At 49.5% G+C, this 140,257-nt stretch overlaps 9 protein-coding genes, 1 long non-coding RNA gene and 1 pseudogene across 13 annotated transcripts; 5 read left to right on the plus strand and 6 right to left on the minus strand.

The window, feature by feature from the left end:
- The first annotated feature begins 3,458 nt into the window (after positions 1-3,458).
- LOC120710939 (protein FAR1-RELATED SEQUENCE 5-like) lies at positions 3,459-5,036 on the plus strand. Its single transcript, XM_039996421.1, has 2 exons — positions 3,459-3,912; positions 4,039-5,036. Exons 1-2 carry the CDS (start codon positions 3,469-3,471, stop codon positions 4,159-4,161), a joined length of 567 nt encoding a protein of 188 aa, XP_039852355.1. The 5' UTR covers positions 3,459-3,468; the 3' UTR covers positions 4,162-5,036.
- Positions 5,037-18,693: 13,657 nt separating this feature from the next.
- Positions 18,694-19,891, minus strand: LOC120657318. Its single transcript, XR_005668127.1, has 3 exons — positions 19,699-19,891; positions 19,405-19,487; positions 18,694-19,308 (listed from the first exon to the last, which is right to left on the minus strand). It is a non-coding gene; the product is annotated as an uncharacterized LOC120657318 (long non-coding RNA).
- A 6,013-nt stretch (positions 19,892-25,904) lies between these two features.
- Positions 25,905-28,083, plus strand: LOC120710955 (B-box zinc finger protein 20-like). The gene is made up of 3 exons (XM_039996422.1): positions 25,905-26,582; positions 26,715-27,080; positions 27,541-28,083. The coding sequence occupies exons 1-3, from the start codon at positions 26,376-26,378 to the stop codon at positions 27,760-27,762; spliced, it is 795 nt and encodes a 264-aa protein (XP_039852356.1). The 5' UTR covers positions 25,905-26,375; the 3' UTR covers positions 27,763-28,083.
- Positions 28,084-30,155: 2,072 nt separating this feature from the next.
- Positions 30,156-33,076, plus strand: LOC120710997 (monothiol glutaredoxin-S6-like). The gene is made up of 4 exons (XM_039996426.1): positions 30,156-30,485; positions 32,346-32,419; positions 32,517-32,615; positions 32,732-33,076. Exons 1-4 carry the CDS (start codon positions 30,349-30,351, stop codon positions 32,794-32,796), a joined length of 375 nt encoding a protein of 124 aa, XP_039852360.1. The 5' UTR covers positions 30,156-30,348; the 3' UTR covers positions 32,797-33,076.
- A 164-nt stretch (positions 33,077-33,240) lies between these two features.
- On the minus strand, positions 33,241-38,587 carry LOC120710971 (aldehyde dehydrogenase family 3 member F1-like). 2 transcript variants are annotated; one of them, XM_039996424.1, is made up of 10 exons: positions 38,262-38,587; positions 38,072-38,140; positions 37,816-37,912; positions 35,020-35,226; positions 34,772-34,896; positions 34,585-34,689; positions 34,313-34,473; positions 34,133-34,223; positions 33,883-34,032; positions 33,241-33,728 (listed from the first exon to the last, which is right to left on the minus strand). In XM_039996424.1, the coding sequence occupies exons 1-10, from the start codon at positions 38,472-38,474 to the stop codon at positions 33,492-33,494; spliced, it is 1,455 nt and encodes a 484-aa protein (XP_039852358.1). In that variant the 5' UTR covers positions 38,475-38,587; the 3' UTR covers positions 33,241-33,491. The 2 variants fall into 2 exon arrangements, with proteins under 2 accessions (XP_039852358.1, XP_039852359.1); XM_039996425.1 differs by lacking the exon at positions 38,072-38,140.
- Positions 38,588-55,572: 16,985 nt separating this feature from the next.
- Positions 55,573-57,515, plus strand: LOC120711013 (probable inactive leucine-rich repeat receptor kinase XIAO). Its single transcript, XM_039996427.1, has one exon. The coding sequence runs from the start codon at positions 55,631-55,633 to the stop codon at positions 57,206-57,208; it is 1,578 nt and encodes a 525-aa protein (XP_039852361.1). The 5' UTR covers positions 55,573-55,630; the 3' UTR covers positions 57,209-57,515.
- Positions 57,516-59,569: 2,054 nt separating this feature from the next.
- On the minus strand, positions 59,570-64,804 carry LOC120711029 (annotated as a pseudogene).
- Positions 64,805-66,206: 1,402 nt separating this feature from the next.
- On the minus strand, positions 66,207-68,083 carry LOC120655632 (U-box domain-containing protein 45-like). The gene is made up of 4 exons (XM_039933554.1): positions 67,927-68,083; positions 67,418-67,844; positions 66,691-67,303; positions 66,207-66,407 (listed from the first exon to the last, which is right to left on the minus strand). Exons 1-4 carry the CDS (start codon positions 68,081-68,083, stop codon positions 66,207-66,209), a joined length of 1,398 nt encoding a protein of 465 aa, XP_039789488.1.
- Positions 68,084-73,509: 5,426 nt separating this feature from the next.
- On the minus strand, positions 73,510-75,281 carry LOC120711043 (salt tolerance receptor-like cytoplasmic kinase 1). Its single transcript, XM_039996433.1, has 2 exons — positions 74,579-75,281; positions 73,510-74,454 (listed from the first exon to the last, which is right to left on the minus strand). The coding sequence occupies exons 1-2, from the start codon at positions 74,928-74,930 to the stop codon at positions 73,757-73,759; spliced, it is 1,050 nt and encodes a 349-aa protein (XP_039852367.1). The 5' UTR covers positions 74,931-75,281; the 3' UTR covers positions 73,510-73,756.
- A 3,652-nt stretch (positions 75,282-78,933) lies between these two features.
- On the minus strand, positions 78,934-82,835 carry LOC120711053 (trihelix transcription factor GTL1-like). 3 transcript variants are annotated; one of them, XM_039996443.1, is made up of 3 exons: positions 81,847-82,835; positions 79,680-81,030; positions 78,934-79,576 (listed from the first exon to the last, which is right to left on the minus strand). In XM_039996443.1, exons 1-3 carry the CDS (start codon positions 82,224-82,226, stop codon positions 79,304-79,306), a joined length of 2,004 nt encoding a protein of 667 aa, XP_039852377.1. In that variant the 5' UTR covers positions 82,227-82,835; the 3' UTR covers positions 78,934-79,303. The 3 variants fall into 3 exon arrangements, with proteins under 3 accessions (XP_039852377.1, XP_039852396.1, XP_039852387.1); XM_039996462.1 differs by lacking the exon at positions 81,847-82,835 and adding an exon at positions 81,118-81,751; XM_039996453.1 differs by having other exon boundaries at positions 79,446-79,592.
- Positions 82,836-91,120: 8,285 nt separating this feature from the next.
- On the plus strand, positions 91,121-91,936 carry LOC120655637 (testis-specific gene A8 protein-like). Its single transcript, XM_039933558.1, has 2 exons — positions 91,121-91,576; positions 91,781-91,936. The coding sequence occupies exons 1-2, from the start codon at positions 91,121-91,123 to the stop codon at positions 91,934-91,936; spliced, it is 612 nt and encodes a 203-aa protein (XP_039789492.1).
- The last annotated feature ends 48,321 nt before the right edge of the window (positions 91,937-140,257 follow it).

Here is a 140,257-nt window from a genome sequence, read left to right on the forward strand (position 1 = left end):
AACCGCGGACGGTCCGCAACTTGGGTGCGGACAGTCCACAGTACATTTCACTTCGAAGTATAGTAGTTATATAGTTGGGTTGCACTCAGTTATTTCATCTGCATTCGTGTAGCATCCGCAGTTGAGGACGTTGTGTATGAGGTGATTGCGGCGCCACAGGAGCAGCCGGAGCAAGCCCAGGAGGAGAAGCGTGAGAACCCGGCCCAAGGCCCGTCTGACCCCAGCTCTGAGCAGCAGCTCGAAGGCAAGCCCCGGTGCATAACCCCTATTTCAAATTATGCAACATTATATATGTATATATATCTATTCTTGTGCATTAAAGTCATAGGAGTTGAATGGAACCTTAGATGCATAACCCTTAGGTACCATGAGTTCTATACTAGTATATGTCAGACGATAAATGTGCTATGCTAAATAGGGTTCGGTAGAAGTCGAGTAATTTCCAGTTACTCGCGAGATATATGATATTTTATTTTCTCATACATGAGTTCTAATCTTGGAATTGAAAGGAAAAATAGAAGTTGAGACCGGGCGGAGAAAGGATAACTCCGTCTGTGTCAGTTAAGGACCGTACCGTTGTCGGCCCTGCTGGTCATGTTTGAATTGTACTAACCGCATGCTGGGAGTAGGAGGTAGTCGAAACCGGTAAGCCGAGTACTGCCTTGCTTCGAAAGTACAGAACTTCTACCCACCCCTTAGGGCGAGTCGAGTGGCCGCGGAGAATTGGGATGCATGAGTTTACTTTTGGTGGTCTCTCGTAGGGCTCGACCGACTATATGCAGGTGGGGCGGTTTTATAGTTCGAGGCGGGGAGGGGAAAAGTTGGTGCGTGTGGTCCGACGGGGCTTTTGCGTGCCGTGTTGGTTAGGTCCACATTGAAAGGTTAAATCGAATCGATTCGCCGTCGGTCGCTCTCGGACATGGGCACCTTGATCACCGAGTCACAGTGTAGTAATATGAGATGGAACATGGATTATATTATATATGTTGATTCTACTTTGATTTGTGCTTAATGTTCTACCATGTTCGAACTAGATGGTTTATGCAAATAGTAGATCATGGTTAATCTATATAGAACCTGGAGCAATAATCCTGAAAAATAAGGATCCACTTTTAGATGTTTTTCTGCAAAATGAATCACTAGCCAAAAGCTTTGCATGTCTAGATATGTGGGCTAAGTATACCCAATAGTCGGGTAAGTCTTGCTGAGTATTAGTTGCCCAGGGCTTTTGTCGAAACATTATTTCAGGACACGCAGATGTAGACTTCTGTCTCTGCTGCGTTAAGTTCATCCGTCGGGACGCAGAGGGATGAGAGGTTGTGGAGCCAGACACTTAGTTAGGGGTCGCCTCGGCGTACAAGTGTGGTAGTCATAGACTTTTACCTCTGTTCGAACCTTAGTTTCAGTAATGTAAAGTTTGTAAATTATGTATGTTTCAAATTTGGTTTGTAAAACTTTTGGTTGAGTCTTGTGTATATCGTTGTATTTTCATACGCATGTCGTGTTTGTACCATTTGCGCTCACCTTCGCATGGGACTATCGGTGTTGTTTCGATCGGGACGTGGGCTGAGAAAGGACTGTCAAATTAAACCATTAAGCTAATGCGCCCGATGTGTTCAAATGACGGCCATTACGCTTAATTGAGAGTTTTAATTTGGTGGTTCCATCACAATCCCGGCCTACGGTGAACCTACCATCCCCTGGCAACAAGGAGATGCACAAGTTGCCGTTGTTGCCGCCATTGCCCAGAAAGACCCTCTCCAACTTCAGCAAGGCCACCGCCAAGCTCTGGACTGCAGTACAAGGACAGGAACACCTAACAATTCCACAAGCTCCCCAACGAGAGGACCAAAAAGGTAAGATTCGTCACCACACTCTAGGAAGCAAAAAAAAAGGAACTCATCTGCATTTGATTCCCCATTCAAACAAAGCTTAATTATATTCTTGGTAAATTTGAGTACAGCAGGATGCCTGCTGAGTCGAACCGATAATACTCTAATGTGTTGAATTATTGTATACTATTTTTGCAAGAATACCGTTGTAATCTAGTAAATGACCCCATCACAATAACACCTATATCTCCCCACTCATGTCCATACACCAATTATCAACTCCAAAGTTAGTCCAATTGAATTGAGTATCATGGCCCTTAGTTTCATTTTTTTATTCTCACATTCAGACATGCGCGAAGGGAGGGGCCAGACTACAGAATTGCTCCAGTAGAAGAGACAGCAATGATAAAGGCCCTGCGTCGTGCACGCACGTCGCCGGGTGAAGCGATCTTCTTTCCACACGAGGGTACAATATTCAACAGTCGTGAAGAAGAGAGGGATTTCTACAACCTCTACTCATGGGAAAAAGGGTTTGGGGTTCGATTTGGCAGAGGAAAGAAAAATGACAGCAAGTACCAGACAAAATTAGATATTGTCTGCTCATGTGAGGTAAACATGAAAGATGAAACTAGTATTCAATGTAGCACTCATACTTGCAGAGAAAAATGTCATATGTGGGAAATACATACATTGAATTATGTCTATGAAATACCACTTGCAGGGACTCAACAAGAACAAGAGGTCAGCATCGATTAGAACAGATTGCAAGGCAATGATTAGACTGCACAGGCGAAGCGATCATTCCTGGTATATTAGCAGAGTGAACGACACCCACAACCATTGCCTCACAGAAGCTTACGGTGAGAACAAGCAATGGAAATCTCACAGCTATATAGACCCCAGCACAAAGGATCTCATAAAGAAGTTAAGGGAGAACAACATCAGCCTTGGAAGAATATGCAATATATTGGGAGCAACTGATGGGGGCTCAAGATCACGAATGAGAAAGGAATCTGTGAGATCAATATGTGCAAAGAAGGCTCAGGAGAATATGCGAGATGACATAGGCAAAACACTAAAGCTCCTAGAAACCATGAAGGAGACTGACCCAGGATTGGAGGTCAGGTTTCAACTCGACGCAGATGGAAGGCTAAAATCAATGTTGTGGTGCACAGGGAAGAATAGGATGGACTACTCTAGTTTTGGTGATGCCAGAACCTTTGACACCACATACCGCACAAACCTGTACATCCTACCATTTGGTCTATTCATGGGTATTAACAATCACTTCCAATCTATCGTTCTTGGTGGGCTGCTCCTAACATCAGAGACAACAGCAGACTTCGAGTGGGCATTTGCCAATTTCATCTCCATAATGGGCGGCAAGGCACCAATTACCATGTTAATAGGTAAACCAGTCTGAAACACCCATTGCACATTCGCACCACTGCACACAGCACCTGAATAATAAAAATGGGAAATTATTCGCTTTCAGCTTAATTGTTCTTCCATTTGCATGGAACCCATAATCCATTTATATCCTAACACGATTAATTTATACATTCGTTTAAACTAAATAAAGATATATATCTAACCAAGTTTTCCTCCACTGCTCCATCCAGACCAATGCGCAGCAATGGCTAAGGTGATGAAATCAACAATGAAAGAGACAAGACATAGATGGTGCCGGTGGCATGTTCTGAAAAATGCTAAGGACAGGCTAGGAAAGGTGTACTCAAAGCACAAAAGGTTCAAGCATGAATTCAACAAATTGGTAACTGATGAGACAGATATAACCAAGTTTGAAAGGACATGGGATACTCTGGTGAAAAAATACAGGCTGTCAAAGAACAAGTTCTTAAAGCGGCTATTCAAGTACCGAGAAAAATGGGCAAAACCATACTTCATGGGTATCTTTTGTGCAGGAATGACAAGCACACAGAGGAGTGAGAGCGCCAACCATATGTTGAAAAGATTCATCCAGCGAGCCACGCCAATGCACCTATTCGTTGCCAAGTTCAATGAATTTCAAAGTGATCGAAATGACCAGGAATCAAAGGAGTCATTTGTCACAAACCAGGTAATGCCTAAAAATGATGAAACCACCGGTCCTACTGGTAGAGATCTCCACACCAAAAAAGAATCAATCTAATGTTTTGTAGCCTTAAAAATAATGCTTGTTTATTTTTCTTATGATCATGTTCAGGTACCACGCAAACTGAGAGTCGGCGTCCCAATAGAAAACCATGCTGACACAATTTATACAAGGGCAATGTATGAGAAATTCTACGATGAGCTCTTCGAATCAGGGAGATTTGCCATAACCTAAAAGATTAGTGAATCTGAATATATCGTGACTTATACAAAACAAGACACTGAGGAAGCTACAACCGAATTCACCGTCACATTGCAAGGCACATCCAAGGTAACATGCCAATGTGGCTTGTTCGAGCATATGGGGATGCTTTGCCATCATGCACTTAAGGTAATTAATCCATTTAAAAATTCAATCATCTGGCATCAAATGAGAAGTGATTTGTCCATTAAAGATAAGCAAATACATTATCATTGCTCCCCCAAAAATTGGTAGGTACTTGTACACCTTGACAGGCAGGAGATACCCGCTGGAAACATAATGAGAAGATGGACAAAAGAAGGCTTAGAACACTCGCTCTCAGCGGACTCGAAGGAGACCATGGCTGCTCATAACGACAATATGCGCAAAAAACTCCTACTCGCTAGAGTTTTTGAAATTGCCAACAAGGAAGCCATTCCATCAGGCTATGGAAGCAATGAAAGACTCTACGGATCCACCCTTGGAACCAGCCCTTGCAGATATCACAAATACATCAGCAGCAGCCATTGCCGAAGTGCGCCCAACAGCATGCCGACCTCGGACCATGCTAGGTGGCAGGCCGCCAAACACTGGCCTACAATCTTGGCTCGCAAGCAGAAAAAGATCCGGCAATAAAACAGCAAACTCCGCATCAGCTTTAGTTGCGGACTGGCCAGATGAAGAGAACCCTCCCACTAAGAAGAGGAGGTCAATTTCAGACATTCTGTACAAGTGACCCGTCCCACTCGTATTAGTAAACGGGGATCAGACATAACAAGGCTATCAGAACCATAATTATGCTATTGACTAGCCCTTTAACATTATGCAAGTACATGTGTTGATTAACCTCTAGGATTGCTATGCATGTACTTGACTTGTACTGTCCACCATTCTACTCAATTTGACATTGCTCCATCGTGAATGAAACTTCTTCTCTTAGGAGTTGCTATTATGTTGCAGTTTATTTAATACATTCCTGACTAATGTAGAATCAATTGTCTGCCTGGCATAACACAGGGAATGATCCAATCATTCACTTGACAATTGGATAGTAAAACTTCTCAAAAACCACGCTACAAAATAATTAAAAAGCATATATATGTGTTGTCAAACATTGACAAATCTATGTACATCCGCCAATACCAATTATTATGCACCACCAAAACATGATCATGTAAGTTACTGCTTTTTGATGGACATATAGAGATATCAGTAGAACCCGCCTTGACTGGAAAGAGTCAAAACTAGACCCAATACTATTCATTTCTCCATGTCAAGCCAACCATCAAATTAATATGATAAAACACATGGTTTTCACTACGCAACTCCCCAACTCAAAAATTCACATTCAAATACCAGTTGCATTGGTCACAACCACATGGTGGGCTAACTTTAGAATATATTAAACTGAAAACATATATATAAGTTTACACAGGTTGACCATGTTTTTGTGATAAAATATGAACTTACATTTCCTTCATAGGACTAGAGTTAATACAACGCTGCAACACAGCCTCTCCATAAGAAGCTCGCCGGCATCACAAGCTTTCTCGTGGTGGAAAACCAAATCCCATAACCTGCTAACAAATGTCCCATCTTCATGACCACGCAACCCCCCTCCACAACCAGCAACAATCACAGCAAATGTAGACTCCAATGCAACAAAACTTCAGTCTTTTCGATTCCTGCTTCACAAATAGTGACACCATTTGTACAGTCCAGCATTTGAGTCATTCCCGCATTGGCTACCGTAGGCACACCATCAGGCACTAATCCTCCCTCAATGATACCCTAAGGCTGCCACTTCATACTGCTAGCAAATAAATATTCTCCCAGGATGGAAACATTTCCCTTTCCTACTTCCACCAAGTCCAAAGATCACTCTGACTCCATGAAAGCACCTAGACAGCCAAAAAAAAACAAAAACAAAATACAGAGACCCTCATATGTGAAACAAAATTAAAAAGCAACCGCTTAAAATGTGAGATGCATATTAACACAGTTACCTGGTTCAGTTAGATCAGAGCTAACAAAACTGCTCCTTTGCTACTTCCAACACACATACAACAGTGGAGTTCACATCAAATATAATCCAAATAATGCCATTGTCAAAGGTAACACCAACAAATCTCATTATACAGTGACCCAGCCGCCTACATCATTCCAAAAAAACTCATAATAAAGAACGCCATATATATGCAATAACAAAAAGAAATGAGCCATGAAACACAGAACAAATACTAATGGTGTTGCTGGATGCATGAGTATGATGATTACATGAGAGTAACTGGGACTGGGTAGCGATGAAACACAGGATAAAGGATGGAAATATAAAGTGCAACGTATCTGAAAACAGAAGAAAAATGCAAATGTATAAGACAGCAGAGAGAGGCAGGGTATATTTTTACAGAAACATCATATAAAACCAAAGTATCTTAAAATAACAGTTACCAATAACCCACTGCACTTTGGAGTAGATGACAAGGTGAAAATACGCACTGTCAGTACAAAGGATTTAGACTTTTGGATTTTTGTGCCCAATTCATTTTCTAGCACCTTCACGACATCTTTTGATTGCCTGTTATAAAGAATGACACGAAGCATCAATAACTTACTGATAGTAGAACACCAAAAGAAAATAAATGAAATCTATTCTTTTGCCGAGAAAAAAGGTACATGTATGTATGCTAGACTCCTAAATGTCAGATTATTTGTTTGAGTCAGGTGTACTATTTGACACGGAGTCACAATTGTTGACTACAAACCAAATAAAACAAATTATGCCCTTATGTTTACTTGGCAGCAGATTCCTAGCCTCAAAACAGACAAATATAAATTCCGTATGTTGGACTTGACCCATTTGACTTGTGCTGGATCACGAACGGTTTCCTGACTAGCAACAATCACTAGCTAATTACTAACTTTGGTCATTGTAAAATTGACATTTTGGTTCATTTTGCTGATTGTACATCAACAATTGACATGGGATAATATACCAGGCAAATCAAAGCTACATAGGATGCAAAGGGCCCCCTCTACTTGAGAACAGTATAAGTGTATAATGTGGTCTTGTTCCCTCACCCAATCAAGCAATGAATAACAAGGCATGAAGGAGCAGTGACCTGTAATTCTGAATCCTCCAATTATCAGTCAACGCTGACACAGGAGAAACTAATCTAACCGTCCTTGGTGGGATCAGACTGGTAATTGATCGTAGACATAAACCAGAATAGGCGACCGCGACCTATGATCCTAGCAGGCAGCCGCCCCGATTACATCCTAAGAACTGAAGCATTCAGCAGTTTCGTATCATCACGTTCAAATTAGCCTGCCATAATTTCTGGAATGGCAGAATCATGCCTTTTCGCGACATAAAAACACATTTTCACCACGAAAACAGGTCCACAAGAAGACGGTCATCACAACCCCCTCGCCGGGAAGGTCAGGCACCGAATGTCCGAATGCATCGAATCTCACAGGACAACATCGAATCCTCGACCGTAACGAGCGGAATCTGGGTGGGGATAGGGGTGAGGGGGGTACTCGGGGTCGTGGTTGCAGATGTCGCACATCTCCATATTCTTGGTCCAATCTGGAGCTCCGGGCAGGCAGATCAGCATGTCGCTGGTGGCCATCCACCATGGAGCGGTGGTGGTGGCGGGGGGTGGGGTATCTCCGACAAGCACGGCGGTGGCCGTTGGCTGGTCAGGACGGGTCCCGCTGCGGCTGCCGGGAACCACCTCCGTCACCACTATCACCGCAGCAGCAGGAGGACCATATGTGTGGGTGATGGGCGCTGGGCGATGGGCGGGGTGGCCTGCCTCCAGCCTCCTTTTACCTTTTTTTTTCTCTGGTGTGCCGTAGAAGGAAGACAGCCGAAGAGAGAGGAGGATGAAAATGGGAACGGACTCAGTGTGAACACGCATCCTACTATGTGTTTGACTGGCAACTTTAATCACCCAACGCCCGTCCATGTCAGCGTTGTTTACCGCTCCCTCTCTGGCCACGCAAGCAAATATCACCTATCTCGGGGCGTGTATCTACGGTCGCTGAAGGGAGACCCGGGAGGTGCAGGACAAGGTGAAGGAGGGTGCGCAGCTGCTCGCCACGCCGACGATCGCGGACATCTTCCCATGCTTGGCGGCCGCCGACCTCCAAGGCGCGCTGAGGAGGTTTGGTGAGTTGATCAGGTACGGCAATGGGATTGTTGACGAGGAGATTATGCGTAGACGGCGTGGTCGGGACGCCGGTGAACCAAGAAAAGATGACATGGTGGACTTGATGATAGACAATGAGAAGGAATGGGAAGAAGAGGGCAGCGAGGTGAATTATGATGTCGTCAGAGACTTTATCGGGCAGCTTTGGTGTATTTTTACGAAAGATTTAGCGAGCAACGGATAATCCAGACATCATGTTTCCAAGCAGACGAGAAATGTGATGGATTAATGCCGTGTGAATACATTGCAAGGTTGAAGCGGGAACGAAGAAGATTGAAGCTTAGTCCTCTAGTTTTCTATCTTGATTTATAGCTTTCATTCTTGTATTTGTGAATTTTGTCATTTGAGATTTAGAGTCTAAGAACTCTTGTAACTTTTTTGGATGTAGTCATTCATGTGTGAATGATCAAGGCCGGAATTTTTTCCATAATCTAAAAAATGTTACTACTGGTGTAATAAATTCAGGGGATAGCTAGTCCCCTCTTTTCATGTTCTACTATTGATTTTGCTCAATTGGTCGCGTCCTAAGCATTGCTAAAGGTCACTGGATCTATAACTGAAGCATATCACTTCAATACCACCTCTAGCCATCTAGCGGCGTGGTAGGGAAGAAGAACTCTTAATTAGGTTGCATCCGTTACTATAGCCATGGCTGGAGGAGCTGCTGCAACTCTTTCCAAATTCATAAAGTCACATATCGAATCGATCTTGGATTTTGCTCAAGCATCAAACATCAAATAAGTATTTATGTACAGATCAAGCATGCACTCAATTGCCAAATTGGTCACATGAATATTCATCTAAAAAAATAAACTATGACTAGTAAGTAGTGCCATCCCCTTTACTAACAACCGTTACTAAGAAATATCATCAGTCCTTGTCTCAAAAAAAAAATCTTTAGTCCCCATTTGCCCAATTTTCATTATCTGCTATTGATTTTGTTGAACTTGTCCCTACCCACGGCACCTGATCTTGCTTGCGCTCGTCGCTGCCATATTTCACGTGGTCTCGAGCTCGCTCTCGTTATCTCCGCCATTTCACGCTCCACGACCACCACACAGGAGATCATCTTCCTCCGCCGTGTTCCAAAGTCGCCACCAGATCTCACCTGTGTCCACGTGCACACGCGAGAAGAGCGTCATTGGAACTAGGACAAGTCCATCCGCTCGATTTCCAGAGACGAGCTTGTTCTGCATATCATAGAAATATTCCTTATATGGGATGGCCATGTCCCTCATTTAAATAGTTTTTAGCTTTGCAAAAAAATAAATATTATTTTAGTTGGGATCGTCCTATTTCATCCCGTTTCATTCACAGTTTAGCTCCCTGTCGAAGAAAGTGTTAGCCACTGTGTTCTCCATCGTTCGAGATTACTGCAAAACTGCCTTCCTCCACACATAACTAGGGTGGTAAAGGATCTTAAAATTTTATCTAGATAATCTAAAGACGAAACTCTAATCTTATTCAATTTTAAGCTAAAAATTTATAAAGATCAAGTTAGATTGTGAAGATACCATTAGAGTCACGATACGTTACCACTGTACACGTAAACTAAGGTCAGCGGTGAGGAAACTGCCCCTTCTGGGTTAGCAACATCGTCGCACCTTGGGCTGAAGCTGTACATTGTACTGTACAATGTCAAATGGGCCTAACCGACCTAACATTGGGCTTAATTTCTTGCGGATAGTTTGTGTTAAGAATAAAAGTGAAAGAGAGAAAGAGATCGAGAGAATGAATGATCTGTTGCATTGATTGATAGAGATTACAGTTTATATACATGACCAAGGGAGTCCGAAGGGACGTGCCCCTTTGGTATGGCCCCTTCGGGATGGCCCTTTCAGGATTGCCCCTTCGGAGTGGTTCCTTCATGAATTACTAATTAACTAATTACAATAATTGATCACTAATTTAATTTTCTTCACAACACTCCCCCTTGATCAATTTATTCTTTTTGTGGTCTTGTAATCAATTTGATCTTCTTGTGGTCTTGTAATCAATCGAAAAATCTCCTTGAAAACCCTATGGGAAAAATCAGGAGATGTATGTATGTATATGTTATGGGAAAAACTCCTTAAACCCTTTTGAGAAAATAGGAGAAAATTTTGATATGACATATATGTGTTGGTATTCCATTAAAAACTCTTTTAAAATTCAGTGAGAAAAATATAAGGAGAAAGAAAATGATATGGAATATCATTGATTACAAACTTATATGAGAAAAACCTCGGAAGGAAAACTCATAGTAAGTTTGAATGATTATGATCTGCTGATCATGTTTGAACTTATTCTCCCCCAAAACCCGATGGAAAAAATATGAAGAGAAATTATATCTTGAATATCATCTTAAAAACTCTGATGAGAAAACAGAAGATATGATATATATAATATGTCTCGAATATCCCTTTAAAAACCCCAGTGGGGAAAATAGAGATATGACATAAAATATTGTCTCATTAAAAACCTATATATGAGAAAAACCTTGATAGGAAAACTCATTTAGGAAAAGAGTACAATTATATAATCCGATGATTATGGTTGGTTGCATAAGTTATGATTCAGAGAGAGCCTCCCCCTGAGCCTTGCAAATGTCATGATTTGGTTTGCAAGGTTTCTATTTCCCCATAAAATAGTTTAGGAGCAATGTATTTAGTGATGTTGCCCTTTATATAGCTTGCTTTCTATTGCATAAATGCAAGCAAATTATCTTCATAGATAATTGTTGGTTTCAGGATTGAACCAATGCCACATGATAGTTGTACGTGGTTGATCATTCTGTGAAGCCAAATGATTTCACGTGAAAAACTTCATATAATATAATTATTTCAGAATAATTAGTGGATATAGCTACAAAGTCAACTATGATGACTTCCAAGATGTAGTTGTTCCACCATATAAAATTACAAAACCTGTTTAGGTCTAGGATTGTGGGGAATAGACATGTAGTGTAACCAACTATGGTCTTGTCTTGGTTAGATCCAAGATCAATTGTGCCTTTGGAAATATCTGAAGATATTCTTAATTTATGTTCAATGGCATTTTGTTGGAGCTGTGCTATGTATTAGTAAATAAATTTACAAGCTCCATTATCATTATATATAATGTTTAATGATTCGATGGAATCATAGTTTAATCATTCATAGAAGTCATATGTTGATGTGATGCTCCAGAATGATAGACCAAAGTTTTCCGTTAGAATCTGTTTTGATGATTCATATAAAACTTTAGTACTTTGATATCAGTTTATATTCTAGCATAATAGGGATTAGTCAGCCAGTATTGATATCCCACATTTGTTGTGTTTTGATTTGATAATACAAATCAAGATCTTTTGTGCCATCTAGATATCTGTGGATACCTGATTTGCTCCGACCTGTATGGTATTGTTGGAGTTGCGCTAATTTGAGCTAGTGAGGTATCTACAAAAGCAATATCAGGCCTGTTGCAATTTGTACGATACTATAGCGCATTGGCACTTAGTTTCTATCCCAGGGTCTAAATGGTTATTGATATATTTTTAGGGATTGAATGAACGCAAGTGCTAATGGATATGATTGTCCAATGGATATTGGCAAACTGATATATGTGCTTAAGTCAAAGACTTAAACATCAATTGGTTTTACCCAAGTTTCATCTCGGATTCCGTCATAAATGAACGTTTGTGTGTTGAGATGATGAAAATTCCGCTTGGAATTTATTTATGGACACACATATGCATTCATAGCAGTTGGAATAATCCTTTTATAGGAAATACTCATTTAGTCAGTTGTACCACAATTAACTTGACTATCTCAAGTCATAGAGTAACTTGTATGCAATTATATGTTGCGATTTTTCTTTTTTTTGGATTAGAATACAAAATCCTCTAGGGATATATAAATCCAAATATATCAAATTCAATTGATCTGCCAATAATTGAATATGGGAACGTAACTCTCATGCATACCTTGATGGTATGTTTCTCGGTCTCTGCGTGAAACCATATGCTACAAGCTCTCATTGTCTCAGGACCTTGCTTTCTTGAAAAAAACATTATGAGAAGTAAATAATACTTCCTTATGTGAAAATGAGAGCACTTCTCCTTATTTGCCACCTTTTGATTTGACCCAATTTGAGTGTTTGTTAACACCCTGCCTAGGACTTTTTGATCTGGATCCAGTTAAAGGTGTATATTAATTTTCAATAGGAGTATATGTCGACAAATTTGTAGTCTTAATATGATTGATTGATCAGAATCAATATATATGTTGTGAGAAATTAACCCTTTTAAATTCTATGTCATTTCCCACGACCATAGAATTAGGGCGTTCCACGACCCAGTGCCTAAATTATGTGCACATATACTGGACTTTTGAATGCAAAACATTCATAGGCTTTGGATTCGAATAAATCCATAAATAAAGTGTCTAACAACATTTATGATGTTGATTTGCATTTACTGTCTTGGAGGATGTCTCCCCCTATTTCCGCAGACGCTTGTAATAAGTTGTATTATTTATTTGTGACCATACTTCTCCTCCTCTTATGGGAGTTGAGTGACATTTCACTTCTTTCTGGCACTTTATTTGTAGGAATATTATTTGATGACACATTTGATGAGTAAATGTATTTGGCAGGTTATTTGCAATATATTGCAAATATAATATGTTCCGAACTATTGGTTCAGATATTATTTGTGTATACGTGGATATGAGGATCGAATGTGATAACACTCTTCTATAATTTATAATTCCTGGAATTCTATATATGTGGTATTATTTTTTCCCTAATGTCTGGAATAGTCCTCAAAATCTAGTCAACATACGGGCTTCTAAATGAATAAATTAATCCCTTATGAGTGATCCAAGATATTTTATAAATGACGGATAAATATCTTGTATGGATCCTCAACGCCCACTGATGTATGTTGTGGTGGTGGTGATATCGATATGTTAGAAACATAATCGATACGCAGATGGGAAATATTTGGTGCAGGCCAGATTCCACGTAATTACTGCAATGGATGGGGGGGAGGGTACCGTTATGACTGCAATAAATTTGAATTAAATTTACGGTTTGTAATACCATATGATGCCAACATGATGTTGGTGATGTGCAATTCTTTGATAATGGTCTGTCAATTAATCTCTTGACAAGAGATTTGGCTAATCCATTTGTGTATGTACATATAAAAATGTTCCACATTAATGCCTAGAGCCATACAATAAGAATTGAAGGCTTTTGAGGAGATTTAGTGGCATTGTCAATCCTGATGGATTTAATTAGGTGTTCCGGATAATGTGCTCTTATTTTGATAATTTGAGCAATAAATCATGTAGAGGCATGATTTTATGTGGATAACAAACACATATGGGACCTTCTAGTTGATGCATCAATAAGTACCATGAAGTACCTATATGGTCCGGCAAATGGATGAATTGACCACTGCTTGAATGCGTCTAATAAATTGTAGTGGTTCAACCTTGATCTTAAGATAAGATGTTCTTAAGATTAATGTCCCTGTAGCACATGTGGTGCATACAAAAATTTGAAGATTTGGAAATTTTGGAATTATTTATGTGGTGACCAATTGAATTGCTGATAATTTTTACGTCATCCATATCCTAGGATGACTAAGGCGATGAAGCCTTATCTTGACAATATCAAGATTCTGAAAATTATCTTGTACACAACATTTTTATGAATTTGATGTACTGAAGGAATTCTTTCAAGCATTTGCTTGATATATCTGTCAATTTTATGATGAATTTATATTCATCATTGTTGTCATTATGAGTTTCCACATGGAAAGTATTGTGACAGATATTTTATAACTTAATAAAGTATGAGTCGAATCGGGATACAAGAATGCATCCTCGATTAGTAGTTGAATAACTATAGGGAGAATTAATATGGCTAGACCAAAAACCAATTATCACAATATCGCTTCATGCGATTTGTGTGAAATTTCCTTTACTCTATTGTAAGAGTTTGGAAGTATTTAATTTCCCTAAGTATAGTATTAGTGGGACTAGGTCCACTAAATAGATTCTTTCTTCATTTGGATTGTTCATGTGGGATAATCCTTGACAATAAATATTTACGACACAATATGAATATGGCTAGGTATCAAGTTCCTGGGAATAATGGAGATTAGGTTTTATCTCCAAATATGTTGTTGAATTAAAATTCCACGACCATATCATCAGTGTTCAATATGTTGTTCCACGTGGTGGGATCACCTCATTATTTTGTTCTCTAGAACATCTTCATTGTGTTCCATAGGAACATCTTGGAGCAACTGATTTTAGTAGGTCGAGTGCTGAAGTGTGCTTCAAACTTGTTCCCTTGAACTTGTTTACCAGCGGATTTCAAGAATAAGTAAACCAAATGTCTAGCAGTGTTGCATTTTTAGTGATGTGATTGTCACAATCACAATGTTTGACAAACTTGAAAGTTGTCATGTTTGAGTATTTTTTTTCTGAAAAAAATACTTTTGTCTTTGTTAGGACCCTTATATTTGTGATATTTATTGGTGTTTCCTTGAAATTCATTTTGAATTTCATGCCATCAAATTTTATTTTGATATTCTGATCATTGTATTTATTTTCTGATAGTAGTGCTGAGCCCTGCGGGGCGTAGTTGATGGTTCTTTGTTAAGAGTGCATCATATTTTGTACTTGGAGTAGACCATGTATGAAATCAGAATATTTGGCATATTTTTGCCGATGGTATTGCTGATGCAATAACCTATTTGAAAGAAAAAATAAAGATAATGTATTTTTGATTATTTCTGCATCATCTATAATTTGATCACAAAAATAAAGTTTGCAACAAATTTTGTGTACTGCAGAATTGAATTCTGCGATAGATTTGAAGTTCATAAGGCGAAGTAGGGACCACTTGCGCCATGCTTCTAAAAAATGATTGCCCTATGTTAATTATAATATTCTTTGAGTGCGACCCAAAGTTTGTATGGATCCTTTTCCAATATCTTGAGATATGGGTAATATGTGTCTCAAGAAACAATGTGATTATTTGGTTGTTTCTGAAACATAGGCTTGTGTATTAGATTTATTGATGTCATCAATAAATCCAGGACAGATAGTTGTGACTGTCTGTTGTAGTTTCAGTGAAATATTTATTTGACTAGATTAGCCATTTTGCTACATGAAAGATCATGTATATGATTTATTTACTACGGTAAATTAAAATTTATATGTGTGTAAATCTATGCAAAATAATGAAATCAAGATGATTCTTGAATCACAATTTAAGGTATGGTTATGCAATAGTGCAACTATTTTTTATGGTTTTTCTGCAGGAACAAATGACTTGATAGTCTCAATTTATACAAATTGAATTTGTATTGAATAATTTGGATATACACATTATAGGTAATCATCATAAGATGTAGACCTTTAGTAATGGACAAGTAACTTGCTTTCTAAAAGCATGATCTCAGGTCAAATAAATTCTTAAAGAATTTATCGCAGCCGATGCCAAGGTCTCCATTATCTTGTGTTTTTTCCAAAAATTTCATATTTATATACCTTAGTTTTAATTTTGCACATCTCTACATGATGTAGAGTGTAAATTAAGTGCCAAATTTGTAATGATACAAATAAATTAAATAGCACATGAAAAGATTGTTTAAATAATATTTGCATAACCAATGTGAGATCTACGGATCAAATATATGTACAATTACTGCGGTAATCATAACATCTATGTTACATTGGTGACAAATTCTTAACTTGATAGTCTAGATAACTATTTACAATAATTATGCAAATTCAGAATAGTCTAAAGACTAAAACAGAACAATCTAAGGCCTCAAATAAAAATATACAGAACTGAAATATCTAAAAACATGAATAGATAACGTTCTAGGGGCCTTATTACAATTTTGCAGAGAGAAAGAGGAGGGCTCGGCCTGTTGGCCGATTAGGCGCGCCGGCCTGCTATCGGTCAGGCTGCCCGAGTGAAAGGGCAGAGGGGCACCGCCGCCGCTCCCTGGAACCGCCGCCGCCGCCTGATGGCCTGTGCGGCTGTGCCGCCTCCTCCTTGCCTGTCGAACGCCGCGCGCACGCCCTGCGGGACGCCGGTGTTGCCAGTCGCCCACCCTGGTGTGGCCGGGGGCCGCTTCCTCCATCTCCCCTCTGCTTGTTCTGCGCCGCACCCGCCGCCTTGTGCGCCGGCTTATGCCGGTCGGAGATTCGGACGGTGTTCCGTGGCCTCCGTTTGCGAGGATGGGGAGGCCTGCGTCGTCGCGAGAACCGCCGCCGATGGCGGTGGAGGCGCTGGCGCCGCTGATGCCATGGCCGGTGTAGGGGGATCGGGTGCCGAGGGCGCCGTCGCTGCTGCGGCCAACGCCGGTCATGGATGCGCGGACAGCATACCCCAGTGTGTTCGACGAAGTCGATGGCTATGTTGGCAGCAATTCGAGTGCGCTCAGTGGAGGCATTGGTGGTGAGTGAGGCCACTTTGGCCATGGCGTCCTGCAGAACAATAGCCATGGCGTCTGTAGAAACAGCCGTTCCGGCATGGTGTCCAGTGCCGGCGGCCTCCAAGCGGAAGAACAAGGAAGCCAGTTTCCAGTGCAAAGAAATGTAAGATTGCAGTGTTCTTACTTGTCGAAGTTTAGGCCTCATGGCCTCTGTCCTCTTGTCTTTTTCAATGTTCAAGTTCGCGTAGAGGCATATCTCGGCGAGTGTCTGTCGGCTGCTGTTGCCTTTGTCTTTGTGTTTTGCCCAATGGAGACTGTGAATCTACCACGTCGTTCTCTCAGCGATGCGCCTTCAACTCTCTGGCGAGAGGTCTCGTCAAGATGCCTGATCGCTCAGCAATGCCCAGGGTGCGAGAGGCCGTGCGGCCCTTGTTCTTGGTGAGAGTTGTCGCCGAGTCCCAGTAGAAGCAAAAGCAATTCGACGAGTTTTGTTGTCTCGGCGAGATGGCAATTGCTCGACGGAGAACAAACGTGACTGATAACGTGTTAAGAATAAAAGTGAAAGAGAGAAAGAGATCGAGAGAATGAATGATCTGTTGCATTGATTGATAGAGATTACAGTTTATATACATGACCAAGGGAGTCTGAAGGGGCATGCCCCTTCGGTATGGTCCCTTCGGGATTGTCCTTTCGGAGTGGTTCCTTCATGAATTACTAATTAACTAATTACAATAATTGATCACTAATTTAATTTTCTTCACGACAGTTTGCTTGCTTATCAGTGCATGATGCAAGACTGCAACGCGTCACGCACCCATCCATGACTAATAATAATGCGTCTTCCCGTGCCAGATGAAACGTTTTTAATTCACAAGTAAACCCCTCGTTTGGCCGTCAGCGTCAACACAACTCGTAATCTGAGAAGGCAGCAGGCACATCCGCACATGGCACGGAACAATATCTTCCCAGTGGGCAATGCGATCGCAAGATATCTTTACTAAAATCACGCTTATCAGAGGAACAGGACAAAAGTTAGCTTTTGGAGTCCGGTGCCGGGAAATGGAGCACATGCCACGATTTTTCCCATTTAGTAATATATTAGGGTTCAAGGATCCTGCACAACTAAACAACTACATTAGCCACGGATTCCTTTGGAAATCGATCCCTTTTTTCTAAAAAAAATAGAGGTCACCAGCCCGATTGGGAAGCGAAACCTGACGAGATAGCCACAACAATCGTTGTACTGTGCCTGTAACCTGTGCTGACAGGATACCTAGAGTATTACTAGAAATGGTCGCGGCGTTGCTGCGCATAGCCATCTTTAGCTTTTTTCTTTTTCTTTGTTCTTTTTCTTTGTATACTTAGATGAGTACAAATAATGGTAACTGAATTATTCTTTGTACAAGTATTGTTCTTTTTATTTTTTGAGGATGAGTAGCAGAAATGTACAAGAGTTTTTAATATTTTGAGCTCATTTCAGTGTGTACCAATATATGATTTTATATTCTAAAGAGGGGATGGAAATTAATTCCAGACTCATAACAAAAAGAAAAGATGTAGTCAAAATATCATAATCCCATGGTATGTGACAGTTAAAGAATTATTGAAGCAAGCATTCAATGTGTGAAAGCAACATGTCTCCTCTCAAAGACCAAGGTTAATGTTCAAGGAGTTACAAAGCTAATGTTTAAAATTCGAATTTAGTCTGTATATTTTCTTTTTTTGGTGGAAGGCTCTGTTATATTTTTATTGCTATTGTTTTACTGTTTAACTATCCTTGAACATGTGGTACCTAATTTTTGCTTCTCAAAGGTACAATCCTCCAATCTTTAGAGTTGCAGCGAAGGTTGTGCAAGTTAAACTGAACGTGAAAAAAGCTCGGGCTGGTGCTCTGACAAAATTTCATTATAGTAGGAAGTAGTTACAAGCTAGTGTACACATCAATATTGAATGAATGATACTATAGTGGATGGACACATGTTGCAAGTAGTGAAGATGCAGGGGAAAAAAATTAGATGCTGTTATTAGATCAAGTAGGATATGCATCTGCTCAATCATAGTTGCAACTTGTTCAAGGATCCTTAGCATTTACTGGATGTTTAACCATGTCCATGCCGTGCAGCTAGCTAACAAAAGCACCTTTCTTTTTTGTCGCAGCAACCATCAGGGATATGCTGATTGAAGTTTAGCATGTTATCTCTTGGGACTGCTCTACCAGAAATAGAAGGTTGCAGAGACAAATTAATGTTTTCTCCTAAATACTAATATAATTTATAGTAGATGTGTATTCAAGCATTCGAATTGAGGGTTTCAAGAAAGGGCAGATTACTACAGACATGGATTCTTGCAGTTGAAACCCTTGTTGCTTCACTTCCTATTCTTGCAGTTGTATTTAGTAATCTGGTACCGAAGACTCAGCAACACAAGATAAAGTCTGAAAACTCACATCTCACAGCCTGTGAGGCGCTATTGCAGCTAGCTTGCAAGAAATCAGTACACCTGGTTGCAAGAGCAGCAGGGTCAAAGCTTATAGATCACACATTTGAGAAACAGGCTTCCAAAATTGAAAGGCGTTGCAGACCAAGGAGGACTAACCCATAGAGTGGCCAAAGACATGTGCTTTCTTCCACCCCAAATGATCCATCAAGACCAAGGTGTCCTTCGCCATGATCGTCGTCCTGCCAGAGATGAGAAACACGTTTCAGAGATCAAATGTTCAGAAGCACCGCCCATTTTGACTTCTCCAACATATGAGCGTGTGCGGTAGATATTCCCTGCCTTTCGTCTCATCTCTCATTTTCTCATGAAAGCTTTTATGCTAGGAAACAACTGAAATGTCGAATTTTTTCTCACCGAAAGCTGCATTCAGTCGTTATTCTGTTTACTCACCGGGCCTGGTAGCTGAAGTCTGAAGCGACGTTGGACAAAGTCAACCAAACGTAACAAAAGTGACGACGACCAAAGAGTCCCAGCCAAAATCCCCCAATTGATCGTCATGCCAAATCGATTCCCGACGATGCCCGCGCCAGCGCCAGCACCGTGGCTAATGTAGCAGGACCTCGCCACGCTCGTTGGCCGCGCCCGCTCCGTCCCGCAGCGATGCCGGTTTGGCGGACCTCGCCGTGGCGCTCCTCCGGATCTAGGCTGTCGCCCGGGAGCTGGAGCTGGAGCGCCGAACGTGGCCCCTGCCCGGTGGCGCGGAGGCCCCCGTGCTGCACGCCTGGTCGAGTCATCACCAAGATCCTGCTTCTGATTGCATTTGAAGGGGAATTGGATCTCTGGGAGGAGGAGATCGGGAGCTGAAACTCAAGCAGTAGGATTTGTTCGGGGGCACGGAGCTACTGCCGGCGCCGCAGTTGTCAAAGCAACAGATCTCAATGCCATCGCTGCTGGCATCATCCCCTTCCGCGGGCGTTGCCTCCGCCGCGCCGGCGCAAGCGGGCCGCTGGTTCTCCTGCTCTTGGCGTCCGATGCCCGGCGCCTCTCGTCTGTCATGGGTCACCGATGGAGCCGGCAGCCGCGGGGAAGGGGAGAAGGAGACGCCGCTAGCCGGCGCTACGCGCGCCTGCAGAGGAAGGGGAGCAAAGTCGAGCTGGCGTGGGGCGGGAGGCGCGGCGTCGTGGCGGCTCGATGCGTGTGCCCGTTGGGCAGGTCGACGCTGCAGCTCCTCATCCGTTCTCCTCCGCGGCGGCCCGATGGGTAGGTCGGCGCAGCGTGGTGGCGCGGGCAGCCCAACGTGGCGTCACCTATCGCGACGAGGAGGAGCGGGGTGGCGCGCGGAGGATCAGCGGTGTGTGGTTCCCTGGCGGCGCGCAGTGGCCCGGCGGGAGGTGTGGCGGCGCAGTGGCTCGGTGCGGCTGACCGCCGGGCAGCTCGACACTGCAGCTCTTCTTCTTTCGTTGTCCTCCTCCACGGCGGTGCGGTGGGTAGCCTGGCGCGCCGCGCCGCCGCGGGCAGCGAGCCGTGGCGTCGCCGCTCGCGCCGAGGAGGGAGGTGTGCGAGGATTGTGTGCTTCGCTGGACCGCGGGTTGATTTCAGCTAAATAGAAGGGTCTTTTGTAAAAAGCTCAGGAAGTGCATGACCCTGGCCGTTCGTCCGGCTTATCTGACGCACGGGAATTGGCGGCGACGTGGCCATGTTCACAGGCCAGCTTTTGGTCCAAGAATCGTAGGTAGAGATTCTAGGCTAGGCTACCATGGATCCTGAGTTTAGAGGGTAACTCTTCGTCAAATCCAATGTTCTATACCTTGATAATCTACAACTCCTGACACTGCACCAAGAAAATGAGGACCTGAGCTTCAGGTTCCAACAATGACGAGCTGGTGGCCTGGTGCAGTTAATCCAAGTTCGTCAGCTCTGAGATTGACCAGTGCCGCCGCCGGTTAGCAGGAGTCCGGAACTTAACTTGAGCGCCGCTGACACCTCAGGAGAGCTTGTAGCGGCAGGCTTATGGAGCCAGCATGGCCGCCGGCCCGGGCCTGCTGCCTCGACCACCCAATTGATAATGATAAAGTGCAGCGCCAGCCCATGCCCTGGGGCAGAAAAGCGCACAGGAAAAAGCAACGAACGATATTATATATAAGGCTATCTCTAATCATTCCCTCATCCAACTCCCCCCTACTATTTACTATATTTTACTACTTCCCTTCAAAAGATTCCTCCCCCTATAACTCCTCTCCAACCATTCCCCCCATATCTATTCCCCTATATACTATCACTCATTAACTAGCTATTTATTTAACGTTTTTAAATTTAAAAAAATCATACAGTATTTGTACTGTCATAATACGTATTATCATCATGTTATGGGGCTCAAACATGATTAATATCGCAAAGAAACGGTGTGATTAGAGATATAGGGAGAGTTGGAACTCACTCCATATGTGGGGCGAGTTTCAACTCACCCCATATACAGGGGGAGCTTTTGGGGGAATGGATCGGATTTCCCCCCAAAGCTCCCCCTACGTGGGGTGGGGGGCGCTTTACGGGGCTCCATTGGAGCAAGCCTAATGCACTAATTTAGAGGCCTAATAATAAGCTTGGGCTTTGACCTGATCGATCGGTGGCTTTCGCCTTTCAATGCTGTTCATACCCGGCGCGCCGTGTGTGGCCGGCTGTGTTCTTCGGGTACCTATCGTCCGGAGAGCGATTCCATGAACAGTTACGGACGGGCTTGGGCGTCACATCCGGAAGGGGACGGCACTGTTCGTCGCTGCCCAGGCAAGTTGCTCGTGGATGAACGCAAAGCATCCATGATACACATGTGTGATAATCCTAAACTAAGTGCCACGTCGTCCCGTCGAAATTAAATATCTTTTGCCTTCTTATGCGAAGCGAGCATGGTTGATAAATCAACAAAAATCAACAGTCTGGCTGTGCTTGTAAATACTAAAACGAAGTTGTGATCATATTATTCGGACTTGACCATTTCGATCCGAAAGAAGAATAAAGGTGGGTAAAACTACTTTTCCCGATCGAGCTAGGAGAATTGTTGCGTTCTCAGGCCTCATCCATCGGTTGCAGCCAGCACAGTCGACTTCGCTGGGTGGGACAGTAGCAGCAGCACCTCGGGCCGCGTGAGTGTGAGGAGGAGAGGGCTCTCACCTGGCGAGAACCGTGGCGCTAGCAAGAGGCATTATGCACTTTTCATCAATTCAAAAACTGAATTAGCTGGCAGCGTCGCCGGCCGTTGGAGGAGGCCTCAAGCGAGAGCAGCATTTAGTCTCCCCAAGTTTCTCGGAATCATTTGCGGTCGTTTTCCTCCCACCCGAAGAAAAAGGAGACACATAGTAGTACTACGCATCATTTCCCAGCTGTACGCTTGAAGAAACTAGTGCTAGTGTGTAAGCCTTGAAAGGCTTGTTCGTGGATGGCAATTGGCAGCAGCATTCCAACGCTAGCTCAAACATGAAACCACGGCCGCAGAAAAATAGAAATAGAATGGAGTTCTACAATGAGGATCGAAATGGACAGGGAGGTACCGGAGGAAATGCGTCACGGCCAGTACTTGCATGATTTTTTTTTTTTTTTGCCACGAGGCGGTGGGCGGTGGCCATGACATTTCCAAAGACGAGGACACCAGTACTTGCATGACCCGCAGTTTCTTTTTTCTCTTTTGAAAAACGTGGGAATTCGTGCAAGTACTCTCATACTATGCAACAAGTGCGGCCTCTCTAGCAATCGTAGAGTGCTTCTGTTCTGTCTCCAACGTACTAGTCGTACTAGAGAGGAGGAGAACAACACAGCACAGCGGAGTCAGGCGATGCACGCTGCTGTGCAGATACGCTGAGCCCTTGTTTGGGCTGCTACAGTAAGTACGAGGTAGAAGAAGGCTCCGGCCCCAACGCGGGCGTCGTCGATCGGGGTCAAGTCCGTCCTCTGATCCACTAATGGCATCGCACCTACAGTGCTAATCTTGTTCCTAACGTCGCGCATCGACCTAAATGTGAGCAGGTAGTACTGGTCCTAGTCCTCGTAGTAATACGGTATTACTAATACCACACGCGCAAGCAGAGAGGGGCCGCGGCCGTCGGAGCCGAGCCGAGCTGGGGCGCACGTCACGCGCAAGTGGGCGCGACACGCGATTGCCGAGAGCGCCCCCCCTGCTGGTGCCGTGGTGCCTCCGAGCCCTGATGCGACGCGAGATGTGCCCACGCGCTGCCAGCGCCACCGCGTGCGCGCGAGGCCGCGGCCCTGCTTCCTCGTGCTCGATGCCAGCTGCGGCGGCGCCCATGCCGGCAAACGCGGTGCGCGGATGCCGCCAAAACCGGCCTTTTTGGGTCCACCTTTTCCTCCTATCCCGTCGTCCCGTGCCTCGATCCCGCGCGCACGCAAATCCCCGGCCGCGATTCGGGTGGGTGTGGAATGGAATCCCCTTTGCACTGCGACCCTGCTGCCTTGCGTGGTTGGCGAAAGCTCTCATAGTTTAGGCAGGCCAGTGGCCATTTGGGGGGCCAAATAACCGGCGTCCGGATCCCAAATCGGCTGCACGTCCTGAATGGGGATGCGCAGGCGATCAGCTCAAGCATAGCGGCGGCGACCTTTCCTTCCTTCGATCGATGACAAAAAATCAACTTTCCAACAAGAGTTCCAAGCACGTCGCTGTTGTTTTGCTTACGACGGCTTGCTTGCGCACACCATGCCTTTTTTTTTCGTTCGAAAGCATTCGCGCGTTTACTCGTGAACCTGACCACCACGGCAGGAAGCGAGCGTTGCGTGGAACCGGACGGACGCCCTCGCCCTCGGTCTGCAAAGCTGCTCCGGACCGGACGAACACGAACCGAGGCGGTCAAAACTGAAAAGGGCGCAGGGAACCGAGGGCGGACTGGTGGGCATTGGCGCATTGCAAACATGACTCCCCCGCTTGCTACTTGTTCCTCCACACAGGATCTGGCCGCTGCTAGCGGATAAAAAAACGGCCATGTGTCGCCTAGCATCTCCGGTGCAACCTATATCCATTTGCACCCAAAGAATCCAAGAATTTCCTTGTCCATACCGCTACCTTTTGCGGCAGCACGTAACTTACCACCAGCTGCCTCTCCTGGCATTGGTGGGCGCTTGCTCCTGGAGGCTGGAGGAGCTGTGTGAGCTTCCGGCGATAGCTCATCGAGACAGCAGCATTTGCGAGAGCGCAAGTGGGAGGGAGAGCGACAGGGATAAGAGGGGGGGGGGGGGGGGGGGGGTCGCCTCGCCAACAAGTTGTAGGAAGGCTGCCTTTACGATCCGGGCTCGTAGCGCCGCCCATGCCGCCATGCCCTGGCCAAAGAACCCCATGACCTACCCATTTCGTGCCCATCACGCCCCCGATCCAGCATGAGTTCCTTCTCAGAGGAATAATGAGGAAAAAAAAAGAGGATAAGCATAAATCTGCAAAGTGCGAGCGAATTTGTCGATGGATCCAGAACGTTAGCCACTTTTATAGATGATGATAGAAAATTCTAGTGCCGCCCTTTACAAAACCGATGAAGCCATGAAGGATTGCGAAAAGGATAATATCTTAATGTAAAGGTCGCTGGGCCATGTTAGTAGCTGCGCTTTTCGGGGAAAAGAAAATGATTTATCAATAGCGCTTTTTCTTTGGCGTATATATGTGGATTGTTGTGGTGGTGTATCTCCCGGCCGTCTATACTCAGAAGTGTAGTACTATGTCATGGATTATTTGGAGCTCTGATGCATGGGACGCGATAAAATAGTTCATGAAGGCACACATTTTTCGTGTTTTGATATCTATATTCTTATTCGATAAAATAACTATTTGTATTCTTATCGGTAGGTATTTGACCGTGTTCGATTCGTTTACATCACACCTGATGATGTGATGTTTTAAAATTGAAGATGTGAGAATAAACAAAAAAAAAACTAGGTACTCGTACTATTTTGCGCGGGCTACCTGCTAGTTTTAGTTTTAAAGAGAGAGCGGTGCAATGGCAGTGTAGTGATGGTGGCGTGGTAGTACTAGCAGGCAATGCGCACTCCTACGTTGCAGTGACGTCGAATGCTGAATGCAACACGACGTTTGTGGGTTTAAGTTGTTTCCTAGGGCTGGTACAGCGACGAGTGAAGAAAGAGTGGTAGAGTTAGTTCTTTATCGAAGCGCTCAAAAAGAAGTCACTGCAAAACAATCCCCAAATGAAAAAAAAACTGTTACCCAATAAGCAAACAATCACGTTAACCGATTTAGTACTGTTAATCAGAAAAGTCAATTCGCAGTACTTGCTTTGACCAGCCATAATGCCAAAGCCCTATTGCGGATCACCTAGATTCTGACTTCCATGATGATGCTATACTAGTAGTCTAGTGCTACTTTTTTTTTTGATAATTAGTTTAGTGCTACTTACTACTGTGGCACCCGTACACACGAGCATATCGTTGTGATACAGCCACCAGCCCACCACATCGGCGGCTACCTTAGCTCCGGTGGTGGTCAGCAGCCGAGCCGTCACAGAAGCAGGCAGGCGTGACGCTACCGGCACAGAGACGACGACGACGACGTTCCTTTCGTTTCCGGCTACCACACGACGGTTTTACAACAAAAAAAAGTCCGCGCCCGTACCGCCAGAAAACCGTCGCGAGAGCCAAGCCCGGCACACGCAAACGGCCTGGGCGGATGGCACAGGGAGGGGGAGGACATGAACGGTGTGCGCCGAGCTGCGAGGGGGACGCGGCGCCTACCGCGTCAGGTCGGCACGGTCGCCGACGGCCTCTGATCTCCTCTCATCTCCGGATCTCCCGGCCGGGGCGGCCCTTGACCTCGCGAGTCGCGACCTTTATTCCAATGCCGGGCGGCCACCCCCCAACCTCGCTTAGCAAGCAGCAGCACCCACCAAATCGCTGGGGGTTAGCGCGCAAATCGCCCCGTGCGATCTCGCCGCGGGGGGTATAAGAGCTCACCGCCCCCACATACCTTTCCACGCCAAGCCCGGGCTTTTTCCTCCGCAACACCATTGACCACCGGAGCGGGAGCGAGAGCTCGGAGGGGAGCTGACCACCCGCGCGCCGCGGCTCCCGTGGAGATAGAGAGCGATCGCCGTCGGCAGCTGCGGCGGGGGAGGACGAGCGAGCTGAGGATGAAGGTGCAGTGCGACGTGTGCGCGGCGGAGGCGGCGTCGGTGTTCTGCTGCGCCGACGAGGCCGCGCTGTGCGCCGCGTGCGACCGCCGCGTGCACCGCGCCAACAAGCTCGCCGGCAAGCACCGCCGCTTCTCGCTGCTCAGCCCGGCGCCGCCGTCCTCGTCGTCGGGGCAGCCGCCGCCGCCGCTCTGCGACATCTGCCAGGTTCGGCCCCGTGCCCATGCGCGCGCGCATCATAATCATCCGATCGCTGCTCCAATCGCGACGACTGCCCAGGCTCGATGCGTGTTGTTCTGATCGGATTGCGCTCCATGTTTGTGATCTCGTTGCTTGCAGGAGAAGAGGGGCCTCCTGTTCTGCAAGGAGGACCGGGCGATCCTGTGCCGGGACTGCGACGTGTCGGTGCACACAGCCAGCGAGCTGACCATGCGCCACACCCGGTTCCTGCTCACCGGCGTGCGCCTCTCCGCCGAGCCGGCCGCCTGCCCGTCCCCGCCGCCGCCGTCGGAGGACGAGAACAGCAGCGCCAGCTTCTGCTGCGGCGCGGCCCCGCCGCCCGCGCCCGCCACCAGCCACGGCAGCGACAGCAGCAGCATCTCCGAGTACCTCACCAAGACGCTCCCCGGCTGGCACGTCGAGGACTTCCTGGTGGACGAGGCCGCCGCCGCCAACATCGCCGTCTCCGCGGACGCCTCCTATCAGGTTGGCGCCGCTGCTCCGAATCCTCCGATCCCCCGCTGCCCGTTGCCGTGACGACGAGTAGCAACCTATAGCAGCGGCTAGTCGTACCGCCATTCCTGACGAAGCTCGACACGTTCCTGAGCTAGCAGTAGCAGCGAGCACCGCCGCCGAAAGCCCCCCGATCACGTCGCCATCGGCATTAGTGCCATCGCTCCCAATCCAACCAGTGCCCCCCCCCCCCCCACCCATTATGGGCACGCTGTACGGTTTGGAGTTACGCTCGCAAACCCTCGCTGGTCCAGGGTGTGCGTGAGCACAATGTCTCCAGGAGCGAACTCTATTTTATCTCGCGGGCCCGGTTTAGCCACGGCGCCCTCATGGCTCATGCTACAATAAGAGTATATTATTAGTAGATTGACTGGCAGTTTTGACGGCTACTGGACTCTGATTAATTAACCCGGTTTCTGTTCTGATCGAGCAGGGAGGAGCAGCTACGCGGATCGAAGGCGTGCCGGACGGCGGCTACGCGGCCTGGATGGCGCAGGAGCAGCTCTTCGGCGACAGCGCGGCCGGCGGCGGCGGCGCGCGGGCAAGCCGGGAGCGGTGGGTGCCGCAGATGATGTACGGCGGCCCGGAGCTGGCCGTGGCCGGCAGCAAGCGCGCCAGAACCGCCGCGTCCCCGGCGGCGTACTCTTACTGGTGATCCCATCGAACCGGCGGAGGACCCGCGGCGGCCGACTCGCCGTCGCCGTCGCCGTCGCCGTGCCGCCCGTATTAAGCACCGGCTGGTGCACTAGCGTACTCTACTCCCAGTTTTAACTGTAACTGAAGTTGTTTCCGGGCTCATTTACCGCCACAACTTTTTTTTACGCTCTTCCGGGCGTCCTCGATCGGATGAGGATGCCTGTGAGCGTTCGTGCCTTTTTGACGGGGTGCTGGAGGGAGGGAAGCCTCCTCCTGCACCTCTGTATCTCTCCTGTTTTTTGCTCGGTGCGACTTCAATCGGAGCCTGTCGCTGTCCACATTCTCCTCGATCTGCAGCAACAGTGCTTGAGTCGTTCTCTTTCTCCGATCCCTCCGCGCAGGGCTCGAAGGAGCACGTGTGGAAGCCGCGATCTCTGGGGTTCCTCAACGTGCCGTTGAATTCCGGGGGGGGGGGGGGGGGGGGGGGGGGGGCGTTCGGTGCCGCGACCTAGTCAGAACAAGAGTACGGTCACTGGCACGTCCTAGAAATTAGGGACGATATGTTCACACCGCGGACATCATGTACAAGGTCTGAAAATGTCAAGTACCGTGCACACCTTTGGTATTTCACAGAAAAAATGAAATCAGGTTGAATAAAAGAAGTGAATCCAATTATCTAATAAGTAAATATAAAAGTGCATATCATAGGGTATATTTAGGTTTCCCCTAAATTAGAAACACATAAAACCGTCCAGTAAATTACTTCCTGAGGAACATTCCGTCCAAGCAGAGCATTAGGTTTCTTCACAACACTGGCAAAGCAGTACTCATATTAGATAATTTGCCCTCCTTTTTGAAAATTCTAAGTTGGATTTCATTGTCAAATCAAAATTTCAAAAAAAGTTGAGAGTTTATGGTACATCTTATGGGCCACGAGCTGATTTAGCCGAAACGCAAAAGCCCAACAGGCCAAAACTGATTTAGGTTGGGAAACCGAATATTGCACAATTTCGCTAAAATAAATAAAAAAGAAAAGAAAAAGCGGGGTGGCCTCTTCCGGTCTTCCCCTGATAAAATTAAATATTAGAGAGGAAAGGCCGACCGGAGCCGTGCACGTTCGATGGATCTGTCCAAGAGCCAGTTGGATCCGAATGGCGTGTTTGGCAGAGCGGCACTTCATGAACTCCTCCAACTCTACTAATGTTGTTCTAAACGCGTTTAGCTACAACAACTCTAACTCCGAAGAGTTGGGACCTAACTCCACATTTTTCTTGGAGCTCCTCAAAAGATGCTCCAAAAATATCAGTTTCACACCTCCTCGTAGAGTTAGGGGTTATTTATCCATCATTGCCACTGGTTACACAACTTACCTTTTGTTTCTATTTTTCCTGGCTCTCATCCCCAATCTCATCTTCTTCCTTACGTCACCCACGCCACCGCGCCGCCCTGCCCTACAGGTCTGCGTGCCGCTCGGCCCCCCGCGGCACTGCGCACGCCACGACTCCTGCGGCGGCGCTGGTCCGCGCCGGCACAGCCCCTTGCAGGGCCGCGCCGTGGCCTCCGGCGGTGGTGCGCCGCCACAACCCCTGCGCCGGTGGTTTGCTCCGCCGGCCCCCCGCAGCACTGCACCCCCACGGCGGCGCTGGTCCGTGCTGCCCCTGCCCCTTGCAGGGCCGCGCCGTGGCCTCCGGCGGCGGCACGCCACCACATCCCCTGCGCCGCTGGTCCGCCCCCCTCCCGCGGCTCTGCGCGCGCCACGCCCCCTGCGGCGGCGCTGGTCCGCGCTGCCCTGCCCCTTGCAGGGCCGCGCTGTGGCCTCCGACGGCGGTATGCCTCCGTGCGAGCTACCGCGCCAGGGCGTGGGAGTGGGACGCCGTGGTGGCGAGAGGGAACGCCAGGAGGGAGAGAGGCGGAGGATCGCCGGACGGAGCGCCGCCGCTACCATTTCTCGCCGTACATAGGACGATGTCGGCATGGAACCACTAGCAGCGACACTATAGTAGAGAGAGGAAGAGGAGGGGAGCAAAGACAGTGACATGTGGGCCCATTCACAAGGGTTAAAATAGATTATTCACATCAAGTTAGCTGATTTCTGGAGTTGGAGCACTGTAATAAGTCAAACATGCACAATAGCTCCATATTTTTGTAGAGCTAGTGGAGTGGAGCTGTAAGAACGTGGAGTTGCTACTCCGAAGCTATTTTTTTGAGCTGAAGTGCTCCCAAACAGGCCTCTTTTATGGCTTTGGTTTATCTGATTGGAAAATATTTAGCAAATAATTTCTTCTAATTATATAAAACACAGAAAATATTAAATATTCATGATATCTCTCTTTTTTTTCTTATTTAGTTGAGAATATATCAAACTATGGAAACTTTAATTTGGAATATGAGATACCAGGTGAGGGGCGCAGACAGGTGGGACGGAGATTTCCTTCCTCGTCTTTCCTCCGCCGCCCTCCGCGTTCGGCGCAAACCCCCTCCGTGCCCACCTCCGCGCGCGCCGGCCGCCCGTCCCGTCGACTGCCTACACGCAGGCAGCGAGCTCCTGCCCGGCCGCCTCCCGCCCACGTCTGCGCGCGCCGCGAGCTCCCAAGTCGAAGCGGGGATGGCTCTGGCCAGATTGGCGTCCTTCATCCTCCTCGCCGCGGCGGGGTTCGCGGCGGCGACGCGGTCGCCGTCGGCCTTCGTGCAGAACGCCATCTACTCCAACCGCATCACCATCTTCTCGAAAACCTACTGCCCGTAAGTCCTCCCTCGCAGACACCAACGACTTCATGCCGCTCTCTTTAGCTTCGGGTGAGGGTTTGGTGCGCACGGGCAGCAGAGCGTCACCATGCGCAGAGTTCAGATCCCAGGAAGTTTCGGGTCTAGCCGCTGTTGCTGCTCTGCTTGGCCAAGGCTTTGGTGTATCGTGAATTGGGTCGATTTGACGGGTGATTGGGGGTGGGGAATTGGACGTTCCCCCCTTTCAATTGAGCCGCAGGAAGCCGATATTGGTTAGGGTTTGTTCATTGGTGTCATGGTGTGGCGGAATGGGTGCAAATGCTGCAGTTAAGCTCCTATACGTGAAAAATGGAAGCCAGAACCTGTTTCATGTTTGGTGGAACTTGGGGTTACGTTCAGTGAATCTGTACTGTCACCAAGGGACTTGCTTCATTCTGCAGATTATACGGCTCTAGTTTATGGCCCAAGATGCTGGTCTGCACTCTATTACAAGTAAAATACAGTCTATAGCCTATAGGTTCAGATCATACTGTTTATGAATCGGCTGCTATGTGAATTATGCAGTGTACTATTGTACCATGTGGGCGAACTGTTGTGTTCACAGGCTCAACAATCTCAACCGTCTTTAGCCGACCAGGACCAGCAGCCAGTTGGTCTGTTACTAGCAGGCAGATTGAACTGACTTGCTGTATGTTTGTACCCAGACATGTAGTATGTTGTAACGTGGTGAAGTGATTTTACCATTGGTTGTTTCCATCTTAGTTTTCATGACAAAGAATATGGATGAGCCTGAATTCCAATTGTAATCAGAATTTCAGGCGGCACTATACACCCTAATCTACATGGTAATTTTCATATGCTATTTTCATGTTTAGGTGTTCAGTTTATTTCTTTGTAATTTACTTGTCAGAACACGAAAGGTAAATACAGAGAGTGCAACTTTTGATTTTAGGTAAATATGCTTGCTACATGCTGATTGTGTATATTGAGCTAGGGTACCTTGTAGTTATAATTCCAAACACTTGCTCCCTCCGTCCCATAAAATAAGTCATCCTAGAAATTCTAAGACAAATTAACAAGAAGGTAAAATGACCATGTTTGTATCTATATAATATCCATATTTGGCACTAATTGATTCTTGCATGCACATGCACTTTCTAAATAGAGTAGGGTGACTTGTTTTTTGGGACAAATTTTGAATCTCAGGATGAATAGTATTTTGGGACGGAGGGAGTACTTTTTTTTTTGTGAGAATCCTAACCCAACTGAAGTACCTCTCGAAACTAACTCCTGTCCCTGCTGAATCAGAGATCAGTCAGAATCCTCACTTTTTCTACCCTTCCTTCCCTGTCTACACAATTCTCACCTGCGATTCATGGAGAAGGGGGTATTGTTCTTTGTTGTACCTTTATGGTCTTTGTCTGTTTAATTGCCTTTTTAGCTTATCCATCCTTCTCTCCAATGGTGGCATGATTTCTACTGTGCCCTTTCTGCTTATGGACAAGATACTGATTATTCTTTCATCCCATTCCTCAAATGTAGTGTGTCAGCATGAAAAACCATCGTGGCTGTTGTTGCTTTATCAGTTTCCCCTATCTTGTTCCTTGCTTGGGTATGGATATTCGTCTTTGGCACTTTGGTTACTTCTCTCTAGAAGCATAGACTAGGCTATTACTCTAATGCTTCAAGGTCAAGTAAGGCTATCAGTTGATGTGATGATATTGTTGCTGGATAAAGTGAAGTCCTGTCCTTGTACATGAATAAAATGTTCGAAAAGAAAACACACCACTTCTTTTTATGGCCTGGTTACTTTTGCAATATTAAGTACTAATAGCTCACTTTTTTTTACTAAATCTCTCTTTACTTTCGTTCTCGTAGGTACTCTATCCGTGCTAAGCGCATATTTCAAGATCTCAAGGAAGATCCATATATTGTTGAACTAGATCTCCGAGGTAATTATCTTTGATTCATATGCAATTTTGATCAAATCACATACTTACAGGAATTTGTCTGCAAGAATTACAAACCTAATATACACATACCGTTCAGAGGATGGGCGTGACATTCAAAGTGTTCTCCTGGACCTAGTTGGGCGCCATACTGTGCCACAGGTGTTTGTGAATGGCCAGCATGTTGGTGGCTCAGATGGTTAGTGTTTGAACCTTGGGCACCCTTAAACCTTCTAGCTGCACTGTCTTTTACATGTGAGCATACAACTACCTTGGTCGATATCAACAATCAACATTTTTCATATATAATTGCAGATACAGTAAATGCTCTTTCAAATGGACAGCTTGAGAAACTCCTTGGTAAGAGTCAGTCACAGTGATTGGTCTCCCGACAGGCTCGCACTGTCAAGAACACGTTAGTGACTCACATTTATGTACGGGAGGTATATGTACTTGAGGGGTTTTCTTCTCTGTATAGGACCGCACAGAATGTTGTAGCTCATATAATATGTCAAATGTTTTTTTGGCGGTATGGTAGTGTTGTGACAACAATCTGTATGTACTTGATATGTGTGATCTGCTCAATTACATATACATTGTACAATCTTTTCTACTTCCCCTTCTTTTTTCTATGAATGGAATTTGGTTGGTTTACCTTCATTATGGAAATTTGAAGTAGCACTAGAAAATTCCTAAACTTCCGGTGGCTATGGCTATCTGCTCTTTAACTTGTTTGGAACATCATGAGTTCCCCAATTTTTTTTCCTACAAAAAAAGGGGGGGGGGGGGGTAAATGTGGCAGAACGTGGTGGCTGTCAATGAGAAAAGCACAAACTGAAAGCGCATTCCATTATGAAATTTGCTGGTGCAATAACTGACGGGAACGTATATAAACTGATAATAAGAGGCTTTGGCGTATGCAGGGCACATTTACACAATAATCAACTAGTATAAACGGATCCATAAGTAACAGTTGCTGGGCACGCACTACAACATCAGCAACGGTAGGGGCAGCTTTGTGTTTGCTCGGTTATTCATCAGTCACCACCGGCCTCTTCCCCCGGGTGTGTGTTCTTCACCTCCTGAGGCCGATCAGCGCGAGGAAGAGCGAGACGTAGTCGAAGCGGTAGACGTGCCTGAGCATGCCGACCTTGCTCTCGTCCCACGGCGGGTACCGGAACAGGAACTCGATGAGGAAGCTCCTCTTGAGCACCGCCTTCTTGTGGCTGAACATCTCGAACGAGTACTTGCCGTGGTACTGCCCGAACCCGCTGTGCCCGACGCCACCGAACGGGATGCTGTCCATGCCGTACTGCAACCAAATGTTTTTTTTTTGGCATATAAGGTTCAGAAAACAGCGTGCATCGATCTATTCAGTGGGGAACAGAAAGAAGAAGAAGAAGAAGAAGAAGAAGAAGAAGAAGAAGCTCAGAGCCTCAGACACTGCAGGAGTGATGCATACATACCTGCACGATGGCGTCGTTGAATGTGACGCTCCCAGACGACGTCTCCTCGATGATCCGGCGCTTCAGCTTCTCGTTCCGGGTGAAGGCGTAGATCGCCAGCGGCTTCGGCTTCGATTTCAGGAACGTGATGCTGTCTTCGATCTTCTTGACCTGGAAAAAAAAAACGGATGCAGGTGCCCGTTCAGCGGCTAGCTAGCGGCATCCATCCGGATTCAGCGAGTGCAACGCGGCAGCAGACGTTCACGCGCACCGTGATGATCGGGAGCAGCGGGCCGAAGATCTCCTCCGTCATGATGTCGGAGTCGAGCGGAGGGTTCAGCAGCAGCGTGGGCTCGATGCTCCTGCACAGTTGGGGGAATTAACATGGCGTCAGGCAGCGGCGCCGGGTTTTCTGCGGTGACACTGCAATCGCCATGGCGATTTCTCTTACAGCGTCTTGGGGTTGCAGTGGCCGCCGTGCACCACGGAGGCCGACACCCTGCTGTCCGCCAGGAGGCTGCTCAGCCTGTTGAAGTGCTTCTCGTTCAGGATGCGCGCCATGTACTCCGGCTTGGTGAAGAACCTCTTCAGGGTCGACTTGAGCAGCTCGATCTTCAGGAAAAACAGGCGTCACAAAAAGTCAGAAAACGTGTATGCCCCCATCATCGGATGGTGCACAGACTGAAATACTATGCCCATCGGAGAAAACTGAAGCGTACAGACCAGAATGGGCGCAAATTCCTCCTCGACCAGCACGTAGTCGATGGCGATGCAAGCTTGGCCGGAACAGGTGGACCATTTGGCCCCAATTATGCGGTTCACAGCTACCTGCGTGTAATATAATCAGCGTCATGGTCATTCTGCCATGGAACACAGCTGAAGAGCATGAACAGCACAAGGGGGGGCGTACCTGGCTGTCCCTGCTGCTATCGAGCCGGTCGACGATGCACGGGCACTTGGAGCCGAGCTCGAGCGCCACCGGGGTCAGGTGCTTGGCGGCCTTGGTCATGATGAGGCGCCCGACACGGCTGCTGCCTGCGAGAGACACCCGGAAACGGCCATCGTCAGACGATACGTTCAGGCAACGGATGCAGGGACTGTCAGTGGCTAGCTCATCATCTCTGTTCAGAGAGCTCGTGCGTGGTCGGATTGTATTACCGGTGAAGAGGACCTTGTCCCATCTGTGCTCCATGAGCCTGTCCCCGACGTCCGCGCCGCCCTCGACGACCTTCACGGCCTTGGGGTCCAGGTACTTTGGGATGTTCGCCGCCAGGAACGCGGAGGTGCACGGCGCGAGCTCGGACGGCTTCACCACCACGGCGTTGCCGGCCGCCAAGGCTCCGGAGAGCGGCTCCAGGGCCAGGCCTGCGTGCAGCGTGCGTGCAAGCATGCCGAAACACACGGTGAGTTCTGATCACGAAAACTGTGTTCAGTAACACGCGCAGAGACGATGTGGTTGCCAATCACGCCTCTGTTCCGATCACAAAAACTCTGACAGTAGCTTCTGAATTTGAATTCACAGCTAGTTTATTTCACCTCCTGCTCCTGATGCCGTCGAGCAATCGTTCACAGAGCACGGTACCGGTCGTTGACAGAAAACAGTTGGTTACTGCAGGTTTAGTTTCACTGGTCTATTAACCCGTGCTCCCGCACGTGCTAGTTAGAGATATTTAATAATTATAGTTAGAGATATTTAATAATTATCTAGCTCTCTTTAAGCAATTAAATGTTATAATCCAGTACATTATGTGATTATAATAAATGTGATAAATTTAGTTACTAACAATTTTTTCACTTTGCATCACACCTCCATATATGTTTGATATGTATTTAATTGAACACTTTGTTTAAGCTATGTGAACAACATGAAAATTGGTATTCTTATCTCTTCTCTTATACATGAATATATAGTGAGTTGGTGACACACACATTATGATTAGTATTTTTATATAAGTAATAACATAAATAATATATTAATAATTATAGAAATAGTAATTTAGAATTTTATATTGATGTGCTTTAAGATTTTATTGTAATAATATAATTTTGATTCATATTTGGGTTTATTTTAACTTTTTATTATGATATCATTGGATAATATATTTGAAAATTTAAGGAATTATTTGATATTATTTTATAATGGCATAAGTGGGTAATTTACATGAAGATTAGAGGTTATTTTAGATTTTTTTATAATGTCATAGGTGAGTAATTTAGATACATATTTAGGGGGTTACTTTAATCTATTTTCATAACGGCAAAGGTGGGTAATTTATTAAAAAAAGATAATATATCCAATGATTATTATAATTAGAGTTGCTGAATTGATGGCGGATGTTTCTGATTTTTGTGAGAATTTGTAGAATTTCTCTATTTTGTTAGATCGTCCACCTAAAATCCAGGTGGCTTCACCTAGAAGCTTGAAAATGAATCTCCAATTATTAATAGTAAGATTTTTCACTGCACCGTGCGTCCACCCAAATCCTCGACAAGAAAACGTACGAGATCTACCTGTCACAAAGGTGACTCCTAACCGACCCCACACCGGGGATCTCAAACACCGTCGCCGTCAGACAGGTTGGTCCAGTCACGAGCCACAGCCATTACGCTGGCTTTTCGCTATCATAGCACTAGCTTGTGCTTGTGTAGTAGCGAGCCTTTCATCAGGCCGCTGTTGGTGAGGCTAGAGAGTAGGAGCAGAGAGTGCCTACGCAGCTTTGTTGCGAGCCGCAAGGATAACGGGGGAGCAATTGCAGTTTGTTGGGGTGGGCAGTGGACTTGGTGTAAACATCTCTGCATTTGCACTTTGGAAGGACGTTTACAAGACGTCTAGACTCCACCATATTAATGAAGTGGGCCGTGACAACTAGTACTCCAACATTTGGCTAGTTATGCCATATGGCCTATGAACGTGCCTCCATTTCCTACTCCTACATCTCTGATTGTAGTTCAGCAAAAAAAACAATAAATATCTACCAGTTCAAAACCTATTTTTCTTACATTTTTTAATATGGTAAATAGACTGGATATGAAAAGTTCTATCGACTACCAGGATCCAATCCAACTGGATCTAACCTAACAGGGGATCTTAGCTGTGTTTAGATCCGTAAAATAGTGGTAAAAAAGTCACATTAGACACTGTAGCACACTGTAATATTTTTCATTTGTTTGTGATAATTGTTGTCCTACCATGACCTAACTAGGCTCAAAAGATTCGTCTCGTCGTGTACATCAAAACTATACAATTAGTTTTTTTATTTACCTATATTTAATACTCCATACATGAGGCAAGAGATTTGATGTAATAGGTGAATAATAAAGTTTGGAGAAATTTTGGAACTAAACACAGCATGCAAAGGTAATGGAGCTGTACCTGTCAAATCTGCCCTCACACACCCTCCTGTCTGTTTCTGAAGTGTCTCGGACACGTTTGGTGCTGGTCACCGATGGGCCTGAGGCTCCAATCGACAGCTCCGAATTATGCAGCTGATGCCACGATCGATGTGATGTCTAACCAACAAGCAATTACTCTCCAATTATGTTTTTGGCGTGTTGGCTATTTCTTAGGCTGGTGTGTGTGTGTGTTAATTTTAATATTCTTACTTCTGAGAGAAGAACGTTCGGTCCTACAGTGGCCTTTGTTTTGTTATCTTCTATAGTTCATAGAACACGCAATCCGAGAAAAAAAATTATACTAAACGAAGTCTATTTGTAAAACCTCTTTACGGATGAGCGTAACTTTTTCGCGACAAATCTAATGATGATAATTAATTGATGATTGACTACATCAATACTACAATAACCATCTTCAAATTATGTGGTCAAAAATCTCATTATATTCGTCTGAGTTCCTAGCGCAATCAATTCTAGGAGAAACCGAACAAAGCCAGTATGTTCATCGCAAACACCGCTGACAAATAGAGTGGGGCAAATTGAGATCGGTCTCGTTCTCACCTATTGGGAGGTTCCAGCAGGAGAAGATGAGCACGACCCCGAGCGGCTCCGGCACCACCAGCGCGGTCGCCGGGAAGGCAACCAGCGGCGCGTGAGCCTGCATCCCCGAAACCACAGGTGTTAAAGTTAAATCCATGACAAGCTCATGCAGAGAGCCACGATGAACGGACTGAAACTGAATGGCTTCATGCTGGTGGTACAAGGCACTGGAGAGTGGAGAGAGAGAGAGAGTATCATTAGCAAGAGAGAGCTTTGCCTTCTCGGGCGCCGCCCACTTCTTGAGGTTCTGCAGCTTGTCGACGACGGACTTCTTCAGAACCCCAACCTGTGATGCGATTGAACACACACGATTTCGTTCCGTGAACCCAAATGGATGGACGGACGGAACGCGAAGCTTTGCGCATGAAAATTGAAACGCCGAGCTAGGAGCGAAAGGAAAAGGCAACCTCGTCTCGGAAGGACTCGGCGCGGTGCTTGCCGAGGTCCGCGCGGAGCACGTCGAAGATGCCCTCCTCCTTGTCCTCGAGCAGCCTGACGAGGCCCCGGAGCTGCGAGCGGCGCCACTCCAGGTCCCGGGTCCTGCCGCTCTCGTACACCTCCCTCAGGTCCCCCGCCAGGCCGCCGAAGCCCAGGGCGACCTCCTCCAGCACGCTCCCCATGGCCGATAGCTCTCGCTGCTCGAGTGCTGGTGGCAGTGGCAGCTTCTCGGGGACTGGGTGCCCTCTCGACGTCTGCAAAGCGTAGTAGTAGCCTGCGCGCTGCGTTGCTGCCGGTGCACGCGAGTTTGTGTTAAATAGTGTGCTGGCCCGTGGCCGGCCGTGTGGTTGGGCTGGACCTGGACTGGTGCACCCGTCGCTCATCAATGGAGCTGTTGGGTACAGGGCCCCAGGGCTCGCTCCAGTGGTGGTGGTGGCCCGACGGATGCGGTTGGGACCGTTGGGTCTGCAGAGTGGTTGACAGGAGACCTTGAGCACGGCTGCCGCGTGCATATCCTTGACCATTTCCCGTACATTCACTTGTGTTTCTGGGAGACTGAAGGCTGAACCGTGCAAAGGATGCAAGAACCGCCGGAAGGGCAGAGCCGTGTGCGGCCGGAGGGCCGACGGCGGCCGAGGCGAGCAGACCCCGTCCGCCTCGAGGCGGACACGTACGGCGACGCAGGCCTGTACGTCGAGCCTCGTGTCCCGGATTGATCGGTGGCGCCGGCAGGCACACCGGTATGTTCAGTTGGGTTGGGGGCATCGATCCGCGACGTCCCTCTCCGGCGGATGGAATGGAAGCCGACTCGGTGGCATCGCGTCATCATCCGGCGCAATAAGTTCTTCATCTTTTCGGGGAGGATCCGGGGGTTACCAGTCCTGTCTCCGGGCCTCATCATCATCCATCGGCGGATAGATACAACGGTTGGCTTCCACACGATTCGCCTTCCTTCTCCTGATGATGTTCTCCATGTGTTCCTCGCCGGCCGCATGGACGGACCGGCTGAATGCTTGCTAGGAAGGACGCATGCGGCACTGTGTTCGCGTCATGAGTTCCTTCTGTTTTGTCTTTAAACTTGGATGATCAAACGGAGCGGTGGTTTTATCTCGGGGTGGTTAATCGCCCGCAGTAATAGAAGTGCGGATGGAGCTTATTGGGACGGCGACGGCGAGGTAAAATTTGTGGGGTTTGGGGCGAGGGTGATGTTACTGTGCAGCCTGCGCTGAGGAACAGTCGACGTGATCAGGCACGTTTTTGGAGAAAAAAAAACAAATAGGCGACGTGACGGCGAGAGCTCGCTGATCTGACGACGATCGTCTATTTGTCTGGCTGGGAATGTGACACGTTAAAAGTCACCGTGGGTCATGAGCCATGGCAGCTGCAGCGGTGCCGGGGACCGGGCCACTCAGCAATTATTTCTCCAAAACATGAAAATTAAAAATTAAAAAAATTGGGCACCCGGCGCACACATGAATCAATAGTCATAACAAACAGTCTTGTCAGAGCTAACCAGCCTAGGGATCCTTCGGTTTGCAAATTGTGTGCTCTCGTGTTTTTTCCGGCCGGTAGATCATTTCCCCTTTCAATTTTTTTAATGTTTATATATCAAAAGATATTGCAGTTTTAACAAAAGATTGACCTTGTAGTGTTATGTCTATTTTTCCTTAAATGTGCAACGTCACATGATTTATTTTCTAGGTAGTTAAGCATCTAATGAAAAGCAACCGTTGCATCCAGATCCAGAGCACCCAAAAACAAGTGGAGTGATTAAACACTAATTCAAGTTGTGGTCAGAATGGTTAGTATAAAGACTAAGGAACCGAGGATATCATGAGCAGATGAATAGACAAAATGGAGCTCAGAAAATAGAAGATTGCATTGCTCTCGGTTGGAATCAAGATATGATCTCAAATTCTTAATGCACATAGAATGAATGAAAAACTAAGGAAAATAACAACTGGACCCTATATATACTAAATGTTACAAATATAAATATTTCTATTCTGATTTCTAATATATATATGGGTATTTATGATCTGTTCTATAAAAAAATCAAGTTATTTTCTGTTCATGAATTGTAAGGGACTGAGTTTTAAATGTGTTTCTACAAAAAGAGTGAGAAGTTAAATGAAACGACCAAGCACTGTCAAACTGCCAATTTAGTTGTTTGTTGGCTCCAAATCTTGGCAGCCTTATATATAGACATAAATGAGAAACAAGAACAAAAGTAATGTTGCAGGTGCTAAATTTCTGTGAAGTGTAGGTATGCTGAGGTATTTGTGTTGGGTACTGAAATTATCATGATTGTTCAGTTTTTTTTCATCTGCTTGATTGCTTTACATTACTACTACATGGAGAAGTTGTAAATTAGATTCTACATTTCGGTGGCACAGGAACAGATTGAAATTAGGACAAAACAAAGACAACAGAATTATCAGTTGTTATTTTGCTGGGTCTTTTGATAAAAAATATTGAGCTTGCTGATACGTAGCTGCAGTTACTAATTGTTTTGGTTCTAGATCTTCTGGTTTGGGTTGCCTCCCAAGTATCGGCTTCCTGAGTTCACCAAGTTCAACGGGTCAGAAGGAGCCAGCTCCATAGAGCATGTGAGCTGTTACTTAACGCAGCTTGGGATGATCTCAGTATCAGATCCTTTGAGGGTTCGGTTCTTCGGCCAGTCCCTTACAGGCCCAGCTTTCGGATGGTACGCGTCATTGGCTCCGGATTCGATTCGAACATGGAGGCAGCTCGAAGATCAATTCCATACCCAGTACCACTCAGAGGCTGCTGAAGCTGGAATTGCCGACATCGCCCAAGTTAGGCAAAAGCGAGGAGAGACTGTGTCGGAGTACGTACAGCGCTTCAGAGAAGTCAAGAACCGATGCTACTCATCGCACATCACAGAGAAGGAGGCAGTCGATTTGGCTGTTCTGGGACTCGCTAAGCCGATCAAGGATCTGGCTTTTCAGTTGGAGTTCACGTCTCTGGCGCACCTGGTGCAGAAGCTTACGGCATATGAGCATTATCATCCTGAGCTGTACCAAGATAAATTCAAGCGCCATGTAAACATGGCCCAGGCGGATGAATCTGACGACTCTGGCGAGGAGCAAGAAGTGGCCGTAGCAGAGTGGACTCGGGGGGCAAACCCTGTCCCGTGCAAGTGGATCAAACAGCAGGGGCTTATGAAGGGCTTCGACTTCGATGTGACCAAAGCAGAGCAAATATTTGACCTGCTCCTCAAAGAAAAACAGATGAAGCTCCCAGAAAATCACAAGCTACCGACGGCACAAGAGCTGCAGGGGAGGCTGTACTGCAAATGGCACCACTCGTTCACTCATGCCACGGGTGAATGCAAGGAGCTGCGTCGTCAGATCCAATCGGCTATCGAGTAAGGCCGATTAATCCAGGCTCAACACACAATGAAGGTTGACACAAAGCCCTTCACGCAAGTTAATATCGTGGAGCTGTCAGACTTCGGATCCGAGGGCCAGGATCTAGCATTCCAGATCAACATGGTGGGACCCATGCGCCGCCATGACAAGCAGAGGAGAGAGGCCGCTTCTGGCAAACGGCCGCAGGACGAACACGAGCTGGAGCAGCAACATGTGACTGAAGAGCAAGTGTGTCACATCCGCAACCAGCTTCCAGCTTCTAATCGGCTTATGGGAAAGTACCAGTACCAGTACAAGTTGCGCCGCCGATACGAATCGGAAGAGGATGAGTACGAGCACCGCACAGGAAGGACACTGGGGAGACGCCAGGCTATACGCGACCACTGGCATTGCCCGTTCTTCAGGTATTGCTGGAATTCCGGCATGAGCCGATTGCCTACTATAGATGATTGCTTGGAGTGCAGGCCTCGAGGGCGCCAGCGGGACGAGACATCGGTGTTCCGGCGCTTAGGGCCCAGAACACGTCAAGATGACCATGTGAGGCGCCCATCCAGCAGTGATTCCGAGTCAGAAGAAGAAGACAGGTACCATCGCCCCACGGTGGTGTCCTGACGGGCTTAATCGCTCGCAGAAGCGTAGAGTGCAGCGCTTGCGCAAGCTGGAAGAGGCAGAAGCAAAGTACCTCGACGTGCTGAGGAAGGCGCGTCCGGATCTCGCGGAGCAAGTCAGGCGACCGCGAAGGGAGGAGAGGCGCCCTCCAAGGAAAGAGTGGCGCCCCAAGCAGACAAAAGCCGATGAGAAGCCATCGGCTGATGTGAACATGGTGTTCGTGCTCCCATCGGAGTTTCGGGCACCTCAATCGGAAGAATTGGCCATCGCACAGCTAGATCTCGGCCCGCGGCCAATCATCTTCGAGAAGCCCAAGGAGAAAAGCTACAAGCACCTGAAGGGATTGTATCTCAAGGGCTTCATCGACGGCAAGCCTGTAAACAGTATGTTGGTCGACACTAGCGCCGCAGTCAACCTGATGCCGTACTCTGTGCTGCGCCGATTGGGTCATTCTTCTGCTGATCTGATCAAGACCAATGTGATGCTCAATGACTTCAACGGACAACCATCAGAAGCAATGGGGGTTCTTAATGTGGAGCTGACAGTTGGCCGCAAGACGATCCCGACTTCGTTCTTCATCGTCAACAGCAAGAGTACATATACGGTATTGCTTGGGAGGGATTGGATCCACGCCAACTGTTGTATCCCTTCCACAATGCATCAGTATCTCGTCCAATGGGATGGCGATGAAGTGGAGGTAGTCCGTGCAGATGATTCCAGCGAGGTTTCGCTCGCAGACATGAACGCTTGGGATGCGGATGGGCAAGAGCCGATCTCAGGGATCGCCCTGGAAGATTGTGATCGGATCGAAGCGACAAAAAATGGACTGAGGCTGGTCTTATCCACTGGCCTCACAGAGTAGACGCATCCTGGCATGCTAAGGGATGTGATAGAGATAGAGAGGCCGGTCCCAGCGACCGGCCCCAAAAAATAGAAAAATCCTGTTTGTGTTCAGAATTCTTACATCATGTACATACGATGGCCTGCTCTGGCAGTTGGCCACTCATCGACTATTTGGTTCCGAATGATAATGGAAGTATAGAAGCGGCCAGCCCGTGCGGTTGGCCAAATAATTTTTCTTGTCATCTCCATGTGTTTGCCGCTGATCTTGTGGATAACGAAGACTCGCCTGCGTTCGCAGTAGGTTTTTCAGACGACGGCAAGCTAGGATATGGGTTCACGTCAGCTGATGATTTGGAAGAGGTTGACATCAGTCCTGGGGATAAGCCACGGCCGACATTTATCAGCAAAAAGTTGGATCCGGTCTTGCGAGAGGAGATGGTTGCACTGCTGAAAGAGTACCGGGATTGTTTCACTTGGGACTACACTGAGATGCCCGGTCTGGATAGAAGCATCATCGAGCATCGGCTCCTACTCAAAAAAGGGTTTCGGCCGTTTCAGCAGCGAGCACGTCAGATGAAGGCCGAAGTTCTAGAAGAAGTCAAGAAAGAAGTGGAGAAGATATTGGATGCTGGGTTCATCAGGCCATGCCGGTATGCAGAATGGATCTCCAGTGTGGTGCCGGTGCAAAAGAAGGATGGCCGATGGCGTGTCTGGGTCGATTTTAGAGATCTCAACAGAGCAACGCCGAAGGACGAATACCCGATGCCTGTTGCAGAGACATTGATCAACGCAGCCACTGGCCACAAAAATGATGAGTTTTATGGACGGCGATACCGGCTACAACTAGATCTTCATGGCCCCGGAAGACGTGAACAAGACCGCGTTCAGAGTGCCAGGCGCAGTCGGCTTGTTCGAGTACTTGGTTATGACCTTTGGACTGAAAAATGCCGGTGCAACGTACCAACGTGCCATGAATTACATTTTTCATGATCTCATCGGCAAATTGGTAGAAATCTACATTGATGATGTTGTGGTCAAGTCCAAATCAGCTGGGGGGCATCTAGAAGATCTACGCCAAGTTCTGGAACGGACTCGAAGGTTTGGGCTCAGAATGAACCCAAAGAAGTGTGCTTTCGGCGTATCGGCAGGACAATTTCTGGGATTCCTGGTGCATGAACGGGGAATGGAGATCGGCCTAAAGAGTCAAGAAGCTGTAAAAACGATGAAACCACCTACTACAAAGAAAGAGTTGCAGAAGCTCATCGGTAAAATTAACTTTGTCAGACAATTTATTTCTAATCTGTCTGGACGCATTGAGCCGTTCATGGGTTTGGTGAAGATCAAATCCGATGATGAGTTTCGCTGGGGGGCAGAACAGCAGCAAGCTTTCGATGAAATCAAAGAATATTTGTCAAAGCCTCCAGTGTTGGTTCCTCCTCAGCATGATAGGCCGTTTTACGTGTACCTATCCGTGGGTGACACTTCCATTGCTTCAGTGTTGGTCCAGAAGCATGACGGCCAGGAGAGGGTGGTTTTCTACCTCAGCAGACGCATGTTAGACGCTGAGACCAGGTACCCTGAAATCGAGAAGCTTTGCCTTTGCTTATACTTTACATGTACGAAGCTTCGTCATATTTTGCTCTCGGCAGAAACAATTGTCATATGCAAATCGGATGTCATAAAGCACATGCTGTCGGCTCCTGTCCTGAAAGGCCGACTTGGAAAATAGATGTTTGCATTGTCAGAGTTCGATATCTAGTACCAGCCTGCAAAAGCAGTCAAAGGATTAGCACTGGCGGATCTTGTTGCAGACAGGATCAGCACTGATATTGCTGCGGTATTTATTCGTGCTTGGGCTATGTTCTTTGACGGATCGGCTTGTGATGATGGGTGTGGTGTGGGAATTCTGTTGGTGTCGCCTCGTGGGGTGACTTACTCCTTTTCTATCAGAATGACTGCCCCATGCACCAATAATCTGGTGGAATATGAAGCCGTTCGCAGAGGGATGGAACTACTCCTCGAAGCTGGAGCAGAAGCGGTGGAAATTTTTGGAGATTCAAATTTGGTGATTTCTCAGCTCACGGAGGAATATAGATGTGAGAGCGAGGCTCTTTTCCCGATATGGATGCAGTGCCGTGAGTTGATGTCACGATTCAGGTACATTAATTTCCACTGGATACACAGGACTCTGAACAATGAAGCCAATGATTTGGCACAGATGGCTTCTGGCTACAAGGAGACAGCCGATGGAGTCGATATGGAGGTTCAGTTTCTAGAACCTGGAGACTGGAGAGCCGATATCTTCAATTACTTGAAGGATTCGGCTCGGGGGGGGCAGAAGGATAAGACTCAAGGCCATGAAGTATGTTCTGATAGGGGATGACATGTTCTACAGGACCTTGGAAGGACTACTGCTTAAATGTCTGGGACCTTCAGAGTCAAATCGGCTCTTGCATGAGGTTCATGAAGGAGCCTGCGGTACTCACCAATCGGCTCATAAGATGAAGTGGCTGATTAGGAGATCGGGTTATTACTGGCCCACTATGCTTGAAGATTGTTTCAAATATTATAAAGGATGTCAGGCATGTCAGAGGTTCGGCAAGATTTAGATAGTGCCAGCATCAGTAATGAATCCGATCATCAAACCGTGGCCATTCAGAGGGTGGGCCATGGACATGATTGGTCAGATCAACCCGTCATCTAGCAAGGGTCACCAATGGGTCTTAGCTGCTACAGATTATTTTACAAAGTGGGTAGAGACAGTGCCCATGAGATCAGTAGCATCAAGAGATGTGATCAGCTTTGTCAAAGAGCACATCATTCACAGATTTGGGATCCCTCAGACTATTACGACCGATGGAGGATCGGTCTTTATATCAGAGGAGTTTAGAAAGTTTGCCGATAACATGGGGATTAAGCTAATCAGATCATCTCCGTATTATGCCCAAGCTAATGGACAGGCTGAAGCATCCAACCAGAGCCTCATCAAGCTCATAAAGAGAAAGATCGATGAATATCCTAGGCGCTGGCATGAGGAGTTGTCAGAAGCTTTGTGGGCATATCGTATTTCATGTCATGGGTCCACCAAGACATCACCGTACCATCTAGTCTACGGCCAGGATGCTGTGTTACCATGGGAGATCACGGCCGGATCAAGGCGTGTTGAGTTTCAAAATGATCTATCTGCTGAACAGTATGCGGCCTTGATGAACGATAATGTGGAGGACCTGACAGAGCTAAGACTTTGGTCGTTGGACAAGATCAAGGAAAATAAGGCTAAAGTTGCCCGAGCATACAACAAGAAGGTCAAGCCTAAGGATTTCCAAGTTGGAGACTTGGTTTGGGATGCAGTGTTGCCATTGGGAACTAAAGACAAAAAGTTTGGTAAATGGTCTCCAACTTGGCACGGGCCGTACAAGGTTGATCAGGTTTTGCCTGGGAATGCGTATATGCTCGAGGAATTGGACGGCGTCAAGTTTCCTGTTGCTGTCAATGGTCAGCACCTCAAGAAGTACATTCCGAGCATGTGGGGGAGTGAGTAATAAGAGCCGATGTAATCCATCTGGCTGTAGTCATGACAGGCCAACACGTTGAGTTGGCCGCAAAAAAAAGGGGGGGGCAACACATTGAGTTGGCCAACAACAATAAAAAAAGAGAAGGGGCCAACACGTTGAGTTGGCTAGTAAAAATATATATGAGAAGCAAACAGCCGATGTGTAACCATCGACTTAAGATGTTTTTAAAACAATTACGAGTTTCAGGTTAACAGGCAGTGCTAATTATCTTTCGAGCCTATCTACTGGTTCAGGAATTCTTCTATGGCATGGATGGCTTCGGTACGGACGGCGTCTGCTCGTGCTACAATCGCTTCGTCATCCTTGTCATCGCCTGTAACTATCTGCTGACTCAAGGTGCTGATCTCTGCAAACTCTGCTTGTATCTGCTCGGCTATTTCCTGGATTTCTTGTTTGGAGTTTGCAATGGAAGTTTCCTCGGCCTGGATGAGTTCCTTGGTGGTGCGGACCTTTTCTTCGAGTTCCGCCAGTTCTTTCTTCAGGAGGTCGAGTCGATTCATGTTGGCAGACACGTCAGCTTTGATATCTAGAGTTGTCTTCTTCTGGTTGAGGGCCTTGCACTTTTGGGTAATGTCAGCTTTCAGAGAAGCTTGAGAGCGACGTGCTTCCATCCTTTGTTGTGCTTTACTCACTTCTATCCGAAAGAATGGAAGGTTGCTGACTGACCAGAGCTTGATTTGTAATGGCTCCGGGAGTTGGAATTCTATTTTCTCGAAGATGTTCTTTATCTTGTTGGAATCATCAACTAGAGCAGTGATCGGAGCAGATAGTAGATCCTTGATGAGTTGAAGCTGATGTGCCAAGTTAGCCGATTGCTATAAGGAAGACGTCTCTGTTCCAGGGACAGTCAGACCCATTGATGCCGGGTCGAAGGAAAGCAAACCTGAAATATCAAAGCCCTATGGGCGTATCTGGAGTTAGAGCAAGATGCATTTATGGGGTTATCGGCTGGTTCAGAATTGGTTTTGTAATGTTACCTGTTCTGAAGAAGAAGTGTTCGGCGGTTCAGGAGCAATCGTCCTGTTAGAGTTGGTGTTGACGTCAAGAACATCGATTGTATTAGCTTGTTCCTCGTTTGCATCCATTAGTGCATCAGGTGTTGCAACCATCTCATGTTGATCCAGGCTTTCTACATTGGGGATTTCTTCAGCTGCATTCTGGAAATAGAATTACAGTCAACCAGAGTACATGTGTGTGCAATAAAGAAGGAGTTTTTGAATGATGAGTTACCTGGTTGGTGTTGGACTCTGATGGATTTGGGGAAGTTGGTGCTGGTTTCTTGACCACTCGCCTCGTGATCATCTTCCTTTTCTTGGTCAAGACTCGGGGGGCAACGCTTGCAGAAGTTTGTCTTCGTTTGGAAGCCGACTGAAGTAAGTCTGGCTGAACAGTCATTATCACTTTCTTCATTGGTGGTGATCCTTTGCAGAAGAGTACGTCAGGAGCAGTTGGAAGAAAGTGGAATGGCTCCCCAGTGCTGGTCGTAGGTTCTGGACCATCTTGTTGCTGCTAACAGGATGAGCAGGATTAGCCAAAAGAAGGGATGGAAGACTTGGAAGGAATAAAATGCATAAATTCAATACCTCTTCCTCGGAGATTATGTATTCAGGATCGATTTGCTGCAGTCGAGGACCTAGAGCTTTCCTGAATACATGTGTTTTCCACATTCCCCACCATGTGCTGAAGCCGATTGATGAGAATGTGAATGGATAGATCGGCTGGTATTGGAATGTGGAGGTCATCGAACATGTTATAGCATCTTGAGCTAGTGAGACCATCAGGCAGATCGGCTCTGCTCTCCACCAAGTGGTGAATATGGAAGTGGGGAGGGACCTGTCCTAGGCCAAATTGCCGAGCTGCTAGACTGGCTGGTAAGATTCATAACCTGGCTTGATAATTCTATTAGAGATGCTGATGCCAACAGGAAGGAAACCAGGTCGAATCATCAAAGAATACAGATGCCGAGTGCTGTCGTCATCGGCAAAACTATCTAGTCTGAAGGCAGTTGGGTTTTCGAAGGATTCAGATTCAGTAAATGGGAAATATAGGGGATTATCTAGTCCTTTGTAGAAGACTCTGAACCAGTTTGCTGCATCTGCTGAATTCAGTTTACTGCCAGGGAGACTGAATAAAGCTTGGCCATAACTAGTACATCTAATTGGTTTGTCATTCTCATCAGGGAAGGAGTTCTTGGTCAGGCCTTGGAAGTTGGAAATATGATGCTGGAAGTACAGTTGTGCCCACAACTGAATAAACCACCAAGGGCCTCCAATTCTCAGTTTCTTGTGGTTAAGCAGGTTAGATGTCATTAAATGGAGATATCTATAGGTTTCTCCAAGGAAAAGTTTGCCTAGGCCGGTGTGATTACCATGGGCCAGGTGATAGGCCAAGGTAAGATAGTTCTTAGTTGGAGCTAAAGAAGGACCACAGAAGATGAAGTGCTCTATCCAAAGATTTAAGAAGGCTGTGTGTTCCTTCTCAGTCACTGGACCTTTTGTTTTCATATGCTGACTCATGTAAGTACCCCAGTTTGTGCAGTTAACCTTAGAAGAAAGTTTGAAGGGGACTTCTGCCATTTTATGAGCAGCAGGATTAGGAGAGCTAATGTCTAGTCCAATAATCATGGTAACATCCAGTAGAGTAGGGGTCATGGGTCCATTACCAAAGAGAAAACAATTCAGAGCATCAGACCAGAAATAGCCGATGGTTTTCAGATGATTTTCATCTTTTTCAAGTGGAGACAACAATAAACTAAGTGCATCGGCTATATGCAAGTCCTGCCACAAGGGCATGTGAGTTTTTGCTACTCTGCTGTACCATGTAATCCAGCTCTCAGGTGGATTAGGCCAGGCTCTTAAGCAGTCGGCCCAGAGGTTCAGATCAATGTTTTGACTCACAAAAGGGATCCTATTTGCTTCACAAGAGATCAAATCTGTGGGGTTTTCATGGGTTTGTGGGCCGAGACTGAAAGATTTCGGATTGGAGGGATGCGACAGAAGGATGTCTGACACCTGAAGTTCAGAAATTCAGAAGTATGTGTGTGGTGTCATGTTTCAGAGTTTTAGTTTCAGAAGCTTGGTAAGCTGAAGAAAACTAAAGGATTAGGCTGAATATTACCTTCAGGCCGCAGATTGCCGTATCATCGGTTGCAGAGCTTGTCGTCTGAGCTGCAGAATCTGCCATGGTTCAGATCTGTTGACTTAGGGTTTGATTGCTGTAGGCTCTGATTCGAATTCCGGCTGCTTGGAGAGTTCTTGCTCGGATTTGTAGAGCTTGGTTTTCGAATTACGCTCGAATTTGAGAGTGCGTCGAGTTCGGTTCAAGCTGGGAGCGATATTCTACTCTTGTGCGGTTTGCTTCTAGTTTGAATTTCGTCGGCTCTTGGATATTTATAGAAGCCTGATGCGTTGCCATCGGCTTTTTGAGAAGTAAACGAAGACACACAAAATTAAAGGAAATTGATTTCATTGATACGAGATCATTACAAGGAAAGCCGATTTTACAAAGGAATCAATCATTTGGCTTTGTGATCCTACCCCTACGATGATACCTACATCTACCAGTCATAGGTATCTGAATACCTACGGCGCTTCGGGCTTCGCGACGGTGCGTCTCCGCCGTCGTCATCGTCGTCGTCGTCGTCGTCGCTGCTGCCATTGCCACTGTCATCGGCACTGCTGCTGCTTCGTCCGCCGCCGCTGCTGCTTTCTTCTTCGCTCCCTTCTGTTGGGGTTTTGAGGAATTGGTGGGGGTCTCCTCCTGCCGCCGTGTCGTCGCTGGAAGAGGAGCCGATCTCTTCGGAGGAGTCGGCTCCTTCCCAGGAGAAGGCGTCGTCTTTGCTGCTCTCCAATTCCTCTTGGAACAGGAACTGGAGGTCTTCCTCTCCTTCAGTCGTGGGTTCGTCCTCTTCGGAGGCGACCCCGAAGTCGAACTCCTCTGCATCCCAGTGCAGAGGAGCCAGCGCCTCGTAGGCCGCTGTTGGGTCCCATTCAGGGGTCGGCTCTCGGCTCTCTGAGATAGGATCAATGGAGGAGGCGGAAAGGGAAGAAGAGGAAGAGAGAGAAGAGGAAGAAGGGGAATCTCCAAAGGAGTTGGAGCCGGAGGAAGAGGATATCGCCATTGCTGGTGCTGGAGGATTGGGGTTTTCTATGCTACTGGCTTTGGGAAGAAGGAGTTCGCTGTGAAGAAGAGCCGATTCGGAGCGAGGTTAAATAGTAGAAAGATGGGAAACGAATCGGCAGTTTTACATTATACGAGGAGCCAGTTGCAGAGACGTTGCGTCTTCCTTGGTGGTTACAACATGTTTAATGAGCATTAACGGGAAGGTGAAGCGACAAATTGGTTTTGGAATTATCATTGCCAAAACCAGGGGGCATGTGTTATCGCCATAAATTAACAGGATTAATTTATGGGCCGAAAGCAAGATGAGCTTAAAGCAGAAGATTGAAGAAGGCTTATAAATCGGCTCCTGCGTGAGCATTTGGGCCACATCGGCCATGTATTCTAGATTTAGTTCAAGATTAGAGATAGAGTCCGATCGGGACAAGATTAGTTTAGATTGTTTCTCAAGTCTCCGGACTATAAATATGTACCCTTTGTTATTCGTAAAGGAGAGCGTCATCACGTCTCGCAAACGACAACTCTCGGCGCATCGTCACCCCTAATCTTAGGGTTTCATCCAAGTAAGCGCCATGCTGCCCTGATCGCGAGAAGCGATCAGGGCAGCGTTGATCTTGCTTTTACCTTGGTATTACTCGTACTGAAGCGTTTTTGATGGCGAGTAATGCTAGTTATCCTGATGTTCATAGCATGACTTTTAGTAGATCCGTTGTGCTTCGTTGCTTATCATCTACGAATATCACGTTGTCTCTGTGCAGTCACGTTTCAATCTTATGCTAGTTCTTGTCGCATAGAATTAGTCGCACAGAGACAACACCCTGCTTCTTTTATGTCTAGTAGATCTAATCTGTTATGGTTTGCTCTTATCTTAGGAGTTGGCGTAATATCTGCTAGGTTAGGCCTTGCAAACGGATTGGATGATCCGGTGGCGTAGTAGATGCTTTATCTTGGCCTTGATAGGGATTGTTCCAGGAATCGGCTCTTGCTAGTTCTTAGGCCTCTGTTTTGGGTTCTGGTTCAGTTGTCTGTTACGTTCATTAGGCCTAGTCACGTGTAGGATGTTCCGATCTAGCAGTGAAGCTTTTACCATCGTGGGTTAGATTAGCTAGATTTAATTGAAGCAGCTTTACAGTTATTTGCTTTATTCATCAGTATCTGGATAGATGCAGATCCAATCCGACACCGGGACTCGATCGACTCTTTAAAGCTGATGCAAGAGTCGTCCCGGGGAGCCGACCACGGCTCGGACTTATGTTTACACGTGTCTTTGTACGCAGGAAACTGTTCGGAGCACGTTCGCACCCTCCTGATCGGGTATAGGTCAGGTGGCACGCCCGGTTTTCCACAGAACCTCCGGGCGCGTGACGGAATTGCGGGCCGTCGACGAGGGAGCAGTGCCTGCCAGCGCCCCGGCAACCTCCCGGCTCTTCGTGTTGCCCGTCGCTACTCGCCGGTGGGTTTCGACCGACAACAGATGCTTCTCGCATAACAGAAGCAAAAATATTATGTTCACTGATATTATCATAGTGAAAATTCAAGGTGAAGATCAGCGCACAATCTAAAATGTCGCGTGTTCGCCGGCAACCAACCCACCAGTGTGGCCACGCACATACTCCACAGTCCACACCTCCGCCAGCCAGCCAGCCTGCCTGCTTCCTCCAGCAATCGTCGCCCATCTTCGTCGGCTCCGTCGTCCGACGAGGCTTAGCGGCGGCACGGGCCAGTGCTAGGAGAAGGCCAGATGGGGGCGCCGCGGAGTGAGGAACTGGGAGGGAATCAGAGCAACTCCAGTAGAGTGATTAAATTTGAGTGACTAAAATTTATTTTAGTCATTTATTTTTCAAGTTTAGTCACTCAAAATGTAGTCTCTACTCCAGTAGCACCGACTAAATAGACTAAAAAATTGTGGGCCTTACTTTTGTTAGCCTAAGTAGAGGGTGACCAAATTGAGGGGGTGGGAGAGGAGATTTAGTCACCCCCTTATTTTAGTCATCCAAATAGAGGTCCTGCTGGAGATGAAAATTTGAGCAAAATGATTAAAATGTGAATTTAGTCACCTAAATAGAAACCCTGCTGGAGTTGCTCTTAGCCCCTGACTCTTTGCTGTGGCAAGAGCAAGACTCCGCTCCAGGGGCACGAGCGCTAGCCGCGAAGCCATCCGCGCAAATCAGCCATGCGCCATGCCCCCACTGCAGCTAGAGCTAGCCATCTGGGCCTGCTCCTGACCCCGCAGCGCGGTGCAATTCGCATTGCCCGACCTGTTGGGCCTCAGCCAGCACCCTGTAGTCGGCACGCGAGTTTGGTGGCGCCGTTTGCTGTTGTAGTCGGCTCGTGGAAAGTGTTCACTAGCTTGAGGGCCAACTCGAGCCGCACAAGCATTCCTCCTCCACAGCTCCACTGGTACAATGGCGGTGGTTCAAGCGGGAGAATGCTGCAATGCAGAAGGAGAGGGGGCGTCCGAGACGCGAGGCCTCCAGTCTCCAAATGATGCCGGAGACGTAGCCCGCGACTGTGCACTATTATGCACCGTACAAACATGATCCAATGATCGAGAATCGAGAGCGACGTGGCCAATGATGCGCCGGAGCTTGATCCAAATTTCGTATTATGGAGATAGAGATGGGCTCGAGGGGCCAGCCCATATACAGCAACAAGCTCAAATTGCGCCAAATAAGTGGAAATTCAGGCCCAACAACTTTAACGAGGCTCTTGGATTTTTTTTCATTTTTATATTTAAAAAAAAATAAAATTTCAAAAATATATGGCCATTTCGAAAAATTTCAAAACTATACCCCTGTCGCCCCCTGCCTGGGCGACAGGGGGCCTGTCGCCCCCTAGCTGGGCGACAGGACCTAAACGTAAAAAAAATTACATTTAGGTCCTGGCGCCCAGGACGCATTAAACAACGAACTTGTAAAATCGATATAAAATCGTAGAAAAATCGGAAAAATACAAACTCAACTTTTCTGGATTCTATGAAACAAGATCTACAACTTTTGTTATATAAAGTTTTCATTTGATCAATGTATCTTGCTCTATTTTAAATACCAATTTAATGCACTTTTATTTAAATCTCAAGATCCATCCTTTGGATGCATGTCATCTTTGGCCATAGTGTTGCATATGGTGAGCATAGGCTTGTAAAAAATTGGTAGTCCCAGAAAACATTTCTAGAATAAGCTTTTAAATTAAATCTTGCAATATGTCTAGTTTAAATGAGTTATTTATCCATACTGCTATACTGAGTTTTAGAAGCCATAACTTTTATAGTACTATTATTTTATTTCCTAAGAGCTATAAAAAAAGTTTGGTAAATTTTAGATAAGCACAACTAGACCAAATGAATTATTTCAAATTTTTCTAGGTACAAGAACTATTTTTCTTGATTTAGTGCATTTACCTTAGTCATAATTCATTTGGTCTAGTTGTGCTTATCTAAAATTTACCAAACTTTTTTTATAGATCTTAGGAAATAAAATAATAGTACTGTAAAAGTTATGGCTTCTAAAACTCAGTATAACAGCATGGATAAATAACTCATTTAAACTAGACATATTGCAAGATTTAATTTAAAAGCTTATTCTAGAAATGTTTTCTGGGCCTACAAATTTTTTACAAGCCTATGCTCACCATATGCAACGTTATGGCCAAAGATGACATGCATCCAAAGGATGGATCTTGAGATTTAAATAAAAGTGCATTAAATTGATATTTAAAATAGAGCAAAATACATTAATCAAATGAAAAACTTTATATAACAAAAGTTGTATATCTTGTTTCATAGAATCCAGAACAGTTGAGTTTGTATTTTTCTGATTTTTCTACGATTTTATATCGATTTTATAAGTTCGCTGTTTAATGCGTCCTAGGCGCCAGGACCTAAATATAATTTTTTTTACGTTTAGGTCCTGTCGCCCAGCCAGGGGGCGACAGGCCCCCTGTCGCCCAGGCAGGGGGCGACAGGGGTATCGTTTTGAAATTTTTCGAAACGGCCATATATTTTTGAAATTTTAATTTTTTTAAATATAAAAATGAAAAAGATCCGAGGCTCTTCTTCCACGCCCCGGGAGGCCCAACAAACAGCTTGTCCTTGCCGGCACTTTTTGTCGCTTTGGGCCAGGATCCTGTAAAATTGGTTCCCGAAAAGAAGTGGCCTGCTTTGCATCCATAAAAAAAAAACGAAATGGTTGTTTCAGAATGTTCCCGCGATCAGAGTACTCCCGGCTTGCATGCAATTCGTAGCCCCCTGTATGACAAGTACACCGTAACAGCTCACCAACCGCGTCTTCTAAGCTGTAAACGGAACTCCATAATCCTCTCTTTCGCTCCTGTCCTACTAGCTGGCGCCTGGCGCACACACAGTTTCATCCTCAAGTAACCAAACCAGCCACGAAACAGCTACTTTCAGAGCAAGCACTACCCAAATTTGCACAAACAACTGGCCAACTAACCACACCGGCTTTAATTCCTACTTGTGGCTGCTCAAAAAACTTCTTAGCCTCTTAGGAATCTCTAGAATCTTAGCCTGTACAAGAAAGAAGATGAAGCCAGCCTTAGAGTGATGAACGCACCGTCACAAGTCACCAAACCGCGTCGTCTTTGTCCAAGCTGTAAACAGTAGTCAATCCGCCGCCCGACTGAAACTCTGAAGTGAACGGCACTCCAGGTCTCCACCGCACCGCACCGCACCGCCTCCTCCCTAATCATCGTAATCATCTTCTTCGTACGACCAACTCATGGAACGCACCCAACAAAGCTGCCATCACCATGCGCACCGAATGCCACACCGCCTAAACAATGGCCGAAAAGAAAACAGGCTCGTTTCGTTTGTCTCCTTGTCCCCCGGGTTTCCCGGCGAACGGTGACGCGCCACGCCACCGGTGTGTGTCCGTGTGTGCGCGCAGCTGCCCAAAGCCCAAAACCTCATCGGCTCTGGCCGGTGCCGGTCCACAGCTCCCTCTCACTGTGAGAGACCGAGGGGAAGGATCACGAAGCCGGAGCCGACACCGCGCTAGCTCTCCTGTCTCCTCGATCGATGCGACAATGGCCTCGGCTGGCCGTCGCGTCCTCCTGCTAGCGCTGCCACTGCCCCTCCTCCTCCTGCTGCTCGCGCTCCGGCGCGCCGCGGCGCTGCCCGCGGCCACGTTCCCGGGCGACAAGGCGGCGCTGGCGGCGCTCAAGTCCGCGGTGGCCGCGTCCTCCGTCCCGCCCTACTCCTGCCTCGCGTCGTGGGACTTCGCGCACGACCCCTGCGCCGCGTTCCCCTGCGGCCTCCGCTGCTACGCGCCCGCCGCCGCCGCCGCCAACTCCTACCTCCGCGTCATGGCCGTCGCGCTCGACCCCGCGGGCTACGCGGGCGCGCTCCCCGCGGCCGTCCTCTCCTCGCTCCCGTTCCTCGCGTCGCTGTCCCTCGCCGGGAACCGGTTCCACGGCGTGCTCCCGGAGGGGGTCCCGCTGCCGCCGGGCCTCCGCGTCCTCGACCTCTCCGGGAACGCCTTCTCCGGCGCGATACCGGCGTCCCTCTTCGCCGCCTCCTCCGGGCTGCAGGAGCTCTACCTCTCCCGCAACGCCTTCTCCGGCGGGATCCCGCCGCAGCTGGCGCTCCTGGGCGCCCTCGCGCGGCTGGAGCTGCAGCACAACGGCCTCACGGGGCCCCTGCCGCCGCAGCTGGGCGCGATGCGCTCGCTCCGCCACCTCGACGTCAGCGGCAACGCGCTGTCGGGCCCGCCGCTCGGGCTGCTGCTGCCGCCGTCGCTCCTGTCGCTCGCGGCGCGCAACAACTCCTTGTCCGGGCCGCTGCGCGCCACGGCGCTGGCCGCGCTCCCCGCCCTGCAGGTGCTGGACCTCACGGGCAACGCCGTGTCCGGCGCGGTCCCCGGCGCCGCGCTCGCGCACCCGGCGCTGCAGCAGCTGCGCCTGGGGTCCAACCGGCTCGACGCGGTCGAGGAGGCGCCCGGCGGCGGGTCCGCGAGCCAGCTCGTGGAGCTCGACCTCAGCGGCAACCGGATCGCCGGGCGGCTGCCGGGCTGCCTCGGCGCGATGCCGCGGCTGGCGGCCGTCGCGCTGGACCGGAACCGGTTCACCGGCGGCATCCCCGACCGGTACGCCGCCCGCGTCGCGGCCGAGGAGGCCACCGACCAGTGGGTGCCGTTCGCCAGGCTGATGCTGCAGGGGAACTACCTCTGCGGAGCGCTGCCGAGGCAGCTGAGGCTGCTCAAGGAGGGCGGCGCGGCGGTGAGCCTGGCGGACAACTGCCTCCCGAGGTGTCCGCGCATGTTCTTCTTCTGCCAAGGGGCGCCACAGAAGGACCACGCCGCGTGTCCCAAGTGCGAGACTTCGATCCATCGTCAGGACACTCTGCTGCGGATGCCCTGACTGTAAATACTCCACTACTAGTGTCGTTGACTTGCATTTATGATCTCATCCTGAAAGTCTGCAACTCCAGTCGCTTGTACGGATTGCCCGAAGAGCTAGAGAATGCGTTGTAAACCAATTGCCTGTCCTGTTTGAGCTGAATAAGGCCCTATCAGTCTATCACCAACACATGTCGCAGCCTTGCAGGCACAAGGTCAACATTTCATTCATTCACTGAAATGGCAGATACATTTCACAAAATTGAAGCACGGGATCAGGTTTTGGTCCTTTTACCTAGGAGCTTATGCAAGGTTTGAGGCTTTGAGCATGATGAAACTTTCACAGAATGCAAGTAGCGTTTTGGTAAGATCGGTGTCAGTAGTTGAGCACTCGTATAGATTTTAGAGGGTGCATCTATTATGCACATTATGCGGTGAACATAATTCTTAATGCAAACTTCAGGGTCAAACTTTCACAGAGTTTATTCACTAGAAGCTTTCTAAATGTAATATGCGATGGAGTTTGGTGTGAGCATCAAAGTTTCACATAAATAGTGAGAATAATTATCTCTTACTGTTACACATTGATTTGTATGTACTTAGAAAAAGACATTCAAGGTATTTACATTTTTGCAAGACAGTCAGAATGATATATAAATTAATTTTCAAGATGAGGTAGCAAATATTTGTGCATTTACTACTGCTTAAGCTATGTTAAGCAGACCTAACGAGCTAATGTTCTTCCATTGCTAAAATCAAATAGTGCACATTAACCAGGTAATGTTCCTTTTAGGATTGCTTTTTTACATTTCAGTATTTTTTTAAGAAAACTGTACTTATCCAATACTCCAACCTTTTCTGCAATAAGCATATGTTCAGATTAGTTTTATTATTGAGATATATATAGATCAGGGCTAGGGTGGTTGTGCCAGAATCCAGCTGCGGTGAAATGAGCACTCCTTGTTTATTGAGCTACATATAGATCACGTCTTCCTGTGTTTTTCATGGATAGTATTTCTGTTCCAACTGTTTATTGAAGCAAAATATCTGGCATGTTCAAGGTGACTGTACCTTTCTACCTTCGAAAAATTTGAAGCAAGGTTCAATCTTCAAGCACATAGGATATTTCAAAAATGAATAGCAATCTTTACTGTAATGATGTCCTTTTTTGTCTGTGAGCAACTGAACATGGATTTGAATGTTGTGCATGTTTTGGATCATTGCTCTCACGCCTTGTGAAAAAGGAAGCTATTTAATCACAGAAAACAAACTATACCTCCTAGCGAATCCTCTAGTTCATCTCATCTCACCATCTTCTTGGCATTCACTGCCTATGAAACATTCCATGATTGATTCACATTCTACTCGACCTGAAGGCAGTGGAAACTGGAAAAGAACAAGTTGAGAGCTATCCTATTCCTATTTCCTACAGAAGGGAAAGGTGAAATGATGTCTGAATAGTGCCTGGTGGCTGGGTTTTTAAGGCGTCGCCTAGGTGGCAAGGCGGTTTCCCATCGCCTTGCTTAAGGCTCGCCTTAGCCCGCCTAGGCGTCGCCTAGGCGACTGAGCGGCTCCCCATCGCCTCGCCTCGCCTTACCGCTTTAAAAACCTGGTCATACAACTCAAATGGAGGATGGCAGTGGATTCCTGAATCAGCTTGTGCTGGATTGCATATTTCCCTAATCTTACTCTTGCTGTCTTGCTTAGTTCTCTGCCAAGCTTCCAAAATGCGGTTCATCAGATTCTTTTTCACTATTTTGTCACAATACTATCAGCTGCTATAGTCTTGTTTCTGAATAAGCTATAATGCTTTACGCAACTTATAATAGTTCAGAAAGAAGTCTGCTGTTTTAAGTTCAGGTTTTCGAAATCGTCTATGGACAGCTTCGTTTGCATGGTGTCCCAGTTACAGTGGATTCTAGAACTGTCTTCTTGTTTCGCTCACAAAGGGTCGATCGAGAGGAAAGTTCCCCAGTACATTAAGCGTCGATCTACCTAGTGCTAGTTAAGGCAGAAGAGTGCCGCAAGCACGGAACCGTTGCCGTGCAACCCCATGCTCGCCTTTTAGTAATGGTCTATTGGATCCTCCTCTGCTCGCAGCTCTACGTGATGCTGTGGTGTTTGGATCCAAGGACTAAACTTTAGTCCATGTCACATTAAAAAAACTTAAAACCACTTAACCGTTCTTGCTGGAGCAAACATTTCTAGTTTGCAAAAATGTGCAATATCAATGTTAGCACAAAAAACCAAAATAAAAAAGCTGGGTAACATCTGGGCGTGAGTACTAAAGCTCAAAGATGGCATAAGCCATCTTCAGTCTCCACTCGATAACGACATATGCAACTTTACGCCGCCATCCATTCACATAATGCTTAAAGCCATCAAAACAGAATAAGCATAAACTGTCGCAAGTAGATATCAAATATAGGAGCGAATACATAGTCCTCACTCGGTCACTCTCATCTCATGACACAAACCAGAGTACCAAGTCTCAGATTCTGACAGACAATTAGTAATCAAAAGGCTACAGCAAAATATAGCAAAAAACCTGAATTTAGAACTGCAAGTTTCTAAATTATGGAAAAAGCAGCGGTTCAAAACTGGAGATCTTGATGGAAGACCTTCATGCTGAAATTTATCACTCCTAAACTCTAACAGCCCTGTTAAGGCTCACCATCCGTGCACCACCATCACCAGCTCTCGCTGAGGAACCAGACTGGTAGCGACCCCTTCCATCCTGGAACCGTGAGCCGCCGCTATAGCCCCCACAGGAACCATGGTTTCCTCTGTCCCTCTGGTATCCACCACCCTGGCCACCTCCACGTCTGCCAGCATGTCCAGACCGGTTGCCCCCTCTCTGCCTCCCTTGTGATGACACAAAGTTGTCCTGCCACTTCCCCTCCTGACCGTCTCCCCTGCGCCTGGGCGGTACCCCCTCAAGAGTACCACCAGTTCTTGCCTCATATGCCCTCTCATTGCTCTCCACCAGGACTGAGAGTTTATCTGCCATCTGGAAGAGTAGCCCCTGAAGCCTAGTTTGATCCACACTGTGGAAAACAATAGACTTTGTTGGTTGGTCCCAGCTAGCATGAAGCTCTTCATGCATCATCATCTTGCTAACAATGCTGTGAGCATGCTGCTCACTGAGATCAAACATGGTTGTGAGCTGGTTCAGGCTCAAGGACTCGTAGCAAGAAGAGTACGAGAAAAGATAGGTTCTAAGGGCTTCCTCCTTGATCTTAAGCTTCAGCATCTCAAGAGCATGTTCCCTGTTCCTCAAAAGCTTCCAGATCTCCAGCGAACTTATGACACTGAAAGCCTTTTGGTGGTCACCCTTGTTGAGGGCTCTTGTGGCAGCCATTACATGATCCCTCACATTTTCCGGAGGCCCAACAAAAGTCTGCCTTTCACTCACTTCAAGAAGCCTGCGGAAAGTTCTGCTCATAGGCTTCCGATTGTCATAAGTACTGGCAGCCATATTGGGGACTTCAATTAGCATCGCACAGATCAAGTGTGTGGCTTCCAAAAGCTCCAGGTTTATATGCATATGGTAAGGCATCTGCCTTCTCCTCTCAAGTCTTTCCTGCAGGAGTTAAGAGTGGCTAAATCATTAGCACTGATAATCAAAAGCACAAATCATGTATTATCCTTGTATAAAATATCCCAATTGAAATCTATACTTAAATTAAATGAATATAAAAAATAGACTAAAGTGCAGTTTAATATTGGCAAAATAGGCGTTTTGGTCCCTTAACTTTATCTCGAGGGTCAAGTTCATCCCTCAACTTTTAAAATGGCCAATTTAGTCCCTCAACTTTCATTTTTGGGTCAATTTTGTCCTTTTATACTTATGTAACACTCCATGAAGTACACCTAGATGTCCTACCAAATCCAAGAACTAGCTAGCTCTCCACTCCTCCTTGCTCGAGTAGAGCAGCAACCAGTGATTCCTCTCTTATCAGTTTCTAGCACAATAGTACTGTCAAGCTAGGAATGCAGTAGCTGCATGCTCTTTTCTCTACAATACGAGCTTCACGTCAGCTCCCATTTCCCATTCCCCGCAAAAGTAAGCATGCAATAAATACTAAACAGATTTGTAAGCCTCTCTCTCTCCTCAGCTGCAATCGGCAAGCTGTGTCTGGCTGCTACTGTGCTTCAATTTATCTCAGTATAAGCAGACCACTAGCTAGCAATACCAAGTCAATTCCACCACAATGAAAATTGAGGGGAGGAGCTAAGGGTAAAATAGTCTTTTTGCATTACTCTCATGCTAACATGAACCACCATACCAGCGCAAGGATAATTTTGAGCTAAGCATAGAAGTTGGAGGACTAAATTGACCCTCAGAGCATAGTTGGAGGACTAAAATGCCTATTTTGCCTTTAATATCACTGCAAATACCTTAAAGCAACTACATCCATGTTATCAAAATTTACACAACCAAATATGGAGAAAAAATGCCAAAGTTTGGAATCAACATAAGAATTGCTGTGTAAAATAGGATCAAGCATCATATTAACATATTATAGAGAGCAACGGAAAAAAATAATTAGCAGGCAAGGTATTGACATAGTTTGACATTTTTTACAACTATCAGTGTTTTGTGTGTGTGAATTGTGATTTGGGCCCATATGCTCAGCATTTACATGACAAGCAGAGTGAGTAGCATGAGAGGTTTATATTTACCTGTTCGGGAGTTTTTTCATGGTATCGGCTTTGTTACACACCTTGTGCAAGCAGTTCTTTAACTCTTCCAGTTGAGTAGAGCTCAGTCAAGCAGCCATGAGCTTCACTTATCAAACCAGCCCTGAAAGCACACAACCCCAGCTGTGCCATGACTCTATTGAACAAAATTTTGGAAGATATGTCCATAAGCTGAACACCATCTTGCAAATGACTCATTAAAAGTAAGTCACGAGCCACTGAAAACTCATCAGAGATTGCATGGTGATATATATCACAAAGCATGGCACGGGCTTTGGTCCTTTCATCTCCATACTTGTAGATTAAGGACATCAATCCATCCATCAAAGCTCTGCCACTCTCTGGAAAGGTAGGCTTCCTGGGCACGACCTCCGGAATCACAACAAATGGCGGTGTTCCCCTATTGGCATCCATTGTTTGATGCTCATCACCAGTCTCTGCATCCTCCTCCACACTGTCTTCAGGCTGCTCTGCCAATTTCCTCATTGAATCATATACTTCTTGGGGTTTGTAGTACACTAGCTCAACACGACGCAGTGCGACCTTAGCAGCAGCTTTGAGGTTCCCAACCCTTCCAAGTAATCTTGGACATTCTGTGCAACAACCAAGAATAGGGGTTCCTCTCTAAGCCTCTGAACATAATCTTTTGTGTATGGATCCGAGCACTGTAAGGTCTTGAAAAATTCAGTGTCCAGTCTCTCCAGGAATGCAACCAGGTCACCGGTAACATGTATTGTTCCATTGAAGTCTGCACCCTTCTGAGTTTCTTTCTCATCAGGCTCCAGTGAAGTGTCTACTACAAATTAGGATACTGCTGGAGCATATCAAGCACAAGAAGCATGTTGTTAACACACTTCTTCCACACATTGACCGGCGTATGCCCAAGTAAGCTAGGGTTGACATCAAACTGTGCAGATATCACATGGAAAAGGATTTCAAGCTTCTGAGCAGGTGTTTTGGCCACACGGGTCAAAAAGGTTAGCTGTTCAACACGCTCAATCCTTCCAGTACCTTTCTTTCCCCTTGATGCAACGATCTCCTTGAGTTTCTTATCAACAATATCCCACGTGATTTCACTTGGATCTTTCAAGAACTGCTTGTCCATCATCTTATCTTTCTTGTTCAACTTCTTTATCCAACCATCATTGTCATTTTCATCTTCTGCATCCACTTCTGATTCCGATGTAACTATCTTCTCAGGATCTTCAATCTCTGCGTCACTGTCCTCATCTTCATCATCCTCATCTTCATCCTTGACATCTGCAGCTTCATCTTCAAAGCTCTCTGGATGCTCCCTGCACTTCTGAATCTGCTCTTCGTACTGCTTGTTGTTCTTCTTAAGCTTTTGTTTCATCGCATTGAATGCTCTATAATTGCTGCTGCTCATCTTCTTCTTAGCCTCTTTGTTTGCAAGGGCTTCAGCAAGGAAGTCCTCCAGTAATACAAGTGCCTTGATATACATCTTTGGAATCTCAGTTGATTCGTTGACACGTACAACCTTCTCAAGATGTTTGTTGAGCTTCTCAAAGCTCTCCTGCAGGCTAACCCAGTCATTGATCTTCATAGCATTACGCATCTGATCAACAATAGATCTCATCTCCTCATTGTGCTTGTCCTTCAAAGAGCGAATCACGCGGTGGCCTGAATCAGACTCATCACTATCGTCTTCTTGGGTCTTCAAATAGCGGTTTTTGATTCCACGCCCCCCATTACCATGATCTTCAACATCTTCACTATCACTGCCCTGTTCTGATTCGACTTCTTCCTCCTCCTCGGATTCACTATCCCCCTGAAGTTGCGAAGAACCAAGCAGTAAGTATTGCAACCAATGACAACGATGACACTAAGTACCAATTACTGCAGTATGGACACAACGCGAATGCTGCCATGCTGGGGTTATTGCAATAGAGAAAGTAAGTACCTGTCCCCAGAAACGGGATGTCTGCATGGTTGCTGCTGCTGCTTTTGCTTCGACTTGGCTCAAGCTCTGCAAAGTGTAAAAGGATGATGAATTATGAAAAAAAAGAATGAAAAATGCATTTGAACTCTGAGGTGAAGGAAAGCAAAACAATTCTTGAGTCCAAACTTGAAATAAAATCTCATAAGGACTCCTTCAAAAAATTACAGAAGAAACAATAACTATGAAACAGAAGATAACCCCGGCAATAGACATTTGACAATTAATGGCAAATCTCATAAGGAATCCTTCAAAAAATTACAGAGGAAACAATAACTACGAAACAGAAGATAACCTCGGCAATAGACAATTAACGGCAGCTTGCCCAACCAGAAAAACACATCGATCTGACAAGAATGCTGGGGTTTACGCTACCTGATCTCCATACAATTACAAGCAATAAAAACATGCTCTGAGCCTAGCAGCACAGCGTGATACACCGAGTTAAATGGAACGACAGATTCGTAGCCCCAAAACAAATTTTCAGCACAAGTTAACAACGAGGACAGCAAACCGAGCTCCCACTCTGAAATCGGGCTAGAACCAACACGAATCAGTTCGCCTCAGAACCTCTACCACGTCACATGAATCCGAAACTTGGGGGATCCAAGTATAACCTAAGAATCTACCGGCGAAATTCACACAGATAAAACGGGGGCATATACAACCACATGGCGCGGGATTGAACGAATTGCTCGCCCCCGTCGAAAGAAACCCGAGATGCGGGAACGGGAACGGCTTGCTGGACGCCAGGCGCCAGGAACCACCGATCCGGCGGGGACGATTAGCGACGAGGGCGATGGATTCCGGAAGGAGGGGTTGGACAAGAGGGGGGGCGACTGCTCACCTGGAGCCGGCGACGAGGGCGATGGAACCTAGAGTTCGGGTGCGGCGGGGGTGGGGCGGCGGCGATGTCGCGTGGGTTGAGGATACCATTACAAAAGAGATTAATTGGAATGTTACTATTACAATTTGTCAAAGTTGGAAATATAAGGGCATCTCCAAGAGTTTGCCATATTTTATTTGGCATATCTTGTGTTTTGCCAATTTCTAAAAAGATATGCCAAATAAAAAAGAGCTTATCTCCAATAATTTGGCATAATTCACTTGCCAAATCCAGATCTAACTTACATCAGGAACTCTGAGAGAGAAACAAAATTATATTTATGTCATTTCACCTCTTGAAACTTAAATCATGAACCCTTCTTTGTTATTTATTTCTTTTTTACCCTCCCACCCGACTAGAAACCACGATGCCAACCGCGCGCCGCGCGCGTATATTTACGCGCTGGAGGCTGGTTTTTCCCAAGTTGCCAAAAATTGTCAAGTCTTTTGCCAAACTGTTGGAGGAGTATTTTTAACGTTTTTGCCAAAAATCAAAGATAGCAACTCGATTTACCAAACTCTTAGAGATGCTCTAACATTGCAATTCTTCATATTGGAGATATGCTACTAGAATACATTTTTTCCACTTTGGGGCCACACGCAGTGTATACGACCTTTGTACTTTCACGTATAGACCTATTTACTTCTGTAGATCAATCTCCCTCCATCTCTCGTACATCGCTCCAGTGAACCTAGCAGGCCGGCTCTGGGCCTAGATGGGAGGGGCGACCGCCTAGGGCTCACGGCCGGGGGAGGGGGCAGGATCAAATATGTACTATACAACATCGATACACATGAGTATAGGCCCAACAGCAACTAGCTGCAGATCGCTTGGCTCGGCATACGGAAAAGAACTGAAGCGTCGAGTCATCCATCCGTCGTCACGTCGCTTCGCATCGCAGACTTCGTGCTCCTGCCTTTTTTTGGCTGTCGCCGCCCGCTCGCCCGCCCGGCGTCCGTCCGCCCGTCCGGCGACGCTGGTGTCTGGCTGTCCGGTGATCGCCTGCTGCCGGCCTGCCTTGAATCGTGACGCATTGACTCATCCCCTCCACGCCGCAGCAACCTTTTGCAATCAGCAACAGCAAATCGTCAGTGAGTAACTATAACTAATCTAATAATCTGTTACTTTGTGACTATCAGACTCTAGTTAGATACTTAGATTTCTAGATTTAAACTTCTAACTTTACTGTTTATTTTCCTTTACAATTTAGGTGTTAGAATGTTACCTAAGAAGCATTTGTCGGGATAATGTTATATTACAATTTAGGTTTAAACTTCTAATGTTCTAATTTTCTTATTATTTATTTATAAAGTATTTGAGGTAATTATATTAGTTTTTTTCTGTTCTTTTAGTTTGTATATACTATCAATAATGTTCTTCACAAATTAAATATATATTATTAGTATTAATATTTTTTTATTATGTTACAAATAAAAAATATTTAGTCTAAAGGCCCATAGCGTCTGGTTCGCTCTAGGCCCTTGAATTCACAGAGCCGGCCCTGTAACCTAGCCGCTGCACGGTGCACACGCACCCCACTGCCGCCGCCGCTGCCGGGCGCACTGCCGAGCAGCCTGACGCGCAGGCAGCTGACCGCGCCCTGCAGAGCCTGCCTGCCGCGCCCTGCTGCCTGCCGGCGCGGTCGCTTGAGTGGAGCGGCGCAGGCTTGCAGCGCTGCATCGGAGGGCTGGGAGTCACGGTTTGCAGTTCTTTTGATCTTTTTGCTTGCACATGTCACGGTTGCAGGCAGCTTGATGGTCAAGCACATATAACAAAAAGAGAAATTTGTCTGTAGGACACTCTAAAAATATGGTTTTGTGCGCTGCACACTATACTCCTTGAATTAGTCTGTACCACACTCTGAATGACTCATTTTGTGTGTGGCACACCACTCCCATTAAACAACTCTTTTGCTTGCTGAGAGGTGAGAGAACATTATGTGAAAAGACCAAAATACCCTTAACAGTTTAAGGGGCCACCGCGCTAAGCCGTCCGTGTTCCCCACCCACGCGCACTGGTACGCCTCCACGGCCTTCGCCTCGTCCCCTGCGGCCATGGCCATGGCCGCGCGGTCGCCGTAGCTCCGGTGCGCCAGGACCATCAGCACGTAGGCCGCCTTCTCCTGGCACCCGGGCTCGTCGGCCCAGTTGAGCACGTCAACGAGGAACGGCATTGCGTCGGGCGCGCGGCGGCCCTCCGGGCAGGCCGCCACGAGGTTGTAGAGCGCGATGAGCGCGCGGTCTGTGACGGGCGCGTCCCCGACGGACGCCACTAGTGTCGGCGCGAGCCCGGCCGCCAGCAGGTGCGGCGCGTTGGCGGGCGCGATGGAGAGGTTCAGGAGCGCGCGCAGCGCGTCGTGGCGCGCCTGCTCGGTGTCGCACGCGCCCTGGAACGCGCGCACGAGGAACGGGGCGGCGCCGGACGCGCCGATGACGGGCTTGTTGGCGTCGAGCACGCTGAGGCAGAGGAAGTTGGCGACGACGGCCTCCGTGAGCGCGGCGGACGCACCGCCCTCCGCAATGCGGAGCATCTTGTGCACAGCGCCGGCCTGCACGATCGCCGCCTTGTTCCTGGGAATCGCAGCAACCAACTCCGACGACTTAGAAACCAACCAAATACACCCAGATCTGATCACGAAGCGGAGGAAACAGAGGAGCGCGAGAAGGAAAACGCGCGAGACTCACGTGTCGTTGCCGATCCCCAGGTTGAGCAGCGCGTACAGCACGGCGTCCGTGACCTCCTCCCCGCCGCCGCCGCCCTCGTCCAGCATCGCGACGAGCGGCGGGACGGCGCCGAGCATCGCGAGCATCTCCCTCGCGGCGGCGGCGTCCTTGGCCTTCCTCCGGACGGCCGCCGCCGCTTCGACGCGGGACATGCAAGCGCCGCCCCCGGCGCCCTGGAGCGCCCCCACGACGCCCTTGAGCTCCTCGAGCGCCTCCACCTTCCTGTCCGCCGCGTCGGCCTCGTCTTCGTCGTCGTCGCCGCCGCCGCCGCACTCGGAGGGCGTAGTCGGTGATGGCCCGAAGCAGCACGACCGCGCGTCCTCGGCCTCGCCCTCGCCGCCGCGCGCTCCACCGCCGCCACCATGGCGCTCACGTGCCGGCGACGCGCCTCCTCCAGCCCCGACCGCAGCCTCTCGTTCTCGATGCGGACGAGCACGTCGATCTCGACGCTGTGGCGGTAGAGATGCGACAGACGCCGTGCGAGGCCGGCGGCGGTGCGGAATCGGGCAGGCGCCCGCTGGAGGACGCGCCGACGGAGCAGAGGGCCCTGCCCTGCTCGTCGTCTACCGGCGCGAACGCCCGCGGCTGCGGCACCGGCACGGGCAACAGCGCGCGGTGCCCTTCCATGGTCAGGCCGTCACCCGCCGAGGAACAACGCCGCCGCGTCGTCGTCCAGCGCTGGCCTGCTGCGAGACACGACACGCGCAAGCGATGAATCGATCGCGGCGAGACACGCTCCTCCACCGTGAATGGATAAGGAATCAAGGGATAAGGTCCCGGTGGAGGAAATACTGGGGGCATTTTAGTCTTTTTCAGGTCATATTCTTTCACCACTCAAATTGAAAATGAATTGTTTAATGGAGTCAATGTGCCACACACAAAAATTTTCACTCGAGGTGTGCTGCAGACTATTTCAGGGAGTGGAGTGTGCAGCGCACAAAATCACGCTTTGAGAGTGTTCTGTAGACAAATTTCCCTAACAAAAATCTCTAAAAAGTTTAATCCTTCTAGTAGATAAACCATGAATTATAGGTCTATATTTAATGCGTACAATGAACGAGTGCGCTCGGCATGGAGCTTGCGCCCCAGGGACCGGGGGGGACGCCGGCACCGGCGCCTCCGCGGCCCTGCTACGCGCGCCGTCTTCGAAGCGGTCCATGATGGCGACGGGCTCGCTGACCTCCGCGCGCTCCGCCCAGAGCTGCTGGTTCCCAGTGACGTTGACCAGGCGCGCGCATGCCTCGCCCATGGCGGCTTCGGTCGGCGCGGCCGCGGCGGTGGCGACTGGCGAGGACGCAGAGGAGTACGGGAGATGGAGGGAGATTGATCTATAGGGGCAAATAGGTCCATACGTGAAAATACAAAGGTCATATATGCTGCGTGTGGCTTCAAAGTGGAGAAAGATGTATTATACTTCCTCCGTTTCAAATTGTAGGTCGTTTTAGCAAATCAAGATATATAATTTTCGTCATACATCTAGACATAGTGTTTGTCTAGATGCATAGCAAAAATTATACATCTAGATTTGCCAAAACGACATACAATTTGGAACGGATAGAGTAGTAGCATATCTACAATATGAAGAATTGCAATGGTATATTTTCAACTTTGACAAATTGTAATGGTACCATTTTAATTAACCCTTACAAAAGATGCCCCCGACGTCCATACCACTAAAAAGTTTGGTGGCACCTCTATAACATCGCGTTTTTTCATTTTGACGTCTGTACCATTCCATCCACTATCCTTTAGAAGTTAACAGATTTAAGATTCTGACATGTCGGTCTGACCTAGTGAAATGACCATTTTGCCCTTCCATTCTCACGAGCTCTTCCTTTGCTCCTTTGCCGCCGGCTCCTCTGCGGCTCCTCCTCTGCCCGCCGCCGCGCGAGGCTCCCAGTCGGGGCTGTGCAACGCCGCCGCGCCATGCCCCCCTCCCCTCCCCGTCGGGGCCGCAGCCCACCGCCGCCGCGCGAGGCTCGCCGCCGCGCCCTGCCCCCTCCCCTCCCCTCCCCCGTCGGGGCCGCAGCCCGCCGTGGCCCTCCTCGAGCTCCGCCGCCGCGGCTGCGCGCTGGAGGCCTCGAGCGGGCCTCTGCCGACGGGAGCTTCTGTCGCCGGCGTGGGCCGCCGCCGCGGCTGCGCGCTGGAGGCCTCGGACGGGCCTCCGCCGGTGCGAACGCCGGCTCGGCCGGGCTGCTGCCGGCGCGGGCCTCGCCATGGGCAGGCCTCCCCTCGCGGGGCGAGCCGCCGCCGCCGCCCGTGCGAGCCAGGGAGAGGGAGAGAGGAGAGAGAGGAAAAGAAAGGTGGGGGAGGAAGAAGAAAATGATAAGTGGAGCCCGCTCGTCATTGAGAGGAAAGAGTTGAGCAAGTTTTCGACCCCTAAGGGCATTATGGACTTTTTGCAGCTCCGTTGCCCTCCGTTAGCATCCCTTCCATCCCTAATGGTACAGACGTCAAAACAAAAAAACGTGATGTTATAAAGGTGTCACCAAACTTTTTAATAATATGGACATCGGGACCATCTTTTGTAATAGTATACATGTAAAACCCTCTGAGTTGAGACGAGACGAGAGGGAACAGGGAAGAAACCGTAGATGATGTTGGTTCGCGTGGGTTGAGGACCAAGAGGCGGTCGGTCCAATAACAGCCCAATATAACAGGCCCAAATCAGCCCACAAACTATATAAATCTGGAGCGTCTCGTTTTCTGTTCACGTGCACTTGTTTGCTTGAACAAAGACAGAATTGCAGCCTTACAGGACTATACATAATCATAGTGTAATAAAACAACCTTATGAGCATATGAATGCTACAGAAACATATGAACTGCTGTACCTAATAAAAGCAAACTAGTATGAGCTTATCGTCATGTGGGTATGGTATCAACTTTTTTTCCCCTGGTGCTCATTTAAATCTAAACCATGCTAAAATTGCTAACAGCCGTGATAGTTAACATTCCTTTTCAAAAAAAAATCATATTCAGTATTCTGAAATAATTGATTCAATATTTTTTAAAAGCGTATTCAACATTTTGAATAAATTATTTCAACAATTATTGGCAATATCGAAATAGTATATCTAGAATGTTGAAATGATATATATTTTGTTAATTTAATACAAAAATAAAAGCATAGGCATATTGGATGCCATTTTGTTAATAAAATTCAACCTTATTCGTTTCTTGTGTTTTCCATTTTCGTTTTTCTTTACATTTCTACTATCCTTTCATTTTTCAAGTGTTTCATAACAACTAAAAGTATTTGTTTACTACAGTTCTATGAAAACTTATAACACTTATTTGTAGTTCTATCTACTTATCTATGGCAATATTTGAAGTGGAACGTTGCATCGAGTTAAATGTTTGAAGTGGTAATATGCGCGACGTTCTCGATTTGGATTACCAATTCTTGACCGCTATCGACATGTTCCCGATTGAAATATTTCGTTTCCGTAATCATGTATATCTAATTTCGCTTTCCCGATTGACTTCTCCCGATTCCGTTTCTTTTTCCGAATAAAAATATGAAAACGAAAGTGGTTAGAGTTTTTTCCTGACTGTTTCCCCGGCTGCTTTCATCCCTACTCGCGCGTACGTGCAGCTTCCTTCCAATTTTAGCCCATCATGTTTCAGGCTTTATTTTTAACCCAGCAACATTTTACTATTGTCTATTTCAGCCCATGGAAAAGGAAACCAAGGACCAGGGGACAAGAGGCGCCAGGAAAATGTACGTGCCTGTAAATTCAGTTTTTTTTCTTTCTTTCTCTGTTTTCATTCGTGGTCAATAATGGTGATGGTTCCTAATCATTGTTTGGAGGTTATTAATCACTAATGCATGGCTACTGGAGGAATAAACATATCAACGTCCAGCTTTCCTGGACTTGTAAATATTTTTTTTTGAAAAAAAAGCAACATGAGAGCCAGGCAGAATGTCCATTTCAAAAACAAAACCCGAATAATGCGAGTACGAGGCTGCCCGCCAGCACAGCGAGATCTAACAAATTCCCCATGTGGCACGAACAGCGTCGGAGCTTAAACTAATGGCGCTTCCACGCTGAACCAGCCTGGTGCGAGCGCCGCCGATCGATCGAGCAAACTAAGCACCCTGGACACACCGCCAGCGCCTGTTCTTCCCAATCGCGTTTGGAGCTTGTTAGTTTGGGGACTGATCGCGAGGCTTCCTCGCGCCGACGAGATCTGGCTCGCGGCGTAGTCGCATGTGATTATTGGTGATCGAGCGAGGAGGGTTGATGATGCCTGAAAAACCCTCCACCAGCTTCGCCGCTCTGAATTGAAACGAGAAACCCCACCTGTCGCTCGCTGTGGTGTTCAATGGCAGAGGTCTTCGTCCCGCCAGCCTCGCGGTGCCGTTCCAGGAAGGGCGGGCGCAGCGGGGGCGACGGCGACAGGCAAGTACCCTTCAGTAGTACGCATCTTTCCGTGTTTCACTCTAGACTCTACCCAACCGCCGCGCTGTGCTGCAGCTGCAGTGTTTTCAGAGACATCGATGTACAGAAACCCCTGTCGCGCACGGCACACCACACACCACACCAGCAGCTCAGCTGCCCAGGCACAGGCAGGGAAAGACGGCGAGTGGTGACTTCTGTTTGGTCCGAGATTGGACTTGGAGGCAAGACAGTTAACCTCAGTGAACCCCAGGCACCAACTCTCACATCTACTAGTCATCTACTAAACCAAGATTAGTGAGCATGAGCTAGCAGCAATACAAATGCCTGCCTGCAACATTAGTTGCGGGGACCGCTGCATCGCTCAGCAATGCACAATTTTGCAACTTGCAGTCGGCGACCAGCAGCAACTTAATTACTTAAAGCACCCGATCCCCTTTTTAATCTTCTGCAAGTTGCTTCGATCGACCAGCCGCTGCCGAACCAACTTCTCCAGCGCCCAAGCAGGTTTGTAAACGGTTACGACTGCACGGCGCATCCGTTCCGCGTTGGCCGTATATGACGCCTCGTTCTCGAAGGCCGAAGCCGCGGAGGATTAGAGCGGTTGTTAATCTGCTGGCTGCGTGCCGCGCCATTTCCGCTCGTTCTTTTTCCTACCCCTGACCCGGTCAGTTCCCGTGAAGTCTATTCATCGCATGTGCGACTAGAAGTCATACTATCGCACATAATTATATTTAGATAATATTTTTTTATAAAATATTTTTATTTGTTCCGGAATAATTTCTATCTCTAGATATTTCTTGAAATATTTTTATTTGTTCCGGAACTTATCTTTCTTGAAACATTTTATTTTGTTCCGAAACAATTTCTATTTTTTAAATCTCTAACCGATGTGTGCGATAGTATAGCTTTTAGTCGCACGTGCGATGAATAAACGCCCCGTCATATCCCGTGCCTCGCCCATCGCACGGCTCCGTTTTTTAAGGCTCAAATGATCCAGTCGACATGTGTGCAGACTGGATTAGTATACAACAAGAACACGGCCTGCAGGCTGCAGCACTGCACAAATTCTTTTTCAAGAAATGTGCGAGTCGTATGGTGCGTCGGCGACCAAGAGAGAACACGATTTGTACTATTGTTCAATTTCATGCTAAGCTATTTTAGTTAAGAGTAGGAGATGATGCACATTTAGTTTTTTTTTAACAGCTTTGAACGGCGACGATTCTGCTATCAGTCTGATGACGAAATGGAAAGATAAAGGACATCAAGCATAAGACCAAATAAAAAGCCTCCAGTACAACACACACTTGTTGCACACATGAGCTTGATAAAATTTTGGCGTTTTACGGGTGTCGGTCGTCCATTGCAGGAAGAAGGCAACATTGTAGAAGACGTTCAACTCTCCGGACGCTGGAATGTAATTTCTATCTACCAGCTGAAAAAACTTCTGAAACTTATGGCATGTTACATGTTGCATGCGGTTGCTTCATGGAGACCTATACTACTTGCATGTTACATGCAGACCGATCGAGATCTACTCAATTCATTATTGTTACTGAAGATCAACTTGGCTTGCAATCAACAAACCCCGTCTCAAAGTACGCGCAAGATCACGTCACATGTCCTAGAATAAACTAAATCCCATCAATCTTCAGCAAAACGGACAAGATCAACTTGGCGATTTGATTAACGGGCCACTGCAAAACCTCTACAGCTACAACCAACCTGCTGCTGACATCACGAAAACTTTTCTACGTGATCAAAATGCTTCAACAACTACTAATCCACCACTACATTATTGACAAGTTACTAACAAACTGAGTAAAAAACATTATCTTTACCATCTACCATCATCTCTAAACAAAGCTACTGGTATTTACAGCCTGCAGTGTACAGCTCATGAAGCCGCCTTGCCGGCCGGTTTGCTCCCGGCGGCGGAGATCAGCGCCGTCGTCTTCTCCTGGAGCTCGCGCACGACCTCCGCCATGGACGGCCGGAGCCCGGGGCCGTCGCTGACGCAGCGCAGCGCGAGCGCCGCCACGGTCGCGGCCTCGTGGGCGTCGTACTCGTCTCCTAGCCTCCGGTCCACCACGTCGGCCACTTTCCCTTCGCCGAGCGTGGGCCCCACGGCGGCGGCGAGCCGGCACCCCGTGTCGGCGCAGGTGGCCTCCCGCCCGGTCAGGAGCTCCAGCAGCAGGACGCCGTAGCTGTAGACGTCGCTCTTCTTGGTGGCGACGCCGGAGCGGAGGAAGTGCGGGTCGACATAGCCCGGGGAGCCCATGACGGGGCGCGCGGGCGCCCTGGGCGGCGCCGCGGCCTCCGGCGGCGGCTGGAGCGCGGCGGAGAAGCCGACGTGCGCGAAGCCGAAGTCGCAGAGCTTGGCGTCGAGGCTGGCGTCGAGCAGCACGTTGGCAGCCTTGATGTCCCCGTGGATCACGGCCGGGTCGCGGGCCTCGTGGAGGTGCTCCAGCGCCATGGCCACCTGGAACGCGATCGCCATGCGGCGCGGCCACGGGAGCGCCGGCTTGCCGCGGCCGTGGAGCCTCCCGTGGAGGTCGCCGTTCGGGGCGTACTCGAACACCAGGACGCCCTCATCTGCGCGCGTTGGAATGGAAATTCTGTTAGCTCCTGGTCACTTTCAAGCACCCACCGGCACCTAGTTCGTCAGTAGAGCTGAGCTGATCAATCATTGTTGATGGTGGCCGGGGAAGTTTATTACCTCGCTCGTCGCAGTAGCCGAGCAGGCGGACGACGTGCGGGTGGCGGAGCGAGAGGAGCACGGCGAGCTCCTGGCGGAAGGCGCGGTGGAGGCGCTCGCTGCTGCGCTGCACCTTGACGGCGCCGAGGCGGGAGGAGGAGAGGCAGGCGAGGTAGACGGTGCTGAAGCCGCCCTGGCCGATGACGCGGGACGAGAAGCCCGCCGTCACGGACTCGATCTCAGCCCACGCGAACCGCTTGGCAGCCCCCCCGCCGCCGCCGCCGCCCGGCTCGTCCGCGACGCGGGGGTCGAGCCGGCCCGCCCCGCCCCAGTCGCCGCGGAGGCACGGGAGCAGCCCGCACCGGTGCAGCATTTCTCGCGGCGCGTTCCCGTTCCGCTGGCAGCCGGTTCCGAGGGCGAAGCTGGCGGAGCGGTGGGAGTAGGAGCTCGCTCGCCGGGGGAGGCTGAGCTGCCGCGCGGCGTTGGGGTCGGGGCGCCTTTTTGGCCGTGCTCGGGGGGCCAGATCACGGAACGGCTGCCGGCACCCGCCGGCGTTATATACGACGGACGCCGGGGGTGGACCTCCACTAATCAGTGCGCGGGCGGGCGCCGCGCATAAACAAAAGGGCACCGGGCGGGCTGAGGTCAGGCCCCTCCGTCCTCCCCGTCGAGATGCGTGATGCTTCCGCGCGCGATCGGCACGGTCCCGCCTCCAATTCTCTTCCTCCGCCGCAGCGTCACGCCTGCATCTGCATCTCTCTCCCTTCCTCTCGGCATGCGTTCCGCGCCGGTAAACTACGGACAATAATGCGCCCTGCCAGTGTCCGGAATGTTGATCTTGCCCGTATTTTTCTGAAAAATAACTTCTCCGTATTTTCCCCGTGTCAGCACAGCACACAGCAGTGGGGACGCGCCGATGGGGTAACGTGGAGGGCGACGTGCTACCGGCACCAAGTTGAGGGAGGGCTACTAGTATTTTCTCCCCCCGGCTGCCCCCTGTCAGAGGCTCAGAGCGCCCTTTCCGGCAAGCCATGGCCACGTTTGATAACCAAGCGCCTCCGTTGACCGGCGGACACTGGTTGGACGACTGAACTGCATGGAATCCGATGGCGAGCGGAACGTCCCAAGCGGAAATGTCCGGCGGCGACAGGCGTCCCGCTTTTTCAACGGGCCGGCGGCCGGCGTGCTCTGCTCCGCTCACTTACCGCGGCCAAGGAGTGAAAGCCGCTGTCGCGCGGGGCACATGCCCCCACTGAGATTCCTGTAGCTGTAGCCACCAGTCTACCACCGGGTCTTGCTGGGAGGGAGGAGTATTCCTGGGAGTATGGTGAAATGGTTTGCTAGCGTACGGATGGCACATGTTTTCCCGGGGTAAATCCAGAAGTGGAGATCACGTTCACACGCGGGGCTGGCCACTGGCCACTGCAGTCTGCTGCCGCCGGTGAAGAATTCGCTGTGCAGGGTTCAGATTCAGAAACAACGGGGAGGACGCCGCCGGCACATGCGACTACGCGAGCGCCCCCGCGCGCACGCGCTTGTGGCGTGTTGACTGCCCGTGCAGCTCCCTGAAACGGGAGCTGCAGTTTGACTAACCGCACCCCCAGTCCCCCCACGGTACTTGGACATGCTTTGGGTGGGAGGGGGAAACGCGCCTACCATTCGCAGCAAACGTGGCTGTTGGTTCTGAAGAAAAAATGAGTTGGCAAATTTGCATGGCTTGCCGGCCAGACGGAAGCTGTAGAGCAGCTCGGAGGACTGCAACTACGACTCTGATTGGGACATGTGGCATGCAGCCAGGATTGGCCAGCCTGCAATCTGCCTTCTACCGGATTTGGGCTTTCTGTATGGTCGGCGCGCGGTTTATTTATTTATTTATTAAGGGAAAAGCAGCACGCATTCCGTTGGTTCATCATGAGAAAGCCTTGTGCAGGACTAGGTTTTCCTGCAGGTTTCTGTTTTGAATAATGCTTCTGCCATTCCGGTGCCATTAGATTTATACTGAAAAAGAAAATTTCTGAACAGAATGAAGCATAGATCTTACGACGACGATCAGTGTGTTAAGAACGTCCACCTGACCACCCATGTCCCCAAACAGACGCTTAGAGGTGTTTATAATTAGTGGCATATCAGTGTTTGTGAAATCATGAGCATGCTGCAAATGGCTGCTGGATTATCAGTTTATTTTGTTGGAGCTATACATCTATCTGCAATGCATGTTGTAAGCAATATTTTTCTGCTCGTACCGCCCGATCAAAGTTGTGCTTGCTTCATCATTGATTAGTGTTGGATTTCTCGAGTGCTTCAGGTAACTCTGTGCTAATTGGTATGGTTATGACACAAGGATTTCAATTGAATGAATCAGTTTGATAAGCCAAATCCATATTTGAGCTTGACATACCTATGCTTTTGCGATACGATTAATTTTGGTCATCGATTAACCTCTGGATTTGATGCTTTGATCTTTACGGCTATGCATCGATGACGTCAGCTCGATTGCTTCAGCAAGTCCAAGTTGAGTGGAAGGATCTTGAACATGAAATAGAGAGTTTCAAAATGTATAACTTACACTATTATAGTAACATTGGTTCTTTTTTTTTAACATAAGGCAGGAGCACTTCCGGATCATATAAGAAGGAGAAGAAAAGCAGTTCTTACAAAGGTTGTGATTACACAAGTAACTAAGAAACTCAGACTCTTACAGCAAAGCAACATTAAGAAACTAAGGTGGCCGCCCGGCCCTCGCACGCTTGCCGTCGAATCGCCATCTCTTCTTTGATCAAACCGAGAATCCTTGCTGGAGTTTGTGAGATACCCTGAAAAATTCTCCGGTTCCTTTCGTTTCAAATATTCCAAGCCATGTAAATAAGCAACGCTGCAGCACGACTCTTGTTTTCAGCACATGTAGCCTGTAACGTTGAGTTCCACCAGTCTTGAATGTCCACGTCGTGGACCGGGATGCCAACCAATCCCTGTGACCAAGAGTGCACAAGGCACCACACTTCCCACGCATAGCAGCAGTGTAAGCAAAGATGAGCTGCAGTTTCCATCTCTTGAGCGCACAAACAGCAAACTGGTTCGCAATGTATTCCTTTGAGCAGTAAGTTGTCAGCTGTCTAAATCTTTCCTTGCACAAACAACCAAGCAAAGAAGTGATGTTTGCCTTCAGCTTTAACCTTCCAGATTGCCTGTTGAAAGTGCAGTAAGAGCCTACAAACTGTATGTCATAAGCTGATTTGGAGGAGTAAAGCCCATTTGTTGTCCACTTCCAAGCAATCTGATCTGGCAACTCGGAGAAATGTACAAACTGTATGTCATAAGCTGATTTGGAGGAGTAACATTGGTTCAATTCTGAACTTTTATTTTCCTTTCACCTTCATATATAGATTCATAGCTCACCTATGCATAAAAAGGAGACTTAAAAATGGATATGACATACTAATTTGCTGCCCCTATTTATGATATGCATTGCAGTCTAATGATAATGATTTGGTAGGAGTACAAATAAGAATATACTTTCTTTCTTAGACTGTAACATATTGAAAACTTGGTTTCCAAGCAATTGCGCCTAGATCTTAAATCAAATTAAATCTACAGAAAGCTCTGTTTGACTAGGAAACGAAGGTGTTAAAGAAATCTAGTGTCTATTTATTTTCCAGTAATGAACCAACTGTATAAATTTGTTCATACTAATTTGCTAACTGTCTATATCCCTTTCACTATATCAAGTAGATTGTTCAATTAGCTGGCAAGTCTTTGGACTCTGTTTGCTACAAGCTTTCCCTGCTTTGTCTTTTACTATCTAAATCTAACGATGAAATTTATGAGATATTTACATGCTTCATTGTCTGATATATGGTTTCACATCACTTCTTTTCCCCATAACTCTGACTGGTATTGCTCCTCTTGCGGTTTGCAGCTACACTATAACTTTCTGCTATAGGCTCTAGGTTCTGAATTTCAAGCAACTTATTTATCCATGTGGTTTTCAGTTACAGCGTTTGATAGGATAACTTCACAGATACTGGCAAAAGCCATTCAAGTGAACCTTAACTGCAGTCTTACATGGACAATTTTCCCCATCTGTAATGGCCGATGTGTAGTTACTGTGTATGAGCTGATGAACTCTCTCAGATGTAGTTATACCATGAATTGATGTTTCACTCCCTGTTATAATGTATATACTTGGGTATGTTTTATGCCATCTTGAGCTAAATCTGTGATGATGTGGTGGCTCCTGTCGTCAACTGTTTGGCATGTCTCTCTGTTAACACGCCTCATGTTTTAGTTACCATTCATTGTGCAGTACCTGAAACGGGACCTAAGCCTGAAAACAAGACCAGAAACCGGCAAAATGTAATCTGAAACATTCAGAAAGATAAAGCCACTTGTAGCTGAAATTGGATGCTCCAAATTCCTGACCAAAATGTATTGGAAATTACTACAGAAGTTAAGACTGTCATATGAATGTACAATTGTTGGAAATAAGCTAAAGTATAACATGAACTATGGTAAGGGGGGAAAGAAACTTTTTGTTTAGGCGCCTCTGCTACCTCCTCTGTTCTTCAGTCTCACTCCTTGTTTTTTGTCTTTCATGATTGGATGCTTATTGCAGAAACAAATCAATAAATGGTATGCGGATGGTGCCAGTATCACAGGCAGAACAAGTATAATTGGTGATTATGAGCCGAAAAAGGTGGTGATGCGCTGGTGCTGATCAGCTGGCTCCGGGTCCGGCAGCATTGCCGTCTACTGAACGGCAAGGAAGGTGCTGCTCGCTGGGGCAGCTGAACTCGTCGGTGCCGCAGCCGTCGCTGGTGGTGCAGGTGCAGGTGCATTGTTGCCACTGCTCCCGATCACATTAGGCTTCTGGAAGGCCGTCGTGTACTTCATTTTGTCTTCATCGTTTCTTTCTACAGTGTAGTCGCCTCCCATGTCGTTGTCGTCGCTCTCCGTCTCGTTTGCTCCGAACTGCCGCTGCAGGAGCTGCACATTTGTTCCTTTCACGGTGTCTTCTGCCCTCTGTGCAAAGTCAATTCTGAATTTTAATTAGCTAGTGAGCAATTAGTCGATTTCCAAGTATGGAAACCTTTACTGTACGGGGAAGAATGCTCGATGTTACTACCTTGTTTTCGGTGGTCGTTGGTGCCGTCTCGCCGTTGCCGGGACAGGGAGGAGCGTTCACGTTTCCCTGTCCACCGTTCCTCAACCTGTCAGCATCATCGTTGCTGCTCTTCCCCTCGAGCTCGCGCAGGTTCGGACTCTCCTGCATTGTGCCGGCGCCGGCGCCGGCGGCCGCGAACGTTCCAGGTGCGGTGCTGCTGCCTCCGCCGGCGAAGCGTTTCTTCCGGTGCATGGCGTCGAGCTGGTGGAAGTAAGGGCAGGTCTTGGAGTCCTCGGGGCGCCTCTTGTTGCTCTCCTTCACCTTCTTGTAGTACTTGTTGATGTTCTCCCACTTCTCCTTGCAGCGCTTGGCGCTCCGGTTGTACCCGATCCGGCGCATCGCGGCGGCGATGTCCTCCCAGAGCGGGCCCTTGGCCCCCGCCGCGTCGTGGTCCTGCTCGTCCTTGTCAGTCCGCAGCTGGATCAGCGCCTGCACCTCCTCCTTCGGCCACCGCGACGGCGTCGACCCGCCGCTTCCCTCGCCTCCAGCCCACGGCCGGGCCTCCTCCGGCTTGGGAGGCGCGGCCGCGGGCACCGGCTGAAGCGAAGTGGTGACCTGGCCCGCCGCGTCGTGGCGAGGCGACGGAGGGGCGCGGTCGGGCACGGGCTGGGCGGCGGCGATCGGGGGAGGGAGCGGCACGGGCTCCCCCTGCTGCGGGCCCCCGCCGACGCGCTGGAGGAACGCGATCAGCGCGGCGTCGCGGGAGGCCGCGGCGGCGCGCTCCCTGGCGAGCTGCTCCCGCTCGCGGTTCATGCGGGCGACCTCCTGCCGCCGCCACGCCTCCTCCCGCGCCGTGCGCTCCGCCTCCCACCGCTCGAGCGTGCCCAGGAACACGCGCTGCATCGCGTCCTGCTTCTCCGTGACCTGCCTCATCATCCCCTCGAAGATGGCCATCATCTCCCCGTCGCCGCCGCCGCTCTCGCCCTTGCCGGGGCCCGCCACCCCGGCGTCGAGGTCGTCGTCCGACTCAGACTCGGACTCGGAATCGGAATCGGACCCCGACATGGACGACATGCTGAGGTCCGGCAGGGCGGCGCCGGCGGGAGGGCCTGCTACCGCCGCAGGCGCAGCCGTCCACGCCACTGGTGCCGACGGTTGATGGTCGCCTCGCACCGCGGCCGCCATGCCCGTGGCCTGCCGCTGCTGGTGCGCCGCGGCGTGGAGCGCCTCGAGCTGCGCGAAGAAGCGGTAGCTCCGGCCGTCCTGGCGCCCGGCGCGGGCGTCCTTGGTGCGCCGGTAGTACTTGTCCACGTTCTCGAACTTCTCCTTGCACTTCTTGGCGCTCCGGCGGTATCCCAGCCCCGCAAGCTTCCTGCAAAACGCTCGCACCCGTTAGCTCTTTCTCGCGTTCACGTCTCAGCCAAGCGCTGGTCATGAAGTGGTGATGACTTCGCTGTACGCGCAGTGCGGAGAAGAATCTTTCATCAAAGAGAGTGGAAGGAAGGGGCGAGTCAGAGCTCGTCATCATCATCACGTCCGGCCTCCTCCGCTGAAAGGGACCGGACGTACGCGGAACGAGGAATTGGAATTTGGGAGCCGATCCCAGACATGTAAAGCGACGACGAGGAAAAGGAAAAGAAAGCAGCAGCAGCAGCAGCAGCAGCCATCAGCAGCGCTGGTGCTAGCAACCAGCAGCGGAGATGTGGTGATGAACTGATGATGTCAAGTTGATGGCATCCTGTCCGAGGAACTTAAACTAAGTGAGGCGGTGACGGCAGCAAAATGTCCCCTTTCTTCTTCCCTGAAAACCTGAGTGCTTTATTATGAGGAAGAAAGGAATAGAAAAAACAGCGCAGCTAGCCTGCAGGCTGCCATGTCTGTGCGGCCTGCCGCTGCACGCACAACCACGCCGCGGCGCCCAGATCCTTATCTTATCGTCCTTGGTTTACACCTACCACTTCACTACACTCCAGTCTCACAGAAACCTCAAACCAGGGAGCATTACGCCAAAAGCGCCGGAAAAAAGAAAGAGCAGGGGTGGTAAAGAGATTGACAGGATAGCTTCGCCATCATGTCACCAGCGACGCCGGACGGACGGGGAGGTGAATTCCATGGAACCGTTAGCCTAGCTGCATTCCGCAGGAGGGAAAAGAGAGAGGAGAGGAATTACGGCGTGCTTGATTCTCACCTGGCGACGTCCTCCCAGAGCGGCGCCTTGAGGGGAGCGCTCCGGAAGTCGGCGTCCATCTCCGTCCGGATCCTGATGAGCGCCAGCGTCTCCTCGCGCGGCCACCGGTGGCCGGCGCCGGCGCCGGCGTCGGCCGGCACGTCGTCGTCCTGCAGGCCGCCGGCTGCGGCGGCAGCGCTGGAGCCGCCCGCTTGCAGTTCCACGAGATCACCCCTCGTCGTCCCCGCAGCCGCAGCCGCTGCCTGCAACTCCATCGGCGGCGGAGGGATGACGGCGGCGACGGGCGCGGGCCCCGTCGGCGTCGGCGAGAAGGGGTCCGTGCCAGCCGTCGTCGTCGGGGCCATGTACGGGGACCCGGCGCCACCATGGTGGTGCAGCATGGCCGCCGCCACCTTTCCTCAATTCCCCTGCCCAAAACACGAAATTCCGTTGATCTACCACCACGCAGGGCCTAGGCAATAGAAAATTCCGGCATCACTTGACCAGTGCTGCGACTGCCCAGCAGTGTCTCTCTCGCCTCCGGCCTACAAGTACGTGCTACCAACGACCACTAGTCTGCTAGGAGAGCAATTCCGGGCACTGAATTGGGGAGAATTCTTGCTTCTACACCCATCTCTCTCAGCCCCCGTTTCCCTCCAGTCTCTCTCTCGGCACAGACAGGGAGAGAGTGAGCGCCGCAAGGAGGATTAGGGACTTACGGCGCCCCTGGACGGCGGGTTATGAGGGAAATTGGCAGCGAAGGGCAGTGCAGCTAGGGGAGGAGGAAGAGGGATGGTGGTGAAAGGGATGGGATGGGGTCATGGACAACTGGAAAGAGGCAAAGGAGGGTGGAGGGCAGGCAGAGAAGCCTCTACAAAGGGGAGGCTGGGGTATGGTACATGTGTAAACTCCACTAGATACTAATGCCTTAAAGATTTCTTGTATGTATCTCCCTCACAAGATTTATGGACTATGCAAACAAGATATAGGTGTCTTTTATAAATATTAGAGATACCAAATATGACCTTGCTTCCTCGGGAGTAATTGTATGTGCATATCAAGATATAGATTTAAGCTCTAAGACAGAAATATCAGCATTTTTTTGTCAATTGGATTCCTTTCATAAATGCTAGAGATGGGCATGCCTCTGCAGGGAGATTGTATGTCTCCACGTGAGATACATAACTTTGTAAAATATCTTCATTTTAGTCAAACATTCATTCAATAAATGTTAGGGATAGAATTGGGTCATTCCATCTCCAAGAGTAAGTATAGGTACCTCCTATAGAAGATATCCAAGTTTCAAGAACAAAAGGACTTTAGATCTTTTTTTATCTATCTAATTCATTCCTTATATGTTAGAGATATATAGAATGTGTGCTATATGCACCTATACCTATCTTGCATATATAGATACAATTTTATTGAGAAAGAAAGTTAGTTATAATTTAATGAAAAAAGTCCATTTTTGGCCATTCAACTATTGCTCGAGTTTGGTTTTGGTCATGCAACTCCAAAACCGGATATTATTGACTACTCAACTCTGCAAACTGTTTACAAATGGCCATTTACCCCCTTTTAAGTGGGTTTGACCCTGGTTTTCACTACCACGTTGGATCTACTAGCCATGTCAGCATGCTGACTAAGATGACCCCACACGCCAGGCTACCTTCTCCTTCTAGTGCCGCGCAGCTCCGGCCACCACCGCCGACCTCCCCTGTCTACGCCGCAGGCCCCGCACCTCCGCCTCGCCTCGCCCCGCCCCGCTCCTCCGCAGAGCCACTACGTCGCGGGCTGCGCGGCTCTGCTCATCCGCCGAGCTGCCGCACCTGCGCTACCCCAACCCCAGCCGCCGCGCCGGTTCTGCAGGGCCCAGCGGCCGCTCGGGCACCATGACGCCCAGCCCCGGCCGCCGTGCCAGCTCCGCGCGGTCCCCGCTGCCCAATTCGCGCGGCCCCTGCCCCGGCCGCTGCTCAAGCCCGCCGCTGCCCCTCTGGCTTCTTTCTCACGCGACATGCACCCCGACCCCATCCTCTGTCGCCACGCCACCGCACGCCGTCGCCTGGACGCTGAGCCATTGCCCCTGTCCGTCCATCTCCAGCCGCGCCTCCCCCGGCCAGCCAGCGCCCGGGTTCGCCCTCTCCCTACTCCGCACGCCTATAAAGACCAGCCTGGCCCTGTCTTCCCTGCACGAGCAGAGCTCGTCGTGGCCTCCATGGCGGCCGAGCCCCCTCACCGTGGAACCCCCTCCTCTGACCACCCTCTCCCCAAACTGACCCTCGGAATGGATCACCCTCGACCCAGGGAACCTTCCCAGCCCGGCCGCCCCTCCTCTCCCTCATCGGAACGCCGGCGGCGGCGAGCACCATCGCCGCCGCGCTCTGTCCATCACCGGCGAGCCCCGTCCGACCCTCCCTCCGTGATCCAAGGCCACCAAAAGGTAGCCGTCAACCTCCTCTCCCTTTCCCCCAACCTAGCCCTCGCCGCCGGCGAGGAAGATCGCCGGAATCCGGCCGGGATTCCTCTGTTCCCCTCCCAAGTCTGGCCAGGGACCTATTTGTAATTTAAAAACTTGATTCCAGGGGAAAACGACAAAATGACAGAAGAAAGAGAGAGGAGAGGGAGAGGAGAAAAGAGAGAGGAGAGGGAGATGGTGCTGACAAGTGGGCCCCACTGCCATATGACGTCCACATCAGCTAAACCGCATACCAAAACAGCCCGATGGTAAAAAAATGAACGGTTTTCGTAGTTGAGTGGTCAAAGATTCCCGGTTTTGGAGTTCAATGGCCAAAACCAAACCGAGGCAAGAGTTGGATAACCAAAAATGAACTTTTTCCTAATTTAATCTATAAATATTATAGAATTTTAGACCTTACAACTATTGGTTCAACCCAATCGAAAGTTTTAAATTCATATGTTAGATTGAATAATGAATAGATAGCTACAAATTCTATGCTGAATTTAACAGTTGTGTTCATAGGTGGGTAATACTGGGTGGAATTACAGACATAGGTTTCCTTTAAAAATGATAAATACAACACCCAACAGCATGAGTTTGAAATAAATTCATGATAATACACCCATATACAATTTAAATATTTGAAATCATTGCAATGTACTTAAATTGTATTTATTACTCATTTGAAAATGTGTCGTGGTGTGGCAAACCACAGCCGGGTGGCGCAATGCACCCGCCTAAGCCCAGAGGATGAGTACTCGGGGGTTAGCTAGCGACTAGTTCGATCTCACTCAAGAACACGATGAACATAGCAAGTTTAGAGTGGTTCGGGCCGCCGGAGCGTAATACCCTACGTCCACTGTGTGTTGTATTGCTTGAGTCTGCAAGAGCTTGGAGCTGAGTCCAGCGTGGGTCTGAGTGCGCTCTGGAGAGCCTTTTTTCTGTACAGCGAGCGCCTCCCTTTTATATCTCAAGGGAGGCGCGTATATGGCCGTTGGGTCCCCGACAGGTGGGCCCAACAATGTAGTACAAGATAACGTACTGTTCATACATTATGGTTTTGCTGGCGGGGGGGATCTCACTTCTGGATTTCCTTGCCTGCTCCTGGAATCCCCCGTTCAGCCTGTCCAGGCGCTGTCTTATCGAAACGGCGCCTGGCATAGCTTGCGGCGTCGCCTGCCACGCAGCTGAACGGGTCGTGTAGCTTGCAACGTAGGCGGCATGATGGAAAAGCGTTGTGCCGTCGTATCCAATTAATGCGGCAGACGGGCTCTGCGTGGGTGCGGCGCAGGCGGCCTCACTGTGTACCTCGGTAATACGCGGTCTACAGTGAGGACTGAAAAGGTCTGCCTCGCGTGCCGCATTGAATGCGGTGGAAGGGTGAGTCTTCTAGTGGAAGACTCATGCCCACGCCCGCGCCTGTGGGACACGTGGCGGCTCCGGACCCCCCCGGCGGTATGTTAGTTCTACGCGCGTGGGAGGCCCGGACGGGTGCGAGGAGGTCCCGGACCCCTATGGGGGGTTCGAGATCTCGGCGGTTGGCTCAGAGCTTCCCATCCTCAGGGACACGTGGCGTCTTCGGACCCATCCCAAAGTGGGGAGCGGGTCCGGGGCCGTTGGCCCGGTGAGGTATGAGCCTGACCCGTGGGGCCCGGCTGCTCCGCTCTTTCTCGCGCAGTTACGGATGACTACGCGAGTCTTGCCTTGCTGCAGTAGAAGTGTGTATCCCTGTTACAGGGTACCGATAGTGGCCCCCGGGCCCACCTCGGGGGAGATACGAAACCGCAGGTGGGGCCACTACTGCGATTTGGCTCTGCATAACTTGAAGCCTCTTACAGCAGGGGTCTTGACCGGCTTTGACCATCCTTCGAGTTGTTGCTGCCTCATCACATCGCAACGGCTTACTGACTCGTGGCCCCCATGTACAGTGGTTCACCTAGTCACGCGCGCGATGCTCAGCATTGTTGCGGCCGGAGTTAACGGGATATTTACCATCGGCGCAGTTCCCGAAAAGCTTGACCATGCCAGCGCTTAATGCGCGCACGTCAGCTCAGCTTCCGCCTTGCTTCGCGCGCGGGCGACGGTTCAGGTCCCGCCCTTTCGCACCTTTTCTTGTTACCCGCCCTCCTTGACAGGTGGGCCTGGGCCCCCTTGTCATGGACTGGGCGGTTAACACCAGGTGCGGGCGTCTCTTGGGTTCCAGCGACGGTTCCGGGGCGTGCCGGTTGGGTTAGGCTTCATAAAGGGACGAACCGCATACCGCGGTTACTTTTCCGTATTCGCCTTCTTCCTCCCAACCTTTGCGCCCCTTTGCCTTCGAGCCTCGTCACACCTTACTTTCCTGCGTAGATTGCTTCCCACCTCCGTAGCGAGATGGCATCCCTTGGTCGTCCCCGCCATTTCCAGGCTGAGGAGGAGCTGAACACTGTGCGCCGCCTGCTTGGGTGGAGTGCACAGGAGACTGCTTGGGGGATTCGAGCAGGTTCGCTTCCCCTCGGCAACCTGCGCGCCGGGTAGTTTGTGCTGTTTATCTCGCACATCTCCACCGGCCTGGTGCTGCCGATCTCCTCATTCTTCCTACTGCTGCTGGAAGACTTCGGCCTCCAGCTTCAGCACCTCACGCTGCACTCCATCCTCCTGACGGCCATTTTCGTGCACCTGTGCGAGATGTTCGTGGGGGTGTGGCCCTGCGTCATCCTCTTCCGCCACTTCTTCGTCCTGGTGAAGTCCGGGAAGGGCAAAGACGAAGTGGGGGCGTACTACTTCCAGTCGAGAAGCGACCTGCGGATGCCGTACATCCCCGGACTCGTCGATGGGAAGTGGGAGGAGTGGCGCAGGGAGTGGGTGATCGCCACTACCGAAGCCAACTAGCGCCTGGTCATGCCGACCGGGGGCCCCCGCCTCCGACCGCCTGTCTTGGAGGGCCAAGCCGTCCCTGCCGTTGGATTTCGACCCCGTGCTGGGCAAGATCCAGTCGCTGGCGGAGGGCGGCCTCACCTCGCTGCACGTGCTCGGGGACTTCCTGAAGCGCCGGATCGCTCCCCTGAAGCAGCGGCCGCGCCTTGCTTGGAGCTTCACCGGCCTCAACGACTGCAATAGGACCCACCGTGGAGAGGGGAGCGACCTGACCCAGGAAGCCTTGGAGGACCTGGTGCGGGCGGTGACGGGGGAAGTCTTCGTCCCAGAGCACCTGATCCTTCCCCAGGGCGTCGTCCCGCTCTGCGAGGACTCGCGCCTGAGGACCGCGGTTTTGGCCATTGTAGGGTCGAGATGGCGGACTAGAGGGGGGGTGAATAGTCCTTTCTAAAACTAATTACGCTGGCTAACCGAAACTTATGCGGAAATAAAACTATTCGCTTAGCCAAGACTTTACCCCTCTAACTATGACTCTAAAGCACCTCCAAAAAGTTCCTACACAAAGCAAATGGAGTGCCAAGCTAGTAAGAGCTCTCCTAACAATTCTAATGCCAAGCCACACAAGCCTAAGCACTAGTACTTCACAAACAAAGGGAGCTCCTACACAATTCTAATGAGCAAAAGCACAAACCCAAACCTAAGCTCACTAGATGCTCAAGGACAAGGATACACAAACCAAACCTAAGAGCTCAACTTGCTTAGCTACACAATCTAAGCAAGAGCAACTAATTAAACTGCACAAGCTAACTAGTTACACTAGGATCTCTACTTCTAGCTACACAAGCAAGAAGATGATTATCAAGCTACACAAGCTAACTAATCACTAGAGAGCAACTACACAAGCACAAGATATATATGAATGTAAATACAAGGCTTGTGATTTGGAGAATGCAAACCACCGAGAAGAGTAGACAAACTTGACACGGTGATTTTTATCCCGAGGTTCACTTGGTTGCCACCAAGCTAATCCCCGTTGAGACAAGCTCCAAGGTTGCCGCCGATCCTCTTGCTAGTGGTGACTCTCAAGTCACACTCTCCCACGTGGAGTGCTCACACCGAGCTCTAGCACATGATCCGGCCGAACCACTTGTTGCTCTTCACGTCTCGCTCAACTAGAGTTGCTCTTCGCGGCTCCCGCGGGGTGAGCACAATACCCCTCACAATCTCTTCTCCGGAGCACCGCACAATCTTCTTGCGGGCTTCAACGGAGCGTCTTGCCACCAAGCCGTCTAGGAGGTGGCAACCTCCAAGAGCAACAAGCACACCGACTTGCAACACGATCACCTAGTGCCACACGATGCAATCTCTCAAAGCAATCGCACTAGAATCGCTCTCTCACTCGATCGGATGATTACTATCAAGTTAGAGTGAGTAGAGGGCTCTCAAGCACTCTCACACATGGACACCAAGTCCCCAAGGTGCTCAGCCCTTTCAAATGGCCGGCCACACCCTCTATTTATAGAGGGAGGCCCCAAACTAGCCGTTATACTCAAATCCCGTGAAAACAGAGTTTTCGCGGACTGTCCGCCTCATAAAAACCGGACTGTCCGCCATTCAAAACCAACGGCTAGAACTGCAATGATTATGTGTCAGAGTCGACCGTTAGAGCCCCGGGCAGACTATCCGCACCCCTGGGGCGGACCGTCCGCGGTTCAAAACTTCGAACCAACCGATTTGCAAACGTCTCTGACTAAATCTGGAAGTGACCGGCGGACTGTCCGCTCCCCAGGGGCGGACTGTCCGCCGTTCAAAACGTGAGCACACACAGAAATCGCAGTGTTTCTGTCCCAGAATTTTCAGTAGGAGGCGGACCGTCCGCCCCCAAGGACCGGACCGTCCGCAGTACAAATTGGACACCCAAGACAGAACTACCAAGTTTCTGCGCCCGTTTCAGCTTTTAAAGGCGGACTGTCCGCCCCCATGGACCGGACGGTCCGCAGTTCATTTTGGACCACCCGCAGAACCAAAAACGGTTCTGTTCGAGCTCATCCGAGATAACGGCGGACCGTCCGTCCCCCATGAGCGGACCGTCCGCAGGTCTATTTCCAGCAGAAATGTACCTCGGTAAAACGGCCATAACTCTTAGATCCAATGTCCAAATTTGGTGATCTTGGACTCTATGGAAAGCTTATTCAGAGGGCTACACAACCCAACTGAATATTTGATCCAAAACACAATGGATCAAAGCAGTATTTCACTCCAAGAGTCAACCTAATCTCCGAAGAACACCGAAAAACCTTTCTTGCTTCCCCAAGTTGATAAACATCAACTCTAACTCTTTCTCCTTTGCAAATGTGCCAACAACACCACGTGAACAACACCATGTGCATGTGTGTTAGCATTTCACAAACATTTTCAAAGGATTTTCACTTGATCTCACCACACCACTCGATCCTAGCAACATCGCAATGTTAGATCGCTCAAGTGGCACTAGATGACCGATATGCAAACAAGTTTGCCCCTCTTGATAGTACGGCCATCTATCCTAAATCCAGTCATGCACTTCTCTACACAACCTTTGACCGGTGAAATGAAATGCCCTACAAGTCATACCTTTGCCTTGCGCATTCCATTTCATCTTCCCAAATATTGATGCCACACAAGCACCAAACTCCATCAAGCCTTTTGATCATCATCATGAGTCAACACTTGACTTGATCTTTCTTAAGTGATATGATCCACTCCATATCATCACATGACCTCTTTGGTCCATCGATCTTGACCTTGCTCGCTCTTCACCGTTGCCTCGGTCCATCGGCACCAAGTCTTGCCCAAGCTTCACCGCCTCGCGGTCCCTCGCTTCAAAGCCTTGACTTGCCCCTTCTCCATTGCAACCGGTCCATCAAGCAAAGCCTTGTCTTGATCTTCTCCACTTTGGTCATATAACTCCATGTCATGTCTCATATGCAATGAGCTCCTCGATCACACTATATGAGCATAGCATCAACCCTTAGCCATTTCTCCTCCATGGCACATGTTGCTCATACTAGTGTCTTTGTGTGGACTAATCTCCTGTGTATCTCAACATAAACACTTATTAGTCCACCTAAGTTGTCACTCAATTACCAAAATCAAACAAGGGCCTTTCAGCCACCCTGCCGACTCTCGACGACGGTGGGCTGGCCGCACGTCAGACCGGAGGCGACCCGGACCGTGGGCTCCGGATCCCTGGTGCGTCCGGGGATCAAGCCATGCCGAGCGCCGTGGGGTCCGGCCCCACTGCCAAGGGCAAGCAGGCCGTGACTGGCAGCGCCGCCACGAGCGGTCCCAGCCAGGCTCGGTGCAGCGCCGGCGCATTGTCGGGAGAAGCAGGCCGGCGCAGGTTACACAAGGGCGACGGGACCCCAGTCATGGAATCTGCCGCGAAGCGTCAGAGGACCGATGCGGGCGCGGGCCAGGGTAGCTCCCGGGCCTTCGGCCCTCGCGGGTCCTCTGGGGTGACCGCGCCGCCACCATCACCGCCGAGAGATAGCTCCCTTCGGCAGCAACAGCAGCAGCGGCAGCCACGGGAGCAGCAGCAACAACAACAGCAGGAGCAGCCTCGGGTTGCGCCTCCGTCGCCGCCACGGGAGCAGCAGTAGCAGCAGAAGCAGTCGTCGAGCCTCCGTGGTCGCTGGCGACCTGACGCTTCAGGGTTAGTGTTATTCTGTTCCCTCCCCTTATTCTAGGTGCTCCGATTTTTGCTGAAGGCTTTTTCTCTTTGTTGCCAGGGCCCCTCGCCCAAGCAACTCTTCCACCATCGCTGGCTCGTCGGCTGGTGCCCAGGCGACCGGGGCCTAGGCGGCGACAGTAGGAGCGATGGCGGGTGCGGGAAGCTCGGGTGCAGCGACCTCTGCTAACCTAGTGGCGCCCGATGCGGAGGTGGCTGGTGCGCCATCATCAGGCTCAGCAACGCCCGACACGGCGGCGGCGGATGCGTCTATGCCGGACGTGGCTGCATCCGACTCGGCGGCGGCTGATGCGCCTGTGTCGGGCGCAGCCACACCCGATGTGGTGGCGGCGGATGCACCAGTGCCGGACGCGGCGACACCCGACGCGGCGGTGGTGGATGCGCCAGTGCTGGACGCGGCCACACCCGACGCGGCGGCGGTGGATGCGCTAGTGCTGGGCGCAGCCACACCCAACGCGGTGGCCCTTGAGACCCCGGCTACGGCGACAGTTGCGCCGACACCGGATTTGGCGGCGGCGAGCGCGACTGCGAGAAGTGCTGCAGCGGCGAGCACAACGGCAACCGAGGTCCCGAGGCCTGCGCAGGAAGTTCCTACCTCCAGCCCCGATCCTGTAGCAGAGGAGGAGCTGGAGGTGGTCTTTGGCAGGCAGCTCCTGCAGGGTCCCCCGGAGGAGGAAACGGCTCCCCTCCCCTGGGTGCTGGTCCAGGTCCGGCAGTCGATAGTGGAAGCAACTTCTTCCGCCGAGGCGGCCTTCCGGCGGGAGTGGGCTGCCCTGGAGAGCGAACGCCAGCGCCTCTCCGACTGGCACACCCACCTGGAGGCGCACACTAAGGCCGAAGCCTCCCATGCTGCGGAAGCCCGGTCCAAACTCAAAGCCGACCAAGAGGCCTACCGGGCCAATCTTCGGAAGGTGTTCGACCGGGAGTTCGCAGTAGCGAGCCGGGAAAATGCCCTGGCGCAGCGGGGGGATGCTTTTGCCCAGGAGGTGGCCAGCCTCGCGGCTCAGCGGTCGGATCTTGAGACTCGCCTTGCGGCCCAGCGGTCCGAGCTTGAGACTCGCAGCTAGGGTCTCGAGATCCGTAAGCAGGAGCTGGACAAGCTCTCTGGGACCCTGGCTGGATGGCGGAAGCAGCCGGAGGAGAGGACTAGAAAGCAGGCTGTTGCCGAGTCTGAGCTGGAGGAGGTGTTGTCAGTCGAAACCCACCGGCGAGCAGCGACAGGCAACACGAAGAGCCGGGAGGTTGCCGGGGCGCTGGCAGGCACTGCTCCCTCGTCGACGGCCCGCAATTCCGGCGCACGTCGCGGCTTGTTGAAGACGCAGTGCGTGCCACCTGACCTATACCCGATCAGGACGGTGCGAGCGTGCTTGCGACGGTTAGCCTGCATACACAAACACGTGGAAACATAAGTCCGAGCCGTGGTCGGCTCCCCGGGACGACACTTGCATCGGCTTTAAAGAGCCGATCAAGCCCCGGTGTCAGATTGGATCTGCATCTATCCGGATATTATAAAATAAGCAAATAACTGTAAAGCTGCTTCAATTAAATCTAACTAATAGAATCCACGATGGTAAAAGTTTCACTGCTAGATCAGAACATCCTACACGTGACTGGGCCTAATGAACGTAACAGATAACTAAACCACAACCCAAAACAGAGGCCTAAGAACTAGCAAGAGCCGATTCCCGGAACAATCCCTATTAAGGCTAAGATAAAGCATCTAATACACCACCGGATCATCCAACCCGTTTGCAAGGCCTAATCTAACAGATATTACGCCAACTCTTAAGAATAAGAGCAAACCATAACAGATCAGATCTACTAGACATAAAAGAAGCAGGGTGTTGCCTTTACGCAACTAACTCTATGCAACAAGGGCTAGTATAAGATGATAACATGATCGCGTAAAGACAACGTGATATTCGTAGATGATAAGCAACAAAGCACAATAGATCTACTAAAAGCCATGCTACGAACATCGAGATAACTATTATTACTCGCCATCAAAAATGCTTCAGTACGAGTAATACCAAGGTAAAAGCAAGAACAACGCTGCCCTGATCGCAAGAAGCAATCAGGGCAGCATGGTGCTTACTTGGATGAAAATCCTAGGATTAGGGGTGGCGATGCGCCGAGAGTTATTGTTTGCGAGACGTGATGATGCTCTCTTTCTTGAATAACATAGGGTACATATTTATAGTCCGGAGACTTGGGAAACAATCTAAACTAATCTTGTCCCGATCGGACTCTATCTCTAATCTTGAACTAAATCTAAAGATACATGGCCCATGTGGCCCAGGTGCTCACGCAGGAGCCGATTTACAAGCCTTCTTCAATCTTCTGCTTTAAGCCCATCTTGCTTTCGGCCCATAAATTAATCCTGTTAATTTATGGCGATAACACATGCCCCCCTAGTTTTGGCAATGATAGTTCCAAAACCAATCCGTCGCTTCATCTTCCCATTAATGCTCATTAAACACATTGCAACCACCAAGGAAGACGCAACGTCTCTTGCAACTGGCTCCTCATAGAACGTGAAACTGCCGATCCGTCTTCCATCTTTTCGCTATTTAATCTCACCCCGAATCGGCTCTTCTTCATAGCGAACTCCTTCTTCCTCCCAAAGCCAGTAACACAGAAAACCCCAATCCTCCAACAATGGCGATATCTTCCTCCTCCGACTCCAACTCCTTCGGAGACTCTTCCTCCTCCTCTTCTCCTTCTTCTCCCCCCTCCCTGCTTCTTCCATCGACTCCATTCCGGAGAGTCGAGAACCGACGCCAGAGTGGGACCCAACCGCAGCACACGAAGCGCTGGCTGTTCTGCACTGGGATGCAGAGGAGTTCGACTTCGGGGTCGTCTCCGAGGAGGACGAGCCTGAAACTGAAGGAGAAGACCTCCGGCTCCTATTCCAAGAGGAGTCGGAGAGCGGCGAGGAAGAAGACCCCTCTTCGGATGGAGTCGACTCCACCTCGGAAGAGGAGATCGACTCCCCCTCCGACGACGATGAGCCGATGGGCGGAAAGCCCTTTCGGTTTCTCCGAGGAGGACAGCGAGGAAGAGAACAGCGGCGGCGACGACGGCTAGAGCGACCTCGGGTCTGAAGGCGGCAGCAGTGCCTTCAGCAGCGACGATGATGACGACGACAGTGACGACGGCGGGAATACGCCGGCCCAGAGTCCCAAGCGCTGTAGGTACTAGGTACCTACGAGCAGTAGCAGTAGGTAGCATCGTAGGGGTAGGATCACAAAGACGAAGGATTAATTCCTTTGTAACAATCGGCTTTCCTTGTAATGAACTTTCCTTTAATGAAATCAAATTTCCTTCAATTCCGTGCATCTGTTTACTTTCCAAAAAATCGATGGCAACACATCAGGCTTCTATAAATATCCAAGAGCCGACGAAATTCAAACTAGAAGCAACCCGCACAAGAGTAGAATATCACTTCCAACTTGAACCGAACTCGACGAACTCTCAAATTCGAGCGTAATTCGAAAACCAAGCTCTACAAATTCGAGCAAGAACTCTCCAAGCACCCAGAATTCGAATCAGATCCCTCAGCAACCAAACCCTAAGTCAACAGATCTGAATCATGGCAGATTCTGCAGCTCAGACGACAAGTTCTGCAATCGATGATGCGGCAATCTACGGCCTAAAGATAATATTCGGCCTAATCCTTTAGTTTTCTTCAGCTTACCAAGCCTCTGAAACACTAAACTCTGAAACATGACACCATATGCATACTTCTGAATTTCTGAACTTTAGGTGTCAGACCTCCTTCTGCCGCATCCCTCCAATCCAAAATCTTTCTGTCTTGGCCCACAAACCCATGAAAACCCCATAGATTTGATCTCTAGTGAAGCAAATAGGATCCCTTTTGTGAGTCAAAACATCGATCTGAACCTCTGGGCTGACTGCTTGAGAGCCTGGCCTAATCCCCCTGAGAGCTGGATTACATGGTATAGCAGAGTAGCAAAAACTTATATGCCCTTGTGGCAAGATTTGAACATAGCTGATGCACTTGGCTTATCATTGTCTCCACATGACAAAGATGAAAATCTTCTGAAAACCATCAGCTATTTTTGGTCTGATGCTCTGAACTGCTTCTTCTTCGGTCATGGACCCATGACCATTACTCTGCTAGATGTTACCATGATCACTGGCCTAGACATTAGTTCTCCTGGTCCTGCTGCTCACAAAATGGCAGAAGTCCCCTTCAAACTTTCTTCCAAGGTTAACTGCACAAACTGGGGCACTTACATGAATCAGCACATGAAAACAAAAGGTCCAGTGACTGAGAAGGAACACACAGCCTTCTTAAATCTTTGGCTAGAGCACTTCATCTTCTGTGGTCCTTCTTTAGCTCCAACTAAGAACTATCTTCCCTTGGCCTATCACCTGGCCCATGGCAATCACACCGGCCTAGGCAAACTCTTCCTTGGAGAAACTTACAGATATCTCCATTTGATGACATCTAACCTGCTTAACAACAAGAAATTGAGAACTGAAGGCCCTTGGTGGTTTATTCAGTTGTGGGCACAACTGTACTTCCAGCACCATATTCCCAACTTCCAAGGCCTGACCAAGAACTCTTTCCCTGATGAGAGTGGCAAACCAATTAGATGTACTAGTTACGGCCAAACTTTATTTAGTCTTCCTGGCAGTAAACTGAATTCATCAAATGCAGCAAACTGGTTCAGAGTCTTCTATAAAGGACCAGATAATCCACTATATTTCCCATTTACTGAATCTGAATCCTTTGAAAACCCAACCGCCTTCAGATTAGATAACTTTGCCTATGACGACAGCACTCGGCATCTGTATTCTTTGATGATTCCACCTGGCTTCCTCCCTGTTGGCATCAGCACCTCTAATAGAATTATCAAGCCAGATTATGAATCTTACCAACCAGTCATAGCAGCTCGGCAATTCGGCCTAGGACAGGTCTCTCCCACTTCCATATTCACCACTTGGTGGAGAGCAGAACCGATCTGCCTGATGGTCTCACCAGCTCAAGATGCTACAGCATGTTCGATGACCTCCACATTCCAATACCAGCCGATCTGTCCATCACCTCCTCATCAATCGGCTTCAGCACATGGTGGGGAATGTGGAGAACACATGTATTCAGAAAAGCTCTAGGTCTTCGACTGCAGCAAATTGATCCTGAATATGTAATCCCCGAGGAAGAGGTACTGAATTTATGCACTTTATTCTTTCTAGATCATCCATTCCTTTACTTGACTAATCCTGATCACTCTGTTAGCAGCAACAGGATGGTCCAGAACCTATGACTAGCAACAGGGAACCATTCTACTTTCTTCCAACTGCTCCTAATGTACTCTTCTGCAAAGGATCACCATCAATGAAGAAAGTAATAATGACCACTCAGCCAGACTTACCCCAGTCGGCTTCCAAACAAAGAGAAGCTTCTACAAGCGTTGCCCCCCGAGTCTTGACCAAGAAAAGGAAGATGATCATGAGGCGAATCATCAAGAAACCAGTACCAGCTTCCCTGAGTCCATCAGAATCCAACACCAACCAAGTAACTCATCACCCCAAAACTTCTTCTTTGTTGCACACACATGTACTCTGGTTGACTGTAGTTATAGTTCCAGGACGCAGCCGAAGAAATCCCCAATGTAGAAAGCCTGGAACAACATGAGATGGCTGCAACTCCTGACACACTGATGGAGGCAAACGAGGAACAAGCTGATACAGTCGATGTTCTTGATGTCAACACAAGCTCTAACAGGACGATTGCTCCTGAACCGCCCAACGCTTTTTCTTCAGAACAGGTAACATTACAAAACCAATTTTGAACCAGCCGATAGCTCCATAAATGCATCTTGCTCTAACTCCAGATATGTCCATAGGGTTTTGACATTTCAGGTTTACTTTCCTTTGACCCGGCATCAATGGGTCTGACTGTCCCCGGAGCAGAAACACCATCTTTGCAGCAATCGGCTAATTTGTCACATCAGCTTCAACTCATCAAGGATCTTCTATCTGCTCCGATCACTGCTCTAGTTGATGATTCCAGCAAGATAAAAGAAATTCTTGAGCAGATAGAAACCCAGCTTCCAGAATCACTTCAAGTCAAACTTTGGCCAGCCGGCCATCTCCTTTTCTTCCGAGCAGAGGTGAAGGCAGCTCAACAAAGAATAGAAGCACGTCGTTCTCAAGTCTCTCTGAAAACTGACATAGCTCAAAAGTGCAAAGCCCTCAACCAAAAGAAACCAACTCTGGACGCTAAAGCTGATATCTCCAAGAGCACAAAATGACTCAACCTCTTGGAAAAGGAACTGATGGAACTTGAAGAAAAGGTCCGCAATACCCAAAGACTAATCCAAGAGGAGAAAGCTTCGATCGCAAACTCTAAGCAGGAAGCCCAAGAAATGACTGAACAGATACAGGCAGAGTTTGCAGAGATAAGCACCTTGAGTCGGCAGATAGTATCAGGCGATGACAAGGATGACGAAGAAATAATTGAAAGAGCTGACGCTGTACGTGCAGAAGCCGTCCATGCCATAGAAGAATTCCTGAACTAGTAGAACTATCCAGAAAACATTTGATGTCGCCTGTTAAAACCTAAAACTTGTACTCATTTAAAAACATCTTAAGTCGATGGTCACACATCGGTTGTCTCATTTCTCATATGTATTTTTACTAGCCAACTCAACGTGTTGGCCCCTTCTCTTTTTTTTACTGGCCAACTCAACGTGTTGGCCTCTTTCTCTCTCCCTTTTTTTTACTAGCCAACTCAACATGTTGGCCTGTCATGATTTTTTTACCGGCCAACTCAACGTGTTGGCCTATCTCTCTTTTTTTACTGGCCAACTCAATGTGTTGGCCTTTTCATAATTACAGCCAGATGGATCTCATCGGCTCTTGTTACTCGCTCTCCCACATGCTCGGGAAATACTTCTTGAGATGTTGACCATTGACAGCAACAGGAAACTTGACGCCGTCCAATTCCTCGAGCATGTATGCATTCCCAGGCAAAGCCTGATCAACCTTGTACGGCCCGTGCCAAGTTGGAGACCACTTTCCATACTTTTTATCTTTAGTCCCCAATGACAATACAGCCTCCCAGACCAAGTCTCCAACTTGAAAATTCTTTGGCTTGACCTTCTTTTGTACGCACGAGCAACTTTAGCCTTATTTTCCTTGATCTTCTCCAGCGACCAAAGCCTTAGCTCTGTCAGGTCCTCCACGTTGTCATTCATCAAGGCTGCATACTGTTCAGTTGTCAGATCATTCTGGAACTCGACACGCCTTGATCCGGCCGTGATCTCCCATGGTAACACAGCGTCTTGGCCGTAGACTAAATGGTACGACGACGTCTTGGTGGACCCATGGCATGAAATACGATATGCCCACAAAGCTTCTGATAACACCTCATGCCAGCGCCTAGGATATTCATCGATCTTTCTCTTTATGAGCTTGATGAGGCTCTGGTTGGATGCTTTAGCCTGTCCATTAGCTTGGGCATAATATGGAGATGATCTGATCAGCTTAATTCCCATGTCGTCGGCAAACTTCCTGAACTCCTCTGATATAAAGACCGATCCTCCATCAGTCGTAATGGTCTGAGGAATTCTAAATCTGTGGATGATGTGCTCTTTGACAAAGCTGATCACATCTTTTGACGCTACTGACCTCATGGGCACTGCCTCTACCCATTTTGTGAAATAATCTGTAGCAGCTAAGACCCATTGGTGACCCTTGCTAGACGACGGGTTGATCTGACCAATCATGTCCATGGCCCAACCCCTAAATGGCCACGGCTTGATGATAGGATTCATTACTGATGCTGGCACTATCTGAATTTTGCCAAACCTCTGACCTGCCTGACATCCTTTGTAATATTTGAAACAATATTCAAGCATAGTGGGTCAGTAATAACCCGATCGCCTAATCAGCCACTTCATCTTGTGAGCCGATTGATGAGTACCGCAGGCTCCTTCATGAACCTCATGCAAGAGCCGATTTGACTCTAAAGGTGTAACACCCTAATTTAAATTTCAGCATTTATTAATAAATTAATTGGCTTTATTTAATTTTCTAAGGTTTATTGTGTTTAGTTGGCATTTAATCTAATTTTTGTTCCTTAATTGATTAAAATTTATCATAGGTTTAAATTTTGTGTTGCATTCATGCTGGAGCCTTGTTTTATTGAGTGTTAGATTTGAATTCAAATTCAATTTTGAATTCAAATAGATTTGATTGAGTTAGTTTGAATAGGAAGAGAAATAGAAATAGAAATAGAAAGAGAAAGAAAAACTAGAACCCAGCCCAAACCCACCAGGCAGCCCATCAAACCAAACCCAAAGCCCGGTCCGCTGGTTTCCCCTCTCCACCGCGGCCCACCTCCCTCTCTGGCCCGGCCCGCAGAGGTCCGCGCCCCCCAGCCCAGCCAGCCCGACCCAGCGCCGCACTCCGCTTCGGCCTGCTTGGCCCACAGCAGCCCGACTCGCTCCCCGCACTCGGCCCATGCCGCGGCCTGCCCCGCCCGCTCGCCTCGCGCCCACAGAGCGCGCCGCCCCGCTGCAACCTGGACCCACCCGTCGGATGTTTCCCCTTCCTCCGCCCGCGAACGTCGCACCTGCTCTGTTTTGCTTCCAACCCGGACGCCCGCTGCGCCGTGGACCGCCGGCCCCGTAGGACCCATTGAGCAGCCTCCCGAGAGCGTCCTCCTTCTAGAAACCCCATCCCGAGCCTGAATCCCGCAGAACCGCGCCGAATTCCGATTTCTCCGCGCGTACGGATCCTAGCGCAATCCCCGCGATGGCCACGGCGGGCACGCGTTTCCAAGATCTCCGGACCCTTCTTAAGTGGCCGTGACCCCCTCCTGCGCCCCATCCCCACATCACAGCGCCGCCCTGCTAACCCTAGCCGCCGCTTCCGCGTAGCACCGCCCGCCGCTTTGCGCCGCCGTGCCGAGCCGCGGCGCCGTCACTACTCCGCCGCACCAGGGCCCCGTCCAAGGAGTGCTCCGGCTCCGCCTCGACCTCTGGAGTTTCCCCGGGCCCGCTGCACTCTGCTCCGACCCCTGCATCAACCTCGACGCCGATCTCCGCCACACGCCGCCGCGGAACCCCTTCGCCGGCGCCGCTACATCACTTCTCCGTCCGCTACAGCCCCTCGGTGAGCATCCCAGAGCTCCACGCCTCCGTTTGCGCCACTCCAATTAGACCGTAGGCTGCTCTGGCACGCCGAGCACCCCGCGCGCCGGCGATGCTCCGCCGCGCGCACCCTGCACCGTCGCGCACGCCGCCCGAGCCCCTGTCGAGCCCCGCTCGGAGCCCCAGTAGACTACGCATGCCACGTACAAGCCCCAGGGCCAAGCCGCTGTCCAAACCTGCCACGGGAACGCCGGATTTGGGCGTCTCCGGCGAGGCGCCGCCGCGGGAAAGGCTTCCCGGCAACCAGCGCCGCCGCCGTCGCCCCCTTTCGCCCTGAGCCGTTAGATCCCGAATCAACGGCCCCGATTAGATTGAGGGCCGATCCGATCTGATCCGCCAGATCGCGATCTGACGTCCCAGAATCAAAGATACCGGTTCGGCCGGTACTTTTTGCTAAAGAGCCCCTGTAGTTTTTGTTATTCAACCCGCGGTCCGACCCTTTTCAAAAATATTTACCCTGAGGCCCAGTTTTTAGCAGTTAGGCCCCTGGGTTTTCCCAGTTTCGAACCCGCCGTCCACCCGGGCTTTTTCACGTGTTGGCCCCTGGATCTTTTCAGTATTTATGTTTAAGCCCTCGGTTTTAGCAGAAAAGCCCCTGAAACTCCAGTTTTCTTACAAATAAGCCCCTGAACCTTGTTTTTAGCCTAGATTACGCGTTTTAGCTCCGATTTTAGCGTTCTTTATATCCACGCGATCGTTGTAACGCGTAGAATAGTTTTAGACTAGTTTAATGTGCTGTTTTTATGTATTGATGTACTGTTTCTTAGTTTTTGTTAGTGTTTGCTTGTATGCTTATTTTTGTGCATTGTTTTGGCCATGTGTTCGTGAGTAGACGCTGATCCATCTGAGGAGCCTCAGTACCAGTACCCGGAGCAGCCGTCTTCGGATCAGTTTGAGCAGCAGCAGGAGCAGTACGAGGAAGGCAAGTATAACATGAACAACCCATCACTTTTAAATACAATTTCATACTGCATTTTAATACTGTATGCCTTTAAGGATTTCCTAGCCACTTTATATCCTTTGTATATACCTTTGGGTTGCATTTTGGTTAGTTGTGCTAGGTTGCTGCGCTATAACACACTCTGGTCCTTTTAATTTAAATTGATTAATGTTTTACTTGAACTTAATTCTGAGAGTGGCACTCTGTGTGGCTTGAGTGGCTCACTTCTCGTTAAAAGATGTTTTTTTAGAAACATGGTTTAGGGGGCCAGCACGGTGCTTACTGCCTGGTTGGCCACTCTCCATAAGGACCGGTTCATAGAGCGACAACCTGGGACAACAGCGCTACCACAAGGCTAGAATGGGATAGACTTGGCGTAATAACTAGATCTTTTTGGTTTGGAGTAACTTACCTGCGGGGCAAGAGTAGTAAGCTTCAATGGTCCCTGCTCCTCCGGCTTGGTCTGTGCTTGGATTGCGCTCCTGTGCTTGTACCCCCGGAGGTGGGCCCCATCGTCGCCGACCTAACTCTCGCGGTTACGCCTTACCAACGAGATTCTTTTTAAAGGCCTCGTAGTGGGCCACTAGTCATCTCACCTAAGGAAGTGTGATGATCAACTGGCGTAGCTCACGACTTGTGGGTAAAGATGTGCAACCTCTGCAGAGTGTAAAACTGGTATACTAGCCGTGCTCACGGTTATGAGCGGCCCAGATCCTCCTTTTGATTAGTGAAGTTATCTCCTTCCGACGAGGGAGGTGCTTCTCGGGGTTTACCTTGGTGGCTTGGTTTCGGTTTGGTACTCAGTAGTAGTATGATTAAATCTGATTAATTACTATGTAACTGGGTTAATGGTAATTCATCAACTCGTAGTAAATAGTTTTAATAAAATTTTGTCAACACTTAAAAGCTAATGCAGTTGAGTCAGCCAGCCTAGAGCCTCATAGTTTGTGTTATACTTGTTGAGTACAAGTTGTGTACTCACTCTTGCCTCTTCTCTACTTTTTCCTCTTGGCTACGCTACTGCTGCTCAGTTCCTGCCGACACGAGGGAGTTCGTCCAGCGCTACCAGGACTACGAGGACTTCTAGGTGCTTCGTCTCCCAGTCGACGTCCCTGTGGCGCCCTGCTTCAGCTTCGGAGAGCTTTTATCGTATTTTGTACTTCGCTTCCGCTGTATCAGACATTTTGTCATTATTGTAATAAATAACTTTCGTATACGCTTTATTATGTCTTTTTACGTGATATGTGCTATGATATACTGTTCATTCTGTTGTATATACGTGTGACTTGATCCTGGCACGTATATGATTGCTCGGTTTATGTTCTTTTATAAACCGGGTGTTACAGAGTGGTATCAAAGCCATATCGACTGTAGGACGAAGCCTAGATAGAACTGGTCGAGTTTTAGGACTTCTCCTCACCAATCCTTGACTGCTGAAACTATTTTACTATTATACCCCTTGACTTCTATGACCTTTTACCCTTCTGCCTTGATTTTTCTCTCTGAAGAATAGTTTTCGTAGATTTGGCCTGAATCAGTCATCTGACCACCATGAGTTAGCTAGGTGACCTTTTTATAATAAAACGATAGCACGTTCTGCGACGCGTTGTGTTAGTCGAGTCTATTGCTCAAACTCGGCTAAGTCGTGAAAATTGTCTGCTTGTTATTATGCTACATGCTTGATTTGGATTTTTGACTGATTGCATAGTTTAGTAGTTTAAATTTGTTTAAAGAAAATCACTCTGATGTTAAAGATAACTAATTAATAAAATGAGTTAGATCGTTGGGGGTAAAACAGTCAACTCTATCCTGTCTACTTTATCATGGCTGAGTCTTTTTCCGCAAAGAGTTATCATATCCATCTGAGTTTATTCCTGCAATATCCTTACTCGTGAAATCTTTTGTTCAAATCAGATGGTGAACACCAGGAGCACTGGTTCCGGTTCTGGCCAGCAGCAGGGTCAGAACAACCAGGGTACCGGAATCCCTATGCCTCCGCCCTTGACTCCGGAGCAGTACTTCCAGCTCCAGATGCAGATGATGGCTACCCTGAACAACACTGTTCAGGCTCTCCAGCACGCTCACACTCAGCCTCCGCCTCCTCCACCGCCGCAGCCTCGCGACAGGCGTGCTGAGTTCCTGAGGGGTCACCCGCCGACGTTCTCTCACACGTCCGACCCTCTTCAGGCTGACGACTGGCTCCGTGCAGTGGAGCGTCAGCTGGACATCGCCCAGTGCGATGATCGTGAGCGCGTCTTGTACGCAGCAGGACAGCTGCGAGGGGCAGCTTTGGACTGGTGGGAGTCCCACCCAGTTCACGACCGCGAGGCTCTCACTTGGCTCCAGTTCAGGGAGCGTTTCCGTAGCCACAACGTCCCCGCGGGCGTTATGAAGATGAAGCAGAAGGAGTTCCTTGCACTGAAGCAGGTAATCTTAAATATAATTACTCAGCGGTTTCTTTTGAGCTAATGCCCCTTGTTCTATCCTTATGAATCTTGAGTTAATCTTCCGATACCTATCTGTCTTTGTGAATTCAGGGGACTATGTCGGTCACGGAGTATCGTGATCGCTTTCTTCAGCTGGCTCGCTACGCCCCTGCCGAGGTTGCGGATGACCGCAAGAAGCAGGAGCACTTCATGGAGGGTCTTGAGGACTACCTCCAGTACGCGCTGCTCAACCTCCGCTTCGACGACTTCAACCATCTGGTTGACAGTGCGCTCAACACTGAGCGTAAGCACCTGGAGATGGAGGACAAGAAGAGGAAGGTTGTCCCCGTTGCTTCCGGCAGCAACACTCGTCCTCGACTCCAGCAGCCCCAGCAGTACCAGCCTCAGTACCGGCCTCCTCAGCAGTACCAGCAGAGGCCACCGCAGCAGTACCCGCCTCGACAGCAGCAGGCAGGTCAGGGCTCGAGGTTACCGGCACCTCCGGCTCGTGCTCCACCAGCTCCACCGGCACCGCAGGCTCCACGGCCGGCAGCTCCTACCGGACAGCAGGCTCAGGGACCTCCTCGCACCTGCTTTCACTGCGGCCAGCCGGGGCACTACGCCAACGCTTGCCCCCGGAAGGCGCAGGCGGGACAGCAGGGACGCCCAGCTCAGCCCAGGGCGCCAGCACAGGGCAGGGTGAACCACGTGACGGCCGAGTCAGCGGCCGAGGCTCCCAACGTGGTTATTGGTACGTTCATGGTTAATTCATATCCAGCTACAGTGCTTTTTGATACTGGTGCTATTCATTCCTTCATTACTCAGTCTTTTGTCGAGCATCATGGTATTCATACTAGCACATTAAAGAGGTGCCTGTTAGTATCTTCACCGGGTGGACAGTTGAGGTCTCACACTTACTGCCCGAGAGTCAGTGTTTCTTTGAGGGGAGTAGAGTTCTGTACTGATCTGATGGTGCTAGACACCAAGGGCATTGATGTCATTCTGGGAATGGAGACTCTGGCCAAATGGGGAGTTCGTATAGATTGTGCTCGGAGGACAGTCTTGTTATCAGCTTCCAGCGGCCAAGAGGTTGTTATCAGTGCAGTAGAGCCTTCTGGATTTCTTCACCAGATGGAGGCTAGACCCACGGACGGTATTCGCGTGGTGTCTGAATTCCCGGATGTCTTTCCGGATGATTTGCCAGGTATGCCGCCTGAACGCGCCATTGAGTTTTGTATTGATCTCTTGCCTGGCACAGCTCCTATTGCAAAGCGGCCCTACCGTATGGCGCCTATAGAGCATGAAGAAGTCAAGAAAACTATTGATGAGTTGCTAGCCAAGGGCTATATCCGTCGCAGCTTCTCTCCTTGGGCTTTTCCATTATTGCTGGTAGATAAGAAGGATGGCTCGAAGAGGATGTGTGTGGATTATCGGGAGCTGAATGCAGTTACTATCAAGAACAAGCATCCACTGCCCCGTATTGAGGATCTCTTCGATTTGCTTCGAGGTGCTCGTATATTCTCGAAGATTGATCTTCGTTCGGGCTATTTTCAGCTGAGGATCCGTCCTGGGGATATTCCGAAGACGGCATTCACCTGCAAGTACGGGCTATATGAGTATACAGTCATGTCCTTCGGCTTGACTAATGCCCCGGCTTTCTTCATGCATCTGATGAACATGGTCTTCATGGATTATCTGGATGTCTTCGTGGTGATTTTCATTGATGATATTCTGATCTTCTCCAAGACAGAAGAAGAGCATGAGGAGCATTTGAGGCTCGTGTTGCAGAGATTGAGAGAGCATCAGCTGTATGCCAAGTTCAGCAAGTGCGAGTTCTGGATTGACGAGGTTCCATTCCTCGGTCATGTTATCTCTCAGGGAGGCATTGCTGTTGATCCGAGCAAGGTGAAGGATGTGCTCGAGTGGGAGACACCGCAGACAGTGAAGGAAGTCAGATCTTTCTTGGGCTTAGCAGGATATTATCGGAGGTTCATTGAGAATTTCTCCAAGATCGCGAAGCCTTTGACTTCCTTGTTAGAGAAGAATGTGGCTTTTGTATGGACTGATGAGCGTCAGATGGCCTTTGATGAGCTGAAGAAAAGGTTGACTACGGCGCCAGTCCTGACTCTGCCAGACCAGACGAAGAGGTTCACGGTATATTGTGATGCTTCGAAGGATGGTCTTGGGTGTGTTCTGATGCAGGAGGGCAGAGTGATAGCTTATGCTTCACGGCAGTTACGCCGGCATGAGCTGAATTATCCTACTCATGATCTTGAGTTAGCCGCAGTTGTGCATGCTCTGAAGATTTGGAGGCATTACTTGTATGGGCAGCGGTGTGATATCTACACTGATCACAAGAGCCTCAAGTATATTTTCACGCAGAATGAGCTGAACATGCGGCAGAGAAGATGGCTAGAGTTGGTCAAGGACTATGATCTGGAGATTCACTATCATCCGGGCAAGGCCAATGTTGTAGCAGATGCTCTGAGCAGAAGAAGTTATGTCAACATGGCCGTGGCCTTCCAGATGCCTCCAGAGTTATGCGAGGAGTTCGAGCAGCTGAGTCTGGGTTTCTTGCATCATACCTCTAGTGCAGCTTTTGAGGCAGTACCGACTCTAGAGTCAGAGATCAGGCAGCATCAGAAAGATGATGAGAAGCTGCAGGAGATCCGTGAGTTGCTCAAGAAGGGCAAGGCTCCTCATTTCAGAGAGGATGATCAGGGTACTTTGTGGTACAAGAACCGGATCTGCGTGCCCGATGTGCATGATCTTCGGAAGTTGATTCTGAGTGAGGCCCATGATACAGCATACTCTATTCATCCGGGCAGCACGAAGATGTACTATGATCTGAAGGAACGTTTCTGGTGGTATGGGATGAAGCGTTCAGTGGCAGAGTACGTGGCTATTTGTGACACCTGTCAGCGTGTCAAGGCTGAGCATCAGAGGCCAGCAGGTCTGTTACAGCCTTTGAAGATTCCAGAGTGGAAATGGGAGGAAATCACTATGGACTTCATTGTTGGATTGCCTCGTACTCAGAAAGGGTACAACTCCATTTGGGTAGTAGTGGATCGTCTGACGAAGGTTGCTCACTTTATTCCAGTGAACACTACTTACTCCGGTGCTAGACTTGCAGAGTTGTACATCTCTCGGATTGTCTGCTTGCATGGTGTGCCCAAGAAGATCATATCTGACAGAGGGTCTCAGTTCACTTCTCGTTTCTGGGAGCAGCTCCATGATTCGTTGGATACGAAGCTGCGCTTCAGTACGGCTTATCACCCTCAGACAGATGGGCAGACAGAGAGAACCAACCAAGTGTTGGAGGATATGCTGAGAGCTTGTGCTATTCAGTATGGTACTAGTTGGGATAAGTGCCTGTCATTTGCTGAGTTCTCATATAACAACAGCTATCAGGCCAGTCTAAAGAAGTCTCCCTTTGAGGCATTGTATGGCAGAAAGTGCAGGACTCCTCTCTATTGGGATCAGATTGGCGAGAAGCAGCTCTTTGGTCCTGAGATCATAGATGATGCAGAGCAGATGGTTCAGGCTGTGCGAGAAAATCTGAGGATTGCACAGAGCAGACAGAAGAGCTATGCAGATGGCAAACGGAGGGACCTGACTTTCAGTGTCGGTGATTATGTGTATCTGAAGGTGTCTCCGATGAGAGGAATCCGCAGATTTAATGTCAAAGGGAAGTTAGCACCTCGGTATGTGGGGCCATTCAAGGTGCTAGAACGGAAAGGCAAAGTTGCTTATCGCCTGGAGTTACCCCTCAGCCTCTCAGGAGTTCATGATGTCTTTCATATATCTCAGCTGAAGAGGTGTTTGCGAGTACCCGAGGAGCAGGCACCCCTGGATGGAGTCGATGTCCAGGAGGATCTGACTTATACTGAGCATCCGGTGAAGATTCTGGAGACATCAGAGAGAGTCACTCGGAACAAGCGCATCAAGATGTGCAGAGTTCAGTGGAGTCATCACAGTGAAGCTGAGGCTACTTGGGAGCGAGAAGATGAGTTGAAGAAGACATATCCAGATCTCTTTGCTAGCCAGCCCAGCTAAATCTCGGGACGAGATTTCTTTAAGGGGGTAGGGTCTGTAACACCCTAATTTAAATTTCAGCATTTATTAATAAATTAATTGGCTTTATTTAATTTTCTAAGGTTTATTGTGTTTAGTTGGCATTTAATCTAATTTTTGTTCCTTAATTGATTAAAATTTATCATAGGTTTAAATTTTGTGTTGCATTCATGCTGGAGCCTTGTTTTATTGAGTGTTAGATTTGAATTCAAATTCAATTTTGAATTCAAATAGATTTGATTGAGTTAGTTTGAATAGGAAGAGAAATAGAAATAGAAATGGAAAGAGAAAGAAAAACTAGAACCCAGCCCAAACCCACCAGGCAGCCCATCAAACCAAACCCAAAGCCCGGTCCGCTGGTTTCCCCTCTCCACCGCGGCCCACCTCCCTCTCTGGCCCGGCCCGCAGAGGTCCGCGCCCCCCAGCCCAGCCAGCCCGACCCAGCGCCGCACTCCGCTTCGGCCTGCTTGGCCCACAGCAGCCCGACTCGCTCCCCGCACTCGGCCCATGCCGCGGCCTGCCCCGCCCGCTCGCCTCGCGCCCACAGAGCGCGCCGCCCCGCTGCAACCTGGACCCACCCGTCGGATGTTTCCCCTTCCTCCGCCCGCGAACGTCGCACCTGCTCTGTTTTGCTTCCAACCCGGACGCCCGCTGCGCCGTGGACCGCCGGCCCCGTAGGACCCATTGAGCAGCCTCCCGAGAGCGTCCTCCTTCTAGAAACCCCATCCCGAGCCTGAATCCCGCAGAACCGCGCCGAATTCCGATTTCTCCGCGCGTACGGATCCGAGCGCAATCCCCGCGATGGCCACGGCGGGCACGCGTTTCCAAGATCTCCGGACCCTTCTTAAGTGGCCGTGACCCCCTCCTGCGCCCCATCCCCACATCACAGCGCCGCCCTGCTAACCCTAGCCGCCGCTTCCGCGTAGCACCGCCCGCCGCTTTGCGCCGCCGTGCCGAGCCGCGGCGCCGTCACTACTCCGCCGCACCAGGGCCCCGTCCAAGGAGCGCTCCGGCTCCGCCTCGACCTCTGGAGTTTCCCCGGGCCCGCTGCACTCTGCTCCGACCCCTGCATCAACCTCGACGCCGATCTCCGCCACACGCCGCCGCGGAACCCCTTCGCCGGCGCCGCTACATCACTTCTCCGTCCGCTACAGCCCCTCGGTGAGCATCCCAGAGCTCCACGCCTCCGTTTGCGCCACTCCAATTAGACCGTAGGCTGCTCTGGCACGCCGAGCACCCCGCGCGCCGGCGATGCTCCGCCGCGCGCACCCTGCACCGTCGCGCACGCCGCCCGAGCCCCTGTCGAGCCCCGCTCGGAGCCCCAGTAGACTACGCATGCCACGTACAAGCCCCAGGGCCAAGCCGCTGTCCAAACCTGCCACGGGAACGCCGGATTTGGGCGTCTCCGGCGAGGCGCCGCCGCGGGAAAGGCTTCCCGGCAACCAGCGCCGCCGCCGTCGCCCCCTTTCGCCCTGAGCCGTTAGATCCCGAATCAACGGCCCCGATTAGATTGAGGGCCGATCCGATCTGATCCGCCAGATCGCGATCTGACGTCCCAGAATCAAAGATACCGGTTCGGCCGGTACTTTTTGCTAAAGAGCCCCTGTAGTTTTTGTTATTCAACCCGCGGTCCGACCCTTTTCAAAAATATTTACCCTGAGGCCCAGTTTTTAGCAGTTAGGCCCCTGGGTTTTCCCAGTTTCGAACCCGCCGTCCACCCGGGCTTTTTCACGTGTTGGCCCCTGGATCTTTTCAGTATTTATGTTTAAGCCCTCGGTTTTAGCAGAAAAGCCCCTGAAACTCCAGTTTTCTTACAAATAAGCCCCTGAACCTTGTTTTTAGCCTAGATTACGCGTTTTAGCTCCGATTTTAGCGTTCTTTATATCCACGCGATCGTTGTAACGCGTAGAATAGTTTTAGACTAGTTTAATGTGCTGTTTTTATGTATTGATGTACTGTTTCTTAGTTTTTGTTAGTGTTTGCTTGTATGCTTATTTTTGTGCATTGTTTTGGCCATGTGTTCGTGAGTAGACGCTGATCCATCTGAGGAGCCTCAGTACCAGTACCCGGAGCAGCCGTCTTCGGATCAGTTTGAGTAGCAGCAGGAGCAGTACGAGGAAGGCAAGTATAACATGAACAACCCATCACTTTTAAATACAATTTCATACTGCATTTTAATACTGTATGCCTTTAAGGATTTCCTAGCCACTTTATATCCTTTGTATATACCTTTGGGTTGCATTTTGGTTAGTTGTGCTAGGTTGCTGCGCTATAACACACTCTGGTCCTTTTAATTTAAATTGATTAATGTTTTACTTGAACTTAATTTTGAGAGTGGCACTCTGTGTGGCTTGAGTGGCTCACTTCTCGTTAAAAGATGTTTTTTTAGAAACATGGTTTAGGGGGCCAGCACGGTGCTTACTGCCTGGTTGGCCACTCTCCATAAGGACCGGTTCATAGAGCGACAACCTGGGACAACAGCGCTACCACAAGGCTAGAATGGGATAGACTTGGCGTAATAACTAGATCTTTTTGGTTTGGAGTAACTTACCTGCGGGGCAAGAGTAGTAAGCTTCAATGGTCCCTGCTCCTCCGGCTTGGTCTGTGCTTGGATTGCGCTCCTGTGCTTGTACCCCCGGAGGTGGGCCCCATCGTCGCCGACCTAACTCTCGCGGTTACGCCTTACCAACGAGATTCTTTTTAAAGGCCTCGTAGTGGGCCGCTAGTCATCTCACCTAAGGAAGTGTGATGAACAACTGGCGTAGCTCACGACTTGTGGGTAAAGATGTGCAACCTCTGCAGAGTGTAAAACTGGTATACTAGCCGTGCTCACGGTTATGAGCGGCCCAGATCCTCCTTTTGATTAGTGAAGTTATCTCCTTCCGACGAGGGAGGTGCTTCTCGGGGTTTACCTTGGTGGCTTGGTTTCGGTTTGGTACTCAGTAGTAGTATGATTAAATCTGATTAATTACTATGTAACTGGGTTAATGGTAATTCATCAACTCGTAGTAAATAGTTTTAATAAAATTTTGTCAACACTTAAAAGCTAATGCAGTTGAGTCAGCCAGCCTAGAGCCTCATAGTTTGTGTTATACTTGTTGAGTACAAGTTGTGTACTCACTCTTGCCTCTTCTCTACTTTTTCCTCTTGGCTACGCTACTGCTGCTCAGTTCCTGCCGACACGAGGGAGTTCGTCCAGCGCTACCAGGACTACGAGGACTTCTAGGTGCTTCGTCTCCCAGTCGACGTCCCTGTGGCGCCCTGCTTCAGCTTCGGAGAGCTTTTATCGTATTTTGTACTTCGCTTCCGCTGTATCAGACATTTTGTCATTATTGTAATAAATAACTTTCGTATACGCTTTATTATGTCTTTTTACGTGATATGTGCTATGATATACTGTTCATTCTGTTGTATATACGTGTGACTTGATCCTGGCACGTATATGATTGCTCGGTTTATGTTCTTTTATAAACCGGGTGTTACAAAAGGTCCCAGACATTTAAGCAGTAGTCCTTCCAAGGTCCTGTAGAACATGTCATCCCCTATCAGAACATACTTCTTGGCCTTGAGTCTTATCCTTCTGGGTGCCCCCCCGAGCCGAATCCTTCAAGTAATTGAAGATATCGACTCTCTAGTCTCCGGGTTCCAGAAACTGAACCTCTACGTCGACTCCATCGGCTGTTTCTTTGTAGCCAGAAGCCATCTGAGCCAAATCATTGGCTTCATTGTTCAGAGTTCTGCGTATCCAGTGGAAATTGATGTACCTGAATTGTGACATCAACTCACGGCATTGCATCCATATTTGAAAAAGAGCCTCGCTCTCACATCTATATTCTTCCGTGAGCTGAGAAATCACCAGCTTTGAATCTCCAAAAATTTCCACCGCTTCTGCACCAGCTTCGAGGAGAGGTTCCATCCCTTTGCGAAAGGCTTCATATTCCACCAAATTATTGGTGCATGGGGCAGTCATCCTGATGGAAAAGGAGTAAGTCGCCCCTCGAGGCAACACCAACAGAATTCCCACACCGCATCCATCATCACAAGCCGATCCGTCAAAGAACATAGCCCAAGCACGAATAAATAATGCAGCAATATCAGTGCTGATCCTGTCTGCAACAAGATCCGCCAGTGCTTGTCCTTTGACCGCTTTGGCAGGCTGATACCGAATATCGAACTCTGACAATGCAAACATCCATTTTCCAAGCTGGCCTTTCAGGATAGGAGCCGACAGCATGTGCTTTATGACATCCGATTTGCATATGACAATTGTTTCCGCCGAGAGCAAAATATGACGAAGCTTTGTACATGTAAAGTATAAGCAAAGGCAAAGCTTCTCGATTTCAGGATACCTGGTCTCGGCGTCTAACATGCGTCTGCTGAGATAGAAAACCACCCTCTCCTGGCCGTCGTGCTTCTGGGCTAACACCGAAGCAATGGAAGTGTCACCCACGGATAGGTACACTTAGAACGGCCTATCTTGCTGAGGAGGAACCAACACTGGAGGCTTTGATAAATATTCTTTGATTTCATCGAAAGCTTGCTGCTGTTCTGCCCCCCAGCGAAACTCATCATCGGATTTGATCTTCACCAAACCCATGAACGGTTCAATGCGCCCAGACAGATTAGAAATAAATCGTCTGACAAAGTTAATTTTACCGATGAGCTTCTGCAACTCTTTCTTCGTAGTAGGCGGCTTCATCGTCTTTACAGCTTCTTGACTCTTTAGGCCGATCTTGATTCCCCGTTCATGCACCAGGAATCCCAGAAATTGACCGGCAGATACTCCAAAGGCACATTTCTTTGGGTTCATTTTGAGCCCAAACCTTCGAGTCCGTTCCAAAACTTGGCGCAGATCTTCTAGGTGCCCCCCAGCTGATTTGGACTTGACCACAACATCATCAATATAAATCTCTACCAGTTTGCCGATGAGATCATGAAAAATATAATTCATGGCACGTTGGTATGTTGCACCGGCATTTTTCAGTCCGAAGGTCATTACCAAGTACTCGAACAAGCCGACCGCGCCTGGTACCTTGAACGCGGTCTTGTTCACGTCTTCTGGGGCCATGAAGATCTGGTTGTAGCCGGCATTACCGTCCATAAAACTCATAATTTTGTGGCCAGCAGCTGCGTTGATCAACGTCTCTGCGACAGGCATCGGGTATTCGTCCTTTGGCGTCGCTCTGTTGAGATCTCTAAAATCGACGCAGACACGCCATCGGCCATCCTTCTTTTGCACCGGTACCACACTGGAGATCCATTCTGCATACCGGCACGGCCTGATGAACCCAGTATCCAGCATCTTCTCCACCTCTTTCTTGACTTCTTCTAGGACTTCGGCCTTCATCTGACGTGCTCATTGCTGAAACGGCCAAAACCCTTTCTTGAGCGGGAGCCGATGCTCGACGATGCTTCTATCCAGACCGGGCATCTCGGTGTAATCCCATGCAAAACAGTCCAGGTACTCTTTCAGCAGTGCAATCATCTCCTCACGCAAGACCGGATCCAACTTCTTGCTGATAAATGTCGGTCGTGGCTTATCCCCAGGACCGATGTCAACTTCTTCCAAATCATCAGCTGACGTGAACCCGTATCCTAGCTTGCCGTCGTCTGAAAAACCAGCTGCGAACGCAGGCAAGTCCTTGTTATCCTCAAGATCAGCGGCAAACACAGGGAGATGACAAGAAAAATTATTTGGCCAACCACACGGGCTGGCCGCTTCTATAATTCCATTATCACTCGAAACCAAATAGTCAATGAGTGGCCAACTACCAGAGCAGGCCATCGTGCGTACATGATGTAACAATTCCGAACCCAAACAGAATTTTTCTATTTTCTGGAGCCGGTCGCTGGGACCGGCCTCTCTATTTCTATTACATCCCGTGGCATGCCAAGATGCACCTACTCTGTGAGGCCAGTGGATAAGACCAGCCTCAGTCCGTTTTTTGTCGCTTCGATCCGATCACAATCTTCCAGGGCGATCCCTGAGATCGGCTCTTGCCCTTCCGCATCCCAGGCGTTCATGTCTGCGAGCGAGACCTCGCTAGAGTCATCTGCACGGACCACCTCCACTTCATCGCCATCCCATTGGACGAGATACTGATGCATTGTGGAAGGGATACAACAGTTGGCGTGAATCCAATCCCTCCCAAGCAATACAGTGTACGTACTTTTGCTGTTGACGATGAAGAACGAAGTCGGGATCGTCTTGCGGCCCACTGTCAACTCCACATTAAGAACCCCCATTGCCTCTGATGGTTGTCCATTGAAGTCATTGAGCATCACATTGGTCTTGATTAGATCGGCAGAAGAATGACCCAATCGTCGCAACACAGAGTACGGCATCAGGTTGACTGCGGCGCCAGTGTCGACCAGCTTCCTGTTCACAGGCTTGGCATTGATGAAGCCCTTGAGGTACAATCCCTTCAGGTGCTTGTAGCTTTTCTCCTTGGGCTTCTCGAAGATGATCGGCTGTGGGCCCAGATCCAGCTGTGCAACAGGCAAATCCTCCGGTTGGGGTGCCCGAAACTCCGATGGGAGCACGAACACCATGTTCACATCAGCCGATGGCTTCTCAGCGGCTTTTGTCTGCTTGGGGCGCCACTCTTTTCTTGGAGGGCGCCTTTCCTCCCTTCGCGGTCGCCTGACTTGCTCCGCGAGATCCGGACGCGCCTTCCTCAACACGGCAAGGTACTTTGCTTCTGCCTCTTCCAGATTGTGCAAACGCTGCACTCTGCGCTTCTGCGAGCGATTAAGCCCGTCAGCACACCACCGTGGGCGATGGTACCTGTCTTCTTCTTCTGGCTCGGAATCACCCCTGGATGGCCATCTCACATGGTCATCATGACGTGTTCTGGGCCTTAAGCGCTGGAACACCGATGTCTCGTCCTGCTGGCGTCCTCGAGGCCTACACTCCAAGCAATCATCTATAGTAGGCAATCGGCTCATGCCGGAATTCCAACAGTACCTGAAGAACGGGCAATGCCAGTGGTCGCGTATAGCCTGGTGTCTCCCCAGTGTCCTCCCTGTGCGGTGCTCGTACTCATCTTCTTCCGATTCGTATCGGTGGCGCAACTTGTACTGGTACTGGTACTTTTCCAGAAGCCGATTAGAAGCTGGAAGCTGATTGCGGATGTGATGCACCTGCTCTTCAGTCACATGCTACTGTTCCAGTTCGTGTTCATCTTGCGGCCATTTGCCAGAAGCAGCCTCTCTCCTCTGCTTGTCATGGAGGCGCATGGGTCCCACCATGTTGATCTGGAATGCCAAATCCTGGCCCTCGGATCCGAAATTTGATAGCTCCACCACATTAGCTTGTGGGAAGGGCTTTGTGTCAACCTTCATCGTGTGTTGAGCCAGGATTAATCGGCCTTGCTCGATAGCCGATTGTATCTGACGACGTAGCTCCTTGCATTCACCCGTGGAATGAGTGAACGAGTGGTGCCATTTGCAGTATAGCCTTCCCTGCAGCTCTTGGGGCGTCGGTAGCTTGTGATTCTCTGGGAGCTTCAGCTATTTTTCTTTGAGGAGCAGATCAAATATCTGCTCTACTTTGGTCACGTCGAAGTCGAAGCCCTTCACAAGCCCCTGCTGTTTGACCCACTTGCACGGGACAGGATTTGCTCCCCGAGTCCACTCTGCCACGGCCACTTCTTGCTCCTCGCTAGAGTCATCAGATTCATCCGCCTGAGCCATGTTTACATGGCGCTTGAACTTGTCCTGGTACAGCTCAGGATGGTAAAGCTCATATGCCGTAAGCTTCTGCACCAGGTGCGCCAAAGATGTGAACTCCAACTGAAAAGCCGCATCCTTGATCGGCTTAGCGAGTCCCAGGACAGCCAGATCGACTGCCTCCTTCTCTGTGATGCGCGATGAGTAGCATCGGTTCTTGACCTCTCTGAAGCGCTGTATGTATTCTGACACAGTCTCTCCTCGCTTCTGCCTGACTTGGGCGAGGTCGGCAATTCCAGCTTCAGCAGCCTCTGAGTGGTACTGGGTATGGAACTGATCTTCAAGCTGCCTCCAAGTTCGAATCGAATCCGGAGCCAATGACGCGTACCATCCAAAAGCCGGGCCTGTAAGGGATTGGCCGAAGAACCGGACCCTCAACGGATCCGACACTGAGATCATCCCAAGCTGCGTTAAGTATCGGCTCACGTGCTCTATGGAGCTGGCTCCTTCTGACCCGTTGAATTTGGTGAACTCAGGGAGCCGATACTTGGGTGGCAATGGGATCAAGTCATAGTCACTTGGATACGGCTTGGAATAGCCGATCGCTTTCCTCTTGGGCAGGATGCCGAACTGGTCTCTCAGTATTACACTGACCTGCTTGTTAGGAATGTATCCAAACCCTTGCTTGTTCAAGGTGAACTTTTGGCTTGCCCAACAATGATTAAACTTGGCTCTACTATCATAGCACTTTCTCAAATCATTAGTCAAGCAAGTAATCTCTTTCTTTAACAAATCATTTTCCATAATGAGAGATTCATTGCAAGATGAGTTATCAATTTTGGTGCAACAAGAACTAGTAGAGCTAGAGCCACAAGATTTATCATCAATTAAATTACAACTAACACCAATGCTCAATGTTGCTTTTCTTTCATGATTAAGCAAGGTATTGTGAGCTTCCTCAAGCTTCTCATGAGTTTCTTTGAGATTCTCATGAGAAGTCTTTAGCTCCTCATAGGAATCTTGAAGAGAAGTAAACTTCAACTTCAAGTCCTTCAACTTAGCCTTTTCCTTTGTCATGAATTCATTGGCATCATTAAGCATTTCAACAAGATCATCATATGAAAGTTCATCAAGTTCACCATCTTATTGTAACTTTGCACCACCCTTTGCCATAAGACAATGTGGTGTAGAAAAGAGTGATGGAGCCTCCTTGATGGTGATCCCGGCAACTCCCTTGGATGGCTTGTCATCATCATCATCATCATCGGAGCTTGCATCGGAATCCCATTCAACAAAATAAGCTTGGCCATTCTTCTTCTTCTTGATGAACTTCTTCTTCTTATTTTCATCATTTTTTTGTCCTTTTTCTTGTTTGGACAATTGACAATGATATGACCTACTTCACCACAATTGAAGCAAGTCTTGTCCACAAAAGGATTTTTTCTTGATGATTGACCTCTCTTGCCAAAGTTCTTCTTGCTCATCATTCTATTGAATCTTTTGACAAAGAGAGCCATCTCCTCATCCGATTCTTCTTCTTGGCATCCACTTTCTTCTTCATTTTTGCTATCTTGATCTTTGAATGCCACACTTTTCTTTTTCATATCAATTTCTCCACCATGAGCTTCATCTTTGTAACACCCGGTTTATAAAAGGACAAAAACCGAGCAATCATATACGTGCCAGGATCAAGTCACACGTATATACAATAGAATGAATAGTATATCACAGCACATATCACGAATAAGACATAATAAATCGAAATACGAATGTTATTTATTACATTAATGACAAAATGTCTGATACAGCGGAAGCGAAGTACAAAATACGATAAAACTCTCCGAAGCTGAGCAGGGCGCCACAGGGACGTCGACTGGGAGACGAACACCTAGAAGTCCTCGTAGTCCTAGTAGCGCTGGACGAACTCCCTCGTATCGGCAGGAACTGAGCAGCAGTAGTGTATCCAAGAGGAAAGAGTAGAGAAGAGGCAAGAGCGAGTACACAACTTGTACTCAACAAGTATAACACAAACTATGAGGCTCTAAGGTTGGCTGACTCAACTGCATTAGCTTTTAAGCGTTGGCAAAATTTTATTAAAGCTATTTACTACGAGTTGATGAATTACCATTAACCCAGTTACATAGTAATTAATCAGAATTAATTAAGAAACTACTGAGAACCATACCAAACCAAGCCACCAAGGAAACCCCGAGAGGCACCTCCCTTGTCGGAAGGAGATAACCCCACTAATCAAAAGGAGGATCTGGGCCGCTCATGACCGTGAGCACGGCTAGTATACCAGTTTTACACTCTGCAGAGGTTGCACATCTTTACCCACAAGTCGTGAGCTACGCTAGAGGTTCATCACACTTCCTTAGGTGAGATGGCTAGCGACTCACTACGAGGCCGTTACAAAGAATCTCGTTGGTAAGGCGTAACCACGAGAGTTAGGTCAGCGACGATGGGGCCCACCTCACGGGGGTACAAGCACAGGTGCGCAAACCAAGCACATACCAGCCGGAGGAGCAGGGACCATTGAAGCTTACTACTCTTGCCCCGCAGGTAAGTTACTCTAAACCAAAAAGACCTAATTAGTAAGCCAAGTCTATCCCATTCTAGCCTTGTGGTAGCGCTGTTGTCCCAGGTTGTCGCTCTATGAACCGGTCCTTATGGAGAGTGGCCAACCAAGCACTAAGCACCGTGCTGGCCCCCTAAACCATGTTTCTACAAAAACCAATTTTAACGAGACGTGAGCCACTCAAGTCACACAGAGGGCCACTCTCAGAATTAAGTTTAAGTAAACCATTAATCAAATTAATTAAAAAGGACCAGAGTGTGTTATAGCGCGGCACCTAGCACAACTAACCAAAATGCAACCCAAAGGTATATATAAAAGATATAAAGTGGCTAGGAAATCCTTATATGCATACAGTATTAAATGCAGTATGAAATTGTATTTAAAGATGATAGGTTGTTCATGTTATACTTGCCTTCCTCGTACTGCTCCTGCTGCTGCTCAAAGTGCTCGGAAGACGGCTGCTCCGGGTACTGGTACTAGGGCTCCTCAGATGGATCAACGTCTACTCACGAACACATGGCCAAAACAATGCACAATAATAAGCATACAAGCAAACACTAATAAAAACTAAGAAATAGTACATCAATACATAAAAACAGCACACTAAACTAGTCTAAAACTATTCTACGCGTTACAACGATCGCGTGGACATAAAGAACGCATAAAACGGAGCTAAAACGCATAATCTAGGCTAAAAACAAGGTTCAGGGGCTTATCTGCGAGAAAAACTAAGTTCCAGGGGGTTTTCAGCAAAAACCGAGGACTAAAATGTAATTAAACTAGAACTCTGGGCTCTAACCTGCAAAAACAACAGACCTGGATGGCGGGTTCAAATTCCAGGAAGCTCAGGGGGTTAACTGCTAAAAACTGGGCCAAACCGTAAATATTTTTGAACATGAGTGGACTGCGGGTTGATTTCAAGGAAAGGCGAGGGCTCTTTAGCAAAAGTGACAAGCCGAAGGGGTACGGTTGGATCTCAGCCGTTGGATCGCGATCCGTCGGCTCCAGGCGAAGGGGTACGCGGCTTCTAATCAGGCGCGTTGATCTCAGATCTAACGGACAGGAATGGTTGGGCGCGCGAGCGGCGGTGGTAGGTCACCGGCGACTCTGTTCCGCGGCGGCGCATCGCCGGACTTCCTCTAATCCGGCATTCTGGGGGCTAATCGGACCGGCGCTTGGGTCTAGAAGGGTTTTCGCACCACGCGTAAACCACCGGTGGTGATTGCGGGGTTCGGTAGGGCTCTGGGCGGCGCCTGCAAGAACGACGGCGGCTCTGCGCGGTGGCGCTTCGCCGGCCGGGGCGTTCCCGCTACTGGGATGGCCTACGGGGTACAAGCTATGGTGAAAAAGCATCAGGGAGACGGGCTGAATCTTACCAAGGGCGCGGGATGGCCGGAGTAGCAGCGGAGGGGCGACGGCGGCGAGGGTCGCGGGCGGCGCTCGGACGGAGTTCGGGGCCTGGCCGATGGAGGGCACCTCTGGGCGTCCAGGCTCCACGGATCGAGTCTTGGCGGTGCTGCGAAGCAGGACTGAGGGTCAGGGCGGCCCGAGGTTCCACGGCGGCGAACAATTGCGGCGGCGCAGCTTGCTCACCTGCGGTGGACAGGGCGCGATTCCGGCGATGATGAGGCCCGGGGTCGGGGAAGGGCGGCCTCTGTGTTGGTTCTGGGCACACGGCGGAGTTATCTCGAGGCTTGTGGTGGCTCGGGAGGCAGTGAGGCGGCGGAATCACGGCGGCGCAGCGCTCTGTTCTGCTCTGAGGTCCGGGCTGCGATGGCGAAGGTTTGTGTGGCGTCTGCAGGGTGGAGATGGGGACGCAGGGGTCCGCGGGGGGGGGGGGGGTTAATTAATGGCCGGCGGTGATCTTGGATAGGCGTGCCGCGGATTGGGAGCCAGCGAGGATCGCGGCGAGGAAAGCTCCGCGCGGGGAAAACGGACCGGGCCGTTGCTCCGTGTGATTTCCTGGCTCGGGTGAGGAAGCTTCTAGAAGGGGAGATGCTCGGGTGAGGCTGGCCGGTAGGCCCTGCGGAGTTGGAGTTGTCCACGGGGCAGCGGGTCGCGAAGCGGCAACGCGGAGCAGCGCAGAGGACTCGGCGAGGATTGCGGAGTAAGGAAGGGGAAAGATCTGACTAGTGGGGCCGGGGGGTCAGTGAGGTGAGGCGGGGACGCGCGCTTGCGGCTGTGCGGGGGGAGGCGCCGACAGGTGGGTCCGAACGGGCAGACTCAGAACGAGTGCGCGGTGCTGAGGGAGCGGAGAGAGTGGGAGTTGGGCCGGCGGGGCGCGAAGCGTGAGAGCGGGCCATGCGCGCGGAACGGGCCGCTGCGCTGGACGTGAGCGAGGGGCGCTGGGCCGCTGCGGGAGAGGAAGCGGGCCGGCTGGGGAGATGGTCCGGGCTGGGTTTTGGGTTTGAGGTTTTCCTTTTCTATTTCTTTTTTTTCCTCTCTCTATTCTATTTCTAAATCAAACAAAGTTTGAATTCAAAAACAGATTTGAATTCAAACCACACTCAAATAATTAAAACTATGCACCAGCATGAATGCAACACCAAAATTTAAACCTATGATAAAATTTTAATTACTTATAGAACAAAATTTAGATTAAATGCAAGTCTAACACAATAAACCTTAGAAATTTAAATAAAGCCAATTAAATTTATTATAAAATGCTGAAATTTAAAGTAGGGTGTTACAGACCCTACCCCCCTTAAAGAAATCTCGTCCCCGAGATTTAGCTGGGCTGGCTAGCAACGAGATCTGGATATGTCTTCATCAGCTCATCTTCTCGCTCCCAAGTAGCCTCAGCTTCACTGTGGTGACTCCACTGAACTCTGCACATCTTGATGCGCTTGTTCCGAGTAACCCTTTCTGATGTCTCCAGAATCTTCATCGGATGCTCAGTATAAGTCAGATCTTCCTGCACATCTACCCCATCTAGTGGTGCCTGCTCCTCGGGCACTCGCAGACACCTCTTCAGCTGAGATATATGGAAGACATCATGAACTCCTGAGAGGTTGGTGGGCAACTCTAGGCGATAAGCAACTTCGCCTTTCCGCTCTAGCACCTTGAATGGCCCCACATACCGAGGTGCTAACTTCCCCTTGACATTGAATCTGCGGATCCCTCTCATCGGAGACACCTTCAGGTACACATAATCACCAATACTGAAAGTCAGATCTCTCCGTTTGCCATCAGCATAGCTCTTCTGTCTGCTCTGTGCAATCCTCAGATTTTCTCGCACAGCCTGAACCATCTGCTCTGCATCATCTATGATCTCAGGGCCAAAGAGCTGCTTCTCACCAATCTGATCCCAATAGAGAGGAGTCCAGCACTTTCTGCCATACAATGCCTCGAAGGGGGACTTCTTCAGACTGGCCTGATAGCTATTGTTATATGAGAACTCAGCATAAGACAGGCACTTATCCCAACTAGTACCGTACTGAATGGCACAAGCTCTCAGCATATCCTCCAACACTTGGTTGGTTCTCTCCGTCTGCCCATCTGTCTGACGGTGATAAGCCGTACTGAAACGCAGCTTCGTATCCAGCGAATCATGGAGCAGCTCCCAGAATCGAGAAGTGAACTGAGACCCTCTGTCAGATATGATCTTCTTGGGCACACCATGCAAGCAGACAATCTGAGAGATGTACAACTCTGCAAGCCTAGCACCAGAGTAAGTAGTGTTCACTGGAATGAAGTGAGCAACCTTCGTCAATTGATCCACTACTACCCATATGGAGTTGTACCCTTTCTGAGTACGAGGCAACCCAACAATGAAGTCCATGGTGATTTCCTCCCATTTCCACTCTGGAATCTTCAAAGGCTGTAACAAACCTACTGGCCTTTGATGCTCAGCCTTGACACGCTGACAGGTGTCACAGATAGCCACATACTCTGCCACTGAATGCTTCATCCCATACCACCAGAAACGTTCCTTCAGATCATAGTACATCTTCGTGCTGCCCGGATGAATAGAGTATGCTGTATCATGGGCCTCACTCAGAATCAACTTCCGGAGATCCTTCACATCTGGCACACAGATCCGGTTCTTGTACCACAAAGTACCCTGATCATCCTCTATGAAATGAGGAGCCTTTCCCTTCTTGAGCAACTCACGGATTTCCTGCAGCTTCTCATCTTCCTTCTGATGCTGCCTGATCTCTGACTCTAGAGTCGGTACTGCCTCAAATGCTGCACTGGAGGTATGATGCAAGAAGCCCAGACTCAACTGCTCGAACTCCTCGCATAACTCTGGAGGCATCTGGAAAGCCACGGCCATGTTGACATAACTTCTTCTGCTCAGAGCATCTGCTACAACATTGGCCTTGTCCGGATGATAGTGAATCTCCAGGTCATAATCCTTGACTAACTCTAGCCACATTCTCTACCGCATGTTCAGCTCATTTTGCGTGAAAATATACTTGAGGCTCTTGTGATCAGTGTAGATATCACACCGCTGTCCATACAAGTAATGCCTCCAAATCTTCCGAGCATGCACAACTGCGGCTAACTCAAGATCATGAGTAGGATAGTTTAGCTCATGCCGACGTAACTGCCGTGAAGCGTAAGCAATCACTCTGCCCTCCTGCATCAGAACACACCCAAGACCATCCTTCGAAGCATCACAATACACCGTGAACCTCTTCGTCTGGTCTGGCAGAGTCAGGACTGGCGCCGTAGTTAACCTTTTCTTCAGCTCATCAAAGGCCATTTGACGCTCATCAGTCCATATGAATGCCACATTCTTCTCTAGCAAGGAAGTCAAAGGCTTCGCGATCTTGGAGAAATTCTCAATGAACCTCCGATAATATCCAGCTAAGCCCAAGAAAGACCTGACTTCCTTTACTGTCTGCGGTGTCTCCCAATTAAGCACATCCTTCACCTTGCTCGGATCAACAGCAATGCCTCCCTGAGAGATAACATGACCGAGGAATGGCACCTCGTCAATCCAGAACTCGCACTTGCTGAACTTGGCATGCAACTGATGCTCTCTCAATCTCTGCAACACGAGTCTCAGATGCTCCTCATGCTCTTCTTCTGTCTTGGAGAAGATCAGAATATCATCAATGAAAATCACCACAAAGACATCCAGATAATCCATGAAGACCATGTTCATCAGATGCATGAAGAAAGCCGGGGCATTAGTCAAGCCGAAGGACATGACTGTATACTCATATAGCCCGTACTTGCAGGTGAATGCCGTCTTCTGAATATCCCCAGGACGGATCCTCAGCTGAAAATAACCCGAACGAAGATCAATCTTCGAGAATATACGAGCACCTCGAAGCAAATCAAAGAGATCCTCAATACGGGGCAGTGGATGCTTGTTCTTGATAGTGACTGCATTCAGCTCCCGATAATCCACACACATCCTCTTCGAGCCATCCTTCTTATCTACCAGCAATAATTGAAAAGCCCAAGGAGAGAAGCTGCGACGGATATAGCCCTTGGCTACCAACTCATCAATAGTTTTCTTGACTTCTTCATGCTCTATAGGTGCCATACGGTAGGGCCGCTTTGCAATAGGAGCTGTGCCAGGCAAGAGATCAATACAAAACTCAATGGCGCGTTCAGGCGGCATATCTGGCAGATCATCCAGAAAGACATCCGAGAATTCAGACACCACGCGAATACCGTCCGTGGGTCTAGCCTTCATCTGATGAAGAAATCCCGAAGGCTCCACTGCACTGATAACAACCTCTTGGCCACTGGAAGCTGATAGCAAGACTGTCCTCTGAGCACAATCTATCCGGACTCCCCACTTGGCCAGAGTCTCCATTCCCAGAATGACATCAATGCCCTTGGTGTCTAGCACCATCAGATCAGTACAGAACTCTACTCCCCTCAAGGAAACACAGACTCTCGGGCAGTAAGTGTGAGACCTCAGCTGTCCTCCCGGTGAAGATACTAACAGGCACCTCTTTAATGTGCTAGTATGAATACCATGATGCTCGACAAAAGACTGAGTAATGAATGAATGCGTAGCACCAGTATCGAAAAGCACTGTAGCTGGATATGAATTAACCATGAACGTACCAATAACCACGTTGGGAGCCTCGGCTGCTGACTCGGCCGTCACGTGGTTCACTCTGCCCTGAAGTGGCGCCCTGGGCTGAACTGGGCGCCCCTGCTGTCCCGCCTGCGCCTTCCGGGGGCAAGCGTTGGCGTAGTGCCCCGGCTGGCTGTAGTGAAAGCAGGTGCGAGGGGGTCCCTGAGCCTGCTGTCCGGTAGGAGCTGCCGGACGTGGAGCCTGCGGTGCCGGTGGAGCAGCACGAGCCGGAGGTGCCGGTAACCTCTGGCCCTGACCTGCCTGCTGCTGTCGAGGCGGGTACTGCTGCGGTGGCCTCTGCTGGTACTGCTGAGGAGGCCGGTACTGAGGCTGCTGGTACTGCTGAGGCTGCTGGAGGTGAGGACGAGTGTTGCTGCTGGAAGCAACGGGGACAATCTTCCTCTTCTTGTGCTCCATCTCCAAGTGCTTGGGCTCAGTGTTGAGCGCGCTGTCAACCAGATGGTTGAAGTCGTCGAAGCGGAGGTTGAGCAGCGCGTACTAGAGGTAGTCCTCAAGACCCTCCATGAAGTGCTCCTGCTTCTTGCGGTCATCTGCAACATCGGCAGGGGCGTATCGAGCAAGCTGCAGAAAGCGATCACGATACTCTGTGACCGACATAGTCCCCTGAAGCGACAAAGACAGATAGATATCGAAAGATTAACTCAAGATTCATAAGGATAGAACAAGGGGCATTAGCTCAAAAGGAACCGCTGAATGATTATATTTAAGATTACCTGCTTCAGTGCAAGGAACTCCTTCTGCTTCATCTTCATAACGCCCGCGGGGACGTTGTGGCTGCGGAAACGCTCCCGGAACTGGAGCCAAGTGAGAGCCTCGCGGTCCTGAACTGGGTGGGACTCCCACCAGTCCAAAGCTGCCCCTCGCAGCTGTCCTGCTGCGTACAAGACGCGCTCACGATCATCGCACTGGGCGATGTCCAGCTGGCGCTCCACTGCACGGAGCCAGTCGTTAGCCTGAAGAGGGTCGGACGTGTGAGAAAACGTCGGCGGGTGACCCCTCAGGAACTCAGCACGCCTGTCGCGAGGCTGCGGCGGTGGAGGAGGCGGAGGCTGAGTGTGAGCCTGCTGAAGTGCCTGAACAGTGTTGTTCAGGGTGGCCATCATCTGCATTTGGAGCTGGAAGTACTGCTCCGGAGTCAAAGGCGGAGGCATCGGGATACCGGTCCCCTGGGTGTTCTGACCCTGGTTGTTCTGCCCCTACTGGTCAGAACCACGCCTGGTGTTCACCATCTGATTTTGGACAAAAGATTTCACGAGTAAGGATATTGCAGGAATAAATTCAGATGGATATGATAACTCTTTGCGAAAAAAGACTCAGCCATGATAAAGTAGACAGGATAGAGTGGACTGTTTTACCCCCAACGATCTAACTCTTTTTATTAATTAGTTAACTTTAACATCGGAGTGATTTCCTTTAAACAAATTTAAACTGCTAAGCTATGCAATCAACCAAAGATCCAAATCAAACATTTGCATAATAACAAGCAGACACTTTTCACAACTTAGCCGAGTTTAACATACGACTCGACTAACACAACGCGTCGCAGAGCGTGCTATCATATTATTATAAAAGGGTCGCCTAGCTAATAATCATGGTGGTCGGATGATTGATTCAGGCCAAATCTACGAAAACTATTCTTTAGAGAGAGAAATCAAGGTAAGACGAGTAAAAGTCATAGAATTCAAGGGGTATAATAGTAAAATAGTTTCAGCAGGCAAGGATTGGAGAGAAGATGTCCTACAACTCGACCAGTTCTATCTAGGCTTTGTCCTACAGTCGATACGGCTCTGATACCACTCTGTAACACCCGGTTTATAAAAGGACATAAACCGAGCAATCATATACATGCCAGGATCAAGTCACACGTATATACAACAGAATGAACAGTATATCACAGCACATATCACGAATAAGACATAATAATACGAAATACGAATGTTATTTATTACATTAATGACAAAATGTCTGATACAGCGGAAGCGAAGTACAAAATACGATAAAACTCTTCGAAGCTGAGCAGGGCGCCACAGGGACGTCGATTGGGAGACGAATACCTAGAAGTCGTCGTAGTCCTGGTAGCGCTGGACGAACTCCCTCGTGTCGGCAGGAACTGAGCAGCAGTAGCGTATCCAAGAGGAAAAAGTAGAGAAGAGGCAAGAGCGAGTACACAACTTGTACTCAACAAGTATAACACAAACTATGAAGCTCTAAGGTTGGCTGACTCAACTGCATTAGCTTTTAAGTGTTGGCAAAATTTTATTAAAGCTATTTACTACGAGTTGATGAATTACCATTAATCCAGTTACATAGTAATTAATCAGAATTAATTAAGAAACTACTGAGAACCATACCAAACCAAGCCACCAAGGAAACCCCGAGAGGCACCTCCCTCGTCGGAAGGAGATAACCCCACTAATCAAAAGGAGGATCTGGGCCACTCATGACCGTGAGCACGGCTAGTATACCAGTTTTACACTCTGCAGAGGTTGCACATCTTTACCCACAAGTCGTGAGCTACGCTAGAGGTTCATCACACTTCCTTAGGTGAGATGGCTAGCGACTCACTACGAGGCCGTTACAAAGAATCTCGTTGGTAAGGCATAACCGCGAGAGTTAGGTCAGCGACGATGGGGCCCACCTCACGGGGGTACAAGCACAGGTGCGCAAACCAAGCACAGACCAGCCGGAGGAGCAGGGACCATTGAAGCTTACTACTCTTGCCCCGCAGGTAAGTTACTCTAAACCAAAAAGACCTAATTAGTAAGCCAAGTCTATCCCATTCTAGCCTTGTGGTAGCGCTGTTGTCCCAGGTTGTCGCTCTATGAACCGGTCCTTATGGAGAGTGGCCAACCAAGCACTAAGCACCGTGCTGGCCCCCTAAACCATGTTTCTACAAAAACCAATTTTAACGAGACGTGAGCCACTCAAGTCACACAGAGGGCCACTCTCAGAATTAAGTTTAAGTAAACCATTAATCAAATTAATTAAAAAGGACCAGAGTGTGTTATAGCGCGGCACCGAGCACAACTAACCAAAATGCAACCCAAAGGTATATATAAAGGATATAAAGTGGCTAGGAAATCCTTATAGGCATATAGTATTAAATGCAGTATGAAATTGTATTTAAAGATGATAGGTTGTTCATGTTATACTTGCCTTCCTCGTACTGCTCCTGCTGCTGCCCAAAGTGCTCGGAAGATGGCTGCTTCGGGTACTGGTACTAGGGCTCCTCAGATGGATCAACGTCTACTCACGAACACATGGCCAAAACAATGCACAATAATAAGCATACAAGCAAACACTAATAAAAACTAAGAAATAGTACATCAATACATAAAAACAGCACACTAAACTAGTCTAAAACTATTCTACGCGTTACAACGATCGCGTGGACATAAAGAACGCCTAAAACGGAGCTAAAACGCATAATCTAGGCTAAAAACAAGGTTCAGGGGCTTATCTGCGAGAAAAACTAAGTTCCAGGGGGTTTTCAGCAAAAACCGAGGACTAAAACGTAATTAAACTAGAACTCTGGGCTCTAACCTGCAAAAACAACAGACCTGGACGGCGGGTTCAAATTCCAGGAAGCTCAGGGGGTTAACTGCTAAAAACTGGCCAAACCGTAAATATTTTTGAACATGAGTGGACTGCGGGTTGATTTCAAGGAAAGGCGAGGGCTCTTTAGCAAAAGTGACAGGCCGAAGGGGTACGGTTGGATCTCAGCCGTTGGATCGCGATCCGCCGGCTCCAGGCGAAGGGGTACGCGGCTTCTAATCTGGCGCGTTGATCTCAGATCTAACGGACAGGAATGGTTGGGCGCGCGAGCGGCGGCGCTAGGTCACCGGCGACTCTGTTCCGCGGCGGCGCATCGCCGGACTTCCTCTAATCCGGCGTTCTGGGGGCTAATCGGATCGGCGCTTGGGTCTAGAAGGGTTTTCGCACCTCGCGTAAACCACCGGTGGTGATTGCGGGGTTCGGTAGGGCTCTGGGCGGCGCCTGCAAGAACGACGGCGGCTCTGCGCGGTGGCGCTTCGCCGGCCGGGGCGTTCCCGCTACTGGGGTGGCCTACGGGGTACAAGCTATGGTGAAAAAGCATCAGGGAGACGGGCTGAATCTTACCAAGGGCGCGGGATGGCCGGAGTAGCAGCGGACGGGCGACGGCGGCGAGGGTCGCGGGCGGCGCTCGGACGGAGTTCGGGGCATGGCCGATGGAGGGCACCTCTGGGCGTCCAGGCTCCATGGATCGAGTCTTGGCGGTGCTGCGAAGCAGGACCGAGGGTCAGGGCGGCCCGAGGATCCACGGCGGCGAACAATTGCGGCGGCGCGGCTTGCTCAACTGCGGTGGACAGGGCGCGATTCCGGCGATGACGAGGCCCGGGGTCGGGGAAGGGCGGACTCTGTGTTGGTTCTGGGCACACGGCGGAGTTATCTCGAGGCTTGTGGTGGCTCGGGAGGCAGTGAGGCGGCGGAATCACGGCGGCGCAGCGCTCTATTCCACTCTGAGGTCCGGGCTGCGATGGCGAAGGTTTGTGTGGCGTCTGCGGGGTGGAGATGGGGACGCAGGGGTCCGCGGGGGGGTTAATTAATGGCCGGCGGTGATCCTGGATAGGCGTGCCGCGGATTGGGAGCCAGCGAGGATCGCGGCGAGGAAAGCTCCGCACGGGGAAAACGGACCGGGCCGTTGCTCCGTGTGATTTCCTGGCTCGGGTGAGGAAGCTTCTGGAAGGGGAGATGCTCGGGTGAGGCTGGCCGGTAGGCCCTGTGGAGTTGGTGTGGTCCACGGGGCAGCGGGTCGCGAAGCGGCAACGCGGAGCAGCGTAGAGGACTCGGCGAGGATCGCGGAGTGAGGAAGGGGAAAGATCTGACTAGTGGGGCCGGGGGGTCAGCGAGGTGAGGCGGGGACGCGCGCTTGCGGCTGAGCGGGGGGAGGCGCCGACAGGTGGGTCCGAACGGGCAGACTCAGAACGAGCGCGCGGTGCTGAGGGAGCGGAGAGAGTGGGAGTTGGGCCGGCGGGGCGCGAGGCGTGAGAGCGGGCCATGCGCGCGGAACGGGCCGCTGCGCTGGACGTGAGCGAGGGGCGCTGGGCCGCTGCGGGAGAGGAAGCGGGCCGGCTGGGGAGATGGTCCGGGCTGGGTTTTGGGTTTGAGGTTTTCCTTTTCTATTTCTTTTTTTTCCTCTCTCTATTGTGCCGTGCGGGGGTTGGGGGGGAGGCCTGGGGAATGGGATGGATGGGGATGGGTGATGGGCTCATGGCCTCATGGGTTAAACAGGCTTGGACCGTTGGACACTTGGTGGGCTAAACTGGCGTGGTCGATGGTGGGCTAGCGCTGGGCTGACTCAAAGTAATTGGGCTGGGTTTAATTTCGGGTAGTTCGGGTATTTCGGGTACCGTGGCCCAATACCCGAACTACCCGTATTAATTTCGGGTACCGTGGGTTGGAACCCAGATTAGGGTTCGGGTTTTTCGGGTTCGGACTTTTCGGGTTCGGTCTCGGGTTTTTCGGGTTCGGGTATCGGGTTTTCTGCCCAGCCATACCGGTCACCCCTAATCCACGTTGAGGTGGATTCCAAGAATCAACCGCTCCTCTATCAAGAACCTCTTGATCTTGAGCCGGCTTGAATCAAAGAACCGCTCCACACCTCGATTCCACTAGAGTTGCTCTTCACCACTCCGGTGAGGTGAGCACAAGACCTCTCACAACCGAAATTGGGGCTCCTCAATAATCTCCTTGGAGGACCTCCACGAAATCCTCTTCTCCAAGCCGTCTAGGGAGCGGCAACTCCCAAGAGTATCAAGTCGATGAAGCTTGCTTGAAGTTTCCCTAGTGCCACAAAGCTCAAACTCTTGATGCAATACACTAGGAAGCTCTCACACCCTCAAGAATGCAATCTCTAAGCAAGTGTGTGTAAGAGAGGGATGCCTTAGCTCTAAGATGTCAAGTATGCAGTCCAAATGGCCAAGAGAAGCACCCAAAGGCCGGGCAATGGGTATATATAGACATCCCTCCAAAAACTAGCCGTTACACTCTTTTCTGCGAAATCGCGGACCGTCCGCATTTCAAAAACCGGACTGTCCGCCGTTATAAACCAGTGAGAATTTCTCCCAATATTTGTGTGGGAGTTGCGGTCTTCACATTTGACCTTACAAGTAAGGTCACAATTGTATCATATCTTTCCGGAAGACATCTAAGAAACTTGTGGTTGAAATCCCCATCCGGTACCTCAAATCCAAGTCCCTTGAGGTCATTCACAATGTCATTTAGCCGGTTGAACATCTCGGCTATACTCTCATCCTTCTTCATGGTAAATTCACTAAAATTCCCTTTTAGCAAATATAACTTGGCCTCCTTCACAGTTGATGTGCCGTCATGAATTTCCATGAGCTTCTTCCATATGTCATTTGCATTTGTGAGGCTCTTGACTCTATTAAATTCATTCACATCAAGAGCACTAAAGATTACATTAACCCCTTGATCATTTAGTGTCTCATTTTCCTCATCTAGGGGTGTCAAACTCTTTGGGTCCAAAATGACATATCCATCACTTACTACTCTCCATAGCTTTCTACTCATGGCTTTGAGATGAGCCGACATCCTAGTCTTCCAATAATCATAATTGTTCCCATCAAAGAACGGTGGCTTCCCAACATGAATTCTATGATCACTAGTCATTGTTCTACTCCAAGATGGTTAAATCCGCAATTAATGGAGTACTTAGCTCTGATACCACTTGTAGGATTAAGAACACCGACTAGAGGGGGGGTGAATAGGCGGTTTAAAAACTAAAGCCAACAACACTAGAGAAATTTAATTAGTAACAAAGGATAGCCCTATGTCAAGCTATTACTATCTCTAGATGGGTTTGCAACCTAGGGTGACAAGATGCAAAACAAGCTCTAGTAAAGTAAATTGCTCAAAGTAAAACAAGAATTAAAGTGAGCAAGAGAAGTAACCAAGCTTGACACAAGAATTTATCCCGTGGTGTCGATGACTTGCCGGTCACTATGGCTGGGCGTTCGGGTTACCCGAAAATTTCGGGTCGGGTAGTTCGGGTTTCGGGTATTTCGGGTTTCCAAAAATGCTACCCGAAATTAGCTTAGAAAAAGAAGAACCCGAAAATTCGGGTTCGGGTTTACCCGGATTACCCGAATTTCTCACACTTCAAATATTAGATCAAATCAGATCCCGTCGCCGGTCCGAGCCATCAAGGCACTGGCGGACGGCGGTGGGGGTCGCTGGCGCCCTGCTGGCCGGCCTGCAGTCGAAGGCCGGCCTGCAGTCGAGGTCCGATGACGGTGGCGGCGGGCGCCGGGCGGTGGCGCAGTGGGCGCTGCTGGTGGCGGCGGGCGGTGGCGCGATGGCTGGTGGGCGGCGGCGGCTGGGCGCTGCGCTGTGGCATTGGGAGCAGCGAGGCCCGGTGACCGATGGGCGGTGGCGTGGCGCGTGGGGGTTGCGGCTGGGCGCGGTGGGCGGTGGCGCGCTGTGGCGCGGTGGCCAGCGGGCGGTGGCGGCTTGGCGCAGTGTCGTGGGGGACGGCGGGGCGCTGGCCGCTGGGTCTGGGGGAGTGGGGGGTCGTTGACTCGTTGTGCCGTGCGGGGGTTGGGGGGGAGGCCTGGGGAATGGGATGGATGGGGATGGGTGATGGGCTCATGGCCTCATGGGTTAAACAGGCTTGGACCGTTGAACACTTGGTGGGCTAAACTGGCGTGGTCGATGGTGGGCTAGCGCTGGGCTGACTCAAAGTAATTGGGCTGGGTTTAATTTCGGGTAGTTCGGGTATTTCGGGTACCGTGGCCCAATACCCGAACTACCCGTATTAATTTCGGGTACCGTGGGTTGGAACCCGGATTAGGGTTCGGGTTTTTCGGGTTCGGACTTTTCGGGTTCGGTCTCGGGTTTTTCGGGTTCGGGTATCGGGTATCGGGTTTTCTGCCCAGCCATACCGGTCACCCCTAATCCACGTTGAGGTGGATTCCAAAAATCAACCGCTCCTCTATCAAGAACCTCTTGATCTTGAGCCGGCTTGAATCAAAGAACCGCTCCACACCTCGATTCCACTAGAGTTGCTCTTCACCACTCCGGTGAGGTGAGTACAAGACCTCTCACAACCGAAATTGGGGCTCCTCAACAATCTCCTTGGAGGAGCTCCACGAAATCCTCTTCTCCAAGCCGTCTAGGGAGCGGCAACTCCCAAGAGTAACAAGTCGATGAAGCTTGCTTGAAGTTTCCCTAGTGCCACAAAGCTCAAACTGTTGATGCAATGCACTAGGAAGCTCTCACACCCTCAAGAATGCAATCTCTAAGCAAGTGTGTGTAAGAGAGGGATGCCTTAGCTCTAAGATGTCAAGTATGCAGTCCAAATGGCCAAGAGAAGCACCCAAAGGCCGGGCAATGGGTATATATAGACATCCCTCCAAAAACTAGCCGTTACACTCTTTTCTGCGAAATCGCGGACCGTCCGCATTTCAAAAACCGGACTGTCCGCCGTTATAAACCAGTGAGTCAGAGTGCATTTAATGCGTGTCAGAACTAGCCGTTAAACCCCGGCATACCGTCCACGCCCCAGGGGTGGACCGTCCACAGTTATGTGTTCCACATCACCAGAGACCAACAACGTCTCTGGAACAACTTTGAAGTTAGCCTGCGGACTGTCCGCGCCTCAGCAGCGCACCGTCCGCAGTTCACTTTTCAGCCCAAAACAGAGAAACAACCTCTCTGGTACAAATCTGAGATTAGCCAGCGAACCGTCCGCGCCCCATGGGCGGACTGTCCGCCGTTCAACTTTGAAGCCCACCAGAGAGACACCCTCTCTGGTACAAGTTCTGAATAAAAGTTGCGGACCATCCGCCCACCTGGGCCGGACTGTCCGCCAGCCCACCAGAGCCTCTGCAAGCTCTCTGGAACGGGATCGGACTGTCCGCCCATCGGGTGCGGACTGTCCGCCGTTACTCAGTCAGCTCTCAAACTTAGTCTTTTTTTTCAAATCTTTTCAAAATGTTGTTAGCCCTCATGCATGCAACTAGACATTTTGAGCAAAATGGCACTAGAGACCCGTCAAGCATGAGTATACAACCCCTCTTGATAGTACGGCTATCTATCCAACAAATCCGGTCACTTTTCATCCACTAAACGCCTTGTGACCGGTAAAACGCAAAAGCCCTATTTTATACCTTTGCCTTGAGCCCGAGCTTTGCTTTGCTCATCATCTCTAAAACTCCATATGTTCACAACCAAATCTCTTTCATCCGTGGATCAACCTATACTCATTATCTCAAACGAAATCGTTAATCCACAGACCGTTGTCATTAATTACCAAAACTAGAATTAGGGGCCTAGATGCTTTCAACTGGTTCTTGATTATCTCCTGGATGACGCGATGCGCCACGCGCTCGAGCTCGTTCATCAGGCTCTGAGAGTGCCGGTGAAGCGAATGGGCCACCATGTAGTTCATCTCCTGACGTAGGGCTCTGGTGCCCTCTTCTGATGGCACAGACAGATCTACATTGTCGAGAGCGCCTTCTGGTGAGAACCCCTTCCACCTGATGCCATGGTTGCGGGTCCTCACAAAAGAGCCGATGAGATCGGCTTCCAACAGAGCTTTGATCTCATCATACTTCTTCTTGTGTTCAGGAGAGAGCTCTTCATACGTGACGGGCTTGGGAGCGGGTTCTTGATCTTGAGCTCCAGACATTGTTGCAGTGGAAGTTGTTGCCGAGAAGTGTCCCACCTGGCGTGCCAGAATGTGTTGTCGGTCAAAACCCACCGGCGAGCAGCGACAGGTAACACGAAGAGCCGGGAGGTTGCCGGGGCACTGGTAGGCACTGCTCCCTCGTCGACGGCCCACAATTCTGGCGTGCGCCGTGGCTTGTTGAAGACGTAGGGCGTGCCACCTGACCTATACCCGATCAGGAAGGTGCGAGCGTGCTTGCGACGGTAAGCCTGCATACACAAACACGTGGAAACATAAGTCCGAGCCGTGGTCGGCTCCCCAGGACGACTCTTGCATCGGCTTTAAAGAGCCGATCAAGTCCCGGTGTCAGATTGGATCTGCATCTATCCGAATATTATAAAATAAGCAAATAACTGTAAAGCTGCTTCAATTAAATCTAACTAATCTAATCCACGATGGTAAAAGCTTCACTGCTAGATCGGAACATCCTACACGTGACTGGGCCTAATGAACGTAACAGATAACTAAACCACAACCCAAAACAGAGGCCTAAGAACTAGCAAGAGCCGATTCCCGGAACAATCCCTATTAAGGCTAAGATAAAGCATCTAATACACCACCGGATCATCCAACCCGATTGCAAGGCCTAATCTAACAGATATTACGCCAACTCTTAAGAATAAGAGCAAACCATAACAGATCAGATCTACTAGACATAAAAGAAGCAGGGTGTTGCCTTTACGCAACTAACTCTATACAACAAGGGCTAGTATAAGATGATAACATGATCGCGTAAAGACAACGTGATATTCATAGATGATAAGCAACAAAGCACAATAGATCTACTAAAAGCCATGCTACGAACATCGAGATAACTAGTATTACTCGCCATTAAAAATGCTTCAGTACGAGTAATACCAAGGTAAAAGCAAGAACAACGCTGCCCTGATCGCAAGAAGCGATCAGGGCAGCATGGCGCTTACTTGGATGAAAATCCTAGGATTAGGGGTAGCAATGCGCCGAGAGTTGTTGTTTGCGAGACGTGATGATGCTCTCTTTCTTGAATAACATAGGGTACATATTTATAGTCCGGAGACTTGGGAAACAATCTAAACTAATCTTGTCCCGATCGGACTCTATCTCTAATCTTGAACTAAATCTAAAGATACATGGCCCATGTGGCCCAGGTGCTCACGCAGGAGCCGATTTACAAGCCTTCTTCAATCTTCTGCTTTAAGCCCATCTTGCTTTCGGCCCATAAATTAATCCTGTTAATTTATGGCGATAACAGGAGGATAGGAACTCCTTCGATAGGCGGGAATCCCACGCCGCCAGCATGGAGAAACAGCTCGAGCGCCAGCGCGAGTCCCTCAAGAAGCTGAAGGAGTGGGCGGAGAAGAGGAAGGCCGAGCTCGAGGAGAGGTCCCGCGAGGTGGAGGCGGCCAAGGCAGCTCTGGACACCCGGGTGGAGGAGGCGGTCCAGGAGGCGGTCCGGAAGCTGCAGGAGGAGCAGCGCGTGGGGGCCCAGCGAATCGCCGACTGGGCGAGCGAAGCGAGCTTAGCACTGGTGGCACTTGGAATGAGCCCAATCCAAGTGGAGTAGCCGCCAGCTTCGATTGCTGACGCCCTCCCAGTGCTGAACTCCGCTTCGGATAGGCTCCGGCGTCTAGAGCCGGTACTTGCTGGCCAGCTTGAAGCCGAGGGCCGCGAGCTGATCCGGTTGGTGGCGGAGCACATCCTGACCTGCCTTCGGAGCCACGATCCGGCCATCTCGCTAGCCCCCATGGTCGATGGTCCTGTGGCGGAGACGGAGGCTGCCGCTCGGGATAGCGTGCGGGAGGTCGTCGACTTTGTGGCCGCCTACTTCAAGCGGGAGCTTGCAGACTCCTGAGCTGCACATTGTACCCCCTTTTTTGCGTTATGTAGCAAACATTGTACCAGTTGAAATTTTAATAAAGGAAAATTTTCAACTTAGCTGTTTGTCAGTTGCTGTGGTTGCAGTATGCAGCACCCCGGCGCCCTGGCCCCCTGGCGGATAGGTTCAGTTATCAGGACCTATCGGCCACCTGAGCCATAGAAGACACTCCGGACCCCTGTATGAGGTTGAACAAGTGTGCTTGGGCATAGGTGTAGCATAGACCACAAGTCGAGCGAGTGTCTTATTCCCTGTGTAGCAGAAAGAACTACAGAAAGGAGAATCAACTCGCTTGTATGGTAGTAATGATACTACAACTTAGCTGTTTGACGCATGCAGAATCGATTCGTGATGTCTGGCTAAAAGCGAGGCCCCCTGGGAGACAGGCTCAGTTGTTTTGAGTCTGTCTACCACCGAGACTGGATCTCGATCTGCATGAAGCCTTAAAGTGGATGCCAGGACCCCCTGGTTGGTAGGCTCAATGGTTTGAGGCTAGCTACCACCAGTCAAGGCTCAACCTGCGTACCACTCAAAGTCACAGCTTAGTAGCAGACCCGCGGGACCTATTGTGGATCGGTCCCCAGGCTAGTACGAGGTCCGGAGCTCCAGATGCATAGGTCCAGGCAGTTCAGTGCTAGTTACAGAGTGGTGGAGTGTGTAGGCTTAGGGTGCGGAACCAGGCTAAGGCGCTACACAGGGCTCCGGACCACTCCAGGAAACAACACGACTTTACCGGACCTGGCTCCGACGTTCCAGACCCTTCCTAGCAGTGGGTGAGGTCATTCTGTCATACTTGATCCTTTGAGATATGGAGCTGGACCTGCCGTGTAGGACTTAGGAAGCCAACCCTAATTACCCAGCTCCGGGTATTAGAGTACTCGTTACAGGGTGGTGGAGTGTGTAGGCTTTGGGTACGGAACCGGCTAAGCGGCTACACAGGACACCAGACCACCCCAGGAAACAAGCACCCCCTCTCCAGAGCAGGTCCCTAGGGGTCCGGACCCCACTCCTAGCAGCAAGGGGTCCGGACCTGTACGGTAGTCCAGCAACTCAATTCAGATCTTAGTTGTAGCGACCAGAGTGAAAGTCCGCGCGGGGGTTAGAAAAGTAAAATCTCGAGAATCGAAATGCGAAATAAAAATTTGACACAAAGACAGAACTGGGGCGAATCTTTCCTTTGCAACTTGATATACATGAATTGCGTGATGAATGCCGGAGGCCGGGTTTACAAGGGCGGACCTCTACCGCTCCGGGCCGCGCATTAATGCTAGCCGACGGTGTGATGGATGCCAGAGGTCGGGTTTACGAGGGCGGACCCCAACCGCTCTGGGCTGCACGCTGATTCAATCTTATTACAAAGAAAAAATTTATTTCCCCGCTCCGCCTAAGTGTAAAACTTACGCAGATGCTCTATGTCCCATGGGTTGGGCAGCGGCACTCCATCTTCTGTGGCAAGGCGAACGCATCCGGGCCGGCAAACTTCTGTAACCTTGAAGGGCCCCTCCCAGCTGGGGGAGAGTTTGTGGAGCCCTGCTCGGTTCAGGATCCTCCTCAGGACGAGGTCGCCAGCCCGGAGCTCCCTACTGTGCACGAACCGTTGATGATAGCGCCTGAGCGCCTGGTTGTAGCGTGCATTTTGGATTGCTGCTCGCCGCCTTCGTTCATCAACGAAGTCCACATCGTCACGCCGCAGTTGTTCCTGCATGGATTCGTCAAAAGCCTGGACCCGTGGTGAGCCCAGGTGAATCTCTGGGGGAAGGCATGCTTCAGCCCCGTGGACCAGGAAGAATGGAGTCTCCCCGGTGGCTCAGCTGGGTGTGGTCCGGTTGCCCCATAGCACGCACGGAAGCTCATCAACCCATTTGGCACCATGCTTCTTTAAGCAGTTGTAAGTGCGGGTCTTGAGTCCCCTGAGGATCTCTGCATTCGCTCTCTCAACCTGTCCATTGCTGCGGGGATGTGCCACAGACGCAAAGCATAGCTGGATGCCGATGTCCTCGTAGTACTCTTGGAGGAGTCTGCTCTTGAATTGGGTCCCGTTGTCCGCGATGATGCGGTTTGGGACGCCAAATCTGCACACAATGGACATGAGGAATGCGACTGCTGATTTTTTAGTGATGTTCACCACAGGGGTAACCTTCGGCCACTTTGTGAACTTGTCAATGGCGATGTAGAGGAACCGGTACCCGCCGATGGCCTGGGGGAATGGCCCCAGGATGAAGCGCCCGACCCCAAAGATCGAGGCTAAACCATGTATTAATAACCGAAGCAAGCCTCCGGTACAATACATGTTACATCAAGTGGAGTCCAAAGTCATACAGAGCTTTATTCAACCCATACACGAGGAGTAAAGTGACAACACAAAGCTACCGCAAATAACCACAGGATAACGAATAGCATAACGACATGCAAGACTAGCTCTTCGTTCATCATGGCTCCACTCGATCAGCTTGGGTGCGGACACGATCTACTCGTAATCTTCAGGCACAAAGTCAGGATCCTCTGAAAAAAAATAATCAACAAGGGTTGAGTACGAAAGTACTCAGCAAGTCCCACCTCACCCTTACGGGGAGGGAGTTACAGATTAATATGCCAAGGTCCATTAATCAACCAGAATAAATAACAAATGTAGTATTAAAGGTAACCCAACCAGTCATCCATCTCATAGGCTAGGTGGCTCAACTAGTTGAGATGTCCACACCATAACCAGTCCAAACCGAGGGCACGGACCATTTAAATGGATTGTACACTCTGCAGAGGTTGTACGCTTTACCCACATGCACTTCACCATCCGGAGACGGCTCCATCATAGCCGACACCCAGCCATGGCTCAACCCCGGCTAGTCGCCCACAAACCCCCGGGTCTTGACCAATCCATGTCTCACTCCAAACATAACCACCCCGGACGACTACCGGGTTAGCCAGTGGGATTAGGCTAAGGCTTGCCCATACAAGCTCATGTGGTCGTACTGAAAGTAGGTTAGGTGAGATGGCACCACAACACACGGTCCTTAAGGTTCATCAGGGCAGCCAACAACCATGACCAACCAAACTCGAGATGTCACCACGACAGAGTTCGGTCGCAAGTCTACCACCACGGTAGCGCATGCACCAACACATCCCATACTGCCCTGACCTCATTACCAACCCCGTTTCATCATTTAACAAAATCTAATAACATGCAGGTCTGGCAGTAAATCAGCATGCAACATGGCTTCATCCAGTGGTTTCTCTCATTCTCTCAGTGTTTCATCTCATGTCATCCCTATGTCTATCAAGTTTTATTTAACCTCACTTAGGATAAATCATGGTCAACGTAAAGGATCGATGAGACTTGCCTTCGCTTACGTACGCGTCGGTGGCGGCGGTTTCCTGGTCTCCTAGTTCCTCCGGATTCTCATCTGGAATCGGTTCTATTTCGACGTCACGTGTAAACAAACATACATACAAGGCAAAAATTCATCAATATAATACACAAATATAGTTGCATTAAACAGAGTTTGATTTTAGATGAATTTAGGAAGAAGAATCGGATTAACGGAGTTACTATGTGGGAGTAATTGATTTTACAAGTTTGATGATTAAATTAATTACGAAAATAATTAGCAATCGGTGGGTCACGTGGGCTGCTGGCATTTTGGGCATGTTTAGGCTTCCTGCAAGCGTGGTGTGGGCTAGGAATTGGTATTTGTTGGGTCTTAACGTGAGAAAGCTTGGGCCTTATTCTTTAATCGCCGGAGGTGGCCTCTGTTTGGAACACAATACAAGGAGGTCGGGGCAGAGAGCTCGTGCCTCTCCCTGGCAGCTGCCATGGCAGAGCTCGAGGGCTCAAATCCATTCCTCGAGAGGGTGAGGGTGAGGTCATGGAGTGAGGGAAAATGATCCTCAGGCCACGGCACATCTCTCTCGGGTGGAAGATTTTGGGGAGGAGCGCAGGGAAGGGGTACTACTTGGGCGCCATGGCCGTGGGTGACTGGAGCTTGGGGACGAGCACGGCGGAGGGAGGGAGAAGCCAAGAGGGTGGTGTCGAGGGGTAGCTAGAGGTCTCGGCTTGCTCATCTGCGGACCGATTCAACGGGAGCGGCTTTCGATAGGGAGATCGACGGGGCTCTGTACCTCAGCTAGAGGAAGAAGAAAAGGGTCGGCACGGTTGTGTGATGCAATGGCAGTGGCTGGGAGTTGTGCGGGGCGCAACGGCGAGGCTCGCCTCGATTTATAGGGAGCCAAAGGCGGTTCGCACGGGAGAAAATCTCGGCGGTGTACTGTGCTCGACGACCACCGCACAAAGCGTCCACGGCTTCCGACGCTCGGCAGGACGATGAGACCCGTGGTGAGGCACCCTTCCGGCATTGATTACGGCAGCAGTACAAGCGACGGGACGGCTCGAGCAGAGGCCGAGCGGCGCGCCGAGCATCCCGCGGCGCATGGAACGCGTGGGCATAGGGGGTGCTGCAGCGCATGGCACAGGGGAGGGGCGTGCGTGAGCAGAGAGCAGGAGGGAGAAGAAGGAAGAAAAGAGAAGGTAAAAGAGAAAAGAGAAAAGAAAAGGAGGAAAGGGAAAAGAGAGGAGGAAAAAAAAGAAAAGGAGAAAAAGAAAAAGGAGATGCCGGCGGGATTTGCGGCGATGGTCGCGAGCCGGGCGTGGCGTCGACGAGAAGCGACGCGCACGAGAAACGAGGAGACAGGCAAAGTTATAAACAATGATTGATTTCGGTGTTGGGACGGAGATTAGATTTTTTGGTGTCCGGGCGATGAATTGTCGGAAAAGTTTCGAGCTCAGCGATGAAAATATTTTGAAAAATATTTTTAGCGAGTAATTTAATTTGGTGAATTTTTTTTCGGGATGTTACACAGGATAT

Source organism: Panicum virgatum, chromosome 1K, assembly GCF_016808335.1.
Source record: "Panicum virgatum strain AP13 chromosome 1K, P.virgatum_v5, whole genome shotgun sequence".
Taxonomy (NCBI): domain Eukaryota; kingdom Viridiplantae; phylum Streptophyta; class Magnoliopsida; order Poales; family Poaceae; genus Panicum; species Panicum virgatum.

What these genes read in the sequence shown, in the direction of transcription:
- LOC120710939 (XM_039996421.1), top strand. Translation starts at nt 3,469, where the DNA reads ATGGCTAAGGTGATGAAATCAACAATGAAAGAGACAAGACATAGATGG. An exon ending in AGTCATTTGTCACAAACCAG is followed by an intron (nt 3,913 to 4,038) that starts GTAATGCCTAAA and finishes GATCATGTTCAG; the next exon opens with GTACCACGCAAACTGAGAGT.
- LOC120710955 (XM_039996422.1), top strand. Translation starts at nt 26,376, where the DNA reads ATGAAGGTGCAGTGCGACGTGTGCGCGGCGGAGGCGGCGTCGGTGTTC. An exon ending in CGCTCTGCGACATCTGCCAG is followed by an intron (nt 26,583 to 26,714) that starts GTTCGGCCCCGT and finishes CGTTGCTTGCAG; the next exon opens with GAGAAGAGGGGCCTCCTGTT. An exon ending in CCGCGGACGCCTCCTATCAG is followed by an intron (nt 27,081 to 27,540) that starts GTTGGCGCCGCT and finishes CTGATCGAGCAG; the next exon opens with GGAGGAGCAGCTACGCGGAT.
- LOC120710997 (XM_039996426.1), top strand. Translation starts at nt 30,349, where the DNA reads ATGGCTCTGGCCAGATTGGCGTCCTTCATCCTCCTCGCCGCGGCGGGG. An exon ending in TTCTCGAAAACCTACTGCCC is followed by an intron (nt 30,486 to 32,345) that starts GTAAGTCCTCCC and finishes TCGTTCTCGTAG; the next exon opens with GTACTCTATCCGTGCTAAGC. An exon ending in TGTTGAACTAGATCTCCGAG is followed by an intron (nt 32,420 to 32,516) that starts GTAATTATCTTT and finishes CATACCGTTCAG; the next exon opens with AGGATGGGCGTGACATTCAA.
- LOC120710971 (XM_039996424.1), bottom strand. Translation starts at nt 38,474, where the DNA reads ATGGGGAGCGTGCTGGAGGAGGTCGCCCTGGGCTTCGGCGGCCTGGCG. An exon ending in CTGCTGGAACCTCCCAATAG is followed by an intron (nt 35,227 to 37,815) that starts GTGAGAACGAGA and finishes CGCTGCACGCAG; the next exon opens with GCCTGGCCCTGGAGCCGCTC. An exon ending in GGACAAGGTCCTCTTCACCG is followed by an intron (nt 34,897 to 35,019) that starts GTAATACAATCC and finishes TGTCTCTCGCAG; the next exon opens with GCAGCAGCCGTGTCGGGCGC.
- LOC120711013 (XM_039996427.1), top strand. Translation starts at nt 55,631, where the DNA reads ATGGCCGAAAAGAAAACAGGCTCGTTTCGTTTGTCTCCTTGTCCCCCG.
- LOC120655632 (XM_039933554.1), bottom strand. Translation starts at nt 68,083, where the DNA reads ATGGAAGGGCACCGCGCGCTGTTGCCCGTGCCGGTGCCGCAGCCGCGG. An exon ending in GCCGGCCTCGCACGGCGTCT is followed by an intron (nt 67,845 to 67,926) that starts GTCGCATCTCTA and finishes GGGCTGGAGGAG; the next exon opens with GCGCGTCGCCGGCACGTGAG. An exon ending in GGCCCCTTAAACTGTTAAGG is followed by an intron (nt 66,408 to 66,690) that starts GTATTTTGGTCT and finishes CCTCCGATGCAG; the next exon opens with CGCTGCAAGCCTGCGCCGCT.
- LOC120711043 (XM_039996433.1), bottom strand. Translation starts at nt 74,930, where the DNA reads ATGCTGCACCGGTGCGGGCTGCTCCCGTGCCTCCGCGGCGACTGGGGC. An exon ending in CGGCTACTGCGACGAGCGAG is followed by an intron (nt 74,455 to 74,578) that starts GTAATAAACTTC and finishes CAACGCGCGCAG; the next exon opens with ATGAGGGCGTCCTGGTGTTC.
- LOC120711053 (XM_039996443.1), bottom strand. Translation starts at nt 82,226, where the DNA reads ATGCTGCACCACCATGGTGGCGCCGGGTCCCCGTACATGGCCCCGACG. An exon ending in CTCTGGGAGGACGTCGCCAG is followed by an intron (nt 81,031 to 81,846) that starts GTGAGAATCAAG and finishes AGCGTTTTGCAG; the next exon opens with GAAGCTTGCGGGGCTGGGAT. An exon ending in CAACGACCACCGAAAACAAG is followed by an intron (nt 79,577 to 79,679) that starts GTAGTAACATCG and finishes GACTTTGCACAG; the next exon opens with AGGGCAGAAGACACCGTGAA.
- LOC120655637 (XM_039933558.1), top strand. Translation starts at nt 91,121, where the DNA reads ATGCCGGACGTGGCTGCATCCGACTCGGCGGCGGCTGATGCGCCTGTG. An exon ending in TCCCCTGGGTGCTGGTCCAG is followed by an intron (nt 91,577 to 91,780) that starts GTCCGGCAGTCG and finishes AATCTTCGGAAG; the next exon opens with GTGTTCGACCGGGAGTTCGC.